The 144,179-nt window shown below is 36.9% G+C and overlaps 3 protein-coding genes across 3 annotated transcripts; 2 read left to right on the plus strand and 1 right to left on the minus strand.

The window, feature by feature from the left end:
• Positions 1-41,646: 41,646 nt before the first annotated feature.
• LOC140152096 (uncharacterized) lies at positions 41,647-54,461 on the plus strand. The gene is made up of 8 exons (XM_072174393.1): positions 41,647-42,189; positions 43,815-43,877; positions 44,598-44,711; positions 45,797-45,900; positions 50,123-50,282; positions 51,596-51,658; positions 53,688-53,801; positions 54,039-54,461. Exons 1-8 carry the CDS (start codon positions 42,018-42,020, stop codon positions 54,146-54,148), a joined length of 900 nt encoding a protein of 299 aa, XP_072030494.1. The 5' UTR covers positions 41,647-42,017; the 3' UTR covers positions 54,149-54,461.
• A 5,719-nt stretch (positions 54,462-60,180) lies between these two features.
• LOC140152900 (5-hydroxymethyl-dUMP N-hydrolase-like) lies at positions 60,181-64,652 on the plus strand. The gene is made up of 4 exons (XM_072175434.1): positions 60,181-60,415; positions 63,497-63,559; positions 63,779-63,889; positions 64,331-64,652. Exons 1-4 carry the CDS (start codon positions 60,268-60,270, stop codon positions 64,438-64,440), a joined length of 432 nt encoding a protein of 143 aa, XP_072031535.1. The 5' UTR covers positions 60,181-60,267; the 3' UTR covers positions 64,441-64,652.
• Positions 64,653-75,111: 10,459 nt separating this feature from the next.
• On the minus strand, positions 75,112-106,872 carry LOC140152894 (MAPK/MAK/MRK overlapping kinase-like). Its single transcript, XM_072175424.1, has 13 exons — positions 106,537-106,872; positions 103,664-103,778; positions 103,031-103,120; positions 101,592-101,662; positions 99,467-99,545; positions 99,089-99,137; positions 95,346-95,431; positions 94,487-94,579; positions 92,738-92,839; positions 91,032-91,208; positions 79,166-79,322; positions 77,146-77,349; positions 75,112-76,593 (listed from the first exon to the last, which is right to left on the minus strand). Exons 1-13 carry the CDS (start codon positions 106,568-106,570, stop codon positions 76,504-76,506), a joined length of 1,347 nt encoding a protein of 448 aa, XP_072031525.1. The 5' UTR covers positions 106,571-106,872; the 3' UTR covers positions 75,112-76,503.
• Between the last annotated feature and the right edge of the window lie 37,307 nt (positions 106,873-144,179).

Genomic DNA, 144,179 nt, shown 5'->3' on the forward strand with positions numbered 1-144,179 from the left:
AATTTTGAGCAAATGTATTTTGAGCTGACTTTTGATACGGTGTACCATGAGGGACATGAAAACTTCAATCACAAGTTTTTGCAAATTTCAATCAGTTTTTGCAAACTTCAATCAGTTTTTGCAAACTTCAATCAGTTTTTGCAAACTTCAATCAGTTTTTGCAAACTTCTATCAGTTTTTGCAATCTTCAATCAGTTTTCGAAAACTTCAATTGTTTTTGCTAACCAAACACTTTTCACTAACTTCAATTATTGTTTTTGGTAACTTCGAACAGTTTTTGCTAACTTAGATTGTTTTGGCTAACATCAAACACTTTCACAAACTTCAATTGTTTTCGCTAACTTCAAACACTTTTCGCTTTTTCAATTGTTTTTGCTAACTTCAATCACTTTTGCTAACTTAAACACGTTTTGCGAACTTTCTTTGGGGGTCAACACTAAATTACTACATGGCTCAAGAACTATGAGACTTGTAATTATATAAGAATGGGACATTAGTGCATGTGGTGGAACTTTATTTACACTTTATTCTAGGGGTCAATACCTGCCGATTCTCACGGGTCGGGGGGCACTCAAATCAAACTTGAAGTCATCCTTAAACAGAAAAATATCTGTTTTTGAACAGAAAAATATCGCAAAATTGCGCAAAATTGTTGATTTCGCCCCCCCCCCCCTGAAATTCACTTTGCCCCCCCCCCGAAAAAAATTCATGGCGCCGCCACTGGCACGACTTACCTAGTATCATGTCAACGAAAATTCCTGGCGAAAATTGTACTGGGTATTACAGAAGTTTGCATGTCCCTCATGGTACACCGTACCGTCAGTCTCCTAAAGGGTTTGAAGTTAGCAAAAACAGGATTTGAAGTTTGCAAACACAGAGTTTGAAGTTAGCAAAAACAGGGTTTGAAGTTAGCGAAAAAAGGGTTTAAAGTTTGCCAAAAGTGATTGAAGTTTGCAAAAACCGATTGAAGTTTGCAAAAACTGATTGAAGAGTGCAAAAATCAGATTGAAGTTTGCAAAAACTGGTTTGAATTTTGGAAAAACTGGTTGAAATTTGCAAAAACTGGTTGAAGTTTGCAAAAACTGGTTGAAGTTTGCAAAAACTGGTTGAAGTTTGCAAAAACTGGTTGAAGTTTGCAAAAACTGGTTGAAGTTTGCAAAACTGGTTGAAGTTTGCAAAAACTGGTTGAAGTTTGCAAAACTGGTTGAAGTTTGCAAAAACTGGTTGAAGTTTGCAAAACTGGTTGAAGTTTGCAAAAACTGGTTGAAGTTTGCAAAAACTGGTTGAAGTTTGCAAAAACTGGTTGAAGTTTGCAAAAACTGGTTGAAGTTTGCAAAAACTGGTTGAAGTTTGCAAAAACTGGTTGAAGTTTGCAAAAACTGGTTGAAGTTTGCAAAAACTGGTTGAAGTTTGCAAAAACTGGTTGAAGTTTGCAAAAACTGGTTGAAGTTTGCAAAACTGGTTGAAGTTTGCAAAAACTGGTTGAAGTTTGCAAAACTGGTTGAAGTTTGCAAAACTGGTTGAAGTTTGCAAAAACTGGTTGAAGTTTGCAAAACTGGTTGAAGTTTGCAAAACTGGTTGAAGTTTGCAAAAACTGGTTGAAGTTTGCAAAAACTGGTTGAAGTTTGCAAAAACTGGTTGAAGTTTGCAAAAACTGGTTGAAGTTTGCAAAAACTGATTGAAGTTTGCAAAAACTGATTGAAGTTTGCAAAAACTGATTGAAGTTTGCAAAAACTGATTGAAGTTTGCTGATTGAAAAAACTGATTGAAGTTTGCAAAAACTGATTGAAGTTTGCAAAAACTGATTGAAGTTTGCAAAAACAAAACTGATTGAAGTTTGCAAAAACTGATAGGTCCCATGAGACAAGTTGTGCATGTACCTACTACCTATATTTAGAATTATGTAAATTAGGCAAAAACTGTGACTCACTATAATTATGTTCTTCATAATCTGCTACCAAAATTGGATGAATATCCAAGAAACCACTAAGTTATCAGCACATTTATTGATGATTTGATCAATGACAGAACGAGTACTACAATGTAAGGGACCGTTCACAAACACTTGTTAGAGGGCCTGATGCAAAAAAAATGCATCGCGAAAATTTTTCGGGCCCCCGCTTTTCAGATCTCAAAAATTTTAGGGCTCCCTTTTTTGACATGAAAATAATGAGCCAGCCCATAGAAAAGCATATAAACTCAATTTTCCCAGGAAATTTTCATTTTTTCAGCCCCCCTTAGGAGGGCTACTGACAGTGGCGCGCCCTGGTCCTTTCCTCAGAACAATGCTAGTGCATTGAAAGGTCACACTTTTTGTGAACTTCAAAACACTTTTTGCCAATTTCATAACACTTTTGCGAACTTGTAAACAGTGTTTGTAATACTGATGCCAGGCATTGACCCCTAGAATAAAGTGTAAAGTTTCACCACATGCACTAATGTCCCATTCCTATATATTTACAGGTTTTATGGTTCTTGAGTCATGTAGTAAAGGGTGTTGAACCCCTCCCCCCAAAAATTACTGAAGTTAGCGAAAGGTGCTTAACTTAGCGAAAGCGATTGAAGTTAGCAAAACATGTTTAAAGTAAGCAAAAGTGTTTGAAGTTAGCAAAAACAATTGAAGTTAGTGAAAACTGTTTGAAGTTAGCAAAACAATCGAAGTTAGCAAAAAACAATTGAAGTTAGCAAAAAGTATTTGAAGTTGGCGAAAACAAATTGAAGTTAGCAAAAACTTATTGAAGTTTGCAGAAACTGATTGAAGTTTGCAAAAACTGATTGAAGTTTGCGAAAACTGATTGAAGTTTGCGAAAAGTGATTGAAGTTTGCAAAACTGATTGAAGTTTGTAAAAACTGATTGAAGTTTGCAGAAACTGATTGAAGTTGGCGAAAACAAATTGAAGTTATCAAAAACTGATTGAAGTTTGCGAAAAGTGTTTGAAGTTTGCAAAAACTGATTGAAGTTTGTAAAAACTGATTGAAGTTTGCAGAAACTGATTGAAGTTTGCAAAAACTGATTGAAGTTTGCGAAAACTGATTGAAGTTTGCGAAAAGTGATTGAAGTTTGCGAAAACTGATTGAAGTTTGCGAAAACTGATTGAAGTTTGCGAAAACTGATTGAAGTTTGCGAAAACTGATTGAAGTTTGCGAAAACTGAATGAAGCTTGCGAAAACTGATTGAAGTTTGCGAAAACTGATTGAAGTTTGCGAAAACTGATTGAAGTTTGCAAAAACCTGATTGAAGTTTTCATGTCCCTCATGGTACACCGTATTTTGAAGTATGCAAGAGATGATTTAAGATGATTTAATGTGAACCGTTTATTAGGAAGCCCAAATACAAAGGCTATATTGCAGCAATCCAATTGTAAATACACAAAAGCATGAACTAACCATTCTATTGCGTTTTGGTCAAGATATCTTGCCAATTTTATAAATGGCGAAGGAGGCAGCTTAAGAACACCTTTACATATCAAAGCTCCCATCAAAGGCCACAACAAGATCATGCGTTGCTTTTGATGTACTAATGGCCGAGTCTCCAATGGCAAGAGGTGACAAAGAAGGTGTATTTCTAAACAAACTTCCGTCGTTTTACATTCATTTAGCATTACTTTAACGGATGATTCAGTTTAAAAATCTCAGGAAACTCAAGTGGAACCCCTTTACTCCCCAACTCCGATGCACACTAGGAAAAAAGTACCGATTATTATACACTTGCCAACGTGCAGTGTCTTTTTCTGCCTAAAATAGCCCGTGTCAAACACTCTCAAACATAAAATACATGGGTACACCCAATGCACTGAAGGGTATATTGTTCTATTGTGGGGAAGGGGCTGTGCTTAGTTTCTATAATAATTATCATAAGGCCTACATTTATTTTTCATTCCTTTCTTTTCCTTTGTCTGTACTAGTCTTATTCTTTCCTTGCTGCTAAAGTATCACTCCTTTTCTCCCTTCCCTTCTCCGTCACCTCTTACTTTTTGTCCCCTCTCATTCCTTTAATTTTTCCTTACCTTTCTATTTATTTACTTCTATTTATTTATTTCTCTTCGTTTCTTCCTCTTTCTCTCTTCCACCAATCCCCCTCTCATTCTCCATATCCCTCCTCCACCTCTTCCTCCCTCATCCCCTCGCAAGACTTCTCACAGAAGAGCTGCCCCCGGGTCGCCACTGTTTATGCCAATCTCCTTTTTAAAATAAAATTAAATGTCAATTTATGAAACAACTGTTAGCCTATATATAGGCCTATATACAGGTACGTATATGTTACATGTATACATAGCTATACGCTGGCGAAGTTACGTAATTAATCGGATTAATTACCATAGCAATAGGTGAAAACAATTTTGAACATACCGCGCTGCACTACAAGCAGGTTACACTCATCACCTGTGTATGTCTGCAATCATAGATTGAATACAATACTGGTCTTTTCAAAGATACTAATCTTACAGGTGCAAGTAATCAGCATGATATGGTTCAATGAAGAGGTACCGCGTGAACGTATCAGTGCAGCGCGGTATATTCAAAAATTGTTTTCACCTATTGCTATGGTAGTTAATCCGATTATTACGTAACTTCGCCAGCGTATAGATATGTGGACATGACAGCCTTAATACATTCTGATGTGTAATCGATCAGCAAGCGCATTCAATTGATTTAAATGAAGCACCTATAAGTCATGTACATCAACGGCTAATGTGTGCCTTTTGTGCTTGTGGCTACTCAATCACACCCCTGGGTTGTATGGGAACAAAAGGTACTTTTCGTTCCAGTAGGCGCTTTCACGCGACTTTCGTTTGATCACATATTGACAGTAGCCTGCTAGGTAAAGCGTTAATACGCTGTCGTGTCAGCTAACCGATTTAATGGCGGAAACCCTTTGTCCCGAACAAAAGGTACCTTTCGATGAATAGCTTGTTAAGGTGGGCTTACACGATGAAATTTCCATTGCAAGGCCCATTACTTAGTGGGTGAGATTATGTGCTCACTGACCATGAAGCTGTGCAATTGATCAAAATAGACGAAGCAATGTTCGGCCTTGCAATTCCTTGAGCGTGGTCATAGGTTTGGGATATACTCAAAACATAAGTAGTGGTTAATGATTTTCGTATAATATCAAAATGGCTCATGTGTTGTCCTGAAAGCAAAAGATTGCCATCCTCTCCTGTATATCTATACAATTTTCCATAAATAAAAGGCTAAGGAAAACTAAGATCAAAAGGGCTAAACACCACCACCAACAACAACATAGGCCTACAAGTGTATTATAATGTAGCATGTGCACACATTTATCATGTTGTGGATGGTGAATCAAGCTGGTCCCTACACATTCCCAAATGAATGCAGTGATCAGCCGTTGTTCACTCAGCTGATTGGCTGAAGGAGGTGCAACAACCTTGAAAGTAGAGCATGTCTCTACCTTTTTGCCTGTTGCTCGGGGGATTAATTTGCCTGATGCATGGGGGATTAATTCCTTGCAAATCCAAAATACACGGAGCAATCTTTTTCCAAGGTCTGTGCAACAGGCAATTGCATGGAAAATTGCATCGTGTAAGCCGGCCTTCAGATTTCAAATCGGCACAAGGGAACAATGCGTTACATAAGCTATTGCTTCTCCATCTTGAATAGCTCCATGGGTACACCCATTGAGGTTGATAATCTCATGGTGTGGCGTGATATTGCGAGGCCTTTTTGGGCGAGAAATGCGCAGCATTTCTCGCACTATTGCGATGGGTTTTGGTCTACTTATTTCCTCACAGCGTTGCAGAATAAAAATAAAATAATCGTGCTGTCTATGTAATCAGGAAACTACAGAGGCGATAGTGTACATTTAAATTTGTCATTACTACTTCATGTTGATATACAAACAGTGCTATAAAGTTGTTTTACCAAGGAATGTGTTTGTATTAAAAGAAATAATTGTTTTACAACTTGGATGAACTAGAATTACTTTTATGCAAATCCGAAAATTGCAACAGATATTTTCATTTCTTTAAGATTTAGCGGTATTGCCAGATTTTACATACAGTTGGGCTACATTAATAGCCTCATTATAGTTTTATTAATACTAACAAAATACTTGCTTGTATGTGCTTGCTGTTGTACTATAGCATATAAAATCTGTTAATGATACTACACACAGTCAATTAAGTTATGTCAACATGTCCTGGCCTTCTTTGAGATCGCATGCAAACACTGAACAATGACATCTCATTTACATAATAATGAACTCATGTCTGTGAGCCAATTTTAGTCGCCATTATCTTATTTACATAATGGTTTTGACCTCGAGTCATGAGTGGTGATTCATTGTTTAATTGGCATACTCCTCTAAATATCAGGTGGTGGCCGCATTGCATTCTCTAAATTCAGTAAATTTTCATCGTCAACCGTGTTTGGGATTATTTTGAAATTTTAAAACGCTTGAAATATCACAAACACATAGGCCTATGTTGATATATAATATAAATACAACTATACAAGCTAAAACCGTTGGGTTCGATAATGAACCCCAAAATTCTTTCCCCGACGCGACCCCAACTTCCTACCCCCAGTATCAAATGGTGCGTCCCTTAGTTTAATTCTTTCAATCAAAATTTCACTCCTCTGCTAATGATGACAAGTGAAAATCGAAGTAATACTGCATTAGGCCAAACAAAAAAATTCACGTCCCCTCCCGCTTCCTTTTTGGAGGTTTCTTCAATTATATTTTTATATTTTGAAATTCAGTTATAACTTTTTAAAAATTATGTCTAGGATGTTGAGATGCTTTCTATAGCCTTCCTAATATACAAGAAACAATTTGGAAGGTTTTGAGATCATTAGAGGGGCCTACCCCTCAGAACAACAAATAAAAAGAGGCATCCTCCTTTTTGCAGGCATTATTGTGCACGCTAAAATAGCTCTAAATATGGGTATTTACATCGATTCTGCGATACAAAATAAAAAGGCTCCTCCTCCTTTTTTTCAAAAACCTGGACGTGAAACATGTTTTTTATTTTACTTGGACTTATCAATATGGAACTACACCTTTATCTTGACAATTAATTTGCTCGCCCTATTCCTTTTAAAGGAATTTTTATTGTTCAAAAGCTTGTGATTGTGTGTGTGATTGTGTGATGGCTGATATACTAAGCATTGCAAAGCTGGAGATCCAATCTCTGAGCCTAGCCTAATGTGGCGATATTTTCACGTGACTGTTACAGTTGTCTCTCACGTGACCATGGTGACCAATCACGTAAATCTGTATTCTCGTGAAGATGGTATTTGAATGCAACGCCACACAGTGTCTTCGACCCTATATCTTCATGGCAGGAATCGCCATGGTAGGTTAAATCCACAGCCACGATTAGCCATTTGGTTCAAACCTTTAAAGCTCTTTTAAACTAATAATTAGTCGAGGGACATAACTAAGGCTACTCACAATAGCCGGGTAATCGATCTTGGTTGTGCGTGATTAAGCTTGTATACCCCATTGAGGTCAATGGTCATCGACTTTTATACTGCCTACAGTGAGTGCAGCTGTACTACACGCTGCACGCTGTAGTCCATAACAGGACCAACGCAATATAAAATGGTCAAATTTTGAGTTCAAAGCGCACGGCCAATTTTCAAAGCGCATTCTAGCGACTATCATATCTGTTCAACACGTATTTCCAAGTTTATGAGACCAAATCTGGTTTCTTGAGAAAAAAATCATGACGGGAGATATTCATCATTTTCTAACCCGGTATCAGAAGATTTTCGTCTGATATCAAAATCGTGCATAGCAATTCACGTGTATCGATCCCGTGTATTCATTTTAGTGTCCTTCTGCACCAAATAATTATTAGCCAGGCGGTGTCGGTGTGCGCCATCAAATTTAATTTTATTGGATATCGCCGATGCTTTTTGTTTGCAGCTATAAAGAATAGTCGTTTGAGCGACGTTTTCTACATGATTATATTCTTAGCATCTTTTATTGTCTTTTATTCTGATATTGTACAGCATGACAATATATAATGTGACATTGTAGTAATACTTTACTCATTCATTGTTTTCGACCAAGTACTTCAGTAGATTGTACAACATTATCTCGGACATTGCAACAGTAGTGATGTGGGAATTGGAATCTTCCTTATCAAACTGAAATTTTACTGTTGCTGTTAAATAAGTTTAAAGCAGAGTTTGTATTCAGATGGAAGTACAATTTACTATAATTTGTAATTGAACGTAACCAATTTATATGCGAGACAGAGCTTTTTTTCTTGCCGGGAACTGTTACCAGACTCTTTGTATTTGGCTACATTTGCTTTCGACAAAGATGGTACAGCTTTATCTCGGACATCAACATTATTGACGTAGGAATTTGAACCTTCCTATCAAACTGAAATTAAAATTTTTAAAGAAAGCTGGAAATGTCATTTACGATTAATTTTGTATATGAAACTATTGTATGCGACACAGAAGTGTTTTCTTTATAATGTTTATCGCCGAAAACTTACAATTAAGACAAGTTGCATTTGGCCGCATTCCGCTGATTGACTTTTTAATATTCGCTGGCAGAGTGACACCGCTGTCGCAAGATTGTTGAAGTATTCTTAACACAGATCAGATTTCAAAAGGTGTTCACTTCACTGCGTCTGAAGATAGTACTGCGTAGATTTAAACCTGTGGCCGGAAGGTTGTTGAAGTAACTTAAACAAGAAACAGAAATTTCAAGAGTGGTATATTTCAACTTGTCGTGACTTCACTTTTAAAATCGCCGGTTAAAATCATTTGATTATTTGCATAATTCAACTGCAACATGAACAGATCATGAAGGTAAAACGTTATTGTTTTTAGCAAGTGTACCCACTAATGAAGTAAACAACTATTTTGTATAAAAATCCATGTAAAAATCCACGTAACTATATATATTGTCTGAATGATTTGTATTTGCACTATTTTAGGACTAACCCATGAAACACAAAACGTTTTACAGAAAACGTTGTTTAAATTTCGGGTTATATAAAGGTTATATATGTCATTAAAACGTTTTGGCCAAAACCATCATCAGTATAGTTTATGACACATTTATAACCTTTTGTGCTTGCTGGGAAGTAACGGAGAGCGCCTTTATTGCGATATTACGCTGAAGAGAAAACTATCTATATAATATATGGGCAAATTGTATTGTTTTGCAATATATTCCAGAGCGATGAAAATGAAAACAGATAATATGCTTCACATCAAACTCTCCACAACTTTGCTGTTATTTGCACTCACCATCTGCAATGTAAAATTGCACGCCAGTGCCGAGTTACACGTTGTTCCTCATTGGAATGTTACCGCTATTCAGAACAGTTCTGATGCGTGCCTGTTGACGATGGAAATCATTGATGGACAAAACTGGACTAGATTTACTGGTGATCCATACGAAATTTGCAACGTTTATCTGACAACATCTGTCGGAAGAGGAACTATGATAGAAATACCTCATCGAATGTCTCCTGATATATTTGTGTATGTAGAGAAACACGGTGATCTACTGAATTGCGAAAACAAGTATGATGAAGTTATCGCAACAGTTGAAAGGTGTTTTATCGCGTTTCCGCACGCACAACTTCGGCTGTCTCTGCAGGGCAATGCCAGTATCCTCATCAGCGATATATTGATAAATCAGACCCTGTCAAGGTGCAACCAAGATCATTTCGACAATGAGCAAAAGCTAGCGGTTCTTGGAGTAAGTAAGAAGAGCTATTGTCCTAAGAATGAATTCAATCGTACTGTATCATGTTATCTGTTCTCTGATAATCTATGTTCGTTTGAGTTTCCAACTAATTGTAATATTACGCTAGGTAATAGATATGTAGAATATACTTGTTATGACGATCAATTCCATTCGAGCCAGACATCTCTGATCATTTACCCCAATGATATCATTATATTAGACCTATCAGATCAGTACATAGTAGAGATATCTGAAAACGCTTTTGTCAATCTGAAACGTTTAGAACAACTTCATATTAGTTACTGCAGATTATCTAGATTACATTCGCAAGCGTTTGTAGGTTTGAAAACTCTCAAAGAAATGTACCTGAACGGTAATCAGTTGGACATGCTAGACCCCCATGTGTTTGATGATTTAATTAATCTTAGTTTCTTAGACCTCGCTTACAACAACTTGAAAATGTTGCCAAATGTGTTGTTCAAAGGTTTAGCAGCCCTTGAAGATCTTTGGCTCTTTGAAAATGATATCATTTCGCTAGAGGAGGATTTGTTCAACGCAAATAGTAAGCTTACTCACCTGTTTCTAGGTTTCAACAAATTGACCATTTTACCTAGACGCTTGTTCAAAGGGTTGAAACACCTTGAATATTTGCGACTGAATGATAATCAAATTATCTCATTAGATGGGGATTTATTCAATGAGACCAGTAAGTTGACTACAATGACTCTGGACTCTAACAAGTTACAACATCTACCAAAGCAATTGTTTCATGATCTGTATAACCTGACTTATCTGTTCATCCATTATAACAACTTGACATTATTAGACATCACTCTATTTCAAGGATTACCCAGTTTACAGGGGCTCGCGTTGCAAAAAAAAAACATGATTGAAAAAAATTAGTTATGATTTGTTTTGGAAGCTTAAAAGTTTGCAAATATTAAGTTTGTCATTCAATCAATTAACAAATTTAAACCCACGAATATTTGCGGGATTACAAAGTTTACAACTACTGTACTTGACATCAAATCAACTTCGTGCATTAGATGTACATCTATTTAAAGACACGGTAAATCTCCGTTTTCTGGAATTGTCTGGCAACCGTTTAACAAATATTCCAAATATTAACAACTTAAATCACCTTGCGTTCATGAGCTTACGAGAAAACAGATTGACTATGATAGACAAGTTTACATTTAGTGGCCTCCCCAAGAAGTTAGAAATAGTTGTAAGCCAAACAGAAATCTGCGAATGTTATGTACTAAGTGGCATTAATTGTAGCGCTATTGATGTGCGATCCCCGTATCTGACCTGCGATCGATTGTTGTCAGATAGAGTGTTGATGACGATGATGTGGCTTATTGGTTTGAATTCATTAGGTGGCAATTTGTTTGTTTTGAGTCGAAAGAAAACGAAAAATGACAAAACCATAGTTCAAACTTTTCTTCTTACCAACCTGGCAATATCTGATTTACTCATGGGCATCTATATGCTAATTATTGCATCTGCTGATATTTACTTCGGTGAATATTTTCCGATGCAAGCTGAAACTTGGAGATCTGGTATTACCTGTAGAATTGCTGGAGCAATGTCAATAATATCTAGTGAAGCTTCTGTTTTCTTTGTGACATTGATAAGCATTGACAGATTCATGAACATTCGATTTCCTTTCTCCAGTCTCAAGTTAAGGAAAAAATCATCAGCTGCTATAGTTATATTACTTTGGTTGATTTCCTTGCATTGGGAATCGTTCCATCAGTTTTAGCGGGGAAAAATTATAAATTTTATGATAACTCTCACGTGTGCATTGGCCTTCCCTTGGCTCAAATTGAACAGTTCTCAAAGAATACATCGATAGAATGGTCGATAGCTACTGGCGCTTTGTTAAAGTACAGATATCAAAAGTACGCAGTCCATTCTGAATCACTTGGCCATATGCCTGGCTTGTATTACGCAACGGCAGTGTTCCTTGGACTAAACGGCATCTGCTACTTCGTCATACTGCTGTGCTATGTGGAGATTGTGCGAGTTGTTTTCGCGTCATCAAAACGCGTAGGTTTAAACAAGGATATGAAACAACAGATAAGAATGACTGCCAAAGTTGCTGCCATAGTGCTCACGGACTTCCTATGTTGGGCCCCGATAATTTTGCTAGGGATTCTAGTACAATTAAGTGTACTGACTCTACCTCCTTCAGTGTTCGCCTGGTCTGTTACAGTTATTTTACCCATAAATTCTGCAATCAACCCATATATGTACACTATCGTGGCAATCATCAGCGATCGGCGCAAACAGGCAGCAGAGAATCAACAGGGAGTTACCCCTCCTCATCAATGGAATCGGCGAAAGACATCTGGTAGCAGAGGCACAAAGCTTCAAAATATGTCTGCTACTCCAGGGGCGCACAGTCAGGTTTTAAATCGTCGAGAAGAATTGTTGTCCAATACATCCGCTGACATAGCCATATAGCCAAGACAATTCAAGTATATAATGACAAATGGATTGAAATAATGAGGTTTTTTTAAAGTTAAATAATTATGGGGGAAAGATAATTGAAAATATACAGTGACTTTTAATGATCGATGTATTCCTGACAATGGTGGAAACATTGGTAGGACAAGTTTGATCATAGCATCATTTTTACATTGATATTGCTTTAAACAAAAAGTGTACGGGTGTCCAAACAGAAGCTAACTAGTCTCTTTGTATCGATACGCAGGGTGTCTAGGATGGGATGATCCCCTTCAGAAGATGGAAACATGTCAAAATGAAGGCCCAATTTTAGCTATTTGGTGCACTATTTTTACACTATTATTGCTTTAAACAAAAAGTGTAATTTCCAAAACAGAAGCCAAGACGTCAATTTTTGTATCCTATAGGCAGTAGTGTCTAAGGTGGGATGTTCCCCTCTCAAAAGTTGGAAAAATCCAAAGGAAGGCCCAAGCGATATGATCGAAGCCATTTGGTACACCATTTTTACATTTTTACATTATTATCACTGACGGGTGTCTAAACCAGAAGCCAAACGTCCACTTTTTTTAATATCCACGACACCAAGTAAAAAGGCAATGTAGCCGACTTGGCCTAAAAATAATCACCGGCCTATACGTATGATATATCCGCCTTTATAAAGAACTTATTTTTCTTCATGTACCTACACAATACTTGCTATATTGGTTTGGCTCTTTTCTCCCTTTTTCGCCCCTTTTTCTCTCTTTCCTCCTCTCTTTTTCCTTTTCTCCTTTTTTCTCTCTTTTTCTTCATGTACCTACACAATTACTTGTTATATTGTTTTGGCTCTTTCCTCCATTTTTCGCCTCCTTTTCTCTCTTTCCTTCTCTCTTTTTCCCTTTCCCATTTCTCCTCTTTTTTTCTCTTCCCTTTTCCTTTTCCTTTCTTTTTTTTATAAAACGGTTTGGAATGTTTGGAGGCGAAAAAGCGACTAGGCAACTGCCGTCTTAGCCGCAGTATGTGGCCCTCACGGACTTAGCGAGCGCGTAGCGCGAGGAACCGAGCTCGTGTAGCGCGAGACGTTCAATTGAGCGCGTCTCGGTCTCACCTCTCTGGATAGTATACTAATAGCAACAGAGCCCGAAATTAGTGCTACTGCCGTTTTTGCCTCAACGTAGCTACGACCCTGTACCCAAATGACTTAAACTAATCGTAGATATCCATCCTTTTCGCTCCTTTACGCTTATCACCTTGCCCAAGGGCAAGGCTAGCCATCAAATCCACAAGAGTTTTTTTTTTGGGGGGGGGGGGGTTGACTGTGGCCCACCATGATAGGTTTCTACAGTGTGTGATTCTAATTTTGCTTTTGTCAAAATATTCCAAACGATATCGACTGCGGCATTTCTTAGACACATCTTTTCACATTTATCAAAATATCCGGTGAAAATTGGATGTTCGTTGAATTTTGACCCCGAGTCTATATACCTTTGTACATAGCCAGAATCCGCACAGGCGCGCTCACATTATGACGTCATGACATTCAGTAGGGGATGTTTGTACCCCAACGGGGGTCACTACATGTACCATTGTGGCATGTACACCATCCGCGATAATAAAAACGCGTAAAAAGGGTTTCTTCTCGTGGGTAGGCACGATACTCGTGTGACGGGATTCGAAATATTAAATATTATTATTTAGTATCCTTTAATTTTATTATCCAAATCACGTAGTGCGCCTTTTTAAAGGCGAATTTTCGTTTTGCATTACGTCATTATCAATCAATCAATTAACTGGTAATAAGCCTCGCTGATTGGCTGCTTACCATGCGGTCTCGCTGGAGTGGAAATTTTCCCACTCCGGTGATGATCGTTCTAGGTAATTATATTTCTCTTGTTCTTTCGTTATTCTTTCATTATTTTTATTATTATAAATGGTTCTGGGAACTAAATCATTCCAAACTCACTTAGATTATTATGTATAGAACACGTAGAGGTGATTTGGGAGTCGTGAAATTAATTTTAGGATGTATTTTAAGCGATTTTCTGTGAGCAATTCGAGTGATGCTTCGTTGTTTTAATTTTCCGTGTGCGTGTATACGGAAAGCATAGCATCTCTGCACATTTCTTATCGGTTTTGGCCTACAAATTCACCCCAAAATCATGCTTTATCGTGTTCGTATTTCAAAATCATATGTTTTAAACAATATGGTATTCCTTGGCGCTCATGTTGATATGTAACAGGATTTTCTAGGTAAAGCGGAAAGAAAGAAATGGCTGATTTAGTTCGTCTATCTTAGATTATTTTATAATTAAATTTATTTGGGTTCCATTATTGCTAGATGGCTGACGTGCAAGATTGTGCATATTAATGAGGTCAAAGGTACATACGTACCGCACAGCGCATTACTAGGTAGCACATATACATGTACATGCGCTAATTGCGTTACTCGGGTTTTCCCGAATATTATTTTGGATCTTGGATTTAATTAATTATTTGAGATGGCGAGTTGCGTATAATATTAATAGGGATTATTATATTTTCGCGTCGTATTATTTTCGTTTGGAAAATAATACTCTCACTCTCTTTCTCATTGTCCACAATTTATTATGTGTTTATTTATATTGTCTGACTTTTGACATTATTCATGATTATTATTTGTATGCAAACATTGTAGCCTCAGCTAAAAGCATTTGTTTAATAACGAAATTACATTTTGTCAAATTATAGAGGCTTTAACATTTGGATCAGAGTATTTATGTGGAACTCACGCAAGTCACACCCAGATACTATTTTAAATTAATTAGGTCTTTATTACAAAACATGTCGTGTGCAGGGCCTATGATCTCATATAAAGTGTGTGAAGTGTATTTAAATATTCATGTATTTTTATTTTTATAATATGTGGATGTTAAGTGCTCACGGAAAGTTATTGGTAAGATGATATGGTATATTTTTATCATTGTTATGTGTGATTTCAACAGACATTGTGTTGTGGTTACGTGCACGTGTATGTTTGCTTTTCAGTGCGGGAGAGAGAGAGGAGCACGGAGCAAGGAGCACGGATCCATAAAAGAGGAGGAAGTCCAAGGGGCCCATGCAGTAGCGTGGCGCAGCCCAGGACACATCATCGGGGAATGTAGAGAGAGGAGGTCTGGGGGCCTAATTACTGCGGAGAGTAATATTTGGCGAGTTAAGGGTAGTAGAGAGGAGGTCTGGGGGCCTATTACTGCGGAGAGTAGTATTTGGCGAGTTAAGGGTAGTAGAGAGGAGGAACACGTCGGGTAGGACTGGTGTCCTGGTTCTACGTGGACTGGTGTCCTGGTTCTACGTGGACTGGTGTCCTGGTTCTACGTGGACTGGTGTCCTGGTTCTACGTGGACTGGTGTCCTGGTTCTACGTGGACTGGTGTCCTGGTTCTACGTGGACTGGTGTCCTGGTGCGACGTGGACTGGTGTCCTGGTGCAACGTGGGCTGGTGCCCTGGTACTGCGGGTATTTGGAGGAGAGTTGGGCCAGTCCGAGTTGGGTGATGGAGGAGTTTGACTAGTCCGAGTTGGGTGATGGAGGAGTTTGACTGGTCCGAGTTTGGGTGATGGAGGAGTTAATCAATCCGAGTTTTGAGTGATGGAGGGCTTGGAGTTTTGATTGGTGGAGCACAGGGTTGATTGGTGGAGCACAAGTTTGATTGGTGGAGCACAAGTTTGATTGGTGGAGCACAAGCTGAGTGATGGAGGTAGTGACAAGGCCTAATGGTATAGTAGGGCCTAATGGTTTGTATAGTGCTATTGTTTATAACACATAGTCTGTTGAAATCTGTATTGTTGTTTACCATGTCGTAATTTTAAGAGTGATGATGCATAGGGATATATACGTCATGTATCGTAAAGATACATACGTATGTCATCTTTTATGTATTGTTGAAAATCTGGTCTGCACCTAGAGGGGAGCCTCTATGTGCAAATTTTCAATTGCGTTCAAAAACTTATGTATTTTTCAAAATATTAATATGTGCCAATGCATACTAGTGTGTCATTTGCATGTATTATACCTATTGGCATGCGCCGCGTGGGGCCATGCTGCCCAATTTTCGTATGCCAATAGGTAGTTGTGTTTATATCATATTTGTCAAACTTTGTGATGATACTTGCCACTACATGCTTGCATGTCGTACGCAAGTGTCGTCAATATTAGCATGAGCTTGCGGGGCTACTATGCCCAAATTTTCATTTTGTACTAAATAACTTAGATTTTTGTAGGCCTAACATGTTATATAATTATATTAACACATTTTTCTTATTGACTCCGGTGATGATCGTTCTAGATTCTGGTGTGGCGTATTTTAGCATGTTAAATTGGCCCGGGTTTACCAATCAGACTGTTGCCGTTGTGTAGCGTGTTATTGGTGGTACGGCAACTTGTGGTTACTGTTACCTGCTGCCCGGTTATTGTGACGCGTGAGACAGCCTGTTGGCCAGATTAAAAGCTGATGTTGATCAATATGTGAGATGGTATTACTTTGTAGAGATAGTATATTCTGGAAGCCGTAGTATGTAATACAGATAAGACAAGTGCCACGAATAAATCGGTATACATTGTTAAAGTAAAACAAGATATCACTGTAGTTTTCTTTGAGGTCCATCACAGTCTCCTCTAGTGCATAGCCGGATTCTAGCTCCGGCAAGCCCACCTATAAAGCCACTTGCTAAGTACCTAGCCGCTCGGTCCCGTCACAAGTGGTGGCAGCGGTGGGATTTGTTTTGAGATTAGGAGGAGTTGTGAGTTTAGATGGACCCAGAAACTACGGTGGTGTGAACGGAGGGTAACAAGTCGAAGAAGTTGAGCAAGTAGTAAACCCGAAGTCGTGGAAGACCGTGAATTGAAAGAGAGTTGAAACGGCAAGGTGAAGTAACAATAGAGGAACTGTGGAAGTATTAAGCCATGTCGGGGAGTGACATAGGGAAAGGTGGAGGTAGCCCTGGATGGAAAGAGAAGTGGGAAGGAGCTCGGCCAGGTGATAGTAAGGCATCAGAGTTAAAGTCAACAGAGGGCAAGGTTGAACCAGAGCAACGGGAGGAAGCAGGCAGTAATGAAAGTGATACTGAGAGTGAGTCCGGAAGTGGTTCAAGCGATGTTAGTGACTCTGATATGTGGGATGAACCTGATGATAGAGGGCGAAAGGCTGCACGTTCTAAGAATATAACCCGGAAACGAAGGGATAGTACTTCTGAGGAAGGGAGACAGACTCAGAAGAGAGAAGTAGAACGGTTGCAAAAGAGAGGTAGAAGAAAGACTCGAAATGTGTCTGAGGAAGAAGCAACCGGTAGTGATGCAGAGGTTGGGGGTGATGGCGCTAGACATGAGCACACAGGGAGACGGTACAACCTTAGATCTAGGGGATCTGAGAAGATGGCGTCAAGGTTGGAAGCAAGAAAGGATGGTGATTCCCATGAGCAGGGTCAGGTGAGAGAACCAGGTGTTGTAGTGCTTGATGTGAGGAGTAAAGGGTCAGACCAGAGGTATGGGGAAATGCTTCAACGCCACCAAGCGAATACAGCAGAGTGTGAAGTGCTGGAAAAGGTCATGTGGGAGAAGGAGAAGGAACTCGCGGATTGGCGAGGGGGGGTGAAAGTGAAGGAAAGTAGTATTGAGGATGAAAAAGGGCTTTTGAGGAAGCAGCTCGGGATGCGCAAAACCTGGAGATGGCACGCAGGAACGGGAAAAAGAACAAGTGGAGGAAAATGCCGGGCAGAACGTAAAATGCAGAAATTGGAGGCTGAAGCCCAAGTTAAGAGACAGGAGAGGCAAAAGAGGAAACAGGAAATGCAAAAGGAGGAAGAGGAAGGGAAACATGAGTTACAGATGATGGATCATAAAATACGGGTGATGAAACAGGAAGAACGAGAGAAGCAGGAGAGAATAAACCAGTTGCGAGATAGTCGTAGAGAGCAGGAAGAGTGTGAGAGGGTGGAACGAGAAATGGCGAGAAAACGCGAAGAAACTGCAATAACACAGCATGAGGAATGGGAGAGGAAAGAATCCCAAGAATGGGGAAAGAACACTGAGAGTCAGGCACTTCAAATGGAACTTGAGAGTCTGGACCGAGAGAAAGAACTCCGAGTGGCAAAATTGCGAGCATTGCAAGACAGAGAGCGTGAGCAAAAGTATGGGCCTGTGGATATGGCATGGCCATCCAGAGAAGGGGTGGAAGTAGGCTGTCAGACCGATGATTCCAATTCAGGAGAAGAAGTGAGACGACAGTCTAAGAAACAAGGTCGGCAGGATAGAAGAAAAGTACTGCGCCGAGGGCACAAGGATGGTGACACTGCAGAGCAAAGCCAACCGCCCCCCTTAAGGCGTGATAAGAGACTGAAGGGGAAAAGCCAATTTGAGGCCAAGTTTGGATCCATTTCGGGAAAGACAAAAGAAAAGGACACTCTGTATGGCCGAGAGGCTAAGTCAGGTCAAGCTGTAGACAAACAGTCTAAGAAGCAGAAGAATAAGGTACGGATATGTTCTAAGAAGTCACAATCGGCTAGCGAGACTGAAACTAGCAGTGAAAGTGAATCGGAGTCTGACTTTAGGCCTAAATCATCTTCCAAGAGAGCATCGGTGTCAAAGAAGAAGAAAGCGATTGACGTAGAGAGTGAAACTGAGAGTAGCAGTAGCAATGGGAGTGACTCTGACACATTGTCAGAAAGTGAAGGCAAGCGTATTAAAGTCAGCACAAAGGCTAAGAAGAGCACGTCAGCGGTAAAGCTTCTGAGAGAATCCAAGGGGTCTAGTGACGATGAGACTAAAGCTTCCTCAGGAGTAAAGTCAAATAAAAAGAAGCCTTCAAAGGGCAAGAAGTCGCGGGAAGGAAGAAAAATAAACCTGCATTGACATCCACGGATGAGTCCACCAGTGCAGACGACACAGTTAGGAAACGAGGAAGTATGAAGCCCCCAAAGTTCAATGGGAAAGGCTCATTTAAGGACTTTGCCGCCCAGTTCGATGCGTGTAGAGACTACAATGGCTGGTCAGATAGGGAAGCCGCATTCCAGATGTTTTCTTGTTGCCAAGACGAGGCACTGGCCACGCTGAATGTGAATGATATCAATCCACGTGAGGCTCGTTATGCCAAAGTGGTGAAGGTGCTTAAACGAGAGTTCGGCCCACGTGAGTGTCCCGAGAATTACTTCCTGTCTCTGTCTCGGCGTGAGCAAAAGCAAGGAGAGAGCCTCCGTGAACTGGGGAAGCAGATCAAAAGACTAGTGGAGTTGGCACACCCGAAGTCTGAGAAAGCGGAGAAAGATTACATAGCTAGAGAGCATTTCAAGAGGGCGATAGCTGATACAGAGTTGCGCAAGGAACTCTTCCGGTCGACCCCTAAAACTCTGGTGGATGCTATAGGGCTTGCTGAGAATGTAGAGTCATTCTGCAAGACAGAACAAACCAGGGTCGTGGGAAGCAGGTTGGCTATAGTAGAATAGCGACTGAAGAGAGAGACTACTCACCCAGAGATTCTGAAGTGAGTGAGTTGATTGCGCGTGTGAGTGAGATGGAGCGTGACTTGAGGTCAGTAAAGCAAGCCAGACCCGAAGTTGCCTCTGGTAGGGGAGAGAGAAGTGATAGTCTTGGATACCAGAGCCAAGATGAGATGGTGAGGGTCTTGCTAGAGAAGGTGGAAGGAATGGAGAAGACGATGAGTGGCGTGAGCCAAGGTCCAGTTAATAAGGGTCCTCGGCCACCCCCTGCGGCAAAGTCACAGCAACCACCGCCAAATGGTAGAGTGAGTCCGCGTTCTCCAGCCCGTCAAGACTTCCCACGGAGATGCTTCAAATGTGGAGAGCCAGGGCATATGCAGAGGTCCTGTCCACAGCTAGCTGGTGGAAGGGTAGACCAGTGGAGTGAGTGTCGCAATTGTGGAGGCCGTGATCATATTTGGTGGCAATGTGAACGCCCGTTGGCATGTTTTGAGTGTCATCAGGAAGGACACATGTATCGGAATTGTCCTGCAAGATGGCAGGGAAACGAAATGAGGCCAAACCAAAGGTCCTGGGGGAGGCCACCTATGAGGAGGGACCAAGGCTGGAGACCGAACCAATTTGCGAGACAGGGGAACAATCAGAGTCAGACACCGGGGAGACCGAACTTCTCACGGACATAAGAGAATTCGCCTTGGGGATAGGGGAGAATGAGACCGGGGAAATAAAGGATCTATGGGTTTCAACTGTCATACAGGGAGAGAGAGTAATGCTTTGTGTTGATTCAGGGGCCTCCAAAGTAACATTAACACCAGAACAGTACCGTCAAATTCCGCAGGCGAGACGACCACCATTGAAAGAAGAGAAGGTATACTTGCGACAGGCTGATGGGTCCAGAGTACAGATAATGGGATCAGCCTACATGGAAGTGCAAGTTGGTAGTCATGTTGAGAGTGTGCAGTCTACGTTGCACAAGTCAGCGATAACTTGTTGGGAACGAATTTCCTGAGGAAGTGCGGAGCTAAGATAGATTTTGATAGTCTGCAGCTGATAATTCGCGGCGAGAGAGTGGATTGTCGCACAAAAGATGACAAACCATTGTATTCAAAGCTGGTTACGTCATCAGAGATTCGTATACCTGCAGAACATGAAATGGTGGTCCCTGCATGCTTGGCTGGTAACAGGAGAGGTAGCATGATGTGCTTGGTGGAACCCATAGATCAGGGGATAGAAGATGATGACTTAATGGTAGCCCGAGCCGTAGTAGACGCTAGCTCGGAAACCATACCAGTGAGAATTATGAATTTGGGCTCAGAAGAAAAGGTGCTTAAGGCAGGAAAGGTAGTTGCCCGTTTGCTCCAGATTGAGGAAGAAGACGTTGAAGTCGAATGCGAACAGTCGGTACGCAGATGTGAAGAAGTAGGAGCAGAGGTGGAACTTCCAGAGCACCTGAAAGAATTGTATGAACGGTGTGCCACTGACTTAGAGCCTGAGGGGAAGAGACAGATCTTCGAGTTGCTTGTCAAGTATCAGGACATATTCTCGAGGGGCGAGTATGACATAGGGCGTACCAAGTTGGTCCAGCATAGCATTGACACACAGGGTGCCCAGCCTATTAGACAGCCATTGAGACGCTCTTCACCTGAGCAGAGGACAGAAGTTGAGAGACAGGTGGCTGAGTTATTAGACAAGGGTCTGATACAACCTTCTGATAGTCCATGGGCAAGTCCAGTGGTTCTTGTGAAGAAGAAGGACGGGTCAAAGAGGCTGTGTTTGGATTATAGGAAATTGAACGAAGCTTCCGTCAAAAGCGCTTATCCGCTTCCGCGGATTGACGACTCGCTCGATGCGCTAGGAGAGGCGAAGTTCTTTTCTACTTTGGACCTTGCGTCAGGCTACTGGCAAGTAGAGCTGGACGAAGATGCCCGTGACAAGTCTGCATTCAGGACAACAAGTGGCCTGTATTCCTGGAATGTACTCCCCTTTGGGCTGTGCAACGCACCTGCCACATTCGAGAGGTTGATGGACAATGTGCTGGCAGGCCTGCGTTGGGAAGCGTTACTGGTCTACCTAGATGATGTCATTGTATTTGGCCGTACAATTGAAGAGTCCCTGACAAGGTTGTCCTCAGTGTTTGACAGATTTGGAAGTGCAGGGTTAAAGGTCAAGCCAAGCAAATGTTCCCTACTGCAGAAAGAGGTCCGGTATTTGGGACATATTGTGTCCGAGGAAGGGATACACACAGACCCGGACAAGATAGAAGCCGTGAAGGACTGGCCGACTCCGGTTACACAGACACAAGTCCGTAGCTTCCTGGGACTGGCGTCGTATTATCGGCGATTCATACGTGATTTTGCTGATACGGCTGCACCATTGCACAAGTTGACGGAGAAAAGTGCAAAGTTCCAGTGGAATGAAGATTGCGAGAAAGCCTTTGGCACATTGAAGGAAGCATTGATAACGGCACCAATTCTTGCTTACCCTAAATCAGCAGGACAGTACATCCTGGACACAGATGCAAGTAATTTTGCAATCGGTTGTGTCCTGTCACAAGAGCAAGAAGGAGAAGAGAAGGTGATTGCATATGGTAGCAAGTCACTGAAAAGGGCTGAGAGGAACTATTGTGTGACGAGGCGAGAGCTGCTAGCGATTGTGGAGTTCTTGAAGAAGTACAGACATTACTTGGGAGGGGCCAAGTGAAGGTGAGGACAGATCACAGCTCCTTAAGGTGGTTGTCGAACTTCAAGAATCCGGAAGGCCAACTCGCCAGGTGGTTGGAAGTTGTGCAAAGCTTCGATCTCTGCCTTGAGTATCGCCCTGGTAGGCGTCACCAGAATGCAGATGGCTTATCCAGGCGCCCATGTAAACAATGTGGTCGATGGGAAGGGCAGATGGCCAAAGAGGCAGAAGAAAGCCAAAGACAGGAAGCAGAAGTTGAGGCTGGGTTAATAGAAACAAATGAGGTTCCTATGGCCACAAATGAAATTGGGACCCAGACAGAGCCAGGACTCGAGCTGGAAAGTCATGAGGGGGCTGAGATTGCCCACGTCAGCACTGAAAACGAGTATGGTAGCGGTGGAGAGCACACTCTTGAGGTTGAAGGAGTTGGTGTTATGCTGGACACACCAGTGACAGAAGCAGCAGAGAACAGTGACACTGAAGTATGGCTAAGGCATATCACTACCATGCCTGAAGTTTCGCTGACTTCTATCCGAGAAGCTCAAATGGCTGATGAGACCATGTCACCCATTATAGTGTTGAAGGAATCTGGGGGTGAACGACCCAAATGGGAAGACGTTGCACGTCAGTCAGCTGCACTAAAGACGTACTGGGGCCAGTGGGACATGTTGACGGTGAAAGAGGGCGTCCTTCTGAAGCGATGGGAAAGTGACGATGGCAAAGAATTCAAATGGCTACTAGTGCTTCCGAAGTCACTAAGGAGGAAGGCACTTGATGCACTGCATGCATCGAAGACTGCAGGCCATTTGGGTCGAGAGAAAACCTTACCAAGGCTGCGAGAACGGTACTACTGGGTTGGTATGAGTGCTGATGTCAGAGTTTATGTGCGGCAGTGCGTAGACTGTGCCCGTAAGAAGAACCCTCCGTGCAAACGTCGAGCCCCGTTGCAGCAAACCCGTGTTGGAGCCCCCCTAGAGCGAGTGGCAATCGATGTCCTAGGCCCCCTTACAGAAACTCACCAAGGAAATTCATATGTCCTTGTGGTAGGAGACTACTGGACTAAATGGATGGAGGCATACGCCATACCTGACCAGCGTGCCGAGACAGTAGCAAACAAATTAGTGCATGAATTTGTGTGCCGGTTTGGAGTCCCCCTAGAACTGCACTCAGACCAAGGGAGGAACTTCGAGTCAGAAGTTTTCAGTGAAATGTGCAAGATACTGGGCATCACCAAGACAAGAACTACCCCTTATAACCCGAAGTCTGATGGTTTAGTAGAAAGGTACAATCGTACCATAACCAATGCAGTGTCGCTGATGTTGTTGCCACTACAAGACCAGAAGGAGTGGGACAAGTGTCTACCCTATGTGGGCTTTGCATATAGATCAAGTGTACAAGCATCTACCGGTGAAAGCCCTAATATGATGATGTTAGGACGCGAAGTATCTGCCCCAGTTGACCTAGTGTTTGGTGCAGTGCCCGGAGAAGGAGACTGTGCAACTGACTATGCAGAAGAGTTGAGAGAGAGAATGAGAGGTGTACACGAAAGGGCTAGGCATTCTCTTGAAGCGAGTAGTAGGCGTCAGAAGCGGAACTATGACCGCCGAACACGAGATCCTATATATAAGGAGGGTCAGTTTGTGTGGCTGTTTGATGTCAAGAGGAGACCTGGCTTGTCCAAGAAACTCACCCTGCCATGGGAAGGTCCCTACCTAGTGGTGACAGCATTATCAGATGTCACCTTCCGCATACAGAAGACGGCCAGAAGTAAACCAAAGGTTGTGCATGCGGACCGCCTCAAACCCTATGAAGGACCAGAGCTAGAACCATGGGTCTTCGAAGCTCCAGTCCCGGCAGAGAAACAGTCTGAGTTGGAGTCTGATGTGTTGCCAGAGGTGGAAGGATTAGTGGAAGCACCTAAACCAGATGACCCTGTAGCAAATGGGGGCAAACCTGTAGAGAGTCAAGAAACTGGAGAGAAGAGTGGAAGAGAGAGGAACTCAAGTACGAAACTGGGCACAGAGAGACCAAGTAGCATGAGGAAACGTCCAATGAGGGCGGGAGAGAAAAAGAGGGTCCAGTTCAATCCCGAGGTAGCAGTGCGACACATTCCACGATGGGGAAAAGGCAATAGAGTCCCAGGGAGTGGACGTATGGTGGAGCAGGTTGGAGATATAGGAGAACCTAAAGGTGCACCTAATGTGAAAGACACATATGGACCCCAAATGTGGGTGGGACGTCGGAATCCAAGCCGAGTCCGACAGAGACCCATTAGGTACCGTTAGCCTAAGAGAGTCTAGAAGAATGGCCGCAGCTAGTGGCTGAAGAAGACTAGGATCTGCTGTCATCAGAAGACCGACTCCATGTTGGACAAAGGATATTTTGGCTTCAGGCATGCCAGATGATCAAGCTGACTACCATTGCCAGGAACTTGTTGGCTTCAGGCATGCCAGATGATCAAGCTGACTACCATTGCCATGACTGAGTCGGAAGGAGCATAGGACGCTATATATTTAAAAAATGTTGTCGAGTAAATTGTGTATATATATATATATGTGTAGTGTAAGACAATTTCGAACCCCGTTAGTGTTTCAAAGATCACATTTTGACGGAGCGTCAATAATGTTGGGAGGGGGCTGTGTGACGGGATTCGAAATATTAAATATTATTATTTAGTATCCTTTAATTTTATTATCCAAATCACGTAGTGCGCCTTTTTAAAGGCGAATTTTCGTTTTGCATTACGTCATTATCAATCAATCAATTAACTGGTAATAAGCCTCGCTGATTGGCTGCTTACCATGTGGTCTCGCTGGAGTGGAAATTTTCCCACTCCGGTGATGATCGTTCTAGGTAATTATATTTCTCTTGTTCTTTCGTTATTCTTTCATTATTTTTATTATTATAAATGGTTCTGGGAACTAAATCATTCCAAACTCACTTAGATTATTATGTATAGAACACGTAGAGGTGATTTGGGAGTCGTGAAATTAATTTTAGGATGTATTTTAAGCGATTTTCTGTGAGCAATTCGAGTGATGCTTCGTTGTTTTAATTTTCCGTGTGCGTGTATACGGAAAGCATAGCATCTCTGCACATTTCTTATCGGTTTTGGCCACAAATTCACCCCCAAAATCATGCTTTATCGTGTTCGTATTTCAAAATCATATGTTTTAAACAATATGGTATTCCTTGGCGCTCATGTTGATATGTAACAGGATTTTCTAGGTAAAGCGGAAAGAAAGAAATGGCTGATTTAGTTCGTCTATCTTAGATTATTTTATAATTAAATTTATTTGGGTTCCATTATTGCTAGATGGCTGACGTGCAAGATTGTGCATATTAATGAGGTCAAAGGTACATACGTACCGCACAGCGCATTACTAGGTAGCACATATACATGTACATGCGCTAATTGCGTTACTCGGGTTTTCCCCGAATATTATTTTGGATCTTGGATTTAATTAATTATTTGAGATGGCGAGTTGCGTATAATATTAATAGGGATTATTATATTTTCGCGTCTCTCACTCTCTTTCTCATTGTCCACAATTTATTATGTGTTTATTTATATTGTCTGACTTTTGACATTATTCATGATTATTATTTGTATGCAAACATTGTAGCCTCAGCTAAAAGCATTTGTTTAATAACGAAATTACATTTTGTCAAATTATAGAGGCTTTAACATTTGGATCAGAGTATTTATGTGGAACTCACGCAAGTCACACCCAGATACTATTTTAAATTAATTAGGTCTTTATTACAAAACATGTCGTGTGCAGGGCCTATGATCTCATATAAAGTGTGTGAAGTGTATTTAAATATTCATGTATTTTTATTTTTATAATATGTGGATGTTAAGTGCTCACGGAAAGTTATTGGTAAGATGATATGGTATATTTTTATCATTGTTATGTGTGATTTCAACAGACATTGTGTTGTGGTTACGTGCACGTGTATGTTTGCTTTTCAGTGCGGAGAGAGAGAGGAGCACGGAGCAAGGAGCACGGATCCATAAAGAGGAGGAAGTCCAAGGGGCCCATGCAGTAGCGTGGCGCAGCCCAGGACACATCATCGGGGAATGTAGAGAGAGGAGGTCTGGGGGCCTAATTACTGCGGAGAGTAATATTTGGCGAGTTAAGGGTAGTAGAGAGGAGGTCTGGGGGCCTATTACTGCGGAGAGTAGTATTTGGCGAGTTAAGGGTAGTAGAGAGGAGGAACACGTCGGGTAGGACTGGTGTCCTGGTTCTACGTGGACTGGTGTCCTGGTTCTACGTGGACTGGTGTCCTGGTTCTACGTGGACTGGTGTCCTGGTTCTACGTGGACTGGTGTCCTGGTTCTACGTGGACTGGTGTCCTGGTTCTACGTGGACTGGTGTCCTGGTGCGACGTGGACTGGTGTCCTGGTGCAACGTGGGCTGGTGCCCTGGTACTGCGGGTATTTGGAGGAGAGTTGGGCCAGTCCGAGTTGGGTGATGGAGGAGTTTGACTAGTCCGAGTTGGGTGATGGAGGAGTTTGACTGGTCCGAGTTTGGGTGATGGAGGAGTTAATCAATCCGAGTTTTGAGTGATGGAGGGCTTGGAGTTTTGATTGGTGGAGCACAGGGTTGATTGGTGGAGCACAAGTTTGATTGGTGGAGCACAAGTTTGATTGGTGGAGCACAAGCTGAGTGATGGAGGTAGTGACAAGGCCTAATGGTATAGTAGGGCCTAATGGTTTGTATAGTGCTATTGTTTATAACACATAGTCTGTTGAAATCTGTATTGTTGTTTACCATGTCGTAATTTTAAGAGTGATGATGCATAGGGATATATACGTCATGTATCGTAAAGATACATACGTATGTCATCTTTATGTATTGTTGAAAATCTGGTCTGCACCTAGAGGGGAGCCTCTATGTGCAAATTTTCAATTGCGTTCAAAAACTTATGTATTTTCAAAATATTAATATGTGCCAATGCATACTAGTGTGTCATTTGCATGTATTATACCTATTGGCATGCGCCGCGTGGGGCCATGCTGCCCAATTTTTCGTATGCCAATAGGTAGTTGTGTTTATATCATATTTGTCAAACTTTGTGATGATACTTGCCACTACATGCTTGCATGTCGTACGCAAGTGTCGTCAATATTAGCATGGCGCTTCGCGGGGCTACTATGCCCAAATTTTCATTTTGTACTAAATAACTTAGATTTTTGTAGGCCTAACATGTTATATAATTATATTAACACATTTTTCTTATTGACTCCGGTGATGATCGTTCTAGATTCTGGTGTGGCGTATTTTAGCATGTTAAATTGGCCCGGGTTTACCAATCAGACTGTTGCCGTTGTGTAGCGTGTTATTGGTGGTACGGCAACTTGTGGTTACTGTTACCTGCTGCCCGGTTATTGTGACGCGTGAGACAGCCTGTTGGCCAGATTAAAAGCTGATGTTGATCAATATGTGAGATGGTATTACTTTGTAGAGATAGTATATTCTGGAAGCCGTAGTATGTAATACAGATAAGACAAGTGCCACGAATAAATCGGTATACATTGTTAAAGTAAAACAAGATATCACTGTAGTTTTCTTTGAGGTCCATCACAGTCTCCTCTAGTGCATAGCCGGATTCTAGCTCCGGCAAGCCCACCTATAAAGCCACTTGCTAAGTACCTAGCCGCTCGGTCCCGTCACACTCGCGTATCGTGTTTAGGGTGTCAAAAACATGAAAAATTGAAGAAAAAAAATGGGTAGCAAAATTGCAATTGCTAATACGCGGAAATGAAATTTAGTGTATAAAAATTGATGCAAGAAATAAAATCCCTGTTTAGGGTGTGAAAACACTAGGCGCGTGTTACCTGTTTAGGGTATCGTTTTAGCCAAGGGTTAAATCCTTGTTTAGGGTGCTTTTCAAAAGTTGATTATCGCGGATGTACATGCCACAATGGGGGTGACCCCGGGGTATTACCGTGGTATCACTGCATAGAGGAGATCCATTGGTATGCACATTAATTTGTATGTAATGTAACAGTATAGCGTCTAATAATAGAAAAGTATAGGGTGGATTGTAACAACCAACCCCTTCGTAGTTCGTACAAAAATGACTTGGTACGGATGCTGTATATATGTCGTAATTAAATGCGCTCATTAAGTAAATGCGCTCATTTGCATATTTAGTTTTAAGGGGTACTACACCCTCGATAAATTTGTGTCTATTTTTGCATTTTCTCAAAACTAATAACACAGTGGTAACAAAAGTTATGTATATTATAAGGGCAAGGAATCAATTACTACACTGGAATTTCAGTGACCCAAGACAAGCGGTTTGATATTTATGATCAGAAACAAGGTACCGCTAGGATGTACCTCGTTTCCTATCATATATACTGAACCGGTTGTCTTGAGTCACTGAAATTTCAGTGTAGTAATTGGATTCCTTGCCCCAATAATATACATAACTTTTGTTACCAGTGTGTAATTATTTTTTGAGAAAAATGCAAAAAATAGTCACAAATTTACCACATGGGTGTAGTACCCCCTTAATGGATTATAATAAAAAGTGTAACTTTTCGTAGCTAACAACGATTAATATTCATTAAACTTTGATTTGTGCCAGATTGGATGATATAATGTACGTAACCACATTATCATCCACGTATCGTCACCACCTTTTCACTTTTGTGACCTTTGTGAACAGCAGTGTTGTGTTCCCAATACATGTGAAAGAACATTCTACTATTATTAAAAATCTTAGATAAATTCATTTATTCTTGAATTTATCAATACTATTTAGAATTACTTTATTATGTGGTAAGTTTGTTAAGTTACTGTAAAAGCATTTAAGCGTACCTTAAAACAACATTTTTATATACAAACAAAAAATTATTTATAAAAGTTGCATGATTGTCTCATTACGTATACATTATATTTTAGTGGTTATAATAATTGTATATATTTACTGTCATTATGCCAGGGGAATTTGGAACACAAATGTTGCGTTACCCCTCTACTCACGTTCGCAAAACACTTTTAAGTTGAATCTGCATGATTGTTCAAGATTTGTCATTTCTCCCTTTTAACGGGTCGGGCAATTTTAAATTGATCTTCGAAAAGTTTTTTGATACGTTCAATAATTTCTCAAAAGTAAAAATCGCAGTACAGTCAAAATGAAAACCATTATTGGGGGCTAATTGTTGAGTCTATTATACCTTTGTACATAGCCAGAATCCGCACAGGCGCGATCACATTATGAATGTTAAACTTTGTATTACTTATGTATCGCTACATAGAGGAGATCCATTGGTATGTACATTAATTTGTATGAAATGTAACAGTGTGGCGTTTAATATAGAAAAGTATAGGATGGATTGTAACAACCAACCCCTTCGTAGTTCGTACAAAAAATGACTTGGTACGGATGCTTTATATGTCGTAATTAAATGCGCTCATTAAGTAAATGCGCTCATTTGCATATTTGTTTCATGGATTATAACAAAAAGTGTAACTTTTCGTAGCTAACAACAATTAATATTCATTAAACTTTGATTTGTGCCAGATTGGATGATATAATGTACGTAACCACATTATCATCCACGTATCGTCACCACCTTTTCACTTTTGTAACCTTTGTGAACAGCAGTGTTGTGTTCCCAGTACATGTGAAAGAACATTATACCCTTGTTATATCTTAGATAAATTTATTTATTCTTGAATTTATAATTGAATTACTTTAGTATGTGGCAAGTTTGTAAAGTTACTGTAAAAGCACTTAATAAGCGTACTTAAAACAACATTTTTATATACAAACAAAAATTATTTATAAAAGTTGCATGATTTTCTCATTCCGTATACATTATATTTTAGTGGCTGTACGCCGTAGAAGTGACGTAGTTAATCGGTTTAACTATAGCAATAGCTGAATACAATTTTGGCTATATCGCCCCGCACTACAACGTTCATGCGGTACCGATGCATTGAACCATAAATGTCAAAGAAATGCTAATCACTTGCACCTGTAATATTAGTCTCTTTGAAAAGAGTGGTATTGTATTCAATCTATTATATGATTGAAGACAGGTGATGAGTGCAACCAGCTGCAGTGCAGCGCGGTATATTCAAAAATTGTATTCATCTATTGCTACGGTAGTTAATCCGATTATGACGTCACTTCTAACGGCGTATAATAATAGTACAAAGTTACTGCCATTATGCCAGGGGAATATAGTTGGAACAAGTGTTGCGTTTCCCCTCACGTTCGCAAAACACTTTCAAGTTGATCATCTGCATGGTTTTTCAAGATTTGTCATTTATCTTTTTTAACCTGAAAAAAAGTCGCGTTCCCTTACCCCGGAAATCGTGTTCCTCCTAAATTCCTCATGCCCCCCCCCCCTAGAGTCGGATAATTTATGCTAACATGTGTGGAAAGGAAGAAAAAAAAGGATGAAAGAATGATAATCTAAATGCTTTGATATTTACTTACATTATAAACTTTTACTATTTCTATAAAAAGTCAAAACTACTAATTATATAATATAGGTGTATATAATCCTCTTGTGTGGTGTAAAAAGCCACAGCACTTTAAGGATGACATCAAACCTCGACCGGAGGTTGACCGCCGGTTCCGTCTGGTTTCTTTTGTTCTAAACAATGGAAACCGGACGGAACCGGCGGTCAACCGGCGGTCGAGTTTTGATTTCATTCCTTAAACAATGTTAAAAGCCATACCACTTTTGTCCAGTGCAAATGAAATGTGCTCATTTCTATAAAATTTTCAATATTTAGAATTGATTGATTATTCTTCCCAGCAAACACAATTTATTTTTTAAATCGTGCTATAAACGCGTTTTGGTTATGGTCAAAACGTTTCAATAATATTTAAATGTTGGGTTAAATATAGGTCAAGAAAACGTTTTTAAAACATTTTATATGAAAAAAACACCACTACAATGTTATTGCAAAATATTTTTGGCAAACATTTTCGCAAAATATTTTGTCAACACATAAAGCAATAATGTGTGATTTGCATAAAGAATATATTCCTATTTAAATGTTTGTATTCACTGATCACATTATCCCCTTTTAATTTCAAGCCAAACAAATGAGGTATAACGACGAAAATTGCGATTTCATTCCAGCGCCTACAATGCGTGTACTACGCTCGCCGATCGTAACATGTAATACTGCACGGAGCATTGCGCTCGACGTGTACACATAAGCTGACATCCACGGGACATGTTAGCAAGCAGTCGACCGATGAACTCTGAATAAAAGCGGGTCGACCCGGTTTTAATATTTATTAAATCACTTCAGGCTTAGTCTTTTACGTGGTATTTTAGTACACCACTGGGCATTATAATTATGCAAAAAGTAGAAATCCGAGTAAAATTGAGGGCGTCGCTGTGAAGCAAATCACACATTATGGCTTTAATAACGCTATGTTCAAAATAATGTTGTGCATAAAGTTTCCAAAAATGTTTTCTGAATGTTATTAAAACGTTTTATATCCTTTACATAACCCGACATATAAACTTTGTCTGAATTGTCGCTTTTGTTTTTGCTAGGTTAATTCTTTATCTATGTGGCAATGTTGTAAAGCAATTGTTTAAGAACCGTAACTTAAAGGAGTATTTCGTGATCCTAGAATCCTCTTTTTATGACATTTTCAGTACATATCCACGAAAAAAGCATATTCCCAAAATTTCAGTTGATTCCGATATTGCGTTTGCGAGTTATGCATGATTATGTGTATTACACTGCTCCATAGACAATACGTTGTAATTTCGTTCTGGTGCACCAGAACGAAATTCAAATTTCACGATATCTTTGCTAAACGAATTAATCTGCAAGAAATATTTTGTACATAAACATTATGTAGCCAGAGGTTTCCAGTGATATAAAAATCTCAACCTTTTTTGAGAAAAGTGGGGGATGAGGCTGTGGATCACGAAATGCCCCTTTAATGCAACATTTCTGTCAAACAAGGTTCACGTGCAACTTGAAATATTTATTAAATCACAAAATAAAAATCAAAGTTGAGCTGTAGGCCTATGATTGTCTCATTATTTCATGATTATATTTATGTGGTAATCTTATGAAATCACCACCAAGACGTCTGTCTGTCTGTAAATTAAGCAAAAAACAAGTCGGTATACAAGGTGAAGAAAACTTATAGGGTGATATCATGAAAAACTGTTTTATTTATTTATTGAAAATTTAATACTTAGAGTCTCAACACAAAATTAAGACGTACCTCAAATTTTCGGTCACAACTTTGACCTTCATCTGGAGACTGGCAACCCAAGTTTGAGATCAGTGACCTTTTGGACACTTGACCCCTCAACCGCGACGGGGGCCGACATGCAAGTTACCAAGAGTGTACGACCGGGTTTTTGGGTCAAGTGTCCAAAAGGTCACTGATCCCAAACTTGGGTTGTCAGTCTCCAGATGAAGGTCAAAGTTGTGACCGAAAATGTGAGGCACGTCTTAAATTTGTGTTGAGATCATAAGTTTGAATATCCAATTATGACGTTTACCAACACAGATGAACTTTCATGCTAGTTAAACCTATTGTTAAATTGATAAAAGCTTACAACAATTTAATTTCGTTACAAGGCATCTTATATTAGTAAAAGGCTACTTCATCAATATAATCACAGTATGTAGATAGCTACTGCATCAATCTCCATGCAGTATTACTATTAGAAAACTTTTTCATCAATGCCCATGTCAGTAGTAGATAGCAAATCCATCATAGCCGTGACTTCATAGAATACCTAAATAGATGACTACTATCCCCAGCAAACACAAAACATTTTCGACATTATTCGCAAAAGGTTATAAAAGGTTGTCAGAAAACGTTTAAATGTCGGGTTATGTAAAGGGTATGTAAAGGGTATAAAACGTTTTCATAACATTAACACACATTTTTTGATAACCTTAAACCTACTGCAAACATTTTAACATAATGTTATTTTAGTGCTGACAAAATATTTGGCAAAAATGTTTGCAAAATATAGTTTACAATAACATTTTGAAAACATTTTAAAAATATTGTTGCAGTGTGTTTTCATACAAAACGTTTAAATACATTTTCATGACCTTTATGTAACCCGACATTTAATGTTATTAAAACGTTTTTACCTAAACCAAAACCTAAAATATAACTTGTTTAAAACGTTTTTAAAACATTTTTGTGTTTGCTGGGTCTAAATCACTAGTAGAAAACTGCTCTAATAATACCCATATCAGCAGCAGTGAGCCACTTTAATGCGTATATCAGTAGAATATAGATAGCTACTTCATCAATGCCTGTATCAGCAGTAGATAGCTACTTCAGCATTTTTTTACATCAGTAGAGTATACAGCTACTTCACCAATGCCCATGTAGCAGTAGATATAGTTACTTCATCAACATGATAAAATAAACATATCAAAAGAAATTAGCTTCTTCGTCAATACCCACAGCAGCCGTAGATGGTTGCTTCTTCAATGTCCATTTCAGCAGTAGATAGCCATTTCATCAATGCTCGAATATCAGCAGTAGATAGATATTTCGTTAATGTCAATATCAGCAGTAAATAGCTGCTTTACCAATGCCCATATCGGTAGTAGATAGTTACTTCATCAATACCCATATTAGCAGATTATAGCTACTTCATCAATGACTTGTACATACATACAAGTAAAAGATAGCTATTTCATCAATGTCCATATCAGTGGAATATAACTTCTTCATCCCTTCCCCGCTTGTATAGCTCCCAAAGACAGGACTGGTCGGGGCCATCTATCCCCATATCAGTAGAATATATATAGCTAGCTAGCTCCTTCATCAATGCCCATATCAGTTGTAGCGAGCTTTATCAATGCCCACATCAGTGGAATATAGAACTGAGCCAATACCTATATCAGCAGCAAATAGCTACTTCATCAATACCCATATCGGTAGAATATAGCTACTTCATCAATACCCCATATCAGTAGTAGCGAGCTTCATCAATGCCTACATCAGTAGAATATAGAACTGAGTCAATACCTATATCTCAGCAGTAAATAGCTACTTCATCAATACCCATATCAGTAATTGTGAGCTACTTCATCAATACCCATTTCAGTAGTAGTGAGCTACTTCATCAATACCCATATAAGTAGTAGTGAGCTACTTCATCAATGCCCACATTCAGTAGAATATAGAACTTAGTCAATACCTATATCAGCAGTAGATCGCTACTTCATCAATACCCATATCAGTAGTAGTGAGCTACTTCATCAATACCCATATCAGTAGTAGTGAGCTACTTCATCAATGTCCACATCAGTAGAATATAGAAATGAGTCAATACCTATATCAGCAGTAGATAGCTACTTCATCAATACCAGTAATTGTGAGCTACTTCATCAATACCCATATCAGTAGTAGTGAGCTACTTCATCTATGCCTACTTTCAGTAGAATACAGAACTGAGTCAATACCTACATGTATATCAGCAGGAGATCGCTACTTCATCAATACCCATATCAGTAATTGTGAGCTACTTCATCAATACCCATATCAGTAGTAGTGAGCTACTTCATCGATGCCCACATTCAGTAGAATACAGAACTAAGTCAATACCTATATCAGCAGTAGATAGCTACTTCATCAATGCCCATTTCAGTTGTAGCGAGCTTCATCAATGCCCACATCAGTAGAATATAGAACTGATCAGTCAATACCTATTATTCCCAGCAGTAGATAGATACTTCATCGATGTCCATATCAATAGAATATAGCTACTTCATCAATACCCATATCAGTTGTAGCGAGCTTCATCAATGCCCACATCAGTAGAATATAGAACTGAGTCAATACTTATATCAGCAGTAGATAGCTACTTCATCAATACCCATATGAGTGAGGCTACTTTATCAATGCTCACATTCAGTAGAATATAGAACTAAGTCAACACCTATATCAGCAGTAGATCGCTACTTCATCAATATACCCATATACTTCATCAATGCCCACATTCAGTAGAATATAGAACTGAGTCAGAGGTCAGACTGATGAAGATTGTTGTCATCGATATTGAGTAAAACTTTTCACTAAATCTTATGTTTTAACATCCTTTCTCACCACAATACCCACTGCATATTGTCTTTTATGTCCTTGGCTTTACTCGATGTAAGTAGGTAAAGTGGATGCTGTACCGATTTAGAGATTTTTGAAGATTTTCTGGTGTGTGTGGGTGGCGTAATACTTTGAAGCTTACCCAAGATGGAGGTCAAGAACCCCGATAGTGAAGAAGAAGTAACACAGACCCAGAAAGTAAGAGGTACCACGAATAAGAGAGGTAAAAGAGGAAGTAGAAGCTAGTGTGGTAACAAATGAAGAGGAGTTAGCAGAATCAGAGTTAAGCTTAAGCGTTAAACCCAAAGGCGTCAAATTCCGCTCCTCAAGTCATGCAGGTAGTAGAGAGATTAGCATCAGCAATGGGAAAGGTAGACGCAAAGGTAGTAGTAGTACTGATTGTAGTGAGCAAACCAAACCTACCAGAAGTAATGTAAGAAGTAAGACAAAACAAAGAGGTAAAAAGGAATTGATGGAGGTATTGGGCGAACCAGATCAGTCATTAAGCGCCAGTAGTGGTAATGAAGTAATTGATACTCCCGTAAGCTGTGCTAAATGTGATGGTGTAATAAATGAGAATATTTCATCCAAGGGTGCTTAAGGAGGTCACAGATGCAATAACAAAACCACTGACCATCATCTTCAACAAATCACTTGGTGAAGGGGTAGTACCGGATGACTGGAAAATAGCACATGTGACGGCAATTTTCAAGAAGGGATCGGTAAAAAGCCCAGGCAACTACAGACCAGTGAGTCTAACATCAGTCATTTGTAAACTCCTTGAGTCAATTATCAGAGACCACGTCATGGACTTCTTGAACAAGAATACGCTGCTTAGTGAAGACCAACATGGGTTTAGAGCTGGAAGGTCATGTGTGACTCAGCTGATAGAGATCATGGATTTGTGGTCCAGCATGTTGGATGAGGGCGGAGGTATTGATGTGATATATTTGGACTTCAGGAAGGCTTTCGACAGCGTACCACACCAGCGCCTACTCAAGAAAGTGAAGGCTCATGGCATAGATGGAAATCTACAGAGTTGGATAGAAAGCTTCCTGACAGGTAGAAAACAGAGAGTCTGTGTAAATGGTGGAACATCTGAATGGGCAGACGTCATTAGCGGTATCCCGCAAGGCAGTGTCCTAGGTCCTATCCTCTTCATCATATTCATCAATGACCTAACTGATGTAGTTGAAAGTTATGTAAAGATATTTGCTGATGACACAAAGGTGTTTACGCATGTTCAGAAAGAAGAGGATTGCGAGAAGCTTCAAGAGGATTTGAACAACCTGAGTTTGTGGTCAGATACCTGGCAGCTGAAATTCAATGTAGCAAAGTGTGGAGTATTGCACTATGGTTCACAACCAACACCATGTACATATAGCATGTCAGAAGAAGGTAATAGAAGAAATTTAGAAGTACTAGAAGAAGAGAAAGATTTGGGAGTGAAATTTGACCCCTCGTTGACCTTTTCAAAGCATGTTGATATGGTTGCCAATAGAGCCAACAGGATGGTTGGAATCATAAGGAGAACATTTGATTACATCAATAAAGATATGCTGAAGATTCTGTCCAAAAGTCTAGTGCGTCCACACCTAGAATATGCAAATTGTATTTGGAGTCCAGTTCTACACAGAGATAATGTAAGGATTGAGAGAGTACAGAGAAGAGCCACAAAAATTGTTGCAGACCTGAAAGAGATGACGTATGAAGAGAGATTGAAAGAGCTTGATTTACCCACATTAGCCTACAGAAGATTAAGGGGAGATCTGATACAGATGTATAAGATAATGCATGGTATTAATGACATCAATCCAGCCTCCATCTTTCAAATGGCACAGCAAGGTGTGAGAACAAGAGGTCACAGCCTCAAGGTGCAGAAACAACACACTAGACTCCGTATCAGAGGAAATTCTTTCAGTAATAGAGTGGTGAGCGCATGGAATGGACTGCCTGCAAAATACAGTGAATGAATTCAAGAATGGCATAGATAGAGCTCTAGAGAAGACATACAACAAGTTCACCCATGGAACGGGAGCTCTCTGGCAGAAAGTTGTTTATTAACATGGCCCCATAATAGATTGTGCAGTAAGGGTATTGTGATGAAATTGGATGGGCTACATAAGGACTTTTTTCCTTCAACAAGAGCCCAAGAAGAAGGTGTGTTCAAGGTGTGTTCAAGGTGTGAAGGTGTGAAGGTGTGTTCAATACCTATATCAGCATTAAATACGGTAGCTACTTCATCAGTACCCATATCAATAGCTGTATAAGCTATATACTTCATCAATGCCCAAATTAAGTATATAATATAGAATTGAGTCAATACCTATATCAGCAGTAGATAGCTAGGCCCTACTTCATCAATACCCATATCAGTAGTAGTGAGTTACTTCATCAAAGCCCAAATTCAGAAGAATTATATAGAACTAAGTCAATACCTATATCAGCAGTAGATCGCTACTTCATCAATACCCATTTCAGTACTAGTGAGCTACTTCATCAATACCCATATCAGTAGTAGTGAGCTACTTCATCAATACCCATATCAGTAGTAGTGAGATACTTCATCAATACCCATATCAGTAGTAGTGAGCTACTTAATCAATGCCCACATCAGTAGAATATAGAACTGAGTCAATACCTATATCAGCAGTAGATAGCTACTTCATCAATACCCATATCAGTAATTGTGAGCTACTTCATCAATACCCATATCAGTAGTAGTGAGCTACTTCATCGATGCCCACATTCAGTAGAATACAGAACTAAGTCAATACCTATACATATCAGCAGTAGATAGCTACTTCATCAATGCCCATTTCAGTTGTAGCGAGCTTCATCAATGCCCACATCAGTAGAATATAGAACTGAGTCAATACCTATATCAGCAGTAGATAGCTACTTCATCAATACCCATATCAGTAATTGTGAGCTACTTCATCAATACCCATATCAGTAGTAGTGAGCTACTTCATCGATGCCCACATTCAGTAGAATACAGAACTAAGTCAATACTTATATCAGCAGTAGATAGCTACTTCATTGATACCCATATGAGTAGGAGTGAGGCTACTTCATCAATGCTCACATTCAGTAGAATATAGAACTAAGTCAATACCTATATCAGCAGTAGATCGCTACTTCATCAATATACCCATATACTTCATCAATGCCCACATTCAGTAGGAATATAGAACTGAATCAATACCTATATCAGCATTAAATACGGTAGCTACTTCATCAGTACCCATATCAATAGCTGTATAAGCTACTTCATCAATGCCCAAATTAAGTAGAATATATAACTGAGTCAATACCTATATATCAGCAGTAGATAGCTAGGCCCTACTTCATCAATACCCATATCAGTAGTAGTGAGCTACTTCATCAAAGCCCAAATTCAGAAGAATTATATAGAACTAAGCCAATACCTATATATCAGCAGTAGATCGCTACTTCATCAATACCCGTTTCAGTAATAGTGAGCTACTTCATCTACACCCATATCAGTAGTAGTGAGCTACTTCATCAATGCTCACATTCAGTAGAATATAGAACTAAGTCAATACCTATATCAGCAGTAGATCGCTACTTCATCAATACCCATTTCAGTAATAGTGAGCTACTTCATCAATACCCATATCAGTGGTAGTGAGCTACTTCATCAATACCCATATCAGTAGTAGTGAGCTACTTCATCAATGCCCACATCAGTAGAATATAGAACTGAGCCAATACCTATATCAGCAGTAGATAGCTACTTCATCAATACCCATATCAGTAATTGTGAGCTACTTCATCAATACCCATATCAGTAGTAGTGAGCTACTTCATCGATGCCCACATTCAGTAGAATACAGAACTAAGTCAATACCTATATCAGCAGTAGATAGCTACTTCATCAATGCCCATTTCAGTTGTAGCGAGCTTCATCAATGCCCACATCAATAGAATATAGAACTGATCAGTCAATACCTATTATTCCCAGCAGTATAGATAGGTACTTCATCGATGTCCATATCAGTAGAATATACCCATATCAGTTGTAGCGAGCTTCATCAATGCCCACATCAGTAGAATATAGAACTGAATCAATATTTATATCAGCAGTAGATAGCTACTTCATTAATACCCATATGAGTAGGAGTGAGGCTACTTCATCAATGCTCACATTCAGTAGAATATAGAACTAGGTCAATACCTATATCAGCAGTAGATCGCTACTTCATCAATATACCCATATACTTCATCAATGCCCACATTCAGTAGAATATCAGTCAATACCTATTATTCCCAGCTGTAGATAGATACTTCATGGATGTCCATATCAGTAGAATATAGCTACTTCATCAATACCCATATCAGTTGTAGCGAGCTTCATCAATGCCCACATCAGTAGAATATAGAACTGAGTCAATACTTATATCAGCAGTAGATCGCTTCTTCATCAATATACCCATATACTTCATCAATGCCCACATTCAGTAGAATATCAGTCAATTAAAGTTATTCCCAGCTGTAGATAGATACTTCATGGATGTCCATATCAGTAGAATATAGCTACTTCATCAATACCCATATCAGTTGTAGCAAGCTTCATCAATGCCCACATCAGTAGAATATAGAACTGAGTCAATACTTATATCAGCAGTAGATAGCTACTTCATCAATACCCATATGAGAAGGAGTGAGACTACTTCATCAATGCTCACATTCAGTAGAATATAGAACTAAGTCAATACCTATATCAGCAGTAGATCGCTACTTCATCAATATACCCATATACTTCATCAATGCCCACATTCAGTAGAATATCAGTTAATACCTATTATTCCCAGCTGTAGATAGATACTTCATGGATGTCCATATCAGTAGAATATAGCTACTTCAGCAATACCCATATCAGTTGTAGCGAGCTTCATCAATGCCCACATCAGTAGAATATAGAACTGAGTCAATACTTATATCAGCAGTAGATAGCTACTTCATCAATACCCATATGAGAAGGAGTGAGACTACTTCATCAATGCTCACATTCAGTAGAATATAGAACTAAGTCAATACCTATATCAGCAGTAGATCGCTACTTCATCAATATACCCATACTTCATCAATGCCCACATTCAGTAGAACATAGAACTGAGTCAAAACCTATAGCATCAAATACGGTAGCTACTTCATCGTGAAAGTTGGTGGATGAACGTACGCATCTAGCGCGTATTGTACCACCATGCTTAGTCTTGTGGTTAGATTTGATTGATAAACAAGTATGATTGACAGTGTGTTTTAGAGAACGAAGTCCCGGGGTAAAGTTCTGCTTAAAAGTGAAAGTCCATAGTCGATTTTTAACCGTCGTAATAAACTGGCAGATTCTAAAATTAGAATTGTTCAGTATTAAAGTGCCATTATAGTTATGCCATTATGATATGTTGCATTCAATAATATAAGCCTACGTATACTTTACTTTTACTGTCACAAATATAATTATATAAACTTTTTCATAACCATTTTATACTAGTAGGCCTATATTGATGTAATAAATATCAGTATAATTTCGAGTTCAACTGAATGCGTTCATCATGATTAATAACATATTTTTATTTATCAAAAATCGACTATGGCATAGTCTAGTTTGTAAGTAACTCTGACTTTGAAATAGGTCTATTCAAAGTCTCTTTTAAATTCTCAGAAAGTTGTGAAATGTCAATCTGGTCTAAAAAGCTAGCAGCCTGTTCAGAACTTCCTCAGAAAAACCAGAAGTGTAAAGATTACGGCAGGGGCGGATTTAGGGGGGTTCAGCCGGCGCGCGCCCCCTCTATTTTTTGACTAGCAAAGGGCGCCGGTAACTTAAAAATACAAAAATTGTAAGAAATTAAAAAAAAGGAACAAATTCGGCCATGAACAGCAAACAATGGGCCAAAACCGTTGAGTTTTCGAGGGGGTAACCCCCTTTAACACATTTTTTTCGTCGTCGACCAAAAGGCGCCCCCTTTATCAAAAATTCCTGGGTCCGACCCTGTACGGTATTATAAAATGAATGCAGTTCCTCATCAGGATCAGTTTGAAGGGTGCCATCATCCATAGTGAGACTACGAATAACTTTTTTTTCTTCAAAAGTACACTTCTCTAAGTTACAAAAGTACCTTGAATACCTTGAACAAGCCTGTACTTCACTCCGTGAATAACAATGAAATACGTGTTATCAATGTTTTAATAAGAACGACTGGTTAAAAAGCCTAATAAAGATAGTGGATGGTCACATGTTCTGTCAGCTGACCTTCATGCCGTGCCGGTTTGTTTACAAAGTAACACATGTTTGTTGTACAATCAAATTCAATCAAAGACGATCACCTACGACACATTCTGATTGCAGCTGCAGTAATATTTTGTTCAAACTCCAATCTCACCCATCAGTGATCAGTAACTTATTAACTTGATAAAGCAGTGTTTCGGCAACAGGGCGACAGAGACAGTACATGTATTACTGGCATATCTTTATATACATCAATGTGAGAAATAAGCTTATTAAAGCAGCTCAACTTTAACTTCCAAGTTTAAAGACGTTTTGCTGTACAGGCCACAGAGTCAGAGACACAGGGCACTGTTCACTGCATCAGAAACTGTACTACCTTCACATTCATAATGAACCGCAAGATCTACTTTTGTGGAAGCATTCGTGCTGGTTGTCAAGATCGAGAGCTTTATCTGCGCATGATTGAGAAGTTACAGAGTTATGGACAGGTGCTTACTGAACATGTTTTTTATAATATAAAGGACCCATCAATGGATGGTATGATACCCAACCCAGTAACAGGTAAGTTAACTCAAAATTTGAGGTTCAAGCCAAGGTATTTGACCCATAAGGAGCAACTCAGAATTTAGTTTGTGCGTAGTCAGTCGTTGTCCATATTGACACCAATATTCTTGTGTTTTATGACCTACATTCTTTTGTTGCAAGCGACAAGTCTTTCGATTTCGTGGGAGTACAGTCCTTCACTATGCTTCTGGTTCTGGTGCAAAAAGAAAAAATGGGAATGGAGAAAGAAAAGGGAAGAAAAAATGAGGGCGAATAAAAAGAATAAATGGAAGGAAAAATAAAAAAGGGGGCGAAAAGAGAACTAGAAAACAGGGCGGAAAAGGAAACTACAGGCATATGATAGAAAAGGGAAGAAAAAATGAGGGCGAATAAAAAGAATAAATGGAAGGAAAAATAAAAAGGGGCTTAAAAGAGAAATAGAAAACAGGGCGGAAAAGGAAACTACAGGCATATGCGTAGATCCGGGGGGGGGGGGCAATAGGCCTATTTTTCCAGGGGGATGGTCCACATAATCATCCCCCCAATGTTGACGCCTGTATATGGGTTTCTGACCAAATTCACCTTTGGACATTTTAGCCCCAAAAGTGCAAATTTTTGCGCACTTCACCCGCATTTATTCCACTTTTGTACCATATTTAATCAGTTTAGCTTCAAAATGACAAACTTTTTCACGCGCTTCACGCGCTTCACGCACATTTGTACAATAGACTTATTCGGTCGCTAAAAGGTGCTGAATTTTTTTTGACAATAGTGCATGATATCATGTTTATTATTCTTATAATTCGTGTAAGAAGAACAAAAATTGGGATAAAAATACAGAAAAGAAGGAAAACGGTCGTGGGCAGTATACAATTAGGTCAAAACTGATGAGTTTTCAAGGGGGTAACCCCCCCTAACACTTTTTTGGTATGCTTTGGTGGGGCGGCATGGAGAGGCTTTGCCTAGGGCGGCAAAATCCCTAGGAACGGCCCTGCACCAGCTTTTTGCATCGTCCTATTGAAGAAGCTGTACTTGTGGACATCCTTCTTGATCAACTCCTGCTGGAGTTTTCTGAGATTTCCCCTCGTCCTTAATCCCTCTGTTCCAACCTCATGTATGTAGTCTTCCCACTCCGATTCCAACTTCCCCATTCAGGGTCCTGTACATGAGCTGAAGTCTCGCATCCTTTTTTCTCTCTTGCGTGCAATTTTAAGTTTTTCTCTCCCCCTTTCTCCTTTTTTACCACTTTCTCTTCTCTTCTCTCCTTTCCTCTTTTTTTTTTTTGGGAGGAGGGGGCATGCCACTCCCACCTAATCCATGCCTAATGGGAGCATATTTGAACTACCCATGTTAAAGTGTTCCAACAATTTTAACTGGGATTGTAGGTACTTTGATGAATGTTTGTAACAATACAAAATTGTCAGTTCTTTATCAATTCAATGAGATCAATCAATAGAGTGAAGAAAATAATTTCAGTGTACTGTGAAAGAGACAATCAATGCTTTTGGATTTGAACTTTTGAAATGTTGTGAAGAAAAACAAATGTTGGAAATATATCATAAACCACATCTATACTTAGTATGTCAGTATGGGGTATCCAGATTCCAGACTACATCAAAGCCGATTGATTTTATTCTGTACAGGAAAAGTAAAAACTGACAAAGAAATTCATGATGGCGATGTAACATGGCTTGATGAAAGCAGTGGTGAGTGTACCAAAGTAAACTATTCTTATAGAGGATGTCAGAACTCAGAAATAATATTGATGACACAGATAAATGGAGAATATGAAATACTGTTAGCTAAGTTTTGTTTAGTTTTGTGAAAAAAATCCCACAGCCATAGGCGTAGATCCCGGGGGGGATGGGGGGGATTTATCCCCCCCAATATTTTGCCAGGGGCGGATGCTCCATACAATCATCCCCCCAATGTTGACGCCTGAATATAGGTTTCTGACCAAATTTATCTCACATTTGCCCATTTTAGCCCCAAAAGTGCAAATTTTTGCGCGCTTCGCGCGCAATTTTTTCAACTTTTGCTCCATATTTCATCAGTTTAGCTTCAAAATAGCACATTTGTAACATCAACTTATTCTGTCGCCAAAAGGTGCTGGATTCACGATTCTTCAAGAATTTTTTTCAACACCATCCCCCCCAATGTCAAAAAGAAATCTACGCCACTGCCCACAGCACTCCAGCCTTAAAGCTTCAAAAATATTATGCACTACTCAAAATAATTAAAATAACAGAATCTAATCCTGTAATCATTTTGAGTAGTTTGAAACTTTTGGAGTATTGTATAATTAATTTTAATTGTACTTTTGTAGAAGTTGTAAACAAATAATATATTATCTAACATACATCGATAGGAATAAGTGGTTTCTAATAATTAAATGGTACTATCTCTCATCTGTTGTACCCTCACAGTTGTGGTAGCTGAAGTTACTCAACCATCTCTTGGAGTTGGGTATGAGATTGGCAGAGCTGTTGCTATGAATAAGAAAATACTTTGTCTGTTTCGGTCAGCTGACACCGATAAACGTAAGTTTAAAATGAGATAGGTACAACATGCATACAAAATATTATGGTAAAGTATATTGCATGGTTTTGAACCGTTTGTAGAGCAGGGTTCATTAATTATTTAAATCTTAATTCACCAAATTGTTGCATTGAGATCTTGCCTCGCAGAATTTATGCCTTTCCACTTGTCCATCCGACACGTCCACATACATTGTAGGCATTCACTTGCACGACTTGATATTTTACTTGCCCTACTCTCTGCACTAATTTATTCACGATACTCCTTTACTAAGTTGCATATTGTGTACATGATAGTAGTCAAGGCAATCCAATATTTTGCACAACATGCATCATGTGTGTATTTGTGAGGCCAGTCCAAGTGGGCTATTCCATTTTATATACTTCATTAATATATTCCTGTTCATTGATTGGTTAAAAGTGGATCACATGACCAAAAATAGTTCTACCATCAGTATACTCTTATCCGTAAATAGTACCTCTAAGCCATAAATAGTATTTTCAATGTCACGGATGAGCCGTAAATAGTACCTCCGAGCCGTAAATAGTACTTTTGACCATGCCTTCCGCGTGCGCGCATTCGATGCGACGGAACAGTTCACGCACACGAAACTGCCATAGCGTGATTTCGCGCTGCTGTAATTGGTTAGCCCGATTTTAGCCTATTCGATTGTTTTGAAGGGCAAAATATAGGTTGTACTTAAATTGGTCGTGCTGTTCACTCAGGATAGAAGCTGGAGAGTCAAAACGTCAAATAATTTTCTTTTAACCAATCAATGAATAAAGAACATATTAATGAAGTATATAAAACAAATATATACTGCCTTTATTCGAAGTTCTGGTTAAAACTATGGTCCCTCGTTGAGATCAATTAATACTATTTTAACCAGAACCTCTCATGGCAGTATGTATTTGTATACTATTCACCTCCGGTGTGGAAGTTCACATCTTCCATAGGAGTGTATGGATTTTAACTGAAATAGCTCAATACAGCAATAAGGTGCTTAAATTTTAATGTCATGTGTCGTGTTAAGCCCAGTGTTAGTGGCATTCAATAATAACCTTTTTTTCTCAATTTTTCCCAACAGGTTTATCCGCTATGATCCAGGGAGCTCACAATAATAGCACATTCATTGTCAAACACTACAAGGAAGAAGAATTCCCTGCTATTCTGAAAGAGTTCTTTGATCAACTTTGATGTATGTTTATATCATAGTCTCTAACTGTCAATGCTCAAAACTGCAGACCATTTAACATGCCAAATTTTGACTCAAGAGAATGGTACAAGTGATTCAATAAACTACATACCACATTACAAGCTGTATATGATTGGTACCCACATCAGCTTTGTCGTCTGATGAAACGCTTGCTTCTTCCAAATTCAATATCCTCTTGAAATGGCTACAATTTATAGTTTTATGACCTTTTATTACATACATCTACAAATGAGGTGGCTGTTATACTACATGTTGATGTGGCAGTCTTGGCCATGCTCACTGGATCATTTTGATATGTCGTATAATGTCACAGTCCTGCAACCATTCCATATTTTTACTCTGGTGTTTTACTTTTTTTTTATCAAAGTTTATCATAGGAAAGCTAGTTTTTATAAATGAAAGCAATCCCACAGATGGTGCAAGGGTGAACTCAGAATCCTGCAATCTGGAAAGGGGTGGGGGATGGGGGGGTGAGGGGTTAAACCCCAAGCCACCTCTTGGGCATGCCACTGTGATAAACAGGGTATATTGTGTAAGTGTTCTAACTTCTGTATGTTTGATATGTGTGATATGCTCTAAAATCAGGTTACAAAATGATTTAGAAGGGATTTTGATACTGGTTTCCCAGCAAACACAAATGTTTTAAAAACACAATTTATTATAAACGTGTTATAAATGCATTTTGGTTTTGGTCAAAATGTTGAACATTTAAATGTCGGATTATATAAAAGTATCATGAAAACATTTTTAAAACATTTTATATCAAAAAACACTACAACAACAGTTTTAAAATGTTCTTAAAATGATATTGCAAAATATTTTCTGCCAAACATTTGTGCAAAATATTTTGTTAACACTTAATAACATTATGTTAGAATGTTTTACTTTAAGTTTTCAAAAATGTTTTTTAAATGTTATCAAAATGTTTTATACCCTTTATTAAAACTGGCATTTAAACATTTTCTGTAAAATGTTTTGTGTTTGCTGGGTTTACATAGGGCCTTATAAAAAATTGTTCTCATCCTTATCCATGTTGTTTTCTTGTGTTGATCCATGGTTTCTGTTTTCCTTTTCAATTTTCAAGTAACACTTTTGCTTTTAAAGTCCAGCAATTCAATATGATAATAAAATTTAGGCAGGCTTTTTAGTATTTTAACTCATAAGACCTTCAAATAAAAAGTACTTCATCATTATCCAAGAATACATCGAAAAAAGATTACAACTACTAGCAATGCCGATTTGCATTGAAAAAACAAACAATTGTCATTTCATAAAATTCCTCTGGATGAGAATCAAAAAAATTATTTTATGTGGCCTAACTGTCAAAAAAAGCCATTTTTAAATTTATGAATATTACAGTAGTAACAGTACTACTACCACTACTAATTTAAAAAAAATCCTTTTATAGACGAATCCAATTTCACGCATTCCTACACCTCAATGGCAGCCATCGGCTCAATCTCACCTAAAATGTGAAATGATGCGGCCTTGGAGGGTATTTTAAACTGCATTCTATCACCCATGTTACACATAGACAAAAGAATGATGACAGTTTACAACACAAAAGAATCTAACATCGATTTTAAGCGGCTTTAATCCACCTAATTGGGCAGTCACAACACCAGTTTGGTGTCGCGGGGACCCAATAATGGCCGACCAAATCCTGACCATGACTTGGCTTGTTGGATTTGTCTATATGGCACCTTATGCCAAGGCCTCAAAGTGCCTGACTAAATTAGGAACAAAACAATATAGGTCTATTATTAGCAAGAAAATATTAGCTCAAATGAAGAAAAATAACATGATATGAGAACAAGTTAGTCTTGGTTTTTGCATGTGATTCCCACTTTGAGCCTAACATTTGGCTGAGACAGAAAGTTATCTCCTTAGTTTTGGGTTCAAGCATGGACTGAGCCAAGATGGGTAATAGTCCCGGGGCAACGGTGGGCTCTGCATCATACTTCTATATATTAATTGTCATAATTGATTTATGATTTACAATATTGTACATATGGATGCAATATAATATTATTCCAATGAACCAATAGCTTCCAATATTGTAAACTGAAGTCCTGTCTTACCTGTGTCTTTCTTTTTAAATAAATGGTACCAGTGGAAAACTTGATCATTATGCCAAGATTTAAAACGTATGTGAGAAGCACCTCCTGCCCCCCCCCCCCCTCAACTCAACACAAAAGTTGGTAACCATGAGAGTTACCAAATAGCGCACAAAAGGGTAATTTTTTTACCAGTGGCGACTGAAGGACCGCAAAATTGGCAAAATAGGGGGTATTTGATTTGCAATGTCTGCAAAATTTGACTGTGATATCAGCAAAATAGGGGGTATTTAATTTGCACTGTCCACGAAATTTGGATAAAAGGGGTACTTGGGAAAATCCGGTAATTTTATATCAATATTTCAATGAAAAGGGGTGTTTGAAATTCTAGTCATTGAAAAAAACAGAAAAGGGGTTGTTTTTGGCCAAATTTTGTTCTCAATTTTGCATGGAAAAAGGGAGTAAATTTGATGAAAAATTTAGGGGGGTCTTTGAAAGATTTAGTAACTCTCATGGTTACCAACCTTTGTGATGAGTTGGGGGGGACAGGCATAATGCATGACCAGATTAATACAAAATATGGTTCTTTTCAGAGAATGAATGCGGATCACATTCAGGGGTTCAAAAATCATGTTTGCTAGAGATAGGGTTGTTTTTAAACGTATAGTTGGTGCGTTTCATGATGCAGTCATGTCTACAGTAGAATTCATCTCGACCTTTGCAGGACTTAACCCCATTAAAAGCTATTAAACCAAGATAACACTCATTGAAACAGCTCAACTGATTAAATCGGATAAAAGTGACTGTTTTCATGTGCGATATCGCAATAAAGCTGGTATTCATAGCTTCAGTTGGGTAACCGATTATAAAGGAAACGAAAGGAAACAATGTTATGTTGGCTTTGTTCACGAAATCAGACAATGGCGTGCTTTTTGTAAACCAGCATTCTTGAAAATGAGCAACATAATGATTTTTGACTTAACACGGTTTGGAAATAATTTCTTCATATTTTTGGTGTTATCTGTCGCGTTTACATGTCCTTCCTAAAACACAAAAGTACGACCCTCTCCAAACACCTAAATTAGCTAAAAATTTAGGACATGTTACAAAACTATATTGTCTAGAATTTTAGAAGAGTACTTTTAATATTGGCGGTTATTTTTCACACAGCTGACGTTAACTAGGCAATGTACTATTACCTATAACATTAACTAAAACACCAAAGTACGAATATTTCCAAACATCTAAATTAGCTAAAAAATTAGGACATGTTAAAAACTATATTTTCTAGAACTTTAGAAGAGTACTTTTAATATTGGCGGTTATTTTTCACACAGCGACGTTAACTAGTCATATCCCCATACTGTTAACGTAGGGCTATTTGTAAAGGTCACGCGTCAATGGGAAAGAGCACTGTGTATTGTGTATAGGAAAACGGACAGTAACTGCAGTATGTAGGGGTCTTCACTCATCAGTCCAAGAGGTGAATTTGGTATTTCATGGGCCAATTTGACTAGTTTGGCATAAAACACGGTGTTCGGGGGCTTAAAATGGAAAAAGTACAGAGTTATTATTGTTTTATTTTTACTTCTTTTAGGAGTAGGAAAACTTCTCGTTCGGCAGAAGACAAGTGGTATTTTCTGTGCTGAGAAAATTGACTTGAACAAAAAGCTCAAAAAGGCCCTGTACAAACCATAGGGATTTCGCGAGGGTGTCCCCTCTGACGTGCAATAGATGGAACAGCTCCGACCGAGAGAATGTCCCATTCATCTACCCCCCCCCTTCCGTCGCCTATGCTGAGTGAGAGAATTGAAAGAACGGATGATAGAAGATTGGTCGAGTTGGTTTGGGGCCTAGTTGACCTGAGACCAAAACAAACCGGCATTCATGATTTAGATCATAACAATCGCGAAGGCAATTATATTTTTATTATTTTTCGACAGGCTACTAGAATAGATGTAGATTTCGCCGAGTAACTTAAAAATATCGGTGAGGCAATTCTGCACAAAGAATCGGACTCAGTTGCCAACTGAAATCTTGTACTCTATTAAAACATCGCTGACAGCGTAAATCAGTAAGCTTAAAACGCCAAATATTATTGAAATAGCTTAGTACAGTGCATGGATGACCATTCTTTTAAACACTTGAGAAAATGAGCCACAAAATCTACTTTTGTGGAAGCATCCGTGCTGGTAGTCAAGATCGAGAGCTTTATCTGCGCATCATAGAGAAACTGCATACTTATGGACAGGTGCTTACTGAAAACGTTTTTCATTACGAGGACCCACTGTTGGAAACAGGTAAACTTTAATGAAACTTTTATTTTAGCTGAATTTATTTGACTTGACCGATAAGGTAAATCAATCTCTCATCATTTCAGCAGTGTGGTATAAATTCAGGTTTAAACATAAATGAAGCCTAATGTTATTATTTTTTTTTGCAGAGAATACTTACTAAAGTCTTATTCAGATTTCATTTGACAGCTTAAACCATCGCGTATACGCGCACGACGTCAAGCGTGTGCATTGAACCTTGTGCAAATAATACGCGCTGGACGGCTAGCAGTACGCTTAATTTGTAAAAGGGAATCTGAATAAGACTTTAGCTGTACCATATACAACAAATACCCAGTAAATACAAAAATGTTGTTAAAAACAGAAACATGTTATGTTATATATAAATGTGTTTTGCTTTTTGTCAAAATGTTTTGATAACATTTAAATGTCGGTCGATCGTCGAGTTATATAAAAGTCATGAAAACATTTTAAAACCATTTTATTGAAAAAACACTACAACAACATAATGTTGTCAAAATGTTATTGCAAAATATTTTCTGGCAAACATAGTTTGAAAAATTTTGTCAACAGTTAATAATAACATTTAATAATATGTTAAAATGTTTTGCATTAAGTTTTCAAAAATGTTTTCTGAATGTTTCTAAATTCTATTAAAACATAAAATACCCGTACCCATTATACAACCGGAGATTTATTAACATTTTCTGTAAAACATTTTGTGTTTGCTAGACATAGTCAGAGGTTGGTATTGACTGTCTCCAAACCTGAGACTATAATAGTCTCAGCTCCAAACATTGTCTAGGGGCTAGGGAGTCACTGTATGCACTAGGCTATAGGAACTGTAGTAAGCTTCAAAAATGTAGACACTGTGTTTTCATGTCAAGCAAGGCAAATTTCTTCATTCTTTGTGCCCAGGCCCAGGCATACATGTAATAAATTGTGTGTGGTAATTATCCTAATCCAATATTCGCAGTGTTAGGGGATGTGATCTCAAGTTCAGGACAGACATAACCTGTTAGTTTTCTTCTATTTTGTAGAAATGTCTGAAAAGAAAACATTTTTAAGTGACATAATGAACCAGAAATGAACACAAAATAACAATTAGTGTCTTGTGAGTGCACCAAATCTATTGAATTTAACAGTAATTGTTTGACAAAATGGTGGCTGTTGACCCATACATGTATTTTTTTGTCTTTAATTTAATTTTTATTAAGTATGATCTTTCCATTCATTTCCCCTGCCTTTTAATGCCCTTTGCATATCTATTTTAATTTTTAAAGAGAAATATAAACATATTTTTAAATCATTTTTTACAGGGAAAGTAAGAAGCTCCGAAGAAATTCATGAGAACTATGTAACATGGCTGGAGGAATGCAATGGTAGGCCTAAAAATGTCTAGATGAAAATTTGATGGCTCAGTGGCACAAAGACGTAACTCCATAATTGCTGTGTATATGATTTGTGACATCCATGAATTCACTCAATGCTGTGCAATGTGCATGCCCTGAATAAGTGCTTGAGTATACATACCGTTGTGCAGGCCCGTACGCAGGGGGGGTGCGGGGGGTGCGACCGCACCTCCCCAGATTTGTAAAAGTATACAAAAGTCCCAAAATTTCAGAATTAGCGAGCGTTGCAAGTAAAAAAATCCGGTTTTTTACGCATTTTTGGTCAAAAAAGGTCCAAATTTGGGGAAGAAAGTCCACTTTTCACAAAATCGCCCCAAAAAAAAAAAAAAAAAAGTCCACTTTTTCAAAATCAGCACCCCCCCAAAAAAAATCCTGCGTACGGGCCTGCCGTTGTGCATCAATATCACTAGTAAAATTTTGAGCTGAAAAAATGATATTCCAAACAAAGAAAATCACTTTTTAATTCCAACACCTTTGTCGCCAATTGACTGATCCTTTTTATGAACATCCTATCATCGCATGTATGCATATATTTGACTAATATTTTGAATGATTTTGACACAATTACATATATATGCAGTATACATAAAGCCTTGATTTTTGCAGAGCATCACAATTGAGTGTTTACTCTTTATTAGTTCGAGTTAAGAGTTGGAGTTAGAGTTAGATTTTACAGTTTAAAGCCATATTATAACATTTTCAAACAAAATAGATTAGCATTTCTTTGCCATAAAATGTTAGGTTTTACTGTCAGATATATCCCCTTTTAATTTGGAGCCGAACAACTACGGCAAAGCAAAGAAAATTGAAATTTACTACCACCGACATGCATCGCCAATACGCACCACTCCTTCGGTCATGTTGTGGTACGACCCTTTGTTGTGTATATCACCGTCCCATACGCCGTCACGTACTGTGTGCTATGAACATCGTGGTATGCGTTCGACTAATAATTCCATTGTAATAATAAAGCGTGGATTCGGCGTTTTATTCAAAATCTCGGATTTTGACAAAACTACAGCACCTAGAGTCTTGATTTTTGCAGGGTATATTGGTTTAATAAAGTACAATTTAATCGTTTAAAAAAGGGAATTTTAAAAATTCAGTGAGGTCGTCTTCCTCAGCAAATGTTATAATATGGCTTTAATTTAGAGTTAGAGTTGCATTTTAGAACTCTAACTCTATGTCTAACTCCAACTCGAACTCGAACTCATAAAATGCATTTACTCATTATAATTGTGTAAAAATCAGAATTTTAAAAACAATGAGTGCATCCTCCTCAGTAAATGTTACAATATTGCTTTAAAATCATATGACATCCCTGGGGTTACCATGGTTACAGATCTTTTTGCTGCTGAGCCATTGAAATGTGGAAAGTGAACAGTTTCAACTCTGTGTGTAGTTTCCTAAAATGACAAAATTAAAATGTGCATGCCTCGATCCACCATGAGGCATACTGTTTTTGCAATGTCCCATAGAGATATACTGACAGTTATGTGACTAAGATAGTAAGTAGTGGCTTGAAATGGACAGAAAACATTCCTGACAAGTCTTTAATAATATTATTTTGTAATTTTTGGCAAATAATAACAAAATTAAATTTGACCAAAACCATATGCCTTTACATTAGGAAACGAATTTGGAGAAAAGCTTCTGTTAATAAAATACTATGCTGAGCCACCAGCCTGGGTGGCTCATGCTCCAGTAATTTCAGATGGTTGAGCTCAGTAATACATCAAAGAATGTCTTCCAATTCATGAAGACAAATAGATAATCAGCTTATCGGATTAAAAGCTTAGAGGGAAGGTCTTGCTGCTCAGCGAGTGTTTGTAATTATCAGAAGGTAAATTTCTCCAAATTCATTCTCTAATGAAAAGTTCAACTGACTTTCTCAACAACATTGGTTATAATTTGGATAATTTTGCTTGCCCCAGGAGCCAACTCTCAGACCATCCAAAACCCAGTTATCTCTTCCTTCTTCTCTGTTGTTACTTCACAGTTGTGGTAGCTGAAGTTACTCAACCATCCCTTGGAGTTGGGTATGAGATTGGCAGAGCTGTTAATATGAATAAGAAGATACTTTGTCTGTTTAGATCAGCTGACACTGATAAACGTAAGTATAGGCAGATTTGTTGATTAGTGCAACCCATTATATTTTCATTAAAATCTGCATAATGTAATAAGTATGTTAAATGTCCTAGACTTATCAGCTAAATACATTATGGACACAAAAAACCAGTTCACTTACTACTCTTGAGCAATAATGAAATAGGCTTGTATTCATCACATGTACATATGAATAGGCACATTTAATTAATCGTCTGACATTCCTTTCTCATGTCCCCAACAGATTTATCTTGTATGATCCAGGGAGCTCACAATGACAGCACATTCATTGTCAAACAATACAAGGAAGAAGAAGTACCTGCTATTCTGAAAGAATTCTTTGATCAACTTTGACCTTTGTGTCTATACACTTGAGCTGCACATTAATTATGTGTATCCCTAGGGTGGTGAATTCTCAAATAGTTTAATAAAAAAATTGCTGGCTGTGCCAAAAAATCTTAGGCCCCTTTACACATGCAAAAGAGTTTGGGAACCCAAATTTTACCTAAAATTGTCTAATCATATAATGCAAGCGCAGAGAGCAAATACATTGGCACACTTGAATGTTTCCCTAACATGTTCTACACCTTTTTAAGGTGTAATGTTGAAATGGTGCCCCGTCTGTGCTAAAGATCACTTGCACCCCCCTTTGACTGGCCAAGAAATACTCCCTCCTAGCCTGCCTAAAATTTTTGCCCCCGCCCCCTATATTTCACCACACTAGGGTACACATAATCATTGCACCACCCCTTCCTCAATGGTTTGGAAGACCACAATTCAAAATCTGTATATTTTCAAACTGAAATAGGGGGAAAAAAAAATCGCAATTTTGATATTTTATATAACCTTTCATCATGGTGTTATTGATTAAATGCAGTTTTATGCAAACTGCAAAGTTATATCTATGAACCTCAGGTGTAATATATTTTGTCATAAAGTTCCACATTTTAAAGGAGGAAACCAGGAAAGTGATATTTCTTTCTTTCATATTTTCCCTTGGTTCCCAGTTTGCTGGTGTTGTATTGTATTTTTGTATTATTCATGTAAGGGGCCATGGCTTGCTAAAGCCATAATGTACAATTTCCGTCAAATTTTAATTTTGTTATTCTTTACCGAAAATGCTGAAATAATATTAGTGTGAATTGCCAGGAAGCGTTTCTGTCCATTTTAAGCTTAAATAACATGAATAAAGTGAAACAAACTCCACTGGTTATTTTTGCTGTTATATGACTTTATATCCAATATTTGCTCTGTATTAACCAACAAACTCAAGAAGTTGGCTGATTCCATTTAAGTGTAAGTTGGAACATTTAAAAATATCAATTTCATATTATAAGATCGTACTTTATGGCTTTAAGCTCTTTGTGAGTTTTTCTATGGATCCTAGCACCAAATTTATCTTACAATATTTCATTTTTAGCTGAATAAAATTATTAATAGCTGTTCCAGTTAAAATCCACACACCCCATGCGGAAGACATGACCTTAAAACTACCACACAAGGAGCTACAAGGGATGTAGTTTTGAGATGAATTAAGGAGGTTCTACACCCCTGGCCAATTTTGTGCCTATTTTTGGACTTTTCTCAAAAATTATAGCACATTGGTGTCAAGTAAAATATGTATATTATAGGGGCAAGGACTACAACTACTGCACTGTAAATTCAGCAACTCAAGGCAAGTAGTTATTGATTTATTGTGCAAATAGTGGTTTTCCCTCATTTATGACTGTAACTCCACAACTGTTGTCTGTGCTGAAATAAAAATTATCAGTGCAGTAGTTGTAGTCCTTGCCCCTATAATTTACATATCTTACTTGTCATCAATGCGTTATAATTTTTGAGAAAACTGAAAAAATAGGCACAAAATTGTGCAGGGGTGTAGTACCCCTTAAAGTCATCTGTATATAGCCACTTCATCAATGCTCATATCAGTGGCCATTAATATAACTTAGTCATATAGGCCTAACTGATATAGGCATTGATGAAATTTTGATTTACTGCTGATATGGGGATTCCTAAAGTAGCCATCTATACTGCTGATATGGACATTGATGATGTAGTTATCTACTGCTGATATGTGCATTGATGAAGTTGTTATCTACTTATTATGGGTGTTTATGATGTAGTTAAGGATTAAAAATTCCCCCCTAAAATTACAAAATATTTCTTTGCATAACTTGACATACATTCCATTGAATTGAAAAATTTAAAAACTTGTGAATAGAGAAATCTTTTTGCTACCCTCCCAACCTTATTCCTTCTCAAAATCTTTTTGTTTTGGTCAAAAATAATCACATTTTCTAAAAATGATGCTTTAAGAAAAAGTTGCGCAAGTTTTTCAACATCATATACACATGATGTACAAAAACGTTCTCGATATCAATGTTTTGATTGATTTAATTGTGTTTTGCTTTCATTTTATGTATACGATAACTCTGTCACCCATGGAATCATCTTGCAGTACCGGTATAAAACAATGATTCATTCAGTGGACTGGCCGCGCCAGGATATTTTTCCAGGGGGCATTGAGAGGGCAAAGTGAATTGTGGGGGGGCAAAATCAACAAATTGTGCCCAAAATTACCGCAAAAATGTGAAATTATCGGTTTTTACTGGGGGAAAAAGGGGGGCCAAGAGTTCTGACGATAGATAAAGTACGTATGTACTGCTGACATGAGCATTGATGAAGAAGTTACCTACTGCTGATGGGCATTGATGAAATAGTTACCTACTACAGCCATCTACTGCCATAATAGTCTATTTATGATATAGGCATTTATGAAGTAGTTATCTACTGCTGACCAGGGCTTTTTTGAAATAGCTATCTAATACTGAAAAGAACATTGATGGAGTAAGTTAATGTCTACTGCTGATATGGGTATTGCTGAAATAGATATCTACTACTGATATGAGCATTGATGAAGCAGTTATCTACTGCTGATATGGGCATTGATGAAATAGCTATCTACTACTGATATGAGCATTGATGAAGTAGCTATAAGGGCATTTCTGAATAGCTATCTACTACTGATATGAGCATTGATGAAGTAGCTGTACTGCTGACATGAGCATTGATGAAGAAGTTACCTACTGCTGATGGGCATTGATGAAATAGTTACCTACTACAGACTGCCATAATAGTCTATTTATGATATAGGCATTTATGAACTAGCTATCTACTGCTGATCAGGGCTTTTTTTGAAATTGCTATCTACTGCTGAATAGAGCATTGATGGAGTAAGTAAATATCTACTGCTGATATGGGCATTGCTGAAATAGATATCGACTACTGATAAGAGCATTGATGAAGCAGCTATCTACAGCTGATATGGGCATTGATGAAATAGCTTACTACTATTGATATGAGCATTGATGAAGTAGCTATCTAATACTGATATGGGCATTGAAGTAGATAATCTACTGCTGATATGGGTATTGATGAAGTAGCTATCTACTGCTGATAAGGAAATACCCATGTACTACTGATATGAACATTGATGAAGTACTGAGCTATCTAGTGCTGATATGATATGGGCATTAATGAAGTAGCCATTTACTGCTGATAAGGTCATTGATGAAGTAGCTATCTACTGCTGATAAAGGCATTGATGAAGTAGCAATCTACTGCTGATAAGGTCATTGATGAAGAAGCTATCTACTGCTGATAAGGTCATTGATGAAGTAGCTATCTACTGCTGATAAGGTCATTGATGAAGTAGCTATCTACTGCTGATAAGGTCATTGATGAAGTAACTATCTACTGCTGATAAGGGCATTGGTGAAGTAGCTATCTACTGCTGATAAGGTCATTGATGGAAGTAGCTATCTACTGCTGATAAGGGCATTGATGAAGTAGCTATATACTGCTGATATAGTCAATGATGAAGTAGCTATCTACTGCTGATAAGGGCATTGATGAAGTAGCTACCTACTGATAAGGTCATTGATGAAGTAGCTATCTACTGCTGATAAGGTCATTGATGAAGTAGCTATCTACTGCTGATAAGGGCATTGATGAAGTAGCTATCTACTGCTGATAAGGGCATTGATGAAGTAGCTATCTACTGCTGATAAGTACTGAGCTATCTAGTGCTGATATGATATGGGCATTAATGAAGTAGCTATTTACTGCCGATATGGTCATTGATGAAGTAGCTATCTACTGCTGATAAGGGCATTGATGAAGTAGCTATCTACTGCTGATAAGGTCATTGATGAAGTAGCTATCTACTGCTGATAAGGTCATTGATGAAGTAGCTATCTACTGCTGATAAGGTCATTGATGAAGTAGCTATCTACTGCTGATAAGGTCATTGATGAAGTAGCTATCTACTGCTGATAAGGGCATTGGTGAAGTAGCTATCTACTGCTGATAAGGTCATTGATGGAAGTAGCTATCTCTACTGCTGATAAGGGCATTGATGAAGTAGCTATACTGCTGATATAGTCAATGATGAAGTAGCTATCTACTGCTGATAAGGGCATTGATGAAGTAGCTACATTGATGAAGTAGCTACCTACTGATAAGGTCATTGATGAAGTAGCTATCTACTGCTGATAAGGTCATTGATGAAGTAGCTATCTACTGCTGATAAGGGCATTGATGAAGTAGCTATCTACTGCTGATAAGGGCATTGATGAAGTAGCTATCTACTGCTGATAAGGGCATTGGTGAATTAGCTATCTACTGCTGATAAGGTCATTGATGAAGTAGCTATCTACTGCTGATAAGGTCATTGATGAAGTAGCTATCTACTGCTGATAAAGTCATTGATAAAATAGCTTTGATATCCTACTGATATGAACATTACCTATGATATGCTGATCAGGGCTTTTTTTGAAATTGCTATCTACTGCTGAGAAGGGCATCGAGGAAATAGCTATCTACTGCTGATAAGGTCATTGATGAAGTAGCTATATACTGCTGATAAGGTCATTGATGAACTAGCTATCTACTGCTGATAAAGTCATTGATGAAATAGCTATCTATATACTACTGATAGGAACATTACCTATGATATGCTGATCAGGGCTTTTTTTGAAATTGCTATCTACTGCTGAGAAGGGCATTGAGGAAATAGCTATCTACTCAGTGCTGATAAGGTCATTAATGAAGTAGCTATCTACTGCTGATAAGGTCATTGATGAAGTAGCTATATACTGCTGATAAGGTCATTGATGAACTAGCTATCTACTGCTGATAAGGTCATTGATGAAATAGCTGACTACTACTGATAAGGTTATTGATGAAGTAGCTATCTACTGCTGATAAGGGCATTGACGAAATAGCTATCTATTGCTGATAAGGTCATTGATGAAGTAGCTATCTACTGCTGATAAGGGCATTGCTGAAATAGCTATATACTGTTGATAAGGTTATTGATGAAGTAGCTATCTACTGCTGATAAGGGCATTGACGAAATAGCTATCTACTGCTGATAAAGTCATTGATGAAGTAGCTATCTACTGCTGATAAGGGCATTGATGAAATAGCTATCTACTGCTGATAAGGTCATTGATGAAGTAGCTATCTACTGCTGATAAGGTTATTGATGAAGTAGCTATCTACTGCTGATAAGGGCATTGACGAAATAGCTATCTACTGCTGATAAAGTCATTGATGAAGTAGCTATCTACTGCTGATAAGGTCATTGATGAAGTAGCTATCTACTGCTGATAAGGTCATTGATGAAGTAGCTATCTACTGCTGATAAGGGCATTGATGAACTAGCTATCTACTGCTGATAAGGTCATTGATGAAGTAGCTATCTACTGCTGATAAGGTCATTGATGAACTATCTATCTACTGCTGATAAGGTCATTGATGAACTATCTATCTACTGCTGATTAAGTCATTGATGAAGTAGCTATCTACTGCTGATAAGGGCATTAATGATATAATGTAGCTATCTAATGCTGATAAGGTTATTGATGAAGTAGCTATCTACTGCTGATAAGGGCATGGATGAAGTAGCTAATAAGGTCATTGATGAAGTTGCTATCTACTGCTGATAAGGTAATTGATGAAGCAGCTATCTACTGCTGATAAGGGCATTGGTGAAATAGCTATACTACTGATATGAACATTGACGAAGTGGCTTTCTACATTAAAAGTTATCTGATATGAGCATTGGTGAAGTAGCTATCTATTGCTGATGGGATTGATGAAGTAGCTATCTACTGCTGATTTGTGCATAAAAATGACCGCGCAATGTCATGTCACTTTGTACATATTAATACTACCCCCATACATGCAAAGAAAAAACCAATGTAACTCCTGTAAATATGTATAGTCGAGTTGTCCTTAAGGTCAATTATCTGGGAGGTCGAGTTGTGTGTAGGTCTAGTGCACGGACGGTGATTTGTCGGGAATGACCCGGAAGTCGAGTTGTGGAAGTGCAGAGATCGAGCAAGAGGTAAACAAACTGGAGTAAGCTTCAGTACTGTGAAATATCATAAATACAAACATTCAAAATGAGCCACAAGATCTACTTTTGTGGAAGTGGTGATGGTAGTCATCTCCGCATTATAGAGAAGTTGCAAACATACGGACAGGTACTTACAGAAAACCTACATCATGTGGACTCAACAAATGTATTCGACCCCACGACAATGGAAACAGGTAGGCAAAACTGTTAATACATTGTAGCACTAGCAGAACATTTTTGATACGGTTTGCCCATTGTGATAGGTTGAGTTTACTTCCGAACAGAGTGTCATGCTTCATCAATTTCTACTAGATTTTGAATGCAATGAATTTGCTGACCAATAGCTTCACATTTGAGGCTCGATCGAGCAACCAAAAGTGGACTTTGCTGTACTAAATTCACCGTAAATTTAAGTGCACCAAGACTTGGTGTAATGTAGATATATATATAGACACGCTTGATGTCGCCTGTGTACTTTGGCTCAGGGCTGTCAACTCTCACGCATTGGGTCACTCTCACGGTCTCACGCCAAGGTAGTATAATCTCACGCCTAGGTAGTAAATCTCACGCAAAAAGCTGTAAAATGAGTAAAATCTCACGCATCGTCATGAATAATTTGTTGCTCCTACCCCGCTTGCCACATTCCCGAGCACTGTGGCTCAAATAATCATGGTACAAAATGAATTGGGAGTCGGCAAATCCCGGTACGCCTCTGTCTCACGCCAAGCAATTCCAAAAAGTTGACAGCCCTGCTTTGGCTTCAAGGACTAGCTATCATTAGTCAAAAAGAATTTGGCATTTTATTTTTAAATACATACCATTTGCTATTTAGGGGCTGTGCAAATAGCCCGGGGGGAATTTCCAAACAGCTCGCCAAAATCGCTTCCCCCACTCTCGGCCCACCAAAATTGCTTTCCCCTCTCAGCCCGCCAAAAATCTTTTGCCCCCCCCCTTGCACATGCCAAATTATTGGGATCCCAATTTGCAAACCTAAAATGGTCTATATAGGCCTACATGTTGAGAGCGCAGCGAGCAGGAAAATTTGCATATTTAAGCATTTTCATACCTTTTTTTTAGAGCGTTTTATTTAAAAGGTGCCCCATGAATGTGTGCCAAAAATTTCTTGCCCCCCCCCTTTTTGGCTCGCCAAAAATTTCTTGCCCCCCCCCCCCAATTTTACCCTCCTCCCAGGGCTCCTAATTATTGCACAGCCCCTTTAAGGCTATTATAATTTTAGGAACTCTGTGGGTCAAATTTGATACAACATGCATTTAAACAATTTAATTAACTTGGGGATATTCAGAGAGTTTCTGAACAAAATATTTACTTAAGGATACGATACATGATTTACCGAAAAGTGACTCATTTCGGAGTGCGATCATGAAAAAAAAAAAAAAAAAAGTTTTCACAGGTTTCGTTGGGATTCGAACCAGCGATTCGAAACTTCCTTTGATTACGCGTCTAGGGCTTTACCGCTCGGCCACAGTGGCAGTTGAGTGGAGGAGTGTAATGATAAATGATAAATCTCATAATGCCATCTTTAGCCTTTTGTTTACTAAAGAAAGACGCGTTTTGTAAAGATAGATTAGCCATTTTATGCATAAAGAGCACGAACGTTTGGGAAAGGTTTCAAACAAATAATAAAGACACTGATGTGATGATGAAATTGCGTAAGTCGGGAAATATCTGCGTCGCAATGTTTTGTTTTGGTTTTAGGAATTTGACCTTAAAATGTACGACTTCATGACATTATCATTCGAGATCAACAAAAGATATTTCAAGATTATATGGCCTCATTCTTTCTCTAGAATGTTTTGTATGTGAAAAAGCTTCAACAATGGTTCGCTGCATAATGGTAAAAACAGCCTTGACCTAAAAAAGGGCGAGAGGTACCATATTTACGGATTCAGTCTAAATTTTAAATTGATATAAAACGTTTGTTTTTTGATCGATTACAAAAATTTATTTTTGTCATATAAAGAAATTGTGTCTGGCGTGAATTACACTACAGTTTTTTATTCTTAGGGCTCTTTGACTTCTTCAAATAATTTTTTAAATGATAGAGTGAATCCCCAGGCCCTCTATAATTACGCACAAAAGATCGAGTCCCCTTAAAGGCTTAATGTACGATTTCCTTCAAATTTTAAATTTGTCATTATATACTCAAAATGCTGAAATAATACTAGTAATAATGATCGGGAATGTCGAACTTTGCTCTGTTTACCTACAAACACAACAAATTTGGCTGATTCCATTTAGTGCAAGTTGTGACATGTGTAAACATTACAAATATGCCAAAAAATCAGGTTTGAAAAAAATTAACCAAATTCATATTATAAGATCGTACATTATGAATTTAAAGCGCCAGGTAAAAATCTGGAAAATATCAAGTTTAGACTGCACTTGGAACCATCATGATGACAAGTGATACAAGTTTGAGTACATTTTGTGGTCACCTTGAGATAAATACTACCCATAGAAATGATTAATGTATATCCATTAGCCAGCGTCAAGGGTTAGCAACTTTGTGGTGGATATGTGTCATCAGCTAGTTATTGTAACTACATAAACCAGACACACATTCCATTTGGGGTGCACAACCATCTAGCCTTAAATGCTCCATCTACCAAATGATCAAGACAGTCATCAAGCTCAGGGGGTCACAGCTATGGTCAATGGGAGAACCCTAACCATAGTTTTATTCTGCATGGCTTAAGGGTAAAAGGTCGTCCATATACGGGCACTTGTTGAAGACATATTGTATGTGTAGCTGACACATAATTGAATAGTTTGAATGGAGCTTTGTGAACTGCTGTTTCCTTCCTTTTAGCCCTTTTTTCCAATATGTAAAAATCATGTAATTTTTTGCAGAATTCTTTTTACAAATGAGTGTACCGCTAACCGTCTAGCACGTATTACTTTCCTAGTAGTGTGCTTATATGCGATGGTTAACGCATAAAAGGAACCTTGAACAGAAATATAATGACAATTTTATTGACTTATCTTTCACTTTTAAGCTATTTTTATTCCTAAAAATAAAATTCTTTTATTTACTCCTTTCGATAGTGCCTTAAGACATGTAACTTTGGCCTGTACAGCTTCACCACTTAATTGGTATGATTCCAAGACCATCAAAAACAAAAAGCAAAATTGATAGCAGACATAGGCATTGCAATAGACATGCCAAGTCATGCTATCTGCTTGTCTTATATATAAGTTTTTTAATAATATCACTCAGTAATTTTTGTTTATAAATAATTTACATATTTTTACAGGGCAAGTAAGAAGCCACCAAGAAATGCATGAGAACTATGTAACATGGCTGGAGGAATGTAATGGTAAGTTTAACTGACATTCTTTCATGAAGGTGCATTAGCGACAGAGAGGTGTAACTCATCTTATTTTTGATTGCTGCCACATGGTTATCGTGAAATTGGCAATCAATGTTCAAAAATACAGGTACTATATGTTTTATTTTTTTGGTTCTTTATTTAGAAAGAACTGTAGTTAGCAGTTAGTTGATATTAATCTCTTCCCTGTATCTATTATCCTCACAGTTGTAGTAGCTGAAGTTACTGAATCAACCCTTGGAGTTGGGTATGAGATTGGAAGAGCTGCTGCTATGAATAAGAAAATTCTTTGTCTGTTTAGGTCAGACAATCCTAAACGTAAGTTTTAGCAATCCAAAAAACAAAACCGATTGATTGGTGCCACCAGCAAATTAGTTATTGTATAAACATAATATTGCCCATATTTCAATCCAATTTTTAATTTGCAGGGATGTGATGTTAAAGAGCCTATAACAGCGGTAAGGGGTAAAAAAAACTAAAACCAATTCACAGAGACCAGCCCTTCAAATAGAAAAAAATTGCTGTTGCAGTGTACACATGTATTTTATAATGATTCAGTATCATTATGAGCACAAAAACCATGTGCAAAATATTGCTTTACATGGCATATTAGAAACATGGCACATAAGAAATCCTATTGTGTATGCAAAACATCAAATGAATACCGGTACATGTCACATTTGAATACTAGCAAGAACGCTAGCATACACTACATGAATGATTTAAAATAATATTCCTTTTCCACTTTTCCCCCAACAGATTTGTCTTGTATGATCCAGGGAGCTCACAATGACAGCACATTCATTGTCAAACACTACAAGGAAGAAGATGTACCTGCTATTCTGAAAGAATTCTTTGAGAAACTTTGACCTTTGTGCCTACATATTTAATGTGAAACTGTTATACATTGTAGTACATCACAGTTCAGGAACAGGTACTTTCTGTTTTGGAAGCTAGACCTCAGTATAGACCAATAATCTTATTATTATAAAACTTATAAAAAAGTTATATTCTTGTACCGTATATATATATGTATATGAATGCTTATTTTCCTGTATATGAAACTGGCCCATATGCATAAAACAAGGTCTAATATTAAACCTGCTCTAAACAATAAGGTACAACTAGAGGGACAACAAAGAGTATCAACTTTACCATGCTTGCATTGTCACTGAGAGGAAAATAGTGTACTTCTGGATTATTTCATTATGTGCAGGGCAAAATAATCCGGAGGTGCACTATTTTTCATTCCATTAGTGACAACCAAACATGGTGAAGTTGGTACTCTTTGCTTTACCTCATTGTTTAGATCAGGTCTAAAGTTAGACCTGGTCTAACTTGTTTTGTGCATACGGGCCCTAGTTAGTAGTATTGCTTATAAATGATATGCAATTCCTCTTGAACATCTTGTGCATTCTTTTCTTGTTTTCTAATGTGAAATAAATTGATCTTATCTTATCAACTCAAAAACTGTATGGAAAAGAAGCGCAATTATATTATGCACATTTGATACCTTACCATATTATGCAAGTGCAATTATTCAAGTAGACCCAGTATATATTGTTACCATAGAAGTCTTTGAATGAAATATTCAAAATTTCAGAGCAACATCCTAGGCAAGGATTCTGGAGTAATAATATCATAGATTGATAATATACTATATGATAAGTATCTCGTTTGCACAAATGAAATCGGTCACATACTCAATAACCAACCACACATAAATGTATGGTGGCATATCTTGTGTAAGAGATGGACTTGTGGAAGAGGTGATGCATATTTTGTTATTCTGTAAAAAAGAATCCTAAATGATGGGAAATAACAAACACTTAGTCATTTCTTTCCATTACTATCATATTGTGAAAAACCCAAGTAGCTAGAGGTGTTAGCTCCCATGTTGACATTGACATGTATGTTATTATAAATACAATAAGAAATATTTTTGTTTATTTGCATGTGACCTGATCAAGTGCAATGAGGGCAGTGTTATAAAAGAGTCCATTTTCAGAAATTTGCATTGTGTATATATTTTGCAAACTAATACTGTATGAGGCCCTGAAGTAGTTCTAGTTAATATCAAGATTTCACAAATGAAAAACAAAGGACTATAGTCAGGTTAAACTGGATGCAAATGCTTTTTAAATGTAACATACGTTGGATGTTTAAACAAGAGAAAATAAGGATTTAAAAAAATCAAAAACAACTGGTGAAAGTAAGTAAATTATTGCATTTAACTCTGCCCAACACAACTTTGTTGATGTTGTCCTGTGCTCCTCGTTTTGCTTGATTGGGTCATATATTAAAAATCTTTGGTCTGTATGCACAGAACAAGTTAGAACAGGTCTAACGTTAGACCTGGTCCAACCATGGAGGTTAGAATTAGGGAGGGATCCTTTTATTCTTTTTCCCCCTCCTTTACTCCTAATATAGTCATGTATTTGCCCTTAACATGATCTACAATAATATAGAATAAGTTTTGTAAATATCAAAAAGTTTCTTCTCCCTAGACTAATTGTGATAGTAAGATTGGGGGTCTAAAGTTAGACCTGGTCTAACTTGTTTTGTGCATACGGACCTTTGTGGTTTGTGTAAATTGAGGGCTCAGTGCAACTGTACCTCATCTACATTAGCTCCCCAGCTAATGTTATTCATAAGCATGATGGATTTTACACACAACATTACCAAGGGAGCTAATGGAGATGAGGCTTTGTTGCAAAAAGCCCTCAAAATGATAAGATTTTTATTAACAAAATGGATCAAGTGCCGAATAATTGTTGTCGAAAAACACTGCAGCAAAATTGCTGCTTCATATGTTGCAATAACACAATGCATTCAAAACATCACACTATATAACTGTCCCTCAGCTGTGATGCTTTGAGGTAATCATGGTATACAGTGAATCAGTGATGTAGACAGTGTTCGAAATATGCCTCAAAAAGTTACAGGCCAGCCGGGCTTGACCTTAAAAAGTTACCAGCCAGCCGGGCCGGCAACTAAATGCCAGTCAGAAAAGTTACCGGCCAGGCCAAAAAGTTACAGGCCAATGGCCGGCCCTATTTCGAACGCTGGATGTAGACCTAATTTTGTTTTGCCCAGTCAAGTATGATATGCGATGATGAGATCAAGAAAGCAAATAATAAATTAAGGATGTTGCTCAAATCAATTTTGAGAGACTGCCTTTAATAATAAGTGCAATTTCCTTTATAGTTTTCTGTAATATATTTTTTCATAAAGTTTACTTTTATTACAGGGAATTGAAGTGATCTTGCCTGGGAATTAAATCCAGTACTATTATACTTCAGGTTGATGAATAACATTCCATTATCAGGTTGAATCCCCTAGGGGAGGGGGTACTCGGTACAAATGACCATTATATGGGGATGTGCTGCAAATATATTCATATTTTTCAAAACAATTTTTAAATTGTAAACATTTCTCGAAACTGTTAAATTTGGCCAAAAATCTGGGCTTCAGGGGCGTATATGGGTCCTTTTTTCTTGGAAAATTGGTATAAATATATTTGATCCATTTTCAGATTCTCTGTAGCACATCGCTAACCAAACTTGAGTACCCCCTGGTTGAAACCTGTATTTATTTTCGTCAGCTAAATGCAAAAAGGTCACAAGTGCACAGTAATAATTAATAACCAAGTACTTGGGATCTTCTTGTACTCAGTTGATGTTTTAAGCCTATCAAGTGTTGATGGGTTTCAGCATAAATTGTAGAAATAATAACAATGACAAGACCTTACATGAAATGCTGCAGATGATTCGAGTCAAGTGTACATGTATAGTTTTAGAAATAAATAAAACATTTTAGATAAATTTTCATATTCAGTACTCGAATCATGCATACTGTAAGATTCAAAATAAATTTAATGAATAGAAACAATGATATTAGTTTACTTGTCTTTATTTTCATAATAAGAGTAGTTTCATGACTAATCTTGGGAACCAATCCGACCATAGACTCTGAATGATCCGACTTTGTCTCTATGCCATGATACCAATATCTAGGACTTTTTTCTACTTGGGGGAAAAAAAGAAATAAAGTTAGTTTACACAACTGACTGTTGGAAATCAAACCAGGTACCTTAAATTGATATTCTGAAGCATATTCCTTACCACTATTATGTGCTGGCAGCCTGGCACAGTTTTTAATGCACTATTATATAGAGCTTTATGGAATAAATTGATGTGATGTCATATTTAGCAAAGCCCAAATGATTACGTAAAGGACCGTGTGATTGGTTCCCATGATCACACACTCCCGCCCTGTATTAGGTGAACATATCATTAATGTTACACAATACTTGTTGCAATCAAAATGGGTTCTTTGCCAAGTTACCCCCTTGCCCAAGTCATTGATTATTTGGAAATTTATAAATCCAAATTGTGAATAAAATATATTTTTGACCATTGGATTTTGACCCTGTTTTCTCCATTATACTTTATTTATGCAGATTGTTGTTTTAGGGTGACAATATTTCTGCAGTTGGGGCAAACTCTACAACACCCATTGTACTACAACTTCACATAATTCATCACACTTGCACAATTTGTATATTATAGTGACAAAGTCATTTAATAAAATGGTTGCTGCATAGGTTGATTTGTTCAGATTTCTTAACTGTTGAAGCCTCTTAGCATGGTTAATATTACTGTAAGACAATAAGGTGGTTTCTACTAGTAATCTGGAATGTCACTGAAAACTGTAAAAGAAAGGTCTATCCTTTCATAGAGCATACACAAGATTTGCCATCAGTTTAATTGTCTAGACAAGCTTCATCAAGGGATTTGAGTAATGATTTTATTCCATCAGTTGTATAATCTCTTGTCTTGATACTGGGCAAATTCTTCAGTATGTTTACATAAAGGTATTCACCCATTGCACGGTTCCACTATATGCGAGGAGAGCTTCGATCTGGCAGCATGCATGAATGGGAATTGAACCAGTCATATAACATTCCCTTAAGTTACATAATACTTCCTTTCATGTCTATTGCCAGTTTGAGGCTCTCCCCGCATATGGCGGAACCGTGTAAAATGTGAATAATACCACTAGAAACCATAATGATGAGTACATTGGCAGCTCATACCCACATGGGCATGTGATTAGTCTCCTCCGTAGCCAGTTTGGTGTCCCTCCCTCCACATAAACTGTTTGCCAATGGCAACTTATATAATGATGTTTCTAAATGGCTAAGAAAGCAACTCAAAAAGTTGCATCCGGGAACTTGATTGACCTCTGGGTTGAACTTCTGGCTTCACTCAGTAGACTAACTCCATCTGTCATTTACACTCATGTCCTTGCGTTAAGCTTCGTGACAGTTGATGAACGAGGGCAGCAGTCTACTCAAATCAGCTGTGCGAGCAGCATGATCATAATGTGAATATATTATTACCATGCACAAGCGGTATTTATAAGAAACTGGTTCTGGACAAATTTGAATGATACATGTTGCCATGAAGTTAAGCTTACGTCCGAGTTAAAATTGCTCACAAATATGAATCGGCCGATTCAATTAACCAATATTGAAAGCCTTGTTTGAAGTCACATGCTGGATGACATCATGAGAAACAGTTAGCCAATCAAAAAGAATTTGTTCATTATCATTGGCAGACTGTTTGCGTGGAGGGTGCAAAACCAACTGGCTGCTGAGGAGACTAGCGTGTGATGTGTTACTCAAATCAAAATACCGACATTGTCTGTGCCGACTTCAGTTCTGCTTCTACCTCAATTTTGATATTAAGCGTTTACAAAAAACCAGGAGAGTACAGACGTTTTGTAATAATTATTTTTAAGAAGGCATAGTTGCTTTATTTCCCTCAATACACCCAAGGCTGTACCATGCTATATACCCACACACGCCTGGGTAACTTTTCTGAGGGACATTCAGGTAAGACAGCATAGCCTTACATGCATGACCAAAAATGTGTGAAAAAGGGTGCTTTTCATGAATGCATGTTATGCATGTAATATACAGAAATTTTCATGAAAGAGGGTTTGTTTTTTTGTAAATCAAGTCCAAAATAGGTACACCTTTTTGGCCAAGGGGGCAACCGTTTTTTGTATTTTTCCTAGACAGATAAAACCTGTTTAGGGGTTTTGAAAAACATAAGTCATGCATGTGTAACACATCATCATACTTTAGTGCCCCCCCAGGTACATCCTTCCAACCAGGCATCATATGCCTGCCACAATTTGTTACATTGCAAAATTCCTGGTATGCACATAACAGACAGTTATGTGCTCATTTACTAAACATCTCATAACATCAAGAGTTATTTCTCTTAGTCACAGTAAAAATGCCAATGCATATTCTCTATTTCGGTACAATTACCGAATAGGGTGCAACTTGCTAGACTGGAGTCCAGTCCTCATTTATGGAGTTTAGGGTTAGGGTTGGGGTACGGCAGTCTTGTCATAAGACTAGTAGAGTTGCACGCTATTCGGCAATTGCTCCTATTTCACTATCCCCAGTCAGCAGCACTAGCAGATGTTCAGTGTTTGTTGCGTTAGCTTGGCGTTATTTCTTGCATGTACATATGTGCCACTTTGATCATGCACATAAATGTACATGGACCAAGTAACGCTAAGCTAACGCTGAACTTCACTGCTAGTACCACTGACTGGAGGTAGTCAAATAGAATATAGTCAACAGGAACTTTTGCTGCCTTTATGTAGTCCAACCTTGGTAACATGTTACATTACCTGTAATAATTTGATTGGATTTGCACATAAAATTGCATTTTACATTGTTAAGAGTGGCTGGGCTGGAAAAACCTCATAATGTGATGTGATCAAGCTAATGAGTCTGATGTTGAAAAAAAGTTTTTAATTTCATTACATGAGCCATTCACAGAGCTTTATTTTGCTGAAATTCCCATCATAATTAGACTTACAGTTCTAAAGATATGGACATTTTAGTGTTGCTCAGAACATTAAAATACCAAGTAAGTTGAATACTATTATTGTTGTATCTCAAAATCAATATTTGTGACAAACGACTCATTTAGCTTGATCGTATCACAAATATGTGCATTTTTGCTGTCACCTATTTGGTTTGTACATAGCAGTGACAATTTAATTTAACGATATTCTTATCTTACAGGGGTCACAAAAACTGCTCAAAAATTATGTTTTTGTTAGTTATGTTTTATGTCCCCTGCAATATGAAAACACCATGTATCAAATTTGGCATTTTGATACTGTTCTACATTTACCAAATACATAACAGAGAAAATGCACACAAGGTTTTCCCTGCACAGCGATGCCTGGTAGCAATGCAGTGCTCTTGTTCAAAACCCATAAATAGACACACAAAAAGAGAAGAAAAAAACCTAACAAAATGAACACAAGATGAGCATTCATTCATATCAGTCGTAAACAACACGAAAAAATATTGCTCTCTTAATGCCCTAGCAAAAATACTGATCTGGAAATGTAATGGTTATTAGATTATAATGTATATACTTCTATACATTTTCATTACCCTGTTTTGGCATTACATTAATAATAATACTTCAAGCAGTTAATGCATCATATTATGTTTGTAACCCTGTTTGGGTATATTCAAGTACATTAATACTTCAAAGTGTTTCCCTTTCTGCATCATAATACTTATAGTAAGTCAATCTTTAGTAATAACAGGCTTCTTTAGTTTTACTTCAACTCTGTTCAAGTATCATTTTAAGAACCTCAAAAGTAGCCCATCATGACTGATTTCCATTTTGAAATCAAGATATTACACTTCAGTGGCCAAGCTAGCTAATTATCACTCCCATTTTATTAGTGGCCGGCGTCCAATTGGGAGGGCAAAAAAAAAATTGAAATTCAATGAATGAATGTCCTTTATCTTCATTATGGACCAACACTACACATTGTAAAATACCGTAAAACCTTGTCTACAAGCATATAGAGTGTTTCGATGAAAGCTAAATTAATACGAATCAGCCGTAAATATACCAATATGATAAATTGGTCTTGCAATAGTACATATTAATTTTGTATATGCTTGCATCAGTAATTTATTTGCTCAAACTTCATAATGTTATGATTTCGTCGATGGCGCCTGGATTAATTAATTGTTCATCAAAAGCACTCTATATGTTTGTAGACGAGGTTTTACGGTATTCTTGAAATAAAAGGGGGAAAAGATGAGATTTCAAGAGAGTCGGTCAACACCACCAAAATCATGTTGGAAACCAAAATTGTGGGTCAATAGGGATGCCTCTTGACCACTAAAGTGTTTAAAAAGATAAAAGATCAAATAAATGGCTTGCAATTTCTTCCTATGTATTTAATAGGAATTACTACACTGGTCACTTACTGGTAATACTTAATTTAGATCTATTTGGGATCAGATCTGACATCACATGAAGAACTTTTCAACAACAGCTCTTACAGTTAATAATGCTACAATTAGGAAAATAAAATATAACTTCCTTTCTTGCCCCTATTGGCACAAATGGACGGATTAAGAACTATACGAAGATAAAAACAGTTTTGTTCAAGGCAGTTTAAAAACATGGTTGCATATTTACATCAATTGGCATAATTAAAATAGTTTGTATGTAGCAATCAGTATGTACAATATATTCAAAATATACAACAAGAGATAAGAAATCTATTTAAAACGTTTTATACATGTCCAAAATATTGTCCATGCCCTTAAAATGTATATTTAAGGCCATTAAGGGGAAATAAAGTGTAATAATCTACAGCTTTCTTTTGACCACAGAAATCAGTGTTTAGCCCAATGTGTGATGTTAATGAATAAATCTGTAAATTTGGATTACCATGATACATGGGGACCAAAATCGTGTATCTTGTAATTTTTTTACTAAGGCCTAAAAATCAAACAATTATTTTATTCTGACAACATGAGTGTAAAATGTGTTTGCACGGCATGCACGCGTAGCATTTATCGAGCGTAACTAGATATTGCACACATTTCAATTCAAAGGTTTGCCAGGCAAATGTCAAAATAATGCCACAGTACACTATAATTTACCCAATCATGAGCGACACACTTGTAAACAAATATGACAGAGTCCCGACTCTCAGTAAAACATCTTTCATTCAGGGTTAGAATCTTGTTACACAATGTGGTTACTAATCTCAAACTGATTCTTACAGATTTCTGAGGGCTCATCGCAACACTGCCTCATCTCCAATTTTGAACAAAATGAGATGTTGGTTCCAAAAGTTTCAGAAAGAATTTCTGTTAAAACACAAAGCCTCATCTCCATAACACACACAAACAATTAAGAATATCCTGAGGTTTAAATACCAGACACATTTTAAACAATTTTGATGCATGAGGAAGGGATGACACCTGTCTCTTCCAAATTTCACATAATATCAAAATTTGTCATCCTATAAAGTTAAACCAGTAACTAATTAAGTAACTTTATTTTCCCCCTATGCAATTGGTCAACATTTGAAGTAAAAAAAACCCACAAGTTAGAACCCAAGTTTGTTTCCTGTAGGTAGCCTTATAAGGTGAAGCCCCGCTAGATCAGTTCTGTGGCAAACCAAACCTGCCTGGTTATCAAATTAATCAGTGACAAGGTTATCTCTGAATTTGACAGGTGCTAATTGATGTTTTAATGTTATTGCATCAATTAGCACCTGTCAAATTCAGAGATAACCTTATCACTGATTAATTTGATAATCAGGCAGGTTTAATTCACCCCAGAACTGCTCTGGTGGGCTTCCTCTTAAAACCTAAAACCTAAAAGCGATTTCATATTGCCTGTAAACAAAATGTATGAGAAAAAATCATCAAAAAACATTGGTCATGTGTTTTTGCTTGAAAATCTTTTTTTTTCTGGATCTTTGAAAAAAAAACAAAAAAACAACGGACTACAGGAAACAACCCTGTGTTTATTTAGCACAATAGGTTTATACACATGTTGACTAATTGACTGGTTGAATATGTTTTGATGGGCCAACAATATGACATGATCAATGTTTTTTCGTCATGCCTTCTTGAAAAGGTTTAATGCCTTCTGGTTGTTATGTAGCTTTGCCCTATAACCAACACTTTTTGCACCCATAAGATTCAATACATATGATTGTCCTAAACATGTTAATAATTATATAAAGAATGGTGTAATTACATTATATTCATGCAGATATACAAACAACTCTTGTTAAAGTTAAACAAGAATACAATTCTTAGGTCTACCAAATACAAAATTGGTACATGTAGATGGCAATAACAGATTGACTAATACATATCACTTTTACTGTTTCCCAGGAGCTTCATTTAGTTCATTGCTAATCCCACAAAATTGGTTACACTAAAGTTGTTTTTTAAAAACTTCCGTGGTCCGGGTACGCGCTGGTGAATTGTGATCGCGTAGAAGTGACAAGGTCGCCTACTACACGCCGCGCCAAAGACCAATGGGTCAGCCGGCTTGTTGTCAAGTGCATTGATCAGCCAATCAGCGTGATTGTTTATTGCTTTTGCATTTACGCTCGTGTACGCGATACGCACATGCACAACCACGGAAGTTAAAAAAAAAAAAACTTTAGTAGTTCTTCACTTTGTTTGTTTGTTTGTTTGGTACCAATGAGTTTTCCTTGAATTGATCTTGCTCTTGCATAGTTGAGTTTCTTCAAGGCACTACTCTTTGAATTGCATAGATGGTGATGGTTTCAGGTGTGCAGTTTGTTGCTGCTGCATTTAACATTGCAGATGAAAAACCTACTGGTGATAGCTATATATATGCGACAGTCCACCACAAACCTTTTGTAAACCCCAGTCAATTTAGTTTTATGTCATAAGCTTTGAAATGATATATCATTTGACTTCATATGATATTCAGAAACGGAGTTGTGGTTGGCTGAACTTTGTAGTTCATGCACATATTAATACGGCTTTCATGCACATTTTGTATTGTAACTCAAAATCAAATTTACTGACTTAAATAGAGGTTTGCTATGGATGCTCGCATGTAATTGATGAAAGGGTAGTAAAAAGGTTGCATCAAAGTTGACTCATTTTGAAACACTACATTATAACAACTTATAAAAGGTTTTTTCTTTAATTTGATCATTACAACTACATTATACATTGGTAACCCTGTTTGTTCTTTTGTATGGAATGTTGTGTACAGGTAGCCCTAAATGAGGCTTTAAATACTGCATATCATTTGTAACGGACTAAAAATATAAGAAAATACAGTTAACTTAGAAATTTACAAGATAGCAAAAATGTTACATCATTCATTCCTCTCTTGTTGTTTACAAACAAGTGCCACTGCCATTTTCACCAAGTAAAACATATTATCTACTTTGCTAATTACTAGCAGATATTATGTTTTACTTTGGGAATAGACTGAATAAAACATGTGCCTTAAATTAAAGTATATTATCTGTTTTTGGTATTTTCTTGTATAATTTGGTTCACTTCAAGTTCCGTAGTAACGTATGTGCGTATTTTGCTCACTGCAGTATCGACTCGCGAGCGTAAAGTTAAATGCGCTGAGTGAACACGCAGGCATACAGGTGCGGTTTGTCGGCAGGCTCAACTGCTAAAAAGCATTGACGTCACTAATGAACTTGAAGTGAACCAAATTATAGATGACATATTTTTACTTTGGTAGCAGACTAATAATTCAAAACACCAGCCTCCAAAGTAAAAAGGCAGTATCTGATATGCAACTTATTTACTGATACTGTATTTTCACTTGGGAGGGTGGAGCTTTGCAACTACTGGTAGACTGAATACTTGGTAAGCTGGATCCAGGGATTGTGTCTGTGTAGTGTGCCATTGGCAGCACATCACTGGTATATAGGCACTGATTGAACTTACTCATGGAAGAAAAGTCAATTTGCATCAGATTACAAATCTTCGTAAAAATATGTATGCAGTTCAGCCATTAAAATATGTATAAAATTATTAGTACTTACAATCTTACAAATTTAAAGATAGGCTTGTTACAAGTAACACACCCTGTATATCTTTTATGTGTTTATATATAGATGACTTAGCAACAGCCTTGATTTTTTTGATAGACCAAATATGTAGTACACAAAGCAATCAATGTTATCGGATTAAAAAACCTGTTTCTTATTTATACAGTTCTGTACTGGACATGTAATAGATAAAAGGTTACACTGGTATTTGCACCTCAAACTGTTGATTACAATATAAGGCGACATAGGGCTATCATATGACCATAGTATTTACTCAGTAGTGCTCATTATCAAATACAAACCCTTAGAAAAGTATACCAAGCTAGGGTCTTACAAGTGCGCCATCCGTGACCAGTGCTTTATGCTGTGTACACGATATATGTCCTCCTTTACAGCCGCCAGAGGGTTGTAGACAGGGGAGGCGTGCCATATAAAGTACCATTTGCTATGCCTTCTCTGACTGGCAAGTTTCGCCGCACAAAAACAAACAGAGGCAAAATATTTGAAATAAGGCTACTTTTTGAGTCATTCTTTATGGTTGCCATAAAACTATTTTGTAATTACCCGAATACATTAACAAATTGTGGGATAGGTTTTACGACAGGAGTTCATAACAATTAGTAAGTTTTAGCAGGTACGCCGTAAGACAAGTTTAGAACTTTCTAACAGTTTAACTTGTTCGACAGCGAACCCGCTAAAATCTTACTAATTACATTAACGATCTCCACATACAGCCTGCTGTAGCTGGAGTTGAAGCTGAGTCCATCATATACAGTTGTATATGGCAGGAAGCTGTTGCCAGTTGTTCTTTGATCTTGGGGATCTCTCAAAGATCCTAACTCAATCTGCCTGCTGCTGTTTTGGCTTCACAGCTTGATTTGCATTCTCAGTTTTAAAGAGAACACAAACGCTTACAGCCAAACTTGTTGGCTTGATCCATGGTCTCACAATCATGTGATGACCGATGGAGTTTTGTTGCACATAGTAGACACTTTGAGTTTTCAGAATTCAGCGCCTCCTTTGCTTTTGTGTATTGATGGCAATTGGTAATGTCCATAAATGTTCTTTGAAGGGGCTTGATAGTTTGTTGTCTGTAAGAGAAACAAAAGCAATTTATGTAGAAAGTTAAACACAAGAATACAAAATTGATATCCACAAGATTCCAAACAACAAAATTTACAAATAAAAAAAGTTCTTGAACCACATTCTTCCTGGTGGTTGTGTTGAAAGAAAGCATAAAATTTTTGTAAGGCTTTGATTCCCATTTATAAGTTGCTGTTTACATCTTTAAACAAAATAGTGATAGTTCATAAGGCAAATTGCAAAATGTGTGGTGACGAAACATCACTGAGATGATTTCCACCATACGTCATACCTTATTCTAATGTATAGTATATTTCGATTTATTTAAATGTTCAACACAATACAAAATAACGTTGCTGAGATACACAAACATGATCAATTACTATATTATGGCCAACAGGTAAATCATTTCTCTTTTATCATAACTGTCATCCTCCATCATGTATGCCACATGTGACTCTTGCAATCCTTGACATCAACCCAAAAGCAGTTTTACACCCCTTGGAAATTTCACCCAGTATACCTCTATTACAATATTGTCAATATAACATTCAACATACCTTCTTTGGATGTACATGTTTATTATAGTGGGTACTAGCTATACTTGGTAACATGCTGGGAACATTTGAGTGAATCTTTGGAAATGATGTTGTTGTCGAAGAAAATGATGATGAGGGGAAAGAACTAATGTTGCCTCCATGGATCTTTGATGTGGGCACCTTTGGTAAGAAGCTGTTGCCATCGTGGAATCGCTTGGATTTTCTCTGAAAAGGGGAAAAAACCAGTAAAATGTAAAATACTTGCGAGGTTGAGGCTGTAGCCAACCATTAAATGGTAAACAATAACCAGCTAATTCAACAGGTGTCCCAAAAAAGTTACGATTTTACTACCAAAATTTGAACTGTTATGAACCAATTATTGACAACCTTACTGGCTGCTAGATCAAAGTAAGCAATGGGATATTCAGTTGAAATCCATACCCCCCAATATCCATCTGGGCCATAGCCATGATTTATTTGCGGGTCTGCTAAAAGTGACCTTTTGTGAATTTTCCCATCAAAACAGCTTATATTTAATGTGTTTTATATAAAAATGGTCTTTCGGATTCACATTTTTTAGGGGCGGGGCATCCTGCACCTCTTCTGGCTACCGCTTTGCCCCTTATGGTAGACATTACTTTAATCTCCCACAGAGGGGTGTTGATTTTAAATAAAGTCATCCGTTCAGGTAACCCCATTTGAAATTTACACTCCTTGTGTGGAAGATTAAGGTTATGTCTTCCATAGGGGGTGCATGGATTTCAACTGGACAGAAAGATCGTATGCAGGTTGTGTACATGTAATTCAACTAAGAATTGTATGTTGGTAAAAATCTCTGCAACCTACAGGTGCACCTGTTTACATTCTTATTTCAGCTATTGGTTTAAAATATAAAATTGCATTTAGGTAAATATGTAGCAGCCAGATGTACAGTTCCTTCCTGAGATGATGGGATTTATAGTCTACCGCTTTTACATACAGTCATAACCATAGGTAGTTTGCCTACATATCTAAAAACAGTAACCTATTCCATACCATGTGAACAAATTTGAGGGCAAGAACCTATATATAAGATAAGGATTATGAATCAGCCATACCTGACAATACCACATGGATGCAGCCATACCCCTCCCCAGCAATTACTTTCCCCATGCTCCCAGAATCTTTGTAAACCTGCTCCCTGTTCCCATCTCCCCATCCCTATAAGTGTCTCGTCTAAGCAGTCTCCTACTGATGCTCCTACGATCATCAATAGTAGTAACACAATCACTGTTCACCAGATCTTTCTTACGCTCCCCATCCTTACCCGCTTTTATATCGCTTCCATTACCGCTATACCATACACTGTGATCGTATGCAGTCTTGCCCTTTGCTGAAGATTCTAATTGCATTTTACCTTGAGTAAATGAAGTCCTAAATGTTTTTAGCCTTTGTTTATCATCACTAGCTTCCGACTCTATTATGTTTTTGCTTTTTTCCCTTTTCTTTCCACCTTTATCTTTATGATTTTTCCACGCAGACAGTCTATCACCCAAACTTTTCTTCTTTCCTGTCTTTACCCTACAAGCTTCTCCTTGTTTGCGGTAGACTTTGGCCGACAACCCTCTTTTCTTATCACCCCTTTTGACGCCAGCATTTGCAAACATATCTTGGTTATCATTTAGTCTCACTACAGATGACTTTGCCCGCTGTTTCCCTTTCTGTCTACATTCCCCTGTCTCGTCACCAGCCCTCCTCCCCGCATTGACACCAGCATTTGCAAACATATCTTGCTTATCATTTATTCTCACTACAGATGACTTTGCCCGCTGTTTCCTTTCTGTCTACATTCCCCTGTCCCGTCACCAGCCCTCCTCCCCGCATTGACACCAGCATTTGCAAACATATCTTGCTTATCATTTAGTCTCACTACAGATGACTTTGCCCGCTGTTTCCCTTTCTGTCTACACTCCCCTGTCTCATCACCAGCCCTCCTCCCAGCATCTTGTCCCATCTCCCCAGTCCCATGTCCCATCTCCCCACTCCCAGCTGTGTTTCTCACCCTTCTCCTTGGTTGTAGGTAATCTACATCTTTGGTTTTAATGATGTGACTCTTGGAGGCATCATCCACTGAGTTGGTTGATTGGTGCTCTGATTGGGCATCTTCTGACTTGTTCTTCTCCAACTTCATCATCTGGTGTTTCCTTTTGTCAGCATCTCTGTAACAATCAAATGTAAAATTATTACTGTCACATGTTTCTTGAAATCTCCTTTACCAGCAAGTACGCAATCAATTTCTTAGGTGGTATTTCTAGATATTGAATAAAAATGCTTTCTTTGAATATAACTTTCTTTTTTTCTATGATAAACCGTTCCGAAGTTATAAGAAATTGAATATTGTGGTTTTTTATCAATTTGTCTGTAAAAACGTGTGTGTTTTCTATGGGGAATATCTCTATGGCATGCTACTTTTCGACGGTCCTTGATTTTTGCCATTTTGCCCATTTTCCAGGTCTTTTATTTCAGAAACTGCATAATATATCATGCCTGTTATTATTTTAATTCTTTAATATTAATGGATACAGTATAATTATACTGAATTTGGATCTTTGAAACTCATATTTAAGTTTTTATTCTATATCAAAGTTGCCACTTCGTTAAATTTGGGTGTTTTTCACCGATTTGGGCTGAAAATCGGCATTTTTGGGAATCTTAAAACTGTTATAATTTAAAAATGCTTTGACCGATTTTCACCATTTAAATTGCTATGAGTTTAGTTTTGTAAGTACTTTCAGAAAAGCTTTAAACCAAGGAGATAAAGCATTGATTACAAAATAGTGTGACCCCCTAATAAAAGTAAAAAGTATTAAAAAACCCAATATTCAGAGCTAAAGTTGATCTCCTCACAATTTTTACATTATTAAAACATCAGCAATCAGCATGTTCTAAGAGAAGTCCTTTAAAGCTCACCAAATGTGTTTAAGAATCCCTTACTGTTGATAGTTTACAAATATATGGAGCTTGATTGCAATTTTGGGCACAGTTTGGTTGGGGAGGCTCTAAAGGTACAAGATATTTTTAAGCAGGGATATATGCATTCTACTCTAAGATTAGAAACCCTTACAACTTCTAGATAATTTAGTCGAAATGTTGACCTATATTCAAACATTTTCAGCATTTTAGACTTGGGACAGTCTGAACCACTTGAAGGGTTTCTCTGTAATCAATGTAAACCCATGTCTCAATTAAATTTCTATGTAAATCATGGACTAGTGTGTCAAATTTTCTTACTTCCCAAAAATAAAAAACAAAATAAAGCAAAGCAATTAACCATTTTTGGTGAAAGACTACGCACATCTACCTCTGTAAGACTAAGTACCTTCTATGTCTAGTATGCAGTGGAGTTTGAGTTCTGGGTGGCAATTAACAGAAACTGGAAGACTTTACAAATGCTGGACACTTTTAGACTAAAATCTGTAAAATACATTATGTTCTCTGAGTTTGAGTGGTTGGCTCAAATTTATTTAATCTTTAGAGGTGGGCTCCAGAAGTGAGTGTTGGGCACCATTGTCTACCCCAACATGGCTTCAACACTGTGCTGCAGGCAATGTGTGGTTACATCTATGTATATTAATACTAATTATGGCGTGTCCGTCCTCTGTCCGCAAGACGCTATCGGCGTGCGAGTGGTTTCGCTAACGCGTGCTCGTCGGTGCGATAACTTATGAGCTCATGGTGCGTATCAGCGTGTCTTGTGATGCGCTATCGCGTAGTGCTGCGGAGTACCGACGGGCGAAAAGCGAGCATCGGAAAGCATTACAGTGACTAACAGGTGCATCTCATCGGACCAATAGGCCTATTTTAAAGACATGATTAACATACCCGTTTGCGTTCACATTTCTCCCGATTGAATTGACGGCCTACATCCAGACACTACTAAAATTTCGGGGTATTTTTGGGTCCTCCGATGTGGTTGCAGAACAGGGTTTGGAAGAGGCGAACGATGGGTTTTCAGATTATAGGTTCAAGTAAGCGTCACAGCTACAAAACAGAGTTGATCATTGAGAGACGTAGGCCCTATATCGTATAGTAGTTTGAAAGGTCAGGACAAGTATTATAGGTAACGGGCGTTGGGTAATTAGAGATAGGCCTATCACGAGAACCGCCCAACCCGAGAACCGCGAAATCTAGTATTATACTAAATCTAGCACATGATGTGGAATGCCAACTGTATACACAGTTAATATCAAAGATGTGACATTGAAATGTTTATAAACTGGCATGGTCTCAAGTTAAGTTGTATGTTACCTGTTTTCACCAAAAGACCCTTTTGTTGGTGTATTATGTTACTTGAACAAATGCATTTTTCTCAATACAAAATAGAGTTTAAAGATGAGGAACTTAATTGTGGTTAGGTTAGAGAACTAGAACTTTGCAAAACTCTAAAAATCAGAACTTTTTTGTCATTAGTAATTCATTAATTTGCATAAACCATTGAATGAAATTTGACTTTCTGTAGGCCTGTAGAAGTTGAAATCAGACTTGTGAGAAATTGTATTTTCAGTGGGTGTGAGACCTGTAAGTTTCTTGATGATCAGATCAGATACATGTAGGATTTTTGTAGACTTTTATATGAACTTTTCACATCTTTTTAACTTTATTCTAAACCTTTTCCGCTTCTTATCAAATAAGATTTTAGAAATGGTTCTTGAGATCTACATTGTAACATCCATTTTTCTGAATAAAAATTTCCAAAAATAAACAAAAACAACATCCCACTCTTGGAAAGCAAACTTTTCCTATAAACACAAAGAATCATTTGCAGGTATCATCTTACTAAAATGTAATTTAACCCCCAGAGCACTACCTGCCGATCTAACATTGGCTCTGATTGGTCAATTATACTATATCTTCACTTTATCACCAATCAGAATAGAGCTTTCAAATAATTCATCCCAATTTTTTTGCGTGGTGAAATTATTCTAACAATGTTGCTGATTGGTCCAATTGAAAATGAAAACTTCTTTTTGGCCAATTATGGCAGGTAGTTCTCATGGGGTTAAGCATTGTGTTTCATTTCAAGCCATCATTTACATGGTATTTTTTGGTAATGGAATGGATGCAACTTCATTTCAAATATACTTCTTGTCTGCACAGACAAGAAACTTTTTCCATTATGAAAGTAACCATTAGAAACTGAAAGTAAGTTAACAATTTTAAAATACTTAATGCTTTCTTTCTATCGTCAGATATTATTTCCAAAAGCCAGTGTATATTTCTTGTCTGCATCAAACCACAAATGTTGTCAATATAAATTGAACACTGAATTAATAATCACTGCTACCACGCTATAAACCCTACTCCTGATTCCAATAAAATACAAGAGTAATAGTCGGGCTCTCATTCACGCGCGGATGGGAAATAGTGTTCACTTTATGTTTGATACGGTTTCTAGACTGAAATTTTGCGTAGAACACGCTCCCGTAGTCCACTTTAATTAAAAATGTGCCCAAAGTGCTTTTTCCGGGGGGTGCCCCTACAATGGGGTTCAAAATTACTAAAAATGTATTCTAAGGCCAATGGTGGTGATTTTGGTGTCTAAATATATGTTTATGGACATGAGAAAGTCATTTAGACAGTTTACTGAAATCCAAAATGGCTTCCTTATGTTCCAAAATTCAAAATGGCGGCCAAAATCGTGAATTTTAGCCAAACTTATTTGAACGGCTTTATCAGGCCGATGGTGGTGATTTGAGTGGAATCCTACTTTCATATCCTACTTTTATCTAATTATCATATAGACACCCCAGCTCTTGGGACTTAAATATAATCACTTATAAATGGAACATAGATGCCCAAAATATTCAAAATGGCGCCATTAAACCAAATGTTAATACTAACTAACACTATAAGGATCACATTTGATGTCCATTGATCTATTATGATTTGAAAAGGTAGTCCAAAGGCGATTGAAAATGTTGTATATCCCGTAAAATGTAAACTAGTTCTATCTCTAAACCTGGGCACTTGATCTTGGCGGCCATAATATGAAACATCACATTATGGAAATCATTATAACGCAATTAGTAAAGTGATAAACCCTAGAACTAAGCAGGGAGTTGTACCACCCCAAAGGTTTTTCATCCGCCATAAAAAAAAAACCACACGCAGCGTATTTACGTCCAAACGACTTAAGCTAATCGTAGATCCATCCATTGCGCTCATTTTAGTGATAAAATGTTTGCCCAAGCATCTTACCGGGGTAGGACCGACCATCAAAGATGGCCATGGGGTGGGGAGGTGAGGCCCATCATGATTTTCATTTCACTCTGTGATGGCTTTCTTACAGCTTCTAACAAATCCAGCTTTCACAGTACTGACTCCAAGGAACAGTCGCTATATACCATCATGATGATAGCGGCATGAGGAAGAAACGCCTAAAAGTTCACTCCCTAGCAAAGGCTCCTTGGGGAAATGTCATATCCTGCGAGTAATATTCGTCGCAAATGGCATTGTTAACTGCTTTTATGATTTGTATAAACAGACATATCCTCTCAACTACGGCTGGTTGCTTGAAAACGGCATCCCTGGACTCATTTTAACTCATAACAAATCAAAAGTGGAAACATGTGTACGTTTAACACTAGAACTGGGAACCTTGGAACCAAGGGATATCAGTGCCTGTGCATTGATTGGTCACCCCAGGTTAAATAAATGCCCCTAATTTTCAATTGTATTTGGTACCAATGTATAGCTATGGGTCTTTGTCTATCCAGTGATACCAAAAGAAGTACAAACATTCCCCACATAATATCGCTATGACGTCATAATGTGAGCACATCCTGGCAAAATTGAATATATGAATGCACAACCCACCCAAGTCCATACTTTGGCCAAATTGAGTTAAGCATGGAAAATTGTTGCTTATACATAGGCCTATCATATGTATAAAAGTTGAACCCAAATCAACCCTCTACGTGGGTCTATTAACGCGGCTGTGTACTCTAGACATTGTTTCTTTCGCAAAATTGAGTTTTTTTGATATGTTTGTACTTTGTTATGTTTTTGTTAAATACAAGGAATGAAAATCCAGATTTGTAAACTCCAACTGCAATATTTAAGGATTTTATTTCACACTTCCACTCGTTTTTGAAATTGGAAAGGAAAGAAAATCTTTGTTGTACCAGCAGGGTACACGCGCGCAACAACGCATCGCGTTGCGTATCGCGCAATTTATTAACGCATGCGAATACGCTTACGATACGTGGCGCTTATCTGCATGCGTGGCGCATCTTATGGAAACACCACGGAAGCACTGATTTCACAAAACCTAGTGTTCAAATGGCTCCGTTTTAGCTGATAAAATGTGGGTTTTTTCAAGTTCTTTCCCCCGATTTAAATATCAAGTTATGAATGGATTTTGCTCAAACTTCTCAAGGGGCCGTGGATTTACCCGATGTTCATGTAATGTAAGGTAGAAAAAGAAAACTGTCGCATTCTCCTGTGAGATTCGATGAAAGTGCAAAATGTGACCACTTTAAACTTCAACGGCCATTATTTCAATGTTCATTTTCTCGATAAAATGACGATTTAGGTACACGATAACTCAATAAATACAGCATCTACAGGTAAGCAAATGTGATCATCGTAAAAAGCATGATCGACTCAAGAAACGGTTTTCTCATTTTTTTTATATTTTGGCCTATTTCCGATTTTAGGCATCATTTTGTGCAAATAGGCGTTTGTGAATTTTAAAAAGTTCAATTTGATGCCTTATAATGGTCAATATCTCAAAATATAAGGCCAATATTAAAAAAAATAAAAAAACCGTTTTTGGAATGGAGCCTCAAGATTGAGCTAACAACAAAATAAAATATTTTGGAAAGAGTGTTTTTTTGTTATGATGTACCTAACAAATATTGCCAAAAACTCACTTTTTTGTAATTTTCTTCATAACTGTTGTTTTTACACCAAATCTATATTCATATTAAGATTCATTGATGTCTTGCCTTTATAAAAATGTATACTTTTATATGTCTTATGTGAATAATTACAAAGTTATTGCACTTTTACTACATGCATGTCTGAGAGTACACAGCTGCCTTAACATGTGAAATCCAAAATGGCCTATACCCGGCATGTATGATACACATTTGTTTTTTAGTTTCCTCAAAATCATTTTCGATGGACTTGGGTGGGTTTTGTATTCATGTATTCAATTCTGGTTATTTACAAAAGTATAGGCAAAATTGATCTTCTTCCAAAAATTCTACGAACATGTGATCTCATAAATATAAAAGAAAATGACTATTTCAACCTAACTAACAAGTAAAAAGTCAATATATCTTGGAATAATTTTACAAGAGTGAAATGAAACTGTATTTACTGTAGAAACCTATGGTTATGGTGGGCCTCACCCCCCCCTCTATGATCAATCATCTTTGATGGTCGGACATACCCCGGGTAAGGTGCTGGGGTAAAAATTGTATCACTTAAAAGAGCGAACATGATGGATCTACGATTAGTTTAAGTCATTTGGGCGTAAAGACGCGTGGTTTTTTTTTTATGGCGGATGGAAAACCTTAGGGGTGGTACAACCTCCTACGTAGTTCTAGGGTTAATCACTTTCCTTAACTGCGTTATAATGATTATTATGTTTCTTATTATGGCCGATCTTCAAATACCCCAGTTTAAAGATAGAAATCGCTTACCTTTTACGGGACATACAACAGTTGGCCACCTTTTTAAATCATAATAGATCAATGGACATCAAATGTTATTATTTGGTTAATGGCGCCATTTTGATTAATTTGGGCATCTATGTACCAATTACAAGTGATTATATTGTGACACGGCGACCTTAGATTTAAAACAAAAATTAAGTACCAAGAGCTGGGGTGTCTATGATAATTATGTGAAATCAATATAAAATTTGCAATTTTGACCACCACTTGAATTTTTTAGCATAGGGCAGCCATTTAAGATTTCATCATCTAAATGACTTGGTCATGTACACTATAGGGGCCTATGTGTCAGAAACATATACAAAGACACCAATATCACTACCATCGGCCTAAGAATATCTTTCAAGTAATTTTTACTAAAATTCACTATTTTAGCCGCCATTTTGAATTCTGGACGATAGGGCAACTTTTTTGGATTTTGTAAACTAGCTGAATGACTTTGTCATGTCCCCTAACATATAACTGGACACCAAAATCACCACCATCGGCCTGAGAATGGCGTTCAAATGATATTGACTAATATTCGACATTTTGACCGCCATTTTAAATTTTTGGGCATAGGGCAGCCATTTTGGATTTTTATAAGCAATATAAATGACTGTTTCATGTCCGCAAACATATACCTACACCCAAATCACGACCATCGGGCCGAGAGCGCCGTTCAAATAAGTTAGAATAATTTTCGGCATTTTGGCGGCCATTTTGAATTTTTTTTTTTTTTTGGCAGCCATTTTGGATTTTGATAAACTATGTAAATAACTTTTTCATGTCCACAGACATATTCATAGACACTCAAATCACCACCATCGGCCTGAAAAAGCCGTTCAAATAAGTTTGGCTAAAATTCACGATTTTGGCCGCCATTTTGAATTTTGGAACATAAGAAAGCCATTTTGGATTTAGTAAACTGTCTAAATGACTTTCTCATGTCCATAAACATATATTTAGACACCAAAATCACCACCATTGGCCTTAGAATACATTTTTAGTAATTTTGACCCCCATTGTAGGGGCACCCCCCGGAAAAAGCACTTTGGGCACATTTTTAATTAAAGTGGACTACGGGAGCGTGTTCTTCGTAAAATTTCAGTCTAGAAACCGTATCAAACATAAAGTGAACACTATTTCCCATCCGAGCGTGAATGAGAGCCCGACTATAAATGTTTTGGATTAAAAATAATATCCTGTTTTTTCAATCAAACATAGCTAAATCCTAATCCTTTAGTTACTTGTAACTGCCAATAAAATCAAATTTTGATATTTGGCCAATTTTGGAAGTAAGGGCTCAAAACATGCATTTTTAGGGTGTTTTCCATATGCTATGAGTAATGACAATCAATTGCAAAAATTTGTACAAAGACTAATTTCAAGTTATGCATTCTAATTTCTGGAAAACACATTTTCTAATCTTTTTCATGACCAATAATCAAAAATAACATAAGATATTAAATTTTGAATTTTGTGACTGCAATTGTAATGCAAAATTACATGTTTTGGTTCATTTTCCCTTAAATTGCAAAAATCTTAGAATTTGACTTTCATTGTCAGTGGTCAGTTTCATTGTCAGTTAGAACTAACTAAATGATTACGATTGAGTTATGTTTCATTTGGCAAAACAGGATTGTTTTAATCCCAAAATATTAGTGCTGTATTTTTCTGGAATAGGGAGTAGGTCTATAACATGGTATGAGACAAATTGGCATACAAAACATGAATAGACAGAAGAGAAAACACAACTCTTTGTTGGTTTCATATGAATTGAACTTTACTAAGTAAATAACTTGTTCAATCTAACCTTTTGTCATTTTGATCTGATTACTCCTGAAATCTATAGCCTACAATTTAACACTCTATGGGGTACAAAACATTATATTGGCAAGGACTTACCGATCCAACAGGATTGTATTGCTGCCCACTAAACCCCACCAACACACCAAGCGACAAACTCATCATGATCATTATCACGGTGCATTTTACAACCATCAAACATCTGATTTGTATTTTATTGCATGTCCTAAGTTAAACACCTATATCTAGCTCTATGGTTACCACTTTCGAGGACAGTAACATAGCGACAGAGTTGATCGATTATTAGGAACATGTTCAGTCTAAAATACACACAAAACTAAGTCTCAAATCTAATCAAATAAATATATCTAATATGGAAAAGCAGGATCAATTTGTATTTATATAGGGTTTCTTCTACAAAACATCAAAGGGTTCTAAAGTTGAAGAGTTATTACAAGTATCAAAACAAAGCTACCAAAACAACCAAATAGAAGGATTGGTAAACATCTTAACAATAGTCAAATCTATCTCTATTCAGTGAGTGTTTACGCTCAAACAAGAACTTTTGACTTTTGTTATTTTTTGATTAAGTTTGATGAAAACATAGAGTGGTAACTTTTGGGTGTGATGCTTTGTTGATTTTGCCAGGTAACTATCCAAGCCACATACTGATAAATATTGGAATCTGAATTAATGCATATACTTGCCCCTGAACAGTATACAGTGTTGTCAAAAATTTTCAGCCCAAATCACGGGTCAAATAATCATAAAGTCACCCAATTTTTCACTTAACCATTGGTTTCTATGGGACCGGAAACTACCAGAACTCGCAAGAGCTAATGTTGAAAAGTCAACCAATTTTTTTCTTTTAAAATCATTGATTTCTATGGGACAGGAATTTGTCAAAATCGTGTGAAAAATCTTCAAAATTGGGCTACCAAATCGCAGCTCTGGCAACCCTGCCCTTGAAGGTTTATGGGCTATTCCAGTTGAAACCCATACACCTCCTACGGCAGACATGCCCTTATTCTCCTACACAGGGAGTGTGATTTTCAAATAGTTACCTGAATGGTATCCACTATCCTATCATGGGTCATTGTTATACACATTTTTGCCCTTCATATCAAACCTGCAGGAGCAATACAGCTCAAAATTTGGAAACATGTTGTTTTAATGGTAGGCCTCGAATCAATGTAGATAAAAAACAGAACATGAAAAGATTTGACCATACCCCTTTTAGTTGAATTTGCATAACAATTGTAAAAGGTTCATCTGATATCAATACTTCAACAAAACATGTAAGTTTGATTTCATCTCAAGATCAATTGATCGGAACTAAAACTGGAACTATTCTTTTCCTTTCTCTTCTTTTTTTCATTCTCTCCCTCTTCCTATTCTTCCTTCGCTCTTTCAAGAAAACCCCTAGTGCTTTTTACCCTATCATTTATGAAAAGCTGTTTTTATTTGAATAATCCCATGATCATTCACAAGCAGTTTACCCCCTCCCCCCCAAATAGCATCAGCTAGGATTTGACTGCATCAAAACCTCTTGAAACTTAAGCTGCATATATCATATGTACAACAAATCAACATTACCCTTTCCTATCTTACCTCGCATACAAGGTTATCAAATCAACCTCATATCCCATTGTAAGATGATAATGGTAGCTATAAAGCCAGGTAACAAATTCCACAGAAGTATACATACTGACCAGTAAAATCCCTCATGGTGTACTACATCTTTGCATCCAAAATCACTCAAATTTTAAAACATTAAACCAAGAACATGCAGTTAAGTTCCTCACAACAGCCAATATATATCCAAGTCAACATAATATAAAGTTCCTTGAAACTAAATGTGTATACTTGGTTCTTTATAACCCCTGCTCAGGAGCCTGATGCAATTAGTATTGGGTCTCCTGATTCGGTGATCAAGTTTTGGACTCTACCATTCTACAGACAGGGGAGGTTAGTGTAAAGCAAATAGTGCTGATAACATCCATGTTACAAAGAGTATCAAGTCGTAAGCTTGTTTGTTCTAGTCAAACGGACAAGATAAATAAGATTTTTCATACAAGGAATTTAACAAGTTTTACACAAAACTATGAGAATAATAATGATTATTGTCAACCTTTTTACTGATTTCTAACTCATCTTCTGACCCATATTTTGTATTTCCTATTTTCAAGTCATGTTAATATCAGATTGACACTTGCAACTTCAGTAATGATTTTACAAATGTCAACATGAATAGAAAACATTGGTGATCATAAAATGACGTCAAACACCTGAGCAACAAGGAAAAGGGACGCTGGTTTATTTGCTTAAATGTGATTGCTGTAGTAAAAATACATCTAAGTCAATATTAACAAGATAAGATTCAGGAATTTGGGATACTTTTCTGGCCATGATATCTTGGATAACATTTTAAAGAACATGCTTGTATTGATATAGAAGAAGATAACACAATCTCATTAGATAATTACCATTTTCGATCCACTTAAGCGCCCTCTACAGAATTTTTATAGTGACAACTCTCTAAGCACGCTCTATTTATGCACTTGTACAACTAGCTAATCCCATCAAATGTCTGAATTAAATTACCTTCTAAATCTTGATGATTTTGATGATGTATAATTCCCATTTGTAACTTTCTTTCATAATTTTAATTTCGCTGCTTAGGTCGAATACGGGTACATAATGGCTAAATCTGAAACTATGGTTGGTGATATTTTATACCATTTTTTGTACTTATTACTATTTACAACCATGAATAAAGGGGCAGAGTAATTTCATGTCACATACATTTGTGTGTTTGTTCATACATTATTTTTGTTTATATATTTGTGTCTTTGTGCTTGCTTTTATAAACTATGTGCACATCCAATTGAATACATACACACGAGAAATCACTGTTAAGCAGTGGTCATCCATGCTTATTGTTTTGTCTTTGAACTCTTCCTAAGCTATTTTCTTGAGATCTTCAAGATCTTCTTTCTTTCACTCATCATCATTTTGCCTTTGTATATCTTCACATTACTTCATTTTAATGGGTACATAAAATAAACTTGATCAGAGCTGCCAAGGGCGCAACTTTAGAAAAGTGGTTACCAACCATAAACATAACCCTTAACCTCTCAATCCTAATCCTAGCTCTAAACCTGTCCAAAGGCTAACCTAATTCTGATCTCATAAGGGGATGACAATTATTCTAAAGTCTTTCCATGCCAAGCTCGAAAGATGATCTTTTAAAAAAGTTCTGTCTAAAAATATTCCCTAAGTTTGGTTTTTGTTTGTCTTAATCTTGTTTCTTTTTCACAAAATAATTTAAGTTCCTCTTTTTTCATTTCTTTTATTTATCTCAAGTTACAAGTTAGGATAATAGATTTCACTCACCTGAGTTCCTTGAAGTATGGTTCCTTGAGAGCCTGTTTAGCTGATATCCTCTCATCTGGATCATATGTACACAGTTTGTATATTAGTTCTATGCTCTCCTTAGAAGCATGAGGTAGTAGTTTCTCTATCCCGGTTCCTCTCTTGGTTGGAAAATTAAAGTTCATTCCTCTTGTTTTGCTGTAGTGATACAATAAAGAATAAAAGTTAAGCTATTTTATATAAATTACACACATGGGTGTCAGGGGACATCCAACTTGAATGTGTACACATATACTTGAATAAATTATTGTCTCCCACACTTTCAATATTGTAGTTATTAATCTGTACAATACAGTGATCAGACACAAGATGTATTGAAGAACACATTATTTGACCAGTTACTATTTTCCATACATGTGTTATATTTGACTATCCTTTATGTATCGTAGTGTCATATTAAAATGTCCGACATAGGTTAACTCTATTAGTACAGAAGAGGGTCATTGCCAACTACTAAATTATATATACCAATAACATACCCCCGGTTGTCTCACAAACTATATTTTTTGTTATCCTGCATATGCATAGCTTGTGCAAAAAAACATTTCACACACATGTAGCTACTTAGCAATATGTTCAAGAGACAAACTTTGTTTTTTGGCCCAGATAACACACTGTGGATGAAAACAATGGGCATCCTGTTTTGCAGCAAATCAAGCAATAAAAGCTTGTACTTAATGAAGTCCTGCCTACAAACTCACTGTAACAACTTGTAGTTTCACATTACCAATTCTCCTTGATTGGGTGTTACTGGATACTTTTATCAAAACAAAACATGCTTAATTGATACTTTGATTGCAGCCTAAGAGTGAAATTAAATAACAAATAAATTCACAGTTGAAATAAGTAATTGTTTAATGGTGCATGTTTATTTAATTACCAGTCAATTGAATTAAAAATCTGTCTGGTGAAAATTATGTGTGATCAAAAACAGTTGGTTCATGTTGATTGAGGTCATTTAATGAGTAGTAATGTATACACGTCCATGTCATGTTACTATGGCCTACTTTAATTGTCTTAAGGGCCAGGTAATGGGAGACACATTCGTCCATGCCTGAATTTGAGATTTTTTGATACTTAAATCTAAGATGCATTCTTTCACTTGAAACTGATAAAATAAAACTTTTTAATACCTCTTATTTTTGTTATTCCAAGCATGAGATGCAATTGCAATAGTATACAAATGGTTGGTCGCAACACATAGTGTCGTACATGAAGGACAAAATACGGTTCCGAACAAAACATGTTTGAAGGATATGCTACTAATAACCGAGTTGATACTCGTCCACTGTTATCTCTCAGTGGCCCTATTCCATTTGAAATTAAAGTTTTTAAAAATGTCAAACTATTAAACTGTATCTTTAATAGTTGAAAAGGAATAACTATTCTAGGATGTAGCTAGCTCTAAACCTTTATGCCACTATGTGAAACAGAAAAGTTTGAAACATGTTTTGTCCTTCACGTATGCCACTATGTGTTGTGACCGACGAAATACAACATGGTATCGAAGAAAGTGGTGCAAAATCTTGTCAAAAGAATCTTTGCATGAATCTACTGGCTGATATGTGCCAAAATTTTAGTCATGGCTAACTAGTATTCAGTTGTAAATTATATAGAGCAGCAAAATGGGCAGTGAATTGAGAAATCATTTAAAAACAACAACTTACTTTCTGAGTTTATTCAAGATGGTAGAATCCGGCGTTCCCATAACATCATGAATCTTTGCTATTTGATCTACTTCATTAGCACCAGGAAACAATGGATGTAAACTGTAAATTAACACAATTTGTCATCATTAGTTATAATATTTAGGCATCTGGTACTGCCCTATCATTTACAACTTCTCAATTTGAGTTTAAAAAAAAAAGCTACATTAAAGTAATTAATCAAAATTATGTAATGAGGTCATGATACCCAATTCAAATTAAGCAATGCTTATTACCAGATCACCAGGGTATTTTTAGCCCCTCCCTATGGATACACAGTTCCTGTAGAAAAAAACAACAACTATGCGATCTGATACAACCAGACCAAAGGTTGCGATTGTCAAATTGAAATAATGGCAAAAATGGGGAGCAAACAAACAATAAATGGCATAAGAAATTTGGCATTAGGCCATCTTAATTTAATAGTTTGTCTCAAAGCCCTTCCCAAGTTAAATATCTAATGCGGAATGCATTTTTAAGAGGTTTTTTTTTTTACTTTTAATTTTTTTCATCTGTGGGACAAACTTTTTCTATTTGTTCGACAAGAATAGACCACCTTTACATCTCTCAAGGAGGTTTTACTGTGGTTAAGAAGAAGGGTTTTATTGAGCTTTACGATTTAGGCTATTTTGACGTCTGGCAATATCTGACGTGAGATTTTTGTAGCTTTTCGTGTGGTGGATTTGAAAAAAAATCAAACAGCGGAAAAAACTGAATAAGACGCAAAAAGGGGGCAATTCTACTAATGCGTACGGGCCTTTGAGATGAACTATTGAATTAAGATGGCCTTATAAAAATTCTTTAAAATTCCAACCAAGCATGCTACTATGATAGGGATTTAATAATATCCAGCAGTTTTTGATTACTGAGCATTATAATGCTAATAACTCCAATTTTCATAATTACCTGCTAGATGGATCAGGCTAATGTTTTATCATATATTATTAACAATGTAATATGGTTTTGTTTGTTTGTTTCAAATGATATTCCCCTAGGAACTCAAGAACAACCCTATAGGAGAGGAATACATGTACGGCTCACACTTCCCCCATTCCCGGCCTGCGTCAAGCTGGCACAACTCGGGCCAAGTTCTACACACTTTTACATCAGTCATTTTGTAAGACTTGCATCTTGACAATCCTTTTTGGATGGTTTTAATACCAAACTTTTGTTACAACAGCAAGGTAAAGACAAGCTATGGTTGGAGTGCTTTTATTAGACTCTTTGCCTTTAAAAATGACCTGGGTTACTTCACTTCTTCATAAAAGTTCCAAGTAAAATTTACAATACTGTGACTGATCAAGCCATGCGTGCATCTAAAGAAATCTTAATACACTGGTCAACGGTCAAATTTTGTGCAATTGGAAATTTTGTTACCTTTTGAGTTTGATTAATTTACTGTCAAATTATCAGATCAAATCCAATAAGGAGTTTAGGCATATGATGAGACTGCACTTTCCTAAAAAAACTGAACATGCATGTGAAATTGGGCAAAAAGTACCAAAACCAATAAAGTTGTGGAAATTTTGACTATAAAAAATTGAATTCAGTTTTTTAACTGAAAATTCTCATGCCTGGGAGTTTTATACACACATACTCAAACATTTTGTTACAGACTAAAAAATCATCACCCAACTTCAATGAGAATGTTTACTTATTTAAGTAGTCTACAATGTAATCATCCTTAATGTCATTGATGCACACACATACCTCAAAACTTCAAAGAATACACATCCAACACTCCATAAATCCATCTTATATGTATAATACCCATCTGTTAATAGACACTCAGGTGCACGATACCTGTAAAACAAAAGCAAGTAATTAGTATAGGCTATTAGGTAACATGAGAAACACAGACACAAGCCATGCATGAGAGCTTCATGAAAACCATGTAGGCCTTTAAGGTTTTATTCAACATTATTTCTTGTATGTGCAATTCAACAGTAGTAGAGTAACTTATTTCATTTTTATGACGTTTATACATGGTGTACATTTGATGCACTGCTAAAACAAACTTTGATCCCGAGGAGTGAGAGTGCATCCAAACACCGCGGGAAATGCAGTGGACCAGATCACTTGTGATCAAGCCATCAGCCTGGATGGCGAAAGCTCAAGTCAGTGAGTACATTTTATTGGATTTGTCACACAAAAATCTAAATAATTTGATCTACAATCCTACCGATGCATCTGTATACGGCATACCTGCCTTATTCAATTTTAGCCCCCCTTCCAAGGACCCCATTGGAAATAATTTATTATTTATTTATGACTTTCATGGGTGATCCTGTTTTAAGAACATTTTGTTTGGAAGTGTAATCTTTTTATCTTTATCGTATTTTCAAATGTAATTTTTAAGATGTAAAAAATTTGTGCAATATTGTTATCTTTATTATTTTTTATAAATGTTGTTACTTCGAATAAATTCAATTGTGTCCGCTCTGACATGACTATAGTATGATCAATGATTTGTTTCTTTGCTACAAGTCTCCTTTGAAATTTAGGAGAGTATTTTACAGCTCTATCTCATTTAGACTCTAAGTGTTGGAAAGAAACATGGCATGCTTACCATCTAGTTGAAATATATTCTGTGTATGGCTGCTTGGAATACACACTACGACATGAACCAAAGTCTGCTAATTTTAATATCTCGTCCTGTTCAAAGAAAAAGAGAGAAAAGAGTGAGAAAATAGATCAGTAATATACCTCAATACATTTGATAAATATGGTAGACTGTTCAAAACAACTCATTATATTGTCCAATATTATCCTTAGAATTACCTGATTCAGGAAAGGTCTTTGGCACATACTGATATGCTTATTCACTGCATACATGAAATTAACTATATGTTGCACCAAGTCATATGATGAAATTTTGCTACACATTTTGTAAAGACGTACGTTTCACACTGGCCAACCGATCACATTATGAAGAACTAGGTCATGTCTGCATCACACAATGCTACGCAGCTTTTCTTTCTTTCTTTTTTTTTGGCAAATGAGGTGCCCATGTGATGATGACGGGATTCAATTAGCATATCAGAATCTGTCTTCATGTTTAGGCCATAAATGTAGTTTAGCGCATGAGGCAGTGATATAATCATGATGGGATCCAATAAGCTAATCTGGAGTACATACATGTATTTCCATCTAATTTTCAGTACAAGTCTACTTTTAAAGTGCAAGCAGTGCTGCAATAAAGCTACATTGTTAAAGCCTAATCTAGACCGTGGGTTAATTTCACTAATATTTACCATGTTTCATAAGCCACAAAATCAATCATAACTAACAACTCATTCTAAAATCCATTTCAATAAATTTATTTATGACAACGATCCTTCGTAAATAACAGTGATTTACTACATGGACCCTTTGTAAAATTACAGCAAGTAAAAGGGTAACTGGCAAATGGTTGCTTGAGTTATGAAGGATTCAGAGTTTAGTGAAATACACCCAAGGTGATTTAGACACTACAGTTGTTACTCTACAAGCTATATGCTAATTATTTCATTAGTAACTTGTCAACACCTATACTACAGTATATGTCAGAAAGTTAGATTACTTATATGTAAACTAATGTTAAAGCATTTCATTTGGGGAAAAGGCAAATATTAGGAATTCTAAATATTATGCAAACTATACAAACGGGGCATATAGGATAGGGAGTCACTTCAAAATTAAAACCATGAAATTGTACTTCAAATTTATAGCATCAACAGTACTGTTGGAGTGGAGTTCACCCAGTCCCGAGTCTGGCTCCATCAGAATCTGAGTCCACACCATGTATGAGTGTAACTGAGTCCAATAACACTTGAAGAAGACCAAGTCCAGACTGGTCCTCCAATACTGGTCAACATTGATCATTTTACCAATATATCACACACTTACTGAATCAAATGAAAACCAAAATATTGTTGTCATTATTTTTTTCACAATTTCCACCAAAGAAAATCAAACCGTTCCGAGCACTTCACGATAGCATACGTACAAATGTCAATAGCAGATTAATTTTTTTAAATTCTCTTGAATCTCTTCATCCTCTCTTACCTTATTTCTCGATTCCTATTGGCATAGGCAGTGTAAAGAAAGAGCAACCACACTTGTCAATTTATACTAAATTCATACTAAATTTCTTCTCACATTAACAACTATTGTTGATTTACATAAAATATGCAGATATGCTGATTTTTAGTCACATCTGAGTCAGTTTTTCAAAATTAAAGATGTTGACATTAACATGATACTAAAAGTTGTTTTCTACATATACTTCACACAAAAACTTTACTAAACAACTACCACTATAAAATATAATACCAGCAGAGAATATTAAAAGGTATCACTGGAAACCTGCTGATTTCAGTATGTTATTTATACTGGAATTACAGTAATAACCATAAGGACTTCAAACCTCTGCACATGTTTCATGAGTGATAAAGTTAGGGTTAGGTCCAGATTTTTGCTTAAATGTCAATATTCGCTAAGTCACATGCAATAAATATATGTATATTATAATTATAATACAACTCTATCAAGTCTAGTTTACTTTAATCCCTATACCTATTTATAAGGATGCAGTCTTCCCCAGCTTGGCTGGGAAATCCTTCCAATGAGGGTTACCATGCATATTTTAGCTGCAGTTTCAATGAGCCTGGCTTGAGAAAGCTGCACCCTTGTAAGTAAGTATGGGCCTACAGGTATTAGTCAAAATTCATGCAGCACGTCTCTAAACTTTTATAAGCTTCATCGCTAAACTATACAAATCTGCCCTCTCAAGCAAAAATGCAATATCTGTAAATTATAAATAACAGCATACCATAGAACTCCATATATACAAACATATTTCTACTTTGAATGTAGGTTCAACCATTCATTTCTCATGTAGTAAACAATGTCTCTGATGGTATCACTGTGGATGGTAATTAAATACTGAATTTTAACATGGGAGGGCATATGTAACAAACATGCTACACGTATGCTGACTGACACTGAGCATGCTACATGCACTAAACATTGATACATAAAGCTACTGCCTTTCAACTCTACAAAACTCATGCTAAAGTTAACACATCTTGTTTACCTGTCTGTTAATCTATACCGGAAACATGTGTAATGGGAGAGAAAATGTTGAAGTGAGTACATTTTTTCACAGTAAAATACATTTTCTCTTGGGGTTTGTTTAGTTATGTACAAGTTTATGTACAAGAGGAATGCCCGTAAACCAAATATGGCTGAGAATTCTGGATACTTCAGGATTGGGTTGCATGACAAAGTTGCCAAAAACTGTAGTTGCAACTATTAGCAGTAGTCATGACTTCAGGCTATGACTTGGTGATAGTAGACGAATGACGACTATCCATTGTATCCTCAAAGTACATTACACAAGACATGAAGTTTGGAAAACTCATTGTTTGACATCGATACAAATGAGCAAGTTTATCCGTAGGTAGACCTGACGCGTTTGTCATTTGCATTGTTACCATAGATTAATCCCTCAGGCCATCAAGAGTCACATGTTGATTTGTGTTTTTAGGCATGAAAGTTTTCTCTCCAAATAGTTGCAAACAGTGGCGACTACAGTCTGTCCACTCTGAAGTACAAAGTGACAACGCTACATACAGCGCATTAACAGTGCGGTGCTGCATCTCTGCTGCAGGTATCAAAGTCGGCACATTGTGTGCATCCGCGTCAGTACTTTGTACTTCAGAGTAGACTGAATGTACTAAATCGACTACTGAAGTCGTGCAACCCTACTTCAGGAACTTGAATAACATGCAGGAACCTACAATAACTTAAAAACTCAAGTGCATACCCAGGTTTGTAAATTTGAGAGGTTAAAAGCCTGGCATTGAGCAATTTAGCTTGGTTGAGGGTAAACAGGAGGGATTTTCTGTCCCAATTCCACCCACAAATATTTATCTGAGGGGGGGGGGGCAGGGGGTCTCTGCCACTTTCCTATAGTAGGAATTCCAATTGAATGAACGCAGCTTTTTGCGTACACTGCGTGATGTACGCTAGCGTGTACGACTGTGTGTGAGTAACGCGGAAGTGAATCCGACTATGCCAAGGCATTTGTGATTGATTAGCATTGTATCCAAGGTTGTGCGTTCGCATTGTAGTTTGAAATATGCGATACGATCGCTGTTGGATCGAATACAGTAGTATTGTAGCTGCGTTCATTCAAGTGGAATTCCTACTAAAGATGTGCCCCTGATATCATATCATTCTGCCATTTCATATGCAACTAAGAAGAGCACGGGAAGCACCATTCAAGTTTTATATCATTACAGAAGTTGTTAAAAGAGAATAACTTACCCTAATTAAAATGTTTTCAGGTTTGACATCTCGATGAAATATACCATTTCTGCATTGAATGAAACGAAACGAGATCATAATATACAAATCCGGAAGTTTCCTAAATGACAAATATATATGTATTACTTTTATTAAGAAATAGATCCTGTCACTGATCTATTTTACTAAGAAAAATATGCTCTAGCAATTGTTTTAATTTTAGCAATAATTTTAACTTATCAATAATTTATTAACTTTAACTCTGCATAGAAATTTGATTGAAACCTACATAGCAAAAAAATGTCCAGTCTAGTGCACTGAAACATTAAAATGCACTTTATCGCACATCAATTGTTTTAAACATCCTAACTTTCTATTCTGACACAATAAATAACATACCTATGCATATGATCTAGAGATTTCAAAAGTTGATACATGTAACCTTTCACTTTTTGTTCTGGTAGATAGTGTCTTCTCCCTGTAAAAAATGTAGAAAGTGGATGTAAATTATAACTGACAGTGATTATTTATACTACTTCGATATAGAATCAATTAATTTTGAAGGTAATGTACTGAGCATAGTGATTAATACTGATTTTAAACTACATTGATAGTATACACATATTGAATGTTTATGAGTACAATGGTAAGAAAATTTTCATGAGGAGAAATATGGACTGTTAGACTTGAATGGAACAGTTCATATTTCACCGAATGAAAATATCCTTTCCATTGAACGAATAAAAACATTAATATTTGTTTTATGTAATTCGTATAAAATTCTTTATCTTCCACTTAATTTTATAAATCATCAGGAAAACAAAATAAATTACAAAAATATTATGAACTGTACACTGTAAAGTGTGCTGAGGCTTGTGAATCAACGTCTAGGCGTTGTGCCTGTGCGTAGCGCACTATAAATCACTTCGCTTTTTTTTCCCTTTTTTTTGTTGTATTTATTTTAGAAGCGAAACCCACACCTATAATTGTCGAGTCGAGGTGGTCACCATTCGCGATATATGCCCATGTCTGTCAGCGTTGCCATGATAGCATCTTGTTTAACATAACCAGAAGCTGCTTTTTAAGCTCACAGTGTCTCCTGGCATACCAGAATACATGAAGTAGGGCTTAGTCTGTTGCAAGTAGCTCCCGGTTAACACAAATTCCACCTCAAATGGGCTTTACTCTTTCACAAAAGTAAAGCCCAGATTAAACTGTGCTATTTTTCACTTGCATAAATCCTTAGCTATCCTTGATTGGTTACTTATAAATACAATATTCCACATGGTAGGCCTATTTGTGCATATTCAATCGCAATTGGTCTTAATTGAACTTTTTACCTCTTAATTAACCTTTTTAACTCTTAATTAAAATGTCAATAATCAAGTAACACACTAAAATGCAATGAAATCATTACACAACACACACAGTAGAAAAGGTTTGCACGCAGACTAACTATGTACATGTCTACTTTTAAAAAAATTTGAAAATACAGCTGTGACTACAAACAGGTCAATGTAAATTTGAAAAGTACATATTTACAATACCCCAATTATCTGTTTACAAAATTGGTACTGTATGGTTTAATTTGAATGTCTAACAAAAGGGAATTAATTTGTAGCCTTAAGGCAATTAAAAATGGCTGGCTATATGTGACATGATCAAGGGGAATGAGTCACATGTCGGCCCCGGTCGAAAATGAGCTTCACACATGTTTCTAAACAGGACATTTAGAGCTTTCAGAAACTGAAAACCCCATGTTGATACAAATTTCCTTTGTGAAGTTACGTCAATTTATCAATCGCTGAAAACAATATAAAACAAAGAATGTTAACATTTTCTTTGCCAATATCTCAAAATCAATATTAGCGACATCTGACTCATTTCCCTTGATCGTGTCACATATACTGTTGTCCCAAAGATGAATAATGAAAAATGAGTAAAGTACATGCAACTTGTTCTCTTGATTTGTTGATCCTGGTATTCATTCCCTCCTTCAATAAAGTTAGCAAGTATTCTATTTTTCACAACCATATGTCCTAATATTAAAATTTATACAACTCATAAAAAGATTCATGTCATTTGATTGGCCAATTACTATTTATCATTTTTGCTATTTTTACCAAAAAGACTATTGCACTCTGCGCGAGTTCCATTGCACATGCGCAGCTACCATGAAAAACATTAAAGACGCGATGTGTGGGTGTTGCTACTAAAAAAATAAAATTTAATAGATGTCTTGTTTTCCTGGTTATTTATTAAATTATGCAGAAGAAAAGGAATTTATATGCGAGTTATACAAAACAAACATTGAATGTTTTTATTAGTTCAATAGAAAGAAAAAATGAATGGAACAGTCCATATTTCACCTCGTGAATATTGTACTCATAAACATTCAATATTTGTATGATAACCTGAGTATTTAGACAACTTTGCATTATTAGTCTGCTCTTAAATAGTTTTCTTGGATATGAACATGTTTCTGTACAACATGTAACAAAGTTTTATCTCAGGGTTTACTTACCTCTTATCAATTCATATATATTCATGTCCATCAATTCACATACTAATGCTAATCTCCCCGACTTTTTGTCACTGGAAAAAACAAACAAAGAAAATGACAAATAATATTATACATTCATTAAAACAGTTTCCTCATTTTCTAATCTTGAGTTTAACAAATTAGTACAATTTGCTTTTAAAGTTAGGTCCGCTGACAAAATAAAGAAGTTGTTTCCTTTTTTTCCACTCAGATATCCAACCAGGGCCATTGCTAGATGCAATACAAATATTCAATCCAGGTATCCAGCTATATATACAGCATATCCACAAAAGACCCTTTAGTAAACAAGAGGCAGTTTAAGATATTTGGATTATAAGAAACTTGTACAAGAAACTCTTCGGACAAATAGCCCAAATTTGCCTCACTAGCGGGATACCCGCGCTTCGCGCGGGTCCCCGCTAGATGAGTAAATGTGACCGTTCACTAAAACAGGAAGAATTACTGAACAGGTAGAATCATTTGAAAAGGTACATTTTATTTATCTCAATCTGTCTCTTCTTACATTTTCTTTTTTAGTTTCTTCTGCTTAGCTTGTGATTTTCCGTTTCCATGTTATTTATTTATTTATTTAACATCTTTTCCCCGTATTTATTACGTCCTCTCATAGCGTGTCAGTGGACGTGTTCACCCGTTATCATAATCCCGTGACCTGTCGATGTACCTTTTTGTCCTTTATTTTTCCTTCTTTCCGTATAATCATGTCCACTGGTCTCTGGCTCGCAAGTCGCGTGGTTTCTGCGCCGTTTACGCAAGATTGGCGTAGTCGCGACTACGCACGCTGGGCGCCGACGCGATGCCGCCAGCTGCAGTGACGCGAGGCTGTCAACCGATTTTCATAACAAAAACCCGTTTTTACCCATATTTTCACTGTTTTTGCAGCCAATTCTTAACCGCTTTCAACCAAATAAAGACCAGTCCATTTCTCATATATTCCTCGATCTCCCGTATGAATTTGGCGTCATTTGGATCCAAACTGACGGAGCCTTTCGATCTTCATACATAGATAGATACAACATTAGCCTATTTATAGTAAGATTGTTGTCAAGAGTTAGGGAAAAGAAAAACAGGTAACAGTAAAGCTAACTTGTTCAGATAATTTTTTTATGTGTACTATGAAAATCATGCTCTGATTGTAGCTTTAGTGAAATGTATAAGTAAAAACAGATCGATTCTAACATACATGTAAAATGAATCCTAATTATTCAGAGTTCCGGGTAGGCCAATACACCTTATACCTGCAGTTGTGTGTTCACGTTTGCATGTATCATGCTCAACGCACAGCACAAAACTCTCAACAATCAGGAAATTTACTTCATGATTTACAACATACAATGTATATCTACATGTATACAGTATTATGTAGATATCCAATGTACATCCACCATGTTCGTCACACTTACAAGACAACTTCTTTAAGCTCTAAGATATTATCATGAGGACTAAGTCTTCTCATTGCCTGCACTTCCCTCAAGTTGTTCACTTGCTCCAAACTGTAAGAAAAAAAGGCAAAAATAATCAGTTTATATTTAAATAATTAAATCATATTTAAACAGATAGTGGAACTTTATTTAAAAAACAAAATGAATAACTGGAGGTAGATGCATTATCGACAATACAATTAATTATTAAAATACAAGTGCTGCAATTCACAAGTTTACATCTGATGTAAATTTGCATCTTCAATGAAAAGATGGGTTAACTATTATGTAAAAAATGACAATTAAATAATGAATACCTCTTTTGGATTTTTTTAATGAATCCTTTTAACTGTCAACAAGTGAAGTTCACTAAAGCATTATAATATGTTTACAGCCTTTTTCTCATATCAGTTAATCAGCTACAATACAAAGTCTGATGAATCATGCAGTTGTCATCATTTTGTTGGAATCAGTGGCACATAAGTACGTTTGCATGAATGCCTCCTCTGAAAAGTGAAAATTTAAAAATCTCCATTGAAAATTGCTGGGAAAATGGCAGGGTAGTGCTCCCTTTTATGGAATTCAAAATTATGACCTGAGAGGTGGTCGACTTACCTGTCATATGTTTGCTTCATCTTTTTACATGCAAAATATGTTCCATCCTGGATATGTTGGCACTTGAGCACCTCTGAAAAGGTGCCCTCACCTTTCTTGCCCAGGATTTTGTATTCTGTAAACAGCAAAAGAAAAGATATTAATTTATGCCATCTTAATTTAATAGTTTGTCTCAAAGATGTTCCCAAGTTGAAAACCTACTGCGGAGTGCGGTTTTTACGGATTTTTTTCCTTTAATTTTTTTATCTGTCAGGCGAGCATTTTGATATAGCTAGACCACCTTTAATCTCTCAAGGAGGTTTCACTGCGGTCAAGATGAAGACTTATGCTGGTTTCATACTACCCTGCCGCTTGCCGCTGAGCGGCGTGGCGCACGCGCATTGCAGACAAACGGACACAATAAAGGCTTGTCATTGGTTGAAGCGGCAGGAAAGTATGCTGGAGGCTTTAAGTACCGGTACACAGTGCAAGGTAATTCCGTACCATGCATTGTACAGCAAAGCAATCAACCAATCTGCAATTCAGCATTCAGAAAATCGTTGACCCAATGACGTCATCGCTACATTTTCATTGATAAATTTCCTGAATTTTACTACCCTCAATACCGGTACCTGTACTGTCCGAGATATATTACCCACAATACATAGCTAATAAATGACTGATTTACGTGATAAGGGACAATTTCTCTGTTTTGGTTTCAAATTAACCCATTAAAAATCTGCGAAGGGAAAGGGTTTTTATAAAAAAAATTTATAACAGCATTTTCAGGAAACTTTTGGAAGACTGGTGAGCTTTACTTTTATTATACAGAATCGTTCAAATAACATGAGTTTTTATTGCAAATAATCAACTTGTTTATCTATAAACGACTAAACGTCACTGTTGCTTTATTGACACAGCACAGTGTATTTTACCCATACGAAAAATCATTCCGTACCGTGCATGCACAGATCACTGACAGTGACGCAATCAACCAATCAGCAGTTGGAAAATCGTTAACCCAATGATGTCATCGCTGCATTTTCATTGATAAAATTCAGAATCGTTTAAAAGCACAAGTTTTTAATTGCAAATATGTATGTGTGTATGAATGTCACTGTCTATCTCAAATTAACATAGTGTATTATCGTAGCGTTGAATGCGCTGAAGCTTGTGAGGCGGGTCCGTTGCAAATTTGGCGATTCTCTTGCTTTTTGTGACATTAAAAACCCATATTTCGCTTGGCCACTGTGTGTGTGTGTGTGTGTGTGGGAATGGGGGTCAGCTATGCACGCCCTGCATGCATAAACACTAGTACTGCTGACTGAGTGTACCAATCGTAGCAGGGTGTAAAATATACAACAAAGTCAATGTTTAATCTCAAATACGTTATGGGGTAAATATAAGCATTTATATATTATCATCTATCGTTTTTAGGTAGACTAGCATTGACATTTTTTGCGATGCTTGTTATTTATTTTGCTGATTTTTAAATTTGGATATTATTTTAAAGCTCTTTTGATGTGTCAAAAATATTCTGAACAATCTAAAATTTAGTTGAAGTGCAATTTTAACAACATTTTTGATGTGATCACCCATTGGCATCAATTGCTTTACAGTTGATGTATATAGCCTTCTCCACTCCGTACAATATATCGAACGACCAAATTTGATATTAAATTGGATCGATTGAGGCCATAAATATTGGTCGAGCTATGAGTTTTAAAACTTATAGCGAGACCAAAAAATGTCCAATAATTTGAATAAAGCATCCATTTGATCATTATTATGTTTTGGATCAAATATTTTTGCACACTTGTAATTCATCAAAACATAATATAAATGTAGAATATCGGTCTGAGCAAACTTGGACCATATTTTTGAGTGTTTCACACTAAAGTTGGTTTCTTTAAACTTCCGTGGTCCGGGTACGCGCTGGTGAATTGCGATCGCGTAGAAGTGACAAGGTCGCCTACTACGCGCCGCGCCGAAGACCAATGGGTCTGCCGGCTTGTTGTCAAGTGCGTTGATCAGCCAATCAGCGTGATTGTTTATTGCTTTTGCATTTACGCTCGTGTACGCGATACGCACAGGCACGACCACGGACGTTTTAAAAAAACAACTTTAGTCCGAATAATCAGACCCAGAACAAAATATTAATTTCTGACATGATCGTGTACCACTAATGCACTATCTAGTAATTGTTTCATCGTATAGGTTAAAGCTAGCTACAGGTGATTATTGTATCTATTATTACTACGTCTATGAGTGCTACAGACAGCAAACTATGTGCACACATGTTTTTAAAATTGTTTATTTAGTTTGCTGTACAATATATGCACCTTAATATGCATCATCCATGATACTGTGTAGATCTGTGCTTTTGAATATAATCTGCATCTTTTAACTACTATTACATGAACTCACACATGGCATGGTTAAACCTTTTGCATGATTACATTACATTATATATTGCATATGCTCTCACTAACAAAACTGTTTTACATGGGCTATGTAACACATCTGTCATCGATGCTATGTATTATGCCTCGATGAACTCTCTGCATGTACATTTTTTTTACTTTGCACGAACTTACACTTTGTAGTAGAGCTAGATTAGAGTAGACCCTATGAGCATTTAGTTTTTGTTGTGGATTTTGATGTGTTTTTAATGAGCTTACTTCGCCATTTTTATTGGACTCGTCATTTATACAGACCTCGATGGACTAAAGATTTTAAGGAAAGAAAAAAATATCGCTTCGCTCAACGGACCCTTCAACACAGCTGTGACAGCGAACTTGAAGGGGTGCGCCTGAATATAATAGGCGGGATATCCTTGATGATTCTGATTCTGATTCTGACATGCCAAACAACAACCTGGGACAACAACTCACTCTGCATGATCTGTCCTAATCCCTGTTCCAACATTTGTTTGATCAGCTTCTGCTACCAAACTTTCGACAAAGAATTGACGACGAAACTGCGCTGTAAATCGTCTTCCTTTTATGTCAAACATGACAGGTAGCTTGTAGGAGTCAACTTGTACTTTTGGCACCAAAACATAGTTTCATGTTGTACCAAAAGTTCGGGAAATCCACGGCGTGATAAACAAGTGTACACAGTCACTGCGGGGTTTATTGATCAGCCATCACTGAAGTTGGAAACTGACACGAAGAGGTCAAGCCCTGGGTCACGCGGCGGATCTCTTAAATTTCATTGTAAATATTCATGCGCAAAGTTTTAAAATGTGTATTAAAGCATTTTTGTGACCATAAAAAAACAATAAGCGTGAATATTTTTCTATTTTATTAGTTTTAAATATCAATTGTTATGTGGTAAATTACAGTCTGGGTTTAAATTTTGTTAAACTTTATTTTGATAAGCGGTAGGATAAAGGGGTAATTCCCGCAGTAAACTGTCACATCAGTTGCCAAGGGTAACCTGGTACGCTGCTACCAGGGTTAGTGTTCCATATAAGATTAATAAGATACCATTAACATAAATTTACATATAGATACCATTAACATAAATTTACATATAAACCATAAATATTAATATAAATTAATAAATAAATAAATAAATAAATAAATAAATAAATAAATAAATAAATAAATAAATAAATAAATAAATAAATAAATAAATAAATAAATAAATAAATAAATAAATAAATAAATTCTAGTACATCCCAGTATATTCTAGTACATTATAGTACATCCCAGTACATTCTAGTATATCCCAGTACATTCTAGTACATTCTAGTACATTCTAGTACATCCCAGTATATTCTAGTACATCCCAGTACATTCTAGTATATCCCAGTACATTATAGTACATTCTAGTACATCCCAGTACATTATAGTATATCCCAGTACATTCTAGTACATTCTAGTACATCCCAGTATATTCTAGTACATCCCAGTACATTCTAGTATATCCCAGTACATTATAGTACATTCTAGTACTAGTACATTCTAGTATATCCCAGTACATTCTAGTACATTCTAGTACATTCTAGTACATCCCAGTATATTCTAGTACATCCCAGTACATTCTAGTATATCCCAGTACATTCTAGTACATTCTAGTACATTCTAGTACATCCCAGTATATTCTAGTACATCCCAGTACATTCTAGTATATCCCAGTACATTATAGTACATTCTAGTACATCCCAGTACATTCTAGTATATCCCAGTACATTCTAGTACATTCTAGTACATCCCAGTATATTCTAGTACATCCCAGTACATTCTAGTATATCCCAGTACATTATAGTACATTCTAGTACATCCCAGTACATTCTAGTATATCCCAGTACATTCTAGTACATTCTAGTACATTCTAGTACATCCCAGTATATTCTAGTACATCCCAGTACATTCTAGTATATCCCAGTACATTATAGTACATTCTAGTACATCCCAGTACATTCTAGTATATCCCAGTACATTCTAGTACATTCTAGTACATCCCAGTATATTCTAGTACATCCCAGTACATTCTAGTATATCCCAGTACATTATAGTACATTCTAGTACATCCCAGTACATTCTAGTATATCCCAGTACATTCTAGTACATTCTAGTACATTCTAGTACATCCCAGTATATTCTAGTACATCCCAGTACATTCTAGTATATCCCAGTACATTCTAGTACATTCTAGTACATTCTAGTACATCCCAGTATATTCTAGTACATCCCAGTACATTCTAGTATATCCCAGTACATTATAGTACATTCTAGTACATCCCAGTACATTCTAGTATATCCCAGTACATTCTAGTACATTCTAGTACATCCCAGTATATTCTAGTACATCCCAGTACATTCTAGTATATCCCAGTACATTATAGTACATTCTAGTACATCCCAGTACATTCTAGTATATCCCAGTACATTCTAGTACATTCTAGTACATTCTAGTACATCCCAGTATATTCTAGTACATCCCAGTACATTCTAGTATATCCCAGTACATTATAGTACATTCTAGTACATCCCAGTACATTCTAGTATATCCCAGTACATTCTAGTACATTCTAGTACATCCCAGTATATTCTAGTACATCCCAGTACATTCTAGTATATCCCAGTACATTATAGTACATTCTAGTACATCCCAGTACATTCTAGTATATCCCAGTACATTCTAGTACATTCTAGTACATTCTAGTACATCCCAGTATATTCTAGTACATCCCAGTACATTCTAGTATATCCCAGTACATTCTAGTACATTCTAGTACATTCTAGTACATCCCAGTATATTCTAGTACATCCCAGTACATTCTAGTATATCCCAGTACATTATAGTACATTCTAGTACATCCCAGTACATTCTAGTATATCCCAGTACATTCTAGTACATTCTAGTACATCCCAGTATATTCTAGTACATCCCAGTACATTCTAGTATATCCCAGTACATTATAGTACATTCTAGTACATCCCAGTACATTCTAGTATATCCCAGTACATTCTAGTACATTCTAGTACATTCTAGTACATCCCAGTATATTCTAGTACATCCCAGTACATTCTAGTATATCCCAGTACATTCTAGTACATTCTAGTACATTCTAGTACATCCCAGTATATTCTAGTACATCCCAGTACATTCTAGTATATCCCAGTACATTATAGTACATTCTAGTACATTCTAGTACATTCTAGTATATTCTAGTACATTCTAGTACATTCTAGTACATTCTAGTACATTCTAGTACATCCCAGTACATTCTAGTATATCCCAGTACATTATAGTACATTCTAGTACATCCCAGTACATTCTAGTATATCCCAGTACATTCTAGTACATTCTAGTACATTCTAGTACATCCCAGTATATTCTAGTACATCCCAGTACATTCTAGTATATCCCAGTACATTCTAGTACATTCTAGTACATTCTAGTACATCCCAGTATATTCTAGTACATCCCAGTATATTCTAGTACATCCCAGTACATTCTAGTAAATTCTAGTACATTCTAGTACATCCCAGTACATTCTAGTATATCCCAGTACATTCTAGTAAATTCTAGTACATTCTAGTACATCCCAGTATATTCTAGTACATCCCAGTATATTCTAGTACATCCCAGTACATTCTAGTATATCCCAGTACATTATAGTACATTCTAGTACATCCCAGTACATTCTAGTATATCCCAGTACATTCTAGTACATTCTAGTACATCCCAGTATATTCTAGTACATCCCAGTACACTAGTATATCCCAGTACATTATAGTACATTCTAGTACATCCCAGTACATTCTAGTATATCCCAGTACATTCTAGTACATTCTAGTACATTCTAGTACATCCCAGTATATTCTAGTACATCCCAGTACATTCTAGTATATCCCAGTACATTCTAGTACATTCTAGTACATTCTAGTACATCCCAGTACATTCTAGTATATCCCAGTACATTCTAGTACATTCTAGTACATTCTAGTACATCCCAGTATATTCTAGTACATCCCAGTACATTCTAGTATATCCCAGTACATTCTAGTACATTCTAGTACATTCTAGTACATCCCAGTATATTCTAGTACATCCCAGTATATTCTAGTACATCCCAGTACATTCTAGTAAATTCTAGTACATTCTAGTACATCCCAGTACATTCTAGTATATCCCAGTACATTCTAGTACTAGTACATTCTAGTACATCCAAGTACATTCTAGTATATCCCAGTACATTCTAGTACATTCTAGTACATTCTAGTACATCCCAGTATATTCTAGTACATCCCAGTACATTCTAGTATATCCCAGTACATTATAGTACATTCTAGTACATCCCAGTACATTCTAGTATATCCCAGTACATTCTAGTACATTCTAGTACATCCCAGTATATTCTAGTACATCCCAGTACATTCTAGTATATCCCAGTACATTATAGTACATTCTAGTACATCCCAGTACATTCTAGTATATCCCAGTACATTCTAGTACATTCTAGTACATTCTAGTACATCCCAGTATATTCTAGTACATCCCAGTACATTCTAGTATATCCCAGTACATTCTAGTACATTCTAGTACATTCTAGTACATCCCAGTATATTCTAGTACATCCCAGTACATTCTAGTATATCCCAGTACATTATAGTACATTCTAGTACATCCCAGTACATTCTAGTATATCCCAGTACATTCTAGTACATTCTAGTACATCCCAGTATATTCTAGTACATCCCAGTACATTCTAGTATATCCCAGTACATTATAGTACATTCTAGTACATCCCAGTACATTCTAGTATATCCCAGTACATTCTAGTACATTCTAGTACATTCTAGTACATCCCAGTATATTCTAGTACATCCCAGTACATTCTAGTATATCCCAGTACATTATAGTACATTCTAGTACATCCCAGTACATTCTAGTATATCCCAGTACATTCTAGTACATTCTAGTACATCCCAGTATATTCTAGTACATCCCAGTACATTCTAGTATATCCCAGTACATTATAGTACATTCTAGTACATCCCAGTACATTCTAGTATATCCCAGTACATTCTAGTACATTCTAGTACATTCTAGTACATCCCAGTATATTCTAGTACATCCCAGTACATTCTAGTATATCCCAGTACATTCTAGTACATTCTAGTACATTCTAGTACATCCCAGTATATTCTAGTACATCCCAGTACATTCTAGTATATCCCAGTACATTATAGTACATTCTAGTACATCCCAGTACATTCTAGTATATCCCAGTACATTCTAGTACATTCTAGTACATTCTAGTACATCCCAGTATATTCTAGTACATCCCAGTACATTCTAGTATATCCCAGTACATTCTAGTACATTCTAGTACATTCTAGTACATCCCAGTATATTCTAGTACATCCCAGTATATTCTAGTACATCCCAGTACATTCTAGTAAATTCTAGTACATTCTAGTACATCCCAGTACATTCTAGTATATCCCAGTACATTCTAGTACATTCTAGTACATTCTAGTACATCCCAGTAATTCTAGTATATCCCAGTACATTATAGTACATTCTAGTACATCCCAGTACATTCTAGTATATCCCAGTACATTCTAGTACATTCTAGTACATCCCAGTATATTCTAGTACATCCCAGTACATTCTAGTATATCCCAGTACATTATAGTACATTCTAGTACATCCCAGTACATTCTAGTATATCCCAGTACATTCTAGTACATTCTAGTACATTCTAGTACATCCCAGTATATTCTAGTACATCCCAGTACATTCTAGTATATCCCAGTACATTCTAGTACATTCTAGTACATTCTAGTACATCCCAGTATATTCTAGTACATCCCAGTATATTCTAGTACATCCCAGTACATTCTAGTAAATTCTAGTACATTCTAGTACATCCCAGTACATTCTAGTATATCCCAGTACATTCTAGTAAATTCTAGTACATTCTAGTACATCCCAGTACATTCTAGTATATCCCAGTACATTCTAGTACATTCTAGTACATCCCAGTATATTCTAGTACATCCCAGTACATTCTAGTATATCCCAGTACATTCTAGTACATTCTAGTACATTCTAGTACATCCCAGTACATTCTAGTATATCCCAGTACATTCTAGTACATTCTAGTACATTCTAGTACATCCCAGTACATTCTAGTATATCCCAGTACATTATAGTACATTCTAGTACATCCCAGTACATTCTAGTATATCCCAGTACATTCTAGTACATTCTAGTACATTCTAGTACATCCCAGTATATTCTAGTACATCCCAGTACATTCTAGTATATCCCAGTACATTCTAGTACATTCTAGTACATTCTAGTACATCCCAGTATATTCTAGTACATCCCAGTATATTCTAGTACATCCCAGTACATTCTAGTAAATTCTAGTACATTCTAGTACATCCCAGTACATTCTAGTATATCCCAGTACATTCTAGTAAATTCTAGTACATTCTAGTACATCCCAGTACATTCTAGTATATCCCAGTACATTCTAGTACATTCTAGTACATTCTAGTACATCCCGGTATATTCTAGTACATCCCAGTACATTCTAGTATATCCCAGTAAATTCTAGTACATTCTAATACATTCTAGTACATCCCAGTATATTCTAGTACATCCCAGTACATTCTAGTAAATTCTAGTACATTCTAGTACATCCCAGTACATTCTAGTATATCCCAGTACATTCTAGTACATTCTAGTACATCCCAGTACGTTCTAGTACATCTCAGTACATTCTAGTAAATTTTAGTACATTCTAGTACATTATAGTACATCCGAGTACATCCTAGTATATCCCAGTACATCCCAGTACATTTTAGTAAATTCTAGTACATTCTAGTACATTATAGTACATTATAGTACATCCCAGTACATTCTAGTATATCCCAGTACATCGCAGTACATTCTAGTACATCCCAGTATATTCTAGTACATCCCAGTACATTCTAGTAAATTCTAGTACATTATAGTACATTATAGTACATCCGAGTACATTCTAGTACATCCCAGTACATTTTAGTAAATTCTAGTACATTATTGTACATTATAGTACATCCCAGTACATTCTAGTATATTCCAGTACATTCTAGTACATCGCAGTACATTCTAGTATCCCAGTACATTCTAGTATATCCCAGTACATTCGAGTACATCCCAGTACATTCTAGTAAATTCTAGTACATTCTAGTACATTCTAGTACATCCCAGTATATTCTAGTACATCCCAGTACATTCTAGTAAATTCTAGTACATTATAGTACATCCCAGTACATTCTAGTATATCCCAGTACATCCCAGTACATTTTAGTAAATTCTAGTACATTCTAGTACATTATAGTACATCCCAGTACATTCTAGTATATCCCAGTACATTCTAGTACATCGCAGTACATTCTAGTACATCCCAGTACATTCTAGTATATCCTGGTACATTCGAGTACATCCCAGTACATTCTAGTACATCGCAGTACATTCTAGTACATTCTAGTACATCCCAGTACATTCTAGTACATTCTAGTACATTCTAGTACATTCTAGTACATCCCAGTATATTCTAGTACATCCCAGTACATTCTAGTAAATTCTAGTACATTCTAGTACATTATAGTACATCCGAGTACATTCTAGTATATCCCAGTACATCCCAGTACATTTTAGTAAATTCTAGTACATTCTAGTACATTATAGTACATTATAGTACATCCCAGTACATTCTAGTATCCCAGTACATCGCAGTACATTCTAGTACATCCCAGTACATTCTAGTATATCCCAGTACATTCGAGTACATCCCAGTACATTCTAGTATATCCCAGTACATTCTAGTACATTCTAGTACATTCTAGTACATCCCAGTATATTCTAGTACATCCCAGTACATTCTAGTAAATTCTAGTACATCCCAGTACATTCTAGTATATCCCAGTACATTCTAGTACATTCTAGTACATTCTAGTACATCCCGGTATATTCTAGTACATCCCAGTACATTCTAGTATATCCCAGTACATTCTAGTACATTCTAGTACATCCCAGTATATTCTAGTACATCCCAGTACATTCTAGTATATCCCAGTACATTCTAGTACATTCTAGTACATTCTAGTACATCCCAGTATATTCTAGTACATCCCAGTACATTCTAGTACATTCTAGTACATTCTAGTACATTCTAGTACATCCCAGTATATTCTAGTACATCCCAGTACATTCTAGTAAATTCTAGTACATTCTAGTACATTATAGTACATCCGAGTACATTCTAGTATATCCCAGTACATCCCAGTACATTTTAGTAAATTCTAGTACATTCTAGTACATTATAGTACATCCCAGTACATTCTAGTATATCCCAGTACATCGCAGTACATTCTAGTACATCCCAGTACATTCTAGTACATTCTAGTACATTCTAGTACATCCCAGTATATTCTAGTACATCCCAGTACATTCTAGTATATCCCAGTACATTCTAGTACATTCTAGTACATTCTAGTACATCCCAGTATATTCTAGTACATCCCAGTACATTCTAGTAAATTCTAGTACATTCTAGTACATCCCGGTACATTCTAGTATATCCCAGTACATTCTAGTACATTCTAGTACATCCCAGTATATTCTAGTACATCCCAGTACATTCTAGTAAATTTTAGTACATTCTAGTACATTATAGTACATCCGAGTACATTCTAGTATATCCCAGTACATCCCAGTACATTTTAGTAAATTCTAGTACATTCTAGTACATTATAGTACATCCCAGTACATTCTAGTATATCCCAGTACATCGCAGTACATTCTAGTACATCCCAGTATATTCTAGTACATCCCAGTACATTCTAGTAAATTCTAGTACATTATAGTACATTATAGTACATCCGAGTACATTCTAGTATATCCCAGTACATCCCAGTACATTTTAGTAAATTCTAGTACATTTTAGTACATTATAGTATATCCCAGTACATTCTAGTATATCCCAGTACATCGCAGTACATTCTAGTACATCCCAGTACATTCTAGTATATCCCAGTACATTCGAGTACATCCCAGTACATTCTAGTACATTCTAGTACATTCTAGTACATCCCAGTATATTCTAGTACATCCCATTACATTCTAGTAAATTCTAGTACATTCTAGTACATTATAGTACATCCCAGTACATTCTAGTATATCTCAGTACATCCCAGTACATTTAAGTAAATTCTAGTACATTCTAGTACATTATAGTACATCCCAGTACATTCTAGTATATCCCAGTACATTCTAGTACATCGCAGTACATTCTAGTACATCCCAGTACATTCTAGTATATCCCAGTACATTCGAGTACATCCCAGTACATTCTAGTACATCGCAGTACATTCTAGTACATTCTAGTACATCCCAGTACATTCTAGTACATTCTAGTACATTCTAGTACATCCCAGTACATTCTAGTACATCCCAGTACATTCTAGTATATCCCAGTACATTCTAGTACATTCTAGTACATCCCAGTATATTCTAGTACATCCCAGTACATTCTAGTACCGGTTAGTACATTCTAGTACATTATAGAACATCCCAGTACATTCTAGTATATCCCAGTACATCCCAGTACATTTTAGTATATCCCAGTACATTCTAGTACATCGCAGTACATTCTAGTACATCCCAGTACATTCTAGTATATCCCAGTACATTCGAGTACATCCCAGTACATTCTAGTACATCGCAGTACATTCTAGTACATTCTAGTACATTAGTACATTCTAGTACATTCTAGTACATTCTAGTACATTCCAGTACATTCTAGTACATCCCAGTACATTCTAGTATATTCCAGTACATTCTAGTACATTCTAGTACATTCTAGTACATCCCAGTATATTCTAGTACATCCCAGTACATTCTAGTAAATTCTAGTACATTCTAGTACATTCTAGTACATCCCAGTATATTCTAGTACATCCCAGTACATCCCAGTACATTCTAGTAAATTCTAGTACATTCTAGTACATTATAGTACATCCCAGTACATTCTAGTATATCCCAGTACATTCTAGTACATCGCAGTACATTCTAGTACATCCCAGTACATTCTAGTATATCCCAGTACATTCAAGTACATCCCAGTACATTCTAGTACATCCCAGTACATTATAGTATATCCCAGTACATTCGAGTACATCCCAGTACATTCTAGTACATTCTAGTACATTCTAGTACATTCTAGTAAATCCCAGTATATTCTAGTACATTATAGTACATCCCAGTACATTCTAGTATATCCCAGTACATTATAGTACATCCCAGTACATTCTAGTATATCCCAGTACATTCCAGTACATTTTAGTAAATTCTAGTACATTCTAGTACATTATAGTACATCCCAGTACATTCTAGTATATCCCAGTACATTCTAGTACATCGCAGTACATTCTAGTACATCCCAGTACATTCCAGTACATCCCAGTACATTCTAGTACATTCGTGTACATTCTAGTACATCCCAGTATATTCTAGTACATCCCAGTACATTCCAGTAAATTCTAGTACATTCTAGTACATTATAGTACATCCCAGTACATTCTAGTATATCCCAGTACATCCCAGTACATTTTAGTAAATTCTAGTACATTGTAGTACATTATAGTACATCCCAGTACATTCTAGTATATCCCAGTACATTATAGTACATCGCAGTACATTCTAGTACATCCCAGTACATTCTAGTATATCCCAGTACATTCGAGTACATCCCAGTACATTCTAGTACATCGCAGTACATTCTAGTACATTCTAGTACATCCCAGTACATTCTAGTACATTCTAGTACATTCTAGTACATTCTAGTACATCCCAGTATATTCTAGTACATCCCAGTACATTCTAGTAAATTCTAGTACATTCTAGTACATTATAGTACATCCCAGTACATTCTAGTATATCTCAGTACATCCCAGTACATTTTAGTAAATTCTAGTACATTCTAGTACATTATAGTACATCCCAGTACATTCTAGTATATCCCAGTACATTCTAGTATATCCCAGTACATTCAGTACATCCCAGTACATTCTAGTACATCGCAGTACATTCTAGTACATTCTAGTACATTCTAGTACATTCTAGTACATTCTAGTACATTCTAGTACATCCCAGTATATTCTAGTACATCCCAGTACATTCTAGTAAATTCTAGTACATTCTAGTACATTATAGTACATCCCAGTACATTCTAGTATATCTCAGTACATCCCAGTACATTTTAGTAAATTCTAGTACATTCTAGTACATTATAGTATATCCCAGTACATTCTAGTACATCGCAGTACATTCTAGTACATCCCAGTACATTCTAGTATATCCCAGTACATTCGAGTACATTCTAGTACATTCTAGTACATTCTAGTACATTCTAGTACATTCCAGTACATTCTAGTACATTCTAGTAAATTCTAGTACATTATAATACATCCCAGTACATTCTAGTATATCCCAGTACATTCTAGTACATCCCAGTACATTCTAGTAAATTCTAGTACATTCTAGTACATTAGAGTACATCCCAGTACATTCTAGTATATCCCAGTACATTCGATTACATCCCAGTACATTCTAGTACATTTTAGTACATTCTAGTACATTCTAGTAAATCCCAGTATATTCTAGTACATTATAGTACATCCCAGTACATTCTAGTATATCCCAGTACATTATAGTACATCCCAGTACATTCTAGTATATCCCAGTACATTCTAGTACATCGCAGTACATTCTAGTACATTAGAGTACATTAGAGTACATCCCAGTATATTCTAGTACATCCCAGTACATTCTAGTAAATTCTAGTACATTATAGTACATCCCAGTACATTATAGTATATCCCAGTACATTCTAGTACATTCTAGTACATTCTAGTACATTCTAGTACATCCCAGTACATTCTAGTATATCCCAGTACATTCCAGTACATCCCAGTACATTCTAGTACATTCTAGTACATTCTAGTACATTCTAGTACATTCTAGTACATCCCAGTACATTCTAGTATATCCCAGTACATTCTAGTACATCGCAGTACATTCTAGTACATTAGAGTACATTAGAGTACATCCCAGTATATTATAGTACATCCCAGTACATTCTAGTAAATTCTAGTACATTATAGTACATCCCAGTACATCCCAGTACATTATAGTATATCCCAGTACATTCTAGTAAATTCTAGTACATTCTAGTACATTCTAGTACATCCCAGTACATCCCAGTACATTCAGTACATCCCAGTACATTCTAGTACATTCTAGTACATTCTAGTACACTAGTACCTAGTACATTCTAGTACATCCCAGTATATTCTAGTAAATCCCAGTACATTCTAGTAAATTCTAGTACATTCTAGTACATTATAGTACATCCCAGTACATTCTAGTACATCCCAGTACATTCTAGTACATCCCAGTACATTCTAGTACATTCTAGTACATTATCGTACATCCCAGTACATTCTAGTACATCCCAGTACGTAATAGTACATCACAGTACGTTCTAGTACATCCCAGTACATTCTAGTACATTATAGTACATCCCATTACATTCCAGTACATCCCAGTACGTACTAGTACATCCCAGTACGTTGTAGTACATCCCAGTACATTCTAGTACATCCCAGTACATTCTAGTACATTCTAGTACATCCCAGTACATTCTAGTACATCCCAGTACATTCTAGTACATCCCAATACATTCTAGTACATTATAGTACATCCCAGTACATTCTAGTATATCCCAGTACGTACTAGTACATCCCAGTACGTTCTAGTACATCCCAGTACATTCTAGTACATTCTAGTACATTACAGTACATCCCAGTACATTCTAGTACATCCCAGTACGTACTAGTACATCCCAGTACGTTCTAGTACATCCCAGTACATTCTAGTACATCCCAGTACATTCTAATACATTCTATTACATCCCAGTACGTTCTAGTACATCCCAGTACGTTCTAGTACATCCCAATTCCTATCCCAGTACATCCTACTACAACCTAGTACATCCAAGTACATTCTAGTACATCTCAGTACATTCTAGTACATCCCAGTAAATTTTAGTACATCCCAGTACATTCTAGTACATCCCATTACATTTTAGTACATCCCAGTGCATTCTAGTACATCTCAGTACATTCTAGTACATCCCAGTACATTCTGGTACATCCCAGTACAGCCTATTACATCATAGTACCTCCCAGTACATTATGGTACATCCCAGTACATCCTAGTACAACCCAGTACATCCAAGTACATCCCAGTACATTTTAGTACATCCCAGTACATTCTAGTTCGTTCTAGTACATCCCTGTACATTCTAGTACATCCCAGTACATTTTAGTACATCTCAGTACATTCTAGTACATCTTAGTACATTTAGTACATCCCAGTACATTCTAGTACATATCTAGTACATTCTAGTACATCCCATTACATCCTAGTACATCCGAGTACATTATAGTACATCTCAGTACATTCTAGTATATCCCAGTACATTCTAGTACATCCCAGTACGTTCTAGTACATCCCAGTACATTATAGTACATTTTAGTACATCCCAGTACATTCTAGTACATCTCAGTACATTATAGTACATCTTAGTACATTCTAGTACATCCCAGTACATCCCAGTACATTCTAGTACATCTCGGTACATTCTAGTACATCCTAGTACATCCCAGTACATTCTAGTACATCTCAGTACATTCTAGTTCATCCCACTACATTCTATCATTATAGTACATACCAGTACATTATAGTACGTCACAGTACATCAATGTACATCCCAGTACATTATAGTACATGTCAGTACATCCCAGTATATTTTAATACATCCCAGTACATTCTAGTACATATCAGTACATCCAAGTACATCCCAGTACATTCTAGTACATCCCAGTACATTATAGTACATCATAGTACATCCCAGTACATTCTGGTACATCCCAGTACATCCTAGTACATCCCAGTACATTCTGGTACATCCCACTACATCCTAGTAAAATCCAGTACATCCAAGTACATTCTAGTACATCCCAGTACATTCTAGTACATCCCAGTACATTTTAGTACATCCCAGTACATTCTAGTACATCTCAGTACATTCTAGTACATCCTAGTACATTTTAGTACATCCCATTACGTTCTAGTACATCTAAGTACATTCTAGTACATCTTTGTACATATTATAGTACATTCTAGTACATCCCAGTACATTCTAGTAAATCCATTCCCAGTATAATTATTATAGTATATCCTAGTACATCCCAGTACATTCTAGTACATCCCAGTATATTCTGCTACAGCACAGTACATTCTAGTAAATCATAGTACATCCCAGTACATTTTAGTACATTCTAGTACATTCTAGTACATCTTAGTACATCACAGAACATCCTAGAACATTCTAGGACATCATAGTACATCCCAGTACATTGTAGTACATCTCAGTACATTCTAGTTCATCCTAGTATATCCCAGTACATCGAAGTACATTCTAGTACATCTCAGTACATCCCAGTACATTCTAGTACATATCAGTACATCCAAGTACATCCCAGTACATTCTAGTACATCCCAGTACATTATAGTACATCATAGTACATCCCAGTACATTATAGTACATCCCAGTACATTCTAGTACATCTCAGTACATTCTAGTACATCTTAGTACATTCTAGTACATCCCAGTACATTATAGTACATCCTAGTACATCCTAGTACTTTCCAGTACATTCTAGTACATCCCAGTACATTCTAGTACATCCCAGTACATTCTAGTACATCATAGTACATCGCAGTACATTTTAGTACATCCTAGTACATTCTAGTACATCCTAGTAATATCCCAGTTCATTCTAGTACATCATAGTACATATCAGTACATTCTAGTACATCCCAGTACATTCTAGTACATCCAGTACATTCTAGTACATCCTAGTACATCCCAGTTCATTCTAGTACATCCCAATACATTCTAGTACATCCCAGTATATTCTAGTATATCCTAGTACATCTTAGTACATCCCAGTACATTCTAGTACATCCCAGTACATTCTAGTACATCCCAGTACATTCTAGTACATCCCAGTACATTCTAGTACAGTACAGTACATTCTAGTACATCCCAGTACATTTTAGTACATTTTCGTACATTATAGTACATCCTAGTACATCCCAGTACATCCTAGTACATTCTAGTACATCATAGTACATCCCAATACATTCTAGTACATCTCAGTACATTCTAGTTAATCCTAGTAGGCCTACATCCCAGTACATCCCAGTACATCCCAGTACATTCTAGTACATCTCAATACATTCTAGTACATCTTAGTAAAATCTAGTACATCCCAGTACATCATATTACATCCCAGTACATTCTAGTACATCTCAGTACATTCTAGTACATCTTAGTACATCCTAGTACATCCCAGTACATCCCAGTACATTCTAGTACATCTCAGTACATTCTAGTACATCTTAGTAAAACCTAGTAGGCTACATTCCAGTACATCCCAGTACATCATAGTACATCCCAGTACATTCTAGTACATCTCAGTACATTCTAGTACATAGTACATTCTATTACATCCCAGTACATCACAGTACATCTCAGTACATCCCAGAACATTCTAGTACATCTCATTACATCCCAGTACATTATAGTACATCCCAGTACATCATAGTAAATACCAGTACATTATAGTACATCCCAGTACATTCTACAACATCTCATTACATTCTAGTACATCTTAGTACATTCTAGTACATCCCAGTACATTATAGTACGTCCTAGTACATCCCAGTACATTCTAGTACATCCCAGTACATTCTATTACATCACAGTACATTCTAGTACATCATAGTACATCCCAGTACATTCTAGTACATCCCAGCACATTCTAGTACATCACAGTACATTCTAGTACATTCTAGTACATCCCAGTACATTTTAGTACATCCTAGTACATTCTAGTACATTCTAGTACATCCCAGTACATCCTAGTACATTCTAGTACATCACAGTAGGCCTAGTTCATCCTAGTACATCCCAGTACATTATAGTACATCTCAGTACATTGTGGTACATCCTAGTACATTATAGTACATCCCAGTACATTCTAGTACATCCTAGTACATTTTACATCCTATTTCATTATAGTACATCCCAGTACATTCTAGTACATCACAGTACATTCTACATAGATCTATGCTGTTAGTTTCCGTTTCCATATTATTTATTTACTAGCGGGAGACCCGCGCTTCGCGCGGTTCCCCGCTAGTTGAGTAAACGGGAGCGGTTAGTAAACGGGAGTGGTTAGTAAACATGGTAAATGGTGTCTTGGTGTAGATTATTCATCCAGTATACATGTATAGCAATGATCATGTTAGCTTGATAATCATATGTTATAGCTCCTGTCATATTAAAGAAGCTAAACTTTAAGTGAATCCAGACCTGTGATAATGTTGTTACTCACTCAATCCCTCAGATTTCTTTTGAAACAGCTCGTGACAAAATGGTTGATTTTAACTTTATCCCAACTAACATAAAACATTAATGTTAGAAGAGGTTGCTAGAAAACGTTTCAATTTTGGGTTATAACGGTATAAAACATGTAAGCAACATGTTTAAAATTGCAACAAAACATTTTAAGCGAGCCTGTGTTGTTAATAGCTAGGCTTACATTATAGCCAGGATTTATTTGCGAGGTATATTTACATTCCATGCTATTATTCGGTACTTAACTGCAAACTGAAACTCGCTTCTGTTAACCTCTATTTGTTCAAGTATGCCTGTGTACTGTAATACATCCGAAAGCATGTAAACTATGGGGCATGCATCTCTACCGCCCTTGGTTTTCCACTTTTGTAGTCTACTCTTGGGAACTACATGAAAACACAACAAATCAACAGTAAAGATATGTCTGAATTGATATTCAAAAAGTTCACACGTTTTACTTGGGACATTAAGGAGTTATTTAGGGTTAAAAATGGGTTTTTCGTGATTGTTTTCCATTTTTGCCCAAAAATATCAAATATTAAAATAGCTGTAACTTTCAAAATAAATTGAGTAGAAATTTCATTTATATTGTAGATGTTTCATGTCACATGGATTTCCAACACTGATGAATAAAAATGTTACAGCACAACTCTAAAATATAAAAAAAATGGCAAAAACCATATTTTTGTGCTATTTTGGCCATTTTTAACCTAAAAATGTAATTTTTGCATGGGAAAAAAAAATATATATATTTTATTGATTTAAAAAATATGTCATTATGTCAACCTAGTTATTCTGAACAAAAAAGTTGGTGAATGTCTGTGACCTATAGTTTTTGATCTATGGCCCTTTCAAATTCACATATGGACTAAAATAGCACATTTTTGTTCAATATTTCGAAAATAAGTTGAGATTTTTATACCACTGGGTATCTCTGGCTACACAATGTTTATGTACCGTAAAATGGGGTAACTTCAGTCAGCGGGGTAACTTTGGTCGGTCAAATATATTTTTTAATGGTCATATTTTTGTACAGCAATATTATTTCTAGTCATATTTGGTGTCAATTTGTTAAGATATATGTTTATAATGTATAGGCCCACTGTTAAAGCGAACTTTCCTTCTTCAGGATATCCTTGCAAAATTATTAAAATTCAACGGAGACCTACTGGGATCAACTTCAATAGGAGTTCAGCGCCCTCATAGATATGAAATCCATGAACATAAATTCTGAGGGCGCTAATACTAGGGATGACCACTGTCAAGAAATTTATGCAAAATAAAAGCACCCTGAACATTTATGCATGCATTTTTAGCAAAATATTCGCAAAAATTATATGTAAATGAGCTTCTCCAGTCATTTTAGCTCATTAGCTTTATTGATTATTGATAAAAACAATAAGATACAAAGAAAATATAAATTGATATATTTTCAAAACTGTATGTCCGATTGACTCCAAACAAAAGGCATATTGATCAGTGTACTTTGCTCTACTCAATTAATATGTTTCAAACATGTGAGAGCACTTTCATAATGCCTCCATAACCACCTTAACATCTGTCCATTCATTTACCATGTTTACAACTTCGGAATAGATATAATTAATTATTACAGAGTACAAAATGATATATATTTAGTTATTTTCAGTTGTGGCGTTAAAATATCCAAACAATTACGTTTCCGACAATACAGTTCTTTCAGGGACACCATGTAGCTAATATAAGCAACTCAACAAGTGTTTTTGTCTGTGTTCTTGAAATGTTAAATAAAAATTCCTTTAAAAAAGGAATGGGGCGCCCAATGTGAGCTGCACGGGATATGATGATCAAATACGAGAGAAATGCTTCATGGAATCATATCATATCGTATCATATGGTGGGCTTCATATGACCGGTTTTATTGAACAGATGGCGCGAAATATGAACAGGGAAATTTGCACTTGATTGTAGCTTAGAGGCTTAAGAAAATGAAAAGTTTGTAATATCTACCATGTCTAGTTAGTATGTTACACGGCAAAGGGTTAAATAATGTTGCATTCAATAGGATTAAATATTTATTTATCATCTCTCTTCTGAACTTTACATAGTAACTATTCTTTCCCTGAATCACTTGAACTTGAGGAACAGTTTGCCCCCACTTTAACAAAAAAACGGAGCAACTTTCATTTTTCAACCGGCCTGTACAACATGCAAATTGAATTGATCTTAGACATGCTGAGCTTCATAACTTAGTAACTATTATTATGTTCTATGTGCACAGATGTTACTTACATTTTTGTGTTCTTTAGGCCCAGACGAAGATTTTGATATGTTTTTGTGTTAGCATGTTTTAAGTGTATGTAGCTGGGATGAAAAGCAGACAATCAATTGAAAATTATGACATCACATATTGAAGATATACCGTATGGATTTTTTTCCAAAACACACAAAAAATTAAGTCTTTTCGGGAAAAAAATGTATATTTGAAAGTTTACAATTTTCAATTGATCGGCTTGGTCGGCTTTTCATCCCAGCTACATACACTTTAAGTACATATCATTAGATTTAATATAAAGTTTACTTCAAGGCAGACTTGTAGTACCCGTACTCGGGTCCCAATTTCCAATGTCCCCGGACCCGTACTCATGCCAGATTTTTTTGAACACCATTAGATATTTATAATGTATAAAAGTAATGCCAGTTTTAGCCACAGGAAAAGTTACATTAAGTGCTCTGGTATGAACGTTTTGACAATATTTTTTGTGTCAGTTCCTGCAGAACTGACACCTTTAGTACAGGTTTGACGATCACGTGACAATTCGAATCATCATATCGAAATATCACGTGGGTAAAAATATCAATATCGATATCAATACTATTCGTCAATTCAGCCCCAAACCAATTCGCCCACATGCTAATTCGAACCCTGTATATTGATGTACAAAAAAGTTGGCCAAAACTATTTCGTGATTTTCTCCATAACCGTTGTTTTTACACCAAATCTGTATATTTAGATGCCTTGATGTGTTGCATTCGGTCACAAACCAATTCGTTATAGCCTACTTTGTGCACTTAACCCTCTATCTTTTAAACCAAATATCCTAAAGAGTCGTGTGATATGTCGAACTTTTCCTCAGGTCATAAAGAACAAAAAAAGTCAGCGTTCGCGTATCTATACGTAGCCCGGGTACGTAGCCGCAGTTATTGTGGCCCTCACAACACGGGCTTCCGGTGAGCTGCCGGTCCTAGGAAATGGAATATTACTGATAAATATATAAAGATGGCAAAATCAGTAAACCAGTTTAAGTTACAAATAAAGAAAAGTCTAATAAAATTACATCTAATATTTAGGCATTATTTAATGACCTCACCCATCCCCACCCCAACTATCAATTTCTTCTGTGAACTGTGGAATGTCTATATGAAATGTTATAAATATTTATATTGCTTCTTTCTTTGCATGTTCTTCTCCTCTTTCTTTTATTTGTTAGCTTTATGTAATTGTATGTTGTAACTTAAGGCAGTGTAAGGGGGCGCTCGCTTCAGGCCTTTTGAGCATCTCCTCATTCAAACTTTGTCTTTTATATATATTTTGTATGTCGATTTGTATGAAAATAAAATGATGATGTATGATGATGATGATGTACATCATTTCCTACAGAGTCGTGAGATATGTCAAACTTTTCCCTTAGTCATAAGGAACAAAAAAAGTCAGTGGTCGCATATCTGTAGGATCATTGGTTAATAAGATATAGTCACTTTTTAAAATTTTTAACCAAATATCTTAGAGAGTCGTGCCATATGTCAAAAAGGAACAGAAAAGTCAGTGGTCGCATAGATGTAGGATCATCGGTTAATGAGATATAGTCACTTTTTTGTACGTTGTGCACTTAACCCCCTTGCTTATTACTTCTGGATATCGTTTGGAGTCAAATGATTTTTCATTTTAAAGCTTATGATATATTTTCTAAACACGAAATAAAACAAAATTGACCGCCAGCCGACTTTACAACTGTTTCGTGATGGACGGTCACATATATTCATTAACATATTAAATCGTTTATCCCTTTTGGTCGATATCGAATTGGTTTGTGGCTGATTATTGACAGCAACTGATGTTTTAAAAATGTATTTTGTGGCATTTAGAATATTTTAATTGTCGTCTGCAATCGCGATCGCCGTGATAAAGTTTGTATTACAGCTTCAGTTGGGTAACCGATTATAAAGGAAACGAAAGGAAACAATGGTATGTGTACTTTTGTTCACGAAATGAGACAATGGCGTGCTTTTTGTAAACCAGCATTCTTGAAAATGAGCAACATAATGATTGTTGACTTAACACGGTTTGGAAATAATTTCTTCATATTTTTGGTGTTATCTGTCGTTTACATATCCTTCCTAAAACACAAAAGTACGACCCTCTCCAAACACCTAAATTAGCTAAAAATTTAGGACATGTTACAAAACTATATTGTCTAGAATTTTAGAAGAGTACTTTTAATATTGGCCGGTTATTTTTCACACAGCGACGTTAACTAGGCAATGTACTATTACCTATAACATTAACTAAAACACCAAAGTACGAATATTTCCAAACATTTAAATTAGCTAAAATTTAGGACATGTTAAAAACTATATTTTCTAGAACTTTAGAAGAGTACTTTTAATATTGGCCGGTTATTTTTCACACAGCGACGTTAACTAGTCATATCCCCATACTTATAACGTAGGGCTATTTGTAGAGGTCACTCGTCAATGGGAAAGAGCACTGTGTATTGTGTATAGGAAAACGGACAGTAACTGCAGTATGGTGTATCTCATTTCTTGCAGAGTTTGTGGTATACAGTATGTGGGACAAACCAAGAATGCACTTAAGAAGCGGTTTTATGGACACCGGTCCACAGTCAACACCAAGAAGCTTGACACCCCTGTTGGTGATCACTTTAACCTCCCCAACCACTCTCTCTCCGACATGATCCTTCAGGGGATTGAGTCTTTAGGTACCGGTAACCGTCCTGACACCGTCCGTGCCAGCAGGGAGAAATTCTGGATGAAGCGCCAACGTACCATCCAGCCACATGGTCTCAACATCCAAGAGGGAAACGATTAACTTGGTTTTCATATTCATAATATTCCAACCACCCCCCCAATTTTTTTTTTTTCTTCCTATTTTGTTATTTATATTTTCCATCCACTGTATTATTTTAGTTTTATTTCCCTTTTACTTCCATCATCATGTATTATGTTTTTGTAGTTTTATTTTTACCACACATTTTCATTTTCTATTCAGCCCATTGTCTTCATTCATTTCCTTATCCCTCTCATCTCCATTCATGACATCCCACTTCCTGTCCCAATTGATAGTTCCCAGGAACCACTTATGTCTTCTATTGTCTTGCTAATTTCCTCTTCCTTTATGTCCATGTCACTATATATATATGCATGTTTGTGTGTTGTCTTGTCACTTTGCCTTTGATAAAGATCCTGCTAGGATCAGCTCAGGCCCTAAACTTTGAAATTTTATTATTATTATTATTATTATTATTATATTATTATTATTATCATTATCATCATCATCGTCATCATGTACTAGAATGTACTGGGATGTACTAGAATGTACTGGGATGTACTGGGTTGTACTAGGATGTACTGGGATGTACCAAAATGTACTGGGATGTACCATGATGTTCTGGGATGTACCAGAATGTACTGGGATGTACTTGAATGTACTGGGATGTACTAGAATGTACTGGGATGTACTAGAATGTACTGGGATGTACTAGAATGTACTGGGATGTACTAGGATGTACTAGAATGTACCGAGATGTACTAAAATGTACTGGGATGTACTGGGATGTACTAGAGTATACTAGAATGTACTAAGATGTACCAGAATGTACTGGGATGTACTATGATGTACTAGGATGTACTGGGATGTGCTAGAATGTACTGAGATGTACTAGAATGTACTCGGATGTACTAGGATGTACTGGGATGTAATAGAATGTACTAGATTTTACTAAGATGTACTAGAATGTACTGAGATGTACTAGAATGTACTGGGATGTACTGCGATGTACTAGAATGTACTAGGATGAACTAGAATGTACTAAGATGTACTAGCATGTACTGGGATGTACTATGATGTACTAGAATGTACTGTGATGTACTATAATGTACTGGGATGTACTATACTGTACTAAAATGTACTGGGATGTACTAGAATGTACTGGGATGTACTAGAACGTACTGTGATGTACTAGAATGTACTGGGATGTATTAAAATATACTGGGATGTACTGACATGTACTATAATGTACTGGGATGTACTGAGATGTACTGTGATGTACTAGAATGTACTAGAATGTACTGGGATGTACTAGAATGTACTGAGATGTACTAGAATGTACTGGGATGTACTAAAATGTATTGGGATGTACTAGAATGTACTGGGATGTACTAGAATGTAATGGGATGTACTGGGTTGTACTAGGATGTACAGGGATGTACCAAAATGTACTGGGATGTACCATGATGTACTGGGATGTTGCTGAATGTACTGGGATGTATTTGAATGTACTGGGATGTACTAGAATGTACTGGGATGTACTAGAATGTACTGGGATGTACTATAACGTACTGGGATGTACTAGGATGTACTAGAATGTACCGAAATGTACTAAAATGTACTGGGATGTACTAGAGTATACTAGAATGTAATAAGATGTACCAGAATGTACTGGGATGTACTATGATGTACTGGGATGTGCTAGAATGTACTGGGATATACTAGAATGTACTGAGATGTACTAGAATGTACTCGGATGTACTAGAATGTACTAGATTTTACTAAGATGTACTAGAATGTACTGAGATGTACTAGAATGTACTGGGATGTACTGCGATGTACTAGAATGTACTAGGATGAACTAGAATGTACTAAGATGTAATAACATGTACTGGGATGTACTATGATGTACTAGAATGTACTGTGATGTACTAGAATGTACTCGGATGTACTATATTGTACTGGGATGTACTAGGATGTACTAGAATGTACCGAGATGTACTAGAATGTACTGGGATGTACTTGGATGTACTAGAATGTACTAAGATGTACTAGAATGTACTGAGATGTACTAGAATGTACTGGGATGTACTAAAATGTACTGGGATGTACTATAATGTACTGGGATGTACTAGAACGTACTGGGATGTACTAGAATGTACTGGGATATACTAGAATGTACTAAGATGTACTAGCATGTACTGGGATGTACTATGATGTACTAGAATGTACTGTGATGTACTAGAATGTACTGGGATGTACTATAATGTACTAGGATGTACTAAAATGTACTGGGATGTACTACAATGTACTGGGATGTACTAGGATGTACTAGAATGTACCGAGATGTACTAGAATGTACTGGGATGTACTTGGATGTACTAGAATGTACTAAGATGTACTAGAATGTACTGAGATGTACTAGAATGTACTGGGATGTACTGAAATGTACTAGGATGTACTGGGATTTACTAAAATATACTGGGATGTACTACAATGTACTGAGATGTACTAGGATGTACTAGAATGTATCGAGATGTACTAGAATGTACTGTGATGTACTTGGATGTACTACAATGTACTAAGAGGTACTAGAATGTACTAGGATGAACTAGAATGTACTAAGATGTACTAGCATGTACTGGGATGTACTATGATGTACTAGAATGTACTGTGATGTACTAGAATGTACTGGGATGTACTATAATGTACTAGGATGTACTAAAATGTACTGGGATGTACTACAATGTACTGGGATGTACTAGAATGTACCGAGATGTACTAGAATGTACTGGGATGTACTTGGATGTACTAGAATGTACTAAGATGTACTAGAATGTACTATGTACTAGAATGTACTGGGATGTACTAAAATGTACTGGGATGTACTATAATGTACTGGGATGTACTAGAACGTACTGGGATGTACTAGAATGTACTGGGATATACTAGAATGTACTAAGATGTACTAGCATGTACTGGGATGTACTATGATGTACTAGAATGTACTGTGATGTACTAGAATGTACTGGGATGTACTATAATGTACTAGGATGTACTAAAATGTACTGGGATGTACTAGAATGTACTAAGATGTACTAGCATGTACTGGGATGTACTATGATGTACTAGAATGTACTGTGATGTACTAGAATGTACTGGGATGTACTATAATGTACTAGGATGTACTGAAATGTACTGGGATGTACTACAATGTACTAGGATGTACTAGAATGTACCGAGATGTACTAGAATGTACTGGGATGTACTTGGATGTACTAGAATGTACTAAGATGTACTAGAATGTACTGAGATGTACTAGAATGTACTGGGATGTACTAAAATGTACAGGGATGTACTATAATGTACTGAGATGTACTAGAACGTACTGGGATGTACTAGAATGTACTGGGATATACTAGAATGTACTGAGATGTACTAGAATGTACTCGGATGTACTAGGATGTACTGGGATGTACTAGAATGTACTATGATGTACTAGAATATACTGTGATGTACTAGAATGAACTGGGATGTACTAGAATGTACTGGGATGTACTATGATGTACTGATGTACTGGGATGTACTAGAACGTACTGGGATGTACTAGAATGTACTGGGATATACTAGAATGTACTGAGATGTACTAGAATGTACTGAGATGTACTAGAACGTACTGGGATGTACTAGAATGTACTGGGATATACTAGAATGTACTGAGATGTACTAGAATGTAGTCGGATGTACTAGGATGTACTGGGATGTACTAGAATGTACTATGATGTACTAGAATATACTGTGATGTACTAGAATGAACTGGGATGTACTAGAATGTACTGGGATGTACTATGATGTACTGGGATGTACTAGAACGTACTGGGATGTACTAGAATGTACTGGGATATACTAGAATGTACTGAGATGTACTAGAATGTACTCGGATGTACTAGGATGTACTGGGATGTACTAGAATGTACTATGATGTACTAGAATATACTGTGATGTACTAGAATGTACTGGGATGTACTAGAATGTACTCGGATGTACTAGGATGTACTGAGATGTACTAGAATGTACTGGGATATACTAGCATGTACTGGGATGTACTATGATGTACTAGAATGTACTGTGATGTACTAGAATGTACTGGGATGTACTAGAATGTACTGAGATGTACTAGAATGTACTCGGATGTACTAAGATGTACTGGGATGTACCAGAATGTACTATGATGTACTAGAATATACTGTGATGTACTAAAATGTACTGGGATGTACTATGATGTACTAGGATGTACTGGGATTTACTAAAATGTACTGGGATGTACTACAATGTACTGGGATGTACTAGGATGTACTAGAATGTACCGAGATGTACTAGAATGTACTGTGATGTACTTGGATGTACTAGAATGTACTAAGAGGTACTAGAATGTACTGGGATGTACTAGAATGTACCGAGATGTACTAAAATGTACTGAGATGTACTAGAATGTACTCGGATGTACTAGGATGTACTGAGATGTACTAGAATGTACTGGGATGTACTGCGATGTACTAGAATGTACTAGGATGAACTAGAATGTACTAAGATGTACTAGCATGTACTGGGATGTACTATAATGTACTAGGATGTACTAAAATGTACTGGGATGTACTACAATGTACTTGGATGTACTAGGATTTACTAGAATGTACCGAGATGTACTAGAATGTACTGGGATGTACTTGGATGTACTAGAATGTACTAAGATGTACTAGAATGTACTGAGATGTACTAGAATGTACTGGGGTGCACTAGAATGTACTGGGATGTACTATGATGTACTGGGATGTACTAGAACGTACTGGGATGTACTAGAATGTACTGGGATATACTAGAATGTACTAAGATGTACTAGCATGTACTGGGATGTACTATGATGTACTAGAATGTACTGTGATGTACTAGAATGTACTGGGATGTACTACAATGTACTGGGATGTACTAGGATGTACTAGAATGTACTGAGATGTACTAGAATGTACTGGGATGTACTTGGATGTACTAGAATGTACTAAGATGTAATAGAATGTACTGAGATGTACTAGAATGTACTGGGATGTACTAAAATGTACTGGGATGTACTATAATGTACTGGGATGTACTAGAACGTACTGGGATGTACTAGAATGTACTGGGATATACTAGAATGTACTAAGATGTACTAGCATGTACTGGGATGTACTATGATGTACTAGAATGTACTGTGATGTACTAGAATGTACTGGGATGTACTATAATGTACTATGATGTACTAAAATGTAATGGGATGTACTACAATGTACTGGGATGTACTAGGATGTACTAGAATGTACCGAGATGTACTAGAATGTACTGGGATGTACTTGGATGTACTAGAATGTACTAAGATGTACTAGAATGTACTGAGATGTACTAGAATGTACTGGGATGTACTAGAATGTACTGGGATGTACTATGATGTACTGGGATGTACTAGAACGTACTGCGATGTACTAGAATGTACTGGGATATACTAGAATGTACTGAGATGTACTAGAATGTACTCGGATGTACTAGGATGTACTGGGATGTACTAGAATGTACTATGATGTACTAGAATATACTGTGATGTACTAGAATGTACTGGGATGTACTATAATGTACTAGGATGTACTGGGATTTACTAAAATGTACTGGGATGTACTACAATGTACTGGGATGTACTAGGATGTACTAGAATGTACCGAGATGTACTAGAATGTACCGAGATGTACTAAAATGTACTGAGATGTACTAGAATGTACTCGGATGTACTAGGATGTACTGAGATGTACTAGAATGTACTGGGACGTACTATAATGTACTAGGATGTACTAAAATGTACTGGGATGTACTACCATGTACTGGGATGTACTAGAATGTACCGAGATGTACTAGAATGTACTGGGATGTACTTGGATGTACTAGAATGTACTAAGATGTACTAGAATGTACTGAGATGTACTAGAATGTACTGGGATGTACTAAAATGTACTGGGATGTACTATATTGTACTGGGATGTTCTATAATGTACTGGGATGTACTAGAACGTACTGGGATGTACTAGAATGTACTGGGATATACTAGCATGTACTGGGATGTACTATGATGTACTAGAATGTACTGTGATGTACTAGAATGTACTGGGATGTACTATAATGTACTAGGATGTACTAAAATGTACTGGTACTAGAATGTACTGGAATGTACTATAATGTACTAGGATGTACTGGGATGTACTAAAATGTACTGGGATGTACTATAATGTACTGGTATGTACTAGAACGTACTGTGATGTACTAAAATGTACTGGGATTTACTAGAATGTACTAAGATGTACTAGCATGTACTGGGATGTACTATGATGTACTAGAATGTACTGTGATGTACTAGAATGTACTGGGATGTACTATAATGTACTAGGATGTACTGAAATGTACTGGGATGTACTACAACGTACTAGGATGTACTAGAATGTACCGAGATGTACTAGAATGTACTGGGATGTACTTGGATGTACTAGAATGTACTAAAAGGTACTAGAAAGATGTACTAGAATGTACTGAAATGTACTAGAATGTACTGGGATGTACTAAAATGTACTGGGATGTACTATAATGTACTGGGATGTACTAGAACGTACTGGGATGTACTAGAATGTACTGGGATATACTAGAATGTACTGAGATGTACTAGAATGTACTCGGATGTACTAGGATGTACTGGGATGTACTAGAATATACTATGATGTACTAGAATATACTGTGATGTACTATAATGTACTGGGATGTACTAGAATGTACTGGGATGTACTATGATGTACTGGGATGTACTAGAACGTACTGGGATGTACTAGAATGTACTGGGATATACTAGAATGTACTGAGATGTACTAGAATGTACTCGGATGTACTAGGATGTACTGGGATGTACTAGAATGTACTATGATGTACTAGAATATACTGTGATGTACTAGAATGTACTGGGATGTACTAGAATGTACTCGGATGTACTAGGATGTACTGAGATGTACTAGAATGTACTGGGATATACTAGCATGTACTGGGATGTACTATGATGTACTAGAATGTACTGTGATGTACTAGAATGTACTGGGGTGTACTAGAATGTACTGAGATGTACTAGAATGTACTCGGATGTACTAAGATGTACTTGGATGTACCAGAATGTACTATGATGTACTATAATGTACCGAGATGTACTAAAATGTACTGAGATGTACTAGAATGTACTCGGATGTACTAGGATGTACTGAGATGTACTAGAATGTACTGGGATGAACTAGAATGTACTAAGATGTACTAGCATGTACTGGGATGTACTATAATGTACTAGGATGTACTAAAATGTACTGGGATGTACTACAATGTACTTGGATGTACTAGGATGTACTAGAATGTACCGAGATGTACTAGAATGTACTGGGATGTACTTGGATGTACTAGAATGTACTAAGATGTACTAGAATGTACTGAGATGTACTAGAATGTACTGGGGTGTACTAAAATGTACTGGGATGTACTATAATGTACTGGGATGTACTAGAACGTACTGGGATGTACTAGAATGTACTGGGATATACTAGAATGTACTAAGATGTACTAGCATGTACTGGGATGTACTATGAGGTACTAGAATGTACTGTGATGTACTAGAATGTACTGGGATGTACTATAATGTACTAGGATGTACTGAAATGTACTGGGATGTACTACAATGTACTAGGATGTACTAGAATGTACCGAGATGTACTAGAATGTACTGGGATGTACTTGGATGTACTAGAATGTACTAAGATGTACTAGAATGTACTGAGATGTACTAGAATGTACTGGGATGTACTAAAATGTACTGGGATGTACTATAATGTACTGGGATGTACTAGAACGTACTGGGATGTACTAGAATGTACTGGGATATACTAGAATGTACTGAGATGTACTAGAATGTACTCGGATGTACTAGGATGTACTGGGATGTACTAGAATGTACTATGATGTACTAGAATATACTGTGATGTACTAGAATGTACTGGGATGTACTATAATGTACTAGGATGTACTGCGATTTACTAAAATGTACTGGGATTTACTAAAATGTACTGGGATTTACTAGAATGTACTGCGATGTACTAGAATGTACTAGAATGAACTAGAATGTACTAGGATGTACTAGCATGTACTGGGATGTACCATGATGTACTAGAATGTACTGTGATGTACTAGAATGTACTGGGATGTACTATAATGTACTAGGATGTACTAAAATGTACTGGGATGTACTACAATGTACTGGGATGTACTAGGATGTACTAGAATGTACTATGATGTACTGAGATGTACTACAATGTACTGGGATGTACTTGGATGTACTAGAATGTACTAAGATGTACTAGAATGTACTGGGATGTACTACAATGTACTGGGATGTACTAGAATGTACCGAGAGTTACTAGAATGTACTGGGATGTACTTGGATGTACTAGAATGTACTAAGATGTACTAGAATGTACTGAGATGTACTAGAATGTACTGGGATGTACTATAATGTACTAGGATGTACTGAAATGTACTGGGATGTACTACAATGTACTAGGATGTACTAGAATGTACCGAGATGTACTAGAATGTACTGGGATGTACTTGGATGTACTAGAATGTACTAAGATGTACTAGAATGTACTGAGATGTACTAGAATGTACTGGGATGTACTAAAATGTACTGGGATGTACTATAATGTACTGGGATGTACTAGAATGTACTGGGATATACTATAATGTACTGAGATGTACTAGAATGTACTCGGATGTACTAGGATGTACTGGGATGTACTAGAATGTACTATGATGTACTACAATATACTGTGATGTACTAGAATGTACTGGGATGTACTATAATGTACTAGGATGTACTGGGATTTACTAAAATGTACTGGGATTTACTAGAATGTACTGGGATGTACTAGAATGTACCGAGATGTACTAAAATGTACTGAGATGTACTAGAATGTACTGGGATGTACTGGAGATGTACTAGAATGTACTGGGATGTACTGCGATGTACTAGAATGTACTAGGATGAACTAGAATGTACTAAGATGTACTAGCATGTACTGGGATGTACCATGATGTACTAGAATGTACTGTGATGTACTAGAATGTACTGGGATGTACTATAATGTACTAGGATGTACTAAAATGTACTGGGATGTACTACAATGTACTGGGATGTACTAGGATGTACTAGAATGTACTGAGATGTACTAGAATGTACTGGGATGTACTTGGATGTACTAGAATGTACTAAGATGTACTAGAATGTACTGAGATGTACTAGAATGTACTGGGATGTACTAAAATGTACTGGGATGTACTATAATGTACTGGGATGTACTAGAACGTACTGGGATGTACTAGAATGTACTGGGATATACTAGAATGTACTAAGATGTACTAGCATGTACTGGGATGTACTATGATGTACTAGAATGTACTGTGGTGTACTAGAATGTACTGGGATGTACTATAATGTACTAGGATGTACTAAAATGTACTGGGATGTACTACAATGTACTGGGATGTACTAGGATGTACTAGAATGTACCGAGATGTACTAGAATGTACTGGGATGTACTTGGATGTACTAGAATGTACTAAGATGTACTAGAATGTACTGAGATGTACTAGAATGTACTGGGATGTACTATAATGTACTAGGATGTACTGCGATTTACTAAAATGTACTGGGATTTACTCAAATGTACTGGGATTTACTAGAATGTACTGCGATGTACTAGAATGTACTAGAATGAACTAGAATGTACTAGGATGTACTAGCATGTACTGGGATGTACCATGATGTACTAGAATGTACTGTGATGTACTAGAATGTACTGGGATGTACTATAATGTACTAGGATGTACTAAAATGTACTGGGATGTACTACAATGTACTGGGATGTACTAGGATGTACTAGAATGTACTATGATGTACTGAGATGTACTACAATGTACTGGGATGTACTTGGATGTACTAGAATGTACTAAGATGTACTAGAATGTACTGGGATGTACTACAATGTACTGGGATGTACTAGAATGTACCGAGATGTACTAGAATGTACTGGGATGTACTTGGATGTACTAGAATGTACTAAGATGTACTAGAATGTACTGAGATGTACTAGAATGTACTGGGATGTACTATAATGTACTAGGATGTACTGAAATGTACTGGGATGTACTACAATGTACTAGGATGTACTAGAATGTACCGAGATGTACTAGAATGTACTGGGATGTACTTGGATGTACTAGAATGTACTAAGATGTACTAGAATGTACTGAGATGTACTAGAATGTACTGGGATGTACTAAAATGTACTGGGATGTACTATAATGTACTGGGATGTACTAGAATGTACTGGGATATACTATAATGTACTGAGATGTACTAGAATGTACTCGGATGTACTAGGATGTACTGGGATGTACTAGAATGTACTATGATGTACTACAATATACTGTGATGTACTAGAATGTACTGGGATGTACTATAATGTACTAGGATGTACTGGGATTTACTAAAATGTACTGGGATTTACTAGAATGTACTGGGATGTACTAGAATGTACCGAGATGTACTAAAATGTACTGAGATGTACTAGAATGTACTGGGATGTACTGAGATGTACTAGAATGTACTGGGATGTACTGCGATGTACTAGAATGTACTAGGATGAACTAGAATGTACTAAGATGTACTAGCATGTACTGGGATGTACCATGATGTACTAGAATGTACTGTGATGTACTAGAATGTACTGGGATGTACTATAATGTACTAGGATGTACTAAAATGTACTGGGATGTACTACAATGTACTGGGATGTACTAGGATGTACTAGAATGTACTGAGATGTACTAGAATGTACTGGGATGTACTTGGATGTACTAGAATGTACTAAGATGTACTAGAATGTACTGAGATGTACTAGAATGTACTGGGATGTACTAAAATGTACTGGGATGTACTATAATGTACTGGGATGTACTAGAACGTACTGGGATGTACTAGAATGTACTGGGATATACTAGAATGTACTAAGATGTACTAGCATGTACTGGGATGTACTATGATGTACTAGAATGTACTGTGGTGTACTAGAATGTACTGGGATGTACTATAATGTACTATGATGTACTAAAATGTACTGGGATGTACTACAATGTACTGGGATGTACTAGGATGTACTAGAATGTACCGAGATGTACTAGAATGTACTGGGATGTACTTGGATGTACTAGAATGTACTAAGATGTACTAGAATGTACTGAGATGTACTAGAATGTACTGGGATGTACTAGAATGTACTGGGATGTACTATGATGTACTGGGATGTACTAGAACGTACTGGGATGTACTAGAATGTACTGGGATATACTAGAATGTACTGAGATGTACTAGAATGTACTCGGATGTACTAGGATGTACTGGGATGTACTAGAATGTACTATGATGTACTAGAATATACTGTGATGTACTAGAATGTACTGGGATGTACTATAATGTACTAGGATGTACTGGGATTAACTAAAATGTACTGGGATGTACTACAATGTACTGGGATGTACTAGGATGTACTAGAATGTACCGAGATGTACTAGAATGTACCGAGATGTACTAAAATGTACTGAGATGTACTAGAATGTACTCGGATGTACTAGGATGTACTGAGATGTACTAGAATGTACTGGGATGTACTATAATGTACTAGGATGTACTAAAATGTACTGGGATGTACTACAATGTACTGGGATGTACTAGAATGTACCGAGATGTACTAGAATGTACTGGGATGTACTTGGATGTACTAGAATGTACTAAGATGTACTAGAATGTACTGAGATGTACTAGAATGTACTGGGATGTACTAAAATGTACTGGGATGTACTATATTGTACTGGGATGTACTATAATGTACTGGGATGTACTAGAACGTACTGGGATGTACTAGAATGTACTGGGATATACTAGCATGTACTGGGATGTACTATGATGTACTAGAATGTACTGTGATGTACTAGAATGTACTGGGATGTACTATAATGTACTAGGATGTACTAAAATGTACTGGTACTAGAATGTACTGGGATGTACTATAATGTACTAGGATGTACTGGGATGTACTAAAATGTACTGGGATGTACTATAATGTACTGGTATGTACTAGAACGTACTGGGATGTACTAAAATGTACTGGGATATACTAGAATGTACTAAGATGTACTAGCATGTACTGGGATGTACTATGATGTACTAGAATGTACTGTGATGTACTAGAATGTACTGGGATGTACTATAATGTACTAGGATGTACTGAAATGTACTGGGATGTACTACAATGTACTAGGATGTACTAGAATGTACCGAGATGTACTAGAATGTACTGGGATGTACTTGGATGTACTAGAATGTACTAAGATGTACTAGAATGTACTGAGATGTACTAGAATGTACTGGGATGTACTAAAATGTACTGGGATGTACTATAATGTACTGGGATGTACTAGAACGTACTGGGATGTACTAGAATGTACTGGGATATACTAGAATGTACTGAGATGTACTAGAATGTACTCGGATGTACTAGGATGTACTGGGATGTACTAGAATGTACTATGATGTACTAGAATATACTGTGATGTACTAGAATGTACTGGGATGTACTATAATGTACTAGGATGTACTGGGATTTACTAAAATGTACTGGGATTTACTAGAATGTACTGGGATGTACTAGAATGTACCGAGATGTACTAAAATGTACTGAGATGTACTAGAATGTACTGGGATGTACTGAGATGTACTAGAATGTACTGGGATGTACTGCGATGTACTAGAATGTACTAGGATGAACTATAATGTACTAAGATGTACTAGCATGTACTGGGATGTACCATGATGTACTAGAATGTACTGTGATGTACTAGAATGTACTGGGATGTACTATAATGTACTAGGATGTACTAAAATGTACTGGGATGTACTACAATGTACTGGGATGTACTAGGATGTACTAGAATGTACTGAGATGTACTAGAATGTACTGGGATGTACTGGGATGTACTAGAATGTACTAAGATGTACTAGAATGTACTGAGATGTACTAGAATGTACTGGGATGTACTAAAATGTACTGGGATGTACTATAATGTACTGGGATGTACTAGAACGTACTAGGATGTACTAGAATGTACTGGGATATACTAGAATGTACTAAGATGTACTAGCATGTACTGGGATGTACTATGATGTACTAGAATGTACTGTGATGTACTAGAATGTACTGGGATGTACTATAATGTACTAGGATGTACTAAAATGTACTGGGATGTACTACAATGTACTGGGATGTACTAGGATGTACTAGAATGTACCGAGATGTACTAGAATGTACTGGGATGTACTTGGATGTACTAGAATGTACTAAGATGTACTAGAATGTACTGAGATGTACTAGAATGTACTGGGATGTACTAGAATGTACTGGGATGTACTATGATGTACTGGGATGTACTAGAACGTACTGGGATGTACTAGAATGTACTGGGATATACTAGAATGTACTGAGATGTACTAGAATGTACTAAAATGTACTGGGATATACTAGAATGTACTGAGATGTACTAGAATGTACTCGGATGTACTAGGATGTACTGGGATGTACTACAATGTACTTGGATGTACTACAATGTACTGGGATGTACTAGAATGTACTACAATGTACCGAGATGTACTAGAATGTACTGGGATGTACTTGGATGTACTAGAATGTACTAAGATGTACTAGAATGTACTGAGATGTACTAGAATGTACTGGGATGTACTAGAATGTACTGGGATGTACTATGATGTACTGGGATGTACTAGAACGTACTGGGATGTACTAGAATGTACTGGGATATACTAGAATGTACTGAGATGTACTAGAATGTACTGTGATGTACTAGAATGTACTGGGATGTACTATAATGTACTAGGATGTACTAAAATGTACTGGTACTAGAATGTACTGGGATGTACTATAATGTACTAGGATGTACTGGGATGTACTAAAATGTACTGGGATGTACTATAATGTACTGGTATGTACTAGAACGTACTGGGATGTACTAAAATGTACTGGGATATACTAGAATGTACTAAGATGTACTAGCATGTACTGGGATGTACTATGATGTACTAGAATGTACTGTGATGTACTAGAATGTACTGGGATGTACTATAATGTACTAGGATGTACTGAAATGTACTGGGATGTACTACAATGTACTAGGATGTACTAGAATGTACCGAGATGTACTAGAATGTACTGGGATGTACTTGGATGTACTAGAATGTACTAAGATGTACTAGAATGTACTGAGATGTACTAGAATGTACTGGGATGTACTAAAATGTACTGGGATGTACTATAATGTACTGGGATGTACTAGAACGTACTGGGATGTACTAGAATGTACTGGGATATACTAGAATGTACTGAGATGTACTAGAATGTACTCGGATGTACTAGGATGTACTGGGATGTACTAGAATGTACTATGATGTACTAGAATATACTGTGATGTACTAGAATGTACTGGGATGTACTATAATGTACTAGGATGTACTGGGATTTACTAAAATGTACTGGGATTTACTAGAATGTACTGGGATGTACTAGAATGTACCGAGATGTACTAAAATGTACTGAGATGTACTAGAATGTACTGGGATGTACTGAGATGTACTAGAATGTACTGGGATGTACTGCGATGTACTAGAATGTACTAGGATGAACTATAATGTACTAAGATGTACTAGCATGTACTGGGATGTACCATGATGTACTAGAATGTACTGTGATGTACTAGAATGTACTGGGATGTACTATAATGTACTAGGATGTACTAAAATGTACTGGGATGTACTACAATGTACTGGGATGTACTAGGATGTACTAGAATGTACTGAGATGTACTATGTACTAGAATGTACTGGGATGTACTTGGATGTACTAGAATGTACTAAGATGTACTAGAATGTACTGAGATGTACTAGAATGTACTGGGATGTACTAAAATGTACTGGGATGTACTATAATGTACTGGGATGTACTAGAACGTACTAGGATGTACTAGAATGTACTGGGATATACTAGAATGTACTAAGATGTACTAGCATGTACTGGGATGTACTATGATGTACTAGAATGTACTGTGATGTACTAGAATGTACTGGGATGTACTATAATGTACTAGGATGTACTAAAATGTACTGGGATGTACTACAATGTACTGGGATGTACTAGGATGTACTAGAATGTACCGAGATGTACTAGAATGTACTGGGATGTACTTGGATGTACTAGAATGTACTAAGATGTACTAGAATGTACTGAGATGTACTAGAATGTACTGGGATGTACTAGAATGTACTGGGATGTACTATGATGTACTGGGATGTACTAGAACGTACTGGGATGTACTAGAATGTACTGGGATATACTAGAATGTACTGAGATGTACTAGAATGTACTAAAATGTACTGGGATATACTAGAATGTACTGAGATGTACTAGAATGTACTCGGATGTACTAGGATGTACTGGGATGTACTACAATGTACTTGGATGTACTACAATGTACTGGGATGTACTAGAATGTACTACAATGTACCGAGATGTACTAGAATGTACTGGGATGTACTTGGATGTACTAGAATGTACTAAGATGTACTAGAATGTACTGAGATGTACTAGAATGTACTGGGATGTACTAGAATGTACTGGGATGTACTATGATGTACTGGGATGTACTAGAACGTACTGGGATGTACTAGAATGTACTGGGATATACTAGAATGTACTGAGATGTACTAGAATGTACTGTGATGTACTAGAATGTACTGGGATGTACTATAATGTACTAGGATGTACTAAAATGTACTGGTACTAGAATGTACTGGGATGTACTATAATGTACTAGGATGTACTGGGATGTACTAAAATGTACTGGGATGTACTATAATGTACTGGTATGTACTAGAACGTACTGGGATGTACTAAAATGTACTGGGATATACTAGAATGTACTAAGATGTACTAGCATGTACTGGGATGTACTATGATGTACTAGAATGTACTGTGATGTACTAGAATGTACTGGGATGTACTATAATGTACTAGGATGTACTGAAATGTACTGGGATGTACTACAATGTACTAGGATGTACTAGAATGTACCGAGATGTACTAGAATGTACTGGGATGTACTTGGATGTACTAGAATGTACTAAGATGTACTAGAATGTA

The sequence above is a fragment of the Amphiura filiformis genome, chromosome 5, assembly GCF_039555335.1.
Source record: "Amphiura filiformis chromosome 5, Afil_fr2py, whole genome shotgun sequence".
NCBI lineage: Eukaryota > Metazoa > Echinodermata > Ophiuroidea > Amphilepidida > Amphiuridae > Amphiura > Amphiura filiformis.

Coding starts and splice junctions, on each gene's coding strand:
- LOC140152096 (XM_072174393.1), top strand. CDS start 42,018: ATGAACCGCAAGATCTACTTTTGTGGAAGCATTCGTGCTGGTTGTCAA. Junction 44,712..45,796: donor GTCAGCTGACACCGATAAAC/GTAAGTTTAAAA, acceptor TTTTCCCAACAG/GTTTATCCGCTATGATCCAG. Junction 53,802..54,038: donor ATCAGCTGACACTGATAAAC/GTAAGTATAGGC, acceptor TGTCCCCAACAG/ATTTATCTTGTATGATCCAG.
- LOC140152894 (XM_072175424.1), bottom strand. CDS start 106,570: ATGTTGGAACAGGGATTAGGACAGATCATGCAGA. Junction 95,432..99,088: donor CTGAAAACATTTTAATTAGG/GTAAGTTATTCT, acceptor TTCTTTGAACAG/GACGAGATATTAAAATTAGC. Junction 91,209..92,737: donor ATCTTGAATAAACTCAGAAA/GTAAGTTGTTGT, acceptor GTATCACTACAG/CAAAACAAGAGGAATGAACT.
- LOC140152900 (XM_072175434.1), top strand. CDS start 60,268: ATGAGCCACAAGATCTACTTTTGTGGAAGTGGTGATGGTAGTCATCTC. Junction 60,416..63,496: donor CCCCACGACAATGGAAACAG/GTAGGCAAAACT, acceptor ATATTTTTACAG/GGCAAGTAAGAAGCCACCAA. Junction 63,560..63,778: donor ATGGCTGGAGGAATGTAATG/GTAAGTTTAACT, acceptor TTATCCTCACAG/TTGTAGTAGCTGAAGTTACT.